A 119,518-nucleotide genomic window follows, 5' to 3' on the forward strand; every position below is an offset into this window, starting at 1 on the left:
AGAGAGAGAGACTATATAAGCCCCTGGGAAACCCCTCCATTTTGTCTTCAGCTGGCTCAAGAGATAGCCTGTCGACCCCCAAAGGATACCTGAAAGAAGCTGGAATAAAGGACAGGAGTGTGAGTGATTGTTGGACCCAGACTAGAAGAAGGCTAGTCTGTAAAAGAAGCTTACTGGAACATCTCTGAGGGTGAGATTTCATCTGTAATCACTTTTTTACTGTATTAGCTTTAGACTTGCATGTTTTATTTTATTTTGTTTGATAATTTACTTTGTTCTGTTATTACTTGGAACCACTTAAATCCTACTTTTTGTATTTAATAAAATCACTTTTTACTTATTAATTAACCCAGAGTGTGTATTCATACCTGGGGGGCAAACAGCTGTGCATATCTCTCTATCAGTGCTATAGAGGGCGAACAATTTATGAGTTTACCCTGTGTAAGCTTTATACAGGGTAAAACAGATTTATTTGGGGTTTGGATCCCCTGGGGAGTTGGGCATCTGAGTGTTAAAGACAGGAAAACTTCTTAAGCTGTTTTCAGTTAAGCCTGCAGCTTGTGTGGGACGTGGTTCAGACCTGGGTCTGTGTTTGTTGCAGGCTAGCATGTCTGGCACAAACTGGTAAAGTTCTGGAGTCCAAAGCTGGCAGGCAAAATGGGTTAGAAGTAGTCTCAGCACATCAGGCAGCAGTCCCCAAGGGGGTTTCTGTGATCCAACCCATCACAGGCCCCTTCTGGCCTTAGAATCTATGAATCACCTCCACCCTTTTCTCCCCCCAGAGACTCTGTGATCTGAGATGGAGAGAGAGAAAGGTCAGTGTCTGGACCAGTTACATTAGCTGGGGGCTTACCATCATAAACATAACAGGGTGAAATCTCACATCTCCCCCTTGTCTCCTCCTGGAGACTCTGCTATCTGAACTGGAGAGATGGAAAGGTCAGTGTCTGTGATCCACAAAACCCCACTTAGCTGACTCCTAGCCTTGTCGGAGGGTGGAGGAGTGTCTATCTCACTTTAAACTCCCAACTACTAATTAAATACTGATATAAAATCCTCTGCAGCCTGTACCCCATTTTCCCCAAATTATCAAATAATTAACCCAACCCAGCCCCCCACAACCAACAGCTGCCAATCACCTGCTCTTCCTCCATTGCTGTTTCCCCCAACTCACCACAGGAGCTTCCTGCCCCATCCCGCTCCCCACCCTAACATTGCCCACGGCTCCCTCCCTCCCATGTCAATGGCAGGATGGGGGGGTGTTAAGTGCAGATTTTCAGCCACTCTGTGGGAGCTGAACAGTGGGGAGCAGGAACCCAGTCACACACAGAGCACCCCCCCTTGTAGGGGAGTGACCCCTTATCCTGGTGCATCTGGGGCTAAAACCAGATCAGGTCTGGCCAAGTGTCCCACTAGCAGCTGGGAGACCCTGTTTCCCAAATGGGGGAGGCTCCTGGCTCTGATGGTCACCACCGACAGGTCAATTTTAATGAGCATAAAGGGGGAAACAATTTGATTCTGAGATGTGAAGAGAAAGTTGGTCACTGGGGGGTTTGACCCCCTACCCGTGCAGCCCCCCAACATGGAGAATGACTCAGGGAAACAGCTTCCCTCCAAAAAAGGAGAAGTTGCTGCACTTAAAACATGTGAGGGGAAAAAATCCCAGCCGGAGAGGATTTTCCATCAGTATTTGAGAATTAGACAAAAAGTGGCACAATCTGAGGAGATTTTACATCAGTCACCAGTAACGAGAGAGAAGGGGCCGAGCTGAAGGGTGTTTTACATCTAATTTGGGAATTCGATGGGAAATGGAGGAAATCTGTGGGGGGTTGGTCAATATTGGGTTATCAGAGAGAAAAGGGCGAAATCCAAGGGAACTTTCCATCCACACTCAGTCACTACCTGGGAAGTGCTGGGTCCCTCGGCCCTGCCATTGACGCGGGCAGCAGGGAGCCTGGGGCCACGCCGCGTTACCAGGGCAGGGGAGGCTGTAACCCCTGACCATAAGGGGGACGGTGACGCTTACTGGGGCCCAGCCAGGGCTGAAGCCGAGAGCTAAGCTCAGGACCCTGTGTGAGGAGGATTCAGAGAAGTCCTGGGAGCGGAAAGGCTGCGTCAGACCCAGCCAGCTCTGTGGGTCACCGGCCCCCTCAGACGAGACAGACCCCAGAGCACTGCGCCCCACCAGCCACAAGCGCCCCACCCACGGGGACTGGCCTGGGGCTGACGTGTTACCGGGCTGGCTTAGCAGCTGGGGCAGGGAGACTTTGCGGGGGCGTGTTAGTGACCAAACAGACACCAGAGAGGTTACGGCAGCCTCGGGGGTGGCCGCGCAGAGACGGTTCAAACCCCAGCCCCCTCGGGTGTGTGTATTAGTGTCACTGGCTCTGTGCACGGGGCGTGTCTGCCATTGCTGGGGTTTCTGTCCAGCTGAGTGGGGCTGTGGGGCGGTGTGAGAATTGGGCACGTATCTAGGCAGTGAGCACAGTGTTGGGGGGTGGCCCCCATTAGCTCCCAGGAGCCACCGCCCTTGGAGTAGCAAAGAGCCCGGCTCAGCCATGGGGGGCGGGGGGAGTTCAGCAGGGAGACCCACCCTGGCAGTGGGACCCGGGAGGTAAAGCCCCCGCACCCCCCACTCGCCAGTCTGTACCGGCCAGGTGCCAGGGGCTACGGGGAGCTGGGCTTCGCATGGCAGTTGGGAGGGGACAGCAGCGGGGGAGGGGCAGGTAACTGGCAGTTGGTCGGGGGAGGGGGAGCTGGGCTGGGAGGGGGCAGCAACTGGGACAGGGGGGGCCTGGGGCTGGACAGTTTGGGGATATTTGTGACTTGAGGAAATGGGGCAGAACCTGGGGGGCGGGGGGAGACATAAATGTTCAATAGTTTGTGGGCAAAGGGAAATCTGAGGGGATTTTATCTCCATATTTGATAATTAGAGACAAAAAGGGGCAAAACTGGAGATATTTTTATTGTCAATATTTGAGAGAAGGGACAAAACCTGAGGTGGTTTTATTTCCAAATGTGCGAATGAGAGAAAATGGCAAAAACTCTAGACAAGATCCCTGGTTTATAAACTGGCTGTTCCTGAAGCTGAGCTGAAGAGGGGAGAATAACTGGGGGGCTGAGCCCCTTTGTGTGTCTCTCGGGGCATAGGGGAGGCCTGACAAGATCCTGGAGCTTTTCCATCCTGAATAAGAGAACCATTCTGTCGTTTGTCTGTTTCCCTCCAGCAGCCTCCAGACAGTGGAGCCTGGTCTTCCCTGCTGCTTCTGGGGCTGGTTGGGGACCCCCACTTATGTCAGAAGGTTTCTCATTGGAGATGGAGGGGCTGCATCTGGAACAAGCAGATCTTTTCCCCCAGGTGTTCTGCAGTTGAATAAGTGTCACAAAAAGAAATAAAAATCTGTTTGAACTGGCAGAATGAAACTAACTACCCCTCACAGTCATGTCATTGAGGCCCCACATTTAAAAGTAGGTAGCCACCTAAAGATGCAGGTAGATGCCTCGTGGGATTTTCAAAAGTGTCTAGATGCCTAATGACCATAAATTTCATCTGTATTAACAGGCACCCATAACTGAGGGACTTTAGCACTGTAGCAACCCTGGCAGTGTGCAGCAGAACTGTGTCTGTCCCTGACTCAGTTTCCCTTAGTTGGTTCAGGGATGGAACCTAGATCTGTCAGTCTTTGTCTATAACTTCAGTCCTCCAGCTGACTTACTTTGTCTCTTTGCTTTCGGGTCTGAAAGGAGTCTGGCCCCACCCAAAGTGCTGCCGGCCCCTTTAGTGGGGCCTTTGTCCCAGGGTTTTAGGCCTTTGTCTCAGGGCCTCTCCTGACCCCTTTTCCATTGCTGTACAGGTTTCTTCCCTTCTTTCTTCAACAGAGCAGAAATAAAGTAAGTTACAGCAGGAACACAAAGGCAAAGTTCACTATTCCTGTTCTCTCCCGGTCAGGGATCTCAGCAGTCTCTACCCACGTCCATCCCTGGGTGGTAGGGGGACCCAGGCCCACCCTCTCCTGTAGGTCCCAGCCCAGGGAGCCTGAGTGATGCAGTCAGGGACTGTGTTTAAACCACCTCCTGCTTCCTGCCTCAAATCCTTGCAGGTACCTCCTGCCTGGTACCTTCTCTGATCCCTTCTGGCAGAGACCTGCTTTCTGTGGGCAGCTCCCTCCAGGCCTCCCCTTCCCTGGGTCTCTCTGGAGCTCCCCCAGGGGCAGATCCTGGCCAGAGCTGGGTCAGGGCAACAGCTTCATGATGTTCACACAGCTCAGAGAATTTCCTCAGGTGCATGAACAATAAGTGAGCAGATTCGCAGGGGCATTTGTGCAGTCATTTTCCTGCCCGGCCCAGCACTTTCCCCCAGGAGTCTCTCATCACTTAGAGCCTCCAGTTCAGGGATTGGTATCAACAGAGCCCGGGGCTGCTTTAGGGGGCTAGTTCCAGCCACAGGAACCCTCCTCCCCACCAGGCTGGGCGTAGAAGGGGCTTTAATGAAGGTCTTTCCTTGGCACAAACCGCATCGGGGAGCAGCAGCTGCTCAGCCCAGGATCACAGATCACAATGGAGGCAGCAGTGTCTTGTGTGAGGATATAGATATTCAGGCCTGTCTGTAAAGGCCTATACTCTAAGAATTTAGGTGTATTCTTATCACTTGGCTAGTTCTAGAAGTACAAAAGAAAGAATCAAAATCACTGTCTGCCGGCGTAAGGGCCCTCTCTTACTATGACAGTTTGAGGCCTTGTGCTTAGGCAGCCATAAGCTGGGAAGCAACAGTCACATCCTCACATTCCAAACTAGTCACATTGAAATCAGGTGCTATTGGGCTGTTAGGAATACAATCCTGTCCTGATAATGCCTATCCCCTCCAGAGAAAGAGAAGTGCCTAGAAAATGTAAAAGGAAACTTAGTTTGATAGCATCCTGTCTGGCAAGAACTCACTTATCAATAGCTGGGATGTGAAATCCTCACTTCTGTATTGTCTTGTCATTATAGTTCCCACTTTGCTATTGTTTGTCTGTAGAATCTCTGTCTGGTTCTGTGACTGTTCCTGTCTGCTGCATAATTAATTTTGCTGGGTGTAAACTAATTAAGGTGGTGGGATATAATTGGTTACATAATCATGTTACAATATGTTAGGATTGGTTAGTTAAATTTCAGGAAAATGATTGGTTAAGGTATAGTTAAGCAGAACTCAAGTTTTACTATATAGTCTGCAGTCAATCAGGAAGTGAGGGGGTGGGTGTGTGTGGGGAAAATGGGAACAGGGAATGTGGGTAAGGCAATTGGAATCATGTTTGGCTAAGGGCAGGAATGGGAACAGGGACACAGGTGTAAGGCTCTGTGGTGTCAGAGCTGGGAAGGAGGATACTAAGGAAGGAAACTGGAATCATGCTTGCTGGAAGTTCACCCCAATAAACATCGAATTGTTTGCACCTTTGGACTTCGGGTATTGTTGCTCTCTGTTCATGCAAGAAGGACCAGGGAAGTGAGTGGGTGAAGGAATAAGCCCCCTAACATCTTGTAACTGGCTTAATCACTAACTCAGAACCAGGAGCTGAAGGGTTTCTAATTCCTGTTCTCTAGTCTCTGTACACTTTACAGTCTCACAGGGCAGGGGGTGCTTCATCTCCGCCCAGAGCTCTGTCAATAGGAATCAGAGTGCAGGGTGCGGCGGAAGTTGTGAGTCTGTGCCCTGGAGCCTTGGTCAGGCTCCCTTCCTGGCCAATGCTGGCCGCTCTGTGGGCAACACTGGCTGGCGGCTCTCCCAGTCTAGGGAAAGTCACGGGCACAGTCTGGTTCACGCTGACCACTGCATGGCCTGGCAGGAGCCACACGGCTGGGTGCAGCGTGCCCTGAGTGACTAACACTAGTGCAATAAAAACAGCAGTGTAGCGGGGGGTAGCGTGGGTGGTGGCTCAAGCTAGCTGCCCAAGTACATACCTAAGGGGTCCAGGCGGGGTTGTTCTCAGGCAGGTAACCCGAGCTGCTGCCCGGGTTACTCCAGCTACGCTGTTAGTGTTAGTGCACTAGCTCGAGCAGACCTAGCATGTGTCTGTCTACACCCACGCAAAGCTCGCTCCCGCCTGCAGTGCAGATGCACCCTGAGAGAGGTTTAAATGTTTCAGATCCCAGGGGGCGCAGAGCCGAGGTGACCCTGTTCAGAATTCATCCGACCTTTGCACCAAGGCTGGAGCCAATGAGGGTGGGTCACTGACATGAAAAATCACCAGGGCCAGGGACTCATCTGCTCATTGAGAGATCCCCAGAGACCTGGGACAGGTGTGGTCAGGCGATGGAGCCACTTTTTCCCACAGCAATCAGTGACCATTCATACCATGCTGGCTTAGGTGCTGGAACTAAGGGTGGGAGAGATGTGCTTTCCATTATATACACAGTTTACAGTTTGGTTCAATAGCTCTGCACCCCCACTTTAAAAACTGTTCCAGCACCTCTGCACACTGGCTTGTTTTCCTCAATATGTCCATTCTACAGTAGCGTCTGTGACGTTATTAATATGAACTGGGACCGTATAGATCATTGTTGCAACCACTGTTATATATTTGCAGCAAATATTGTACAAAGGACGTCCAGTAAGGTTTCTATGGAAAGGTTATGATTTGCCTCTTAGGATGATGCTATTTGTATGCATGTATCATTTTTGTAATTGAAGTTATAAATATTGGCTATGTACTTCTATCTCAATTTGTTTTCATTCTAAGTAGTCTCAGGGAAGCATTTGGTGAGCTTCTTGAGAAAGGACTATTCTCAGTAAGTGCCCAATCCAGAAACACTTAACTGACAATGGACTTTGCGAGATGCTAATCCACATCTGAGCTTACCTGGGAACATTCAAACTAACATGTAAACAATGGTGTTGGCCTGCAAACTGAGTCACGCATGGACATGTAACTTGCTCATGTGACTCCAAGCTCCATCTTGATGCTATGATTTTCCACAATAAGAACAAAGAGGGGTCCTTCCACAGGCAGAGAATATAAAAGGCCCGAAAACCCCTCCATCTGGTCTTCAATCCGGCTTCTTGCCTCTGGAGGAACCTTGCTGCAAACTGAAGCTCTGAACCAAGAACTGAATGACCCATCCCAGCTGTGGATGTACTCCAGAGATTTGATTTGTGCCTGCAATTTATTCTATCAGTACTACAAGCCTGAACCAAGAACTTTGCCATTACTGTATGTAATTGATTCCATCTAACCAATTTTAGCTCTCATCTATATCTTTTTCCTTTTCTTAATAACCCTTTAAATTTTAGATCCTAAAGGATTGGCAACTGCGTGATTTGTGGGCAAGATCTGATTTGTATATTGACTTAGGTCTGGGGCTTGGTCCTTTGGGATCGGGAGAACCTTTTTTTTTTTACTGGGGTATTGGTTTTCATAACCATTCGTACCCATAACGAGTGGCCCTGGTGGTGATATTGGGAAACCAGAGTGTCTAAGGAAATTGCTTGTATGACTTCTGGATAGCCAGTGGGGTAAAACCGAAGTCCTCTCTGGTTGACTGCTTTTGTTCGGTTTGCCTTGGTGTGCATAGGAACCCCAGCTTTGGGCTGTAACTGTCCTGCTCTAAGCAATTTGTCTTGAATTGGTACTCTCAGTTGTGTCCCACCAGAGGCAGCATCATTATAGTGTCTAAATGCCCCAACCAAGATGCAGACCCCGTTGTGCCGGGCACCGTACACACCAATAGTGAGCAACCAGCCCTGCTCTCAAAAGTGCATTACAATCTAATAGACCAGACAGCTCCACAGGTGCAGCCATGGTGTGGGCATGTGGTATGGACCGGCTGATGGCCCATGACATCTGACCCTGCTCAGACCCGGGGCAGACAAGGATGTGGGGATAGGGTTATGAAAAATTAGAAGTCTTAGTTACAAGCTGATGAGATACACATAGGGTACATATCAAGAATTGCTCCAGATTAAGGTGGGTAAGTTTTTAAAAGTGATAGGGAATAAGTGATCTCGGGTACGCCACCCATATAGTGTACAGAGTCAGAGTCAGTAACGGAAAAGGGGATATGGACATGGGTGGAGTTTGTTCCTCACTCTGTCGGTGTCTGGTAGGTCTTCTATGGACAGATACTGTCTGTCACGGAAGAAAATGGGTTATTTCCTGTGTCCCTTGCCGGCTTTCTCATTCATGCGTCCTGGTATTGTTGGTATTTCTCCACCTTCTGAGATCAGACCCCATGGAAGGTTGGGGTCCTATTCTCAAAAGGCACCCTGATGGCCACCATGACGACCCTTCTCTGCTCTTCGCTGGTCACAACGATGCCTGGGCGTAGCTGGCTGTCCGTTCCGGAGATGGCACGGTTGACGGTGATCTCCCCCAGGGTTGTCGGGATGGCTTTGACCAGTCGGTCCTGGATGGCATTGTGGTGTAACTGCCAGGCTCTGAAGTGGAGCAGCATCTCATTTCTCAGGGGAATGCAGTTGAGCTGGGCCCTGTCACCAGTTGGCAAACTGGGTGAAGCTGCCCCTGGGGAGGAAGTGGTTGCTGGCGTCTTACCTCGAAAACCTTGCCCTCATCCAACTTCCGCTTTAAGTTGTCAGCAGTGACAGCAGATGGCGTCCTTCAGGGTCCTCTCCAGCATCATTCTGGCAGTCAGGGTGATGAGGCTCTTTATGCTGGGCTCAGCTCTTTATGCATGGGACCAGGAGTCCCAGCTGCCGGTGCTCCCTGCATCACATCCAGTGACAGCCGATCCTCTTCCCTAGTCGTTGCGAGGCATTGCGGGCGCGAGACCAGAGTAAGGACAGGTCTCCCCGCTCTCTCCACGATGCTCCTCACTGTTGGGTCCAGGCACATCAGGAGGCAGAAGGTGTGGGTGATCACTGAGACATTGCACAGGTCACCCATCCGAGGGACATTGGTGCCACGTTGCCTGTGTGGGATGTAAATGGGACCAGTGCAGCCTGGAAATTCCCTGTTCAGGAGAGGGGGAGATATGTGTTTCCCCCAAGAGAGGTGAAGGCTGGAAGTCTAAGAGTGGGTGTTGCTGGTGGGCCACGGAGTGGGAATCCAGGTACAATTGCCCTGAATGGTGACATTGAGGTTATTATAGCACGACCCTGAAACCAGCACTTCAGCACAGCCAGCTCCAACCACCAGCTGGCTGGTACGGCCACGCAGTGTATTTAACACAACCTAGAAACCTCTTGCAGCTGAAGGAGGAAGCTGGAGAAGTGGGTAAGTGATTTCCCCTCCCGCCACTGGTAGGGAAGGGAGAGGGGTCATCTGCCATGGAGTCAGCCCCCGCCCCTAATGTTACAGTGGGGGACAAGCTACCCCTCCCAGCAGAGATGACTCAAACCTGCTGATACAGGAGGGGTACAATGTCAGGGATGTCCCACGTGTCGTCTCTGGGTGGAAACTTCCAGCCCCATGTCCCTGGCCAGGGCAGGCAATCACACTAGCCTACATTCCCTCTAAGGTGCGCACCTCCACGGCCACGTAGGACCCCACCAAGGGCCACACACTTAATTGGGAGAGTCGTGCAGGTGTGCACCCTGCACTCAGGGGTGTGCCCACAGGAGGGCCTGGAAGATGGCAGTGGGGTGAGGTGGGGAGAGGTGATGGGGGAGCTTGGGCATGCAGGGCTGCGGCGAATCTCCCACCCCCGTTGCAGGGGTCTGGTGGGGAGACATGCCTCTCTCCCCAGTCCCGGAGCTGCTCTGGCAGGAAGAGGCGCCTCTCCCCAGTCCCAGAGCTGCTGTGGGGAGAAGTCCTCTCCCTGCTGCAGCCCCAAGGAAACCTTAACCCCAAAGCCCTCGTCCCCAGCCCCACCCCACAGCCCGCACCCACAGCCGATACCCTCATCCCTGCACTCCAATCTGCTGCCCCAGCCCTGAGCCCCCTTCCACACCCCAAACCCCTCATCCCTGACCCCACCCCAGATCCTGCAACCCCAGTCAGAACCCTCATCCCCAACATTCCAAAGTCTCCCTAGCCCTGACCCCCCTCCCACACCCCATATACCTCGGCCCCAGCCCCACCACACTTCACCTCCATATTGGTGCACATAACAAAATACATTCCGCACACGGATGGGAAAAGCAGAGGGAACATCACTGCTGGTTCCTGGGGGGCTGAAGCCACAGGAGCAGGGATCACATGCCCCTGGGCTGGCAGGCAGACTCAGAGCACCGCAGTGTCTGCTCGGAGCTCCGGCCCCCTCATGGCACCTCAGCAGGGGGAGGGGCATGGGCAGTGCCCCTACCACGGGCTGAGCAGAGGGTCCCTGCTTCCGGTTCTCACGTTGGTTGACGGTGGCCATTCAGAATCATGCAGCAATTGCCCGAGAGAACCCGTCTGGGGAGGGGGCAGTTGCAGCCTGCCCCCTCCGCTCCTCGCCCAGGCCTGGATGCTGGGGACAGGGCCAAGCAAGCCGGAACCGCCCCCGTTTATAAGCTTTCAAACCAGATCCCCAAACTCATTTGGGCCTGACCAGACACAACCCCAGGGCAAGCCAGATGGGTGTGCCGGCTGGGCCTGGCCCTGACAGTGACAGCAGAGAACTCCACTATCACCCCCCCGCCTTTAACCATCCCCTCATCAGGCAGACACACTGCCCTGGCCCACCTCCTCTCCACCCATTCCCCACTCCTGAAAGCCTGCATAGGGGAGTTCATTTTCCCTAGTGGTGCTCTGAGTCCCCTAGGATGCAGTCAGACCTTAGATGGGAGCCCCCTGCCCAGCTTCTCCCATACGAGAACCTAAGAGTTAATAGAGAAGAAGCTGATGAGGCTCCCAGTTGGACCAGCTGATCTCCACCCCGATTCTCTACAGTTCTGACCAAGAGAGCTTACTGGAAAACATGACGTGCTCTCTTCGTTCATTTTAATGAAATACATAACACAAATAAGATGAAGAACCTAAACTACTACCAGCACCATCAGCTCGCTCTGGGGTACACAGTACAGACCAGGAAGTCAGTCAGTCAGCAAGGATCCTGCTTTGGAATCAAATCATCTGTTCAGCCAAATCATCAGAATAATACAGCAGAAAAACAACCCTTCAAAATCCTGAAACAGGAACAACGGAGCCCTCTGTCCATTCATCTCAGCTACTGAACTTCACCCAGGCACTGTGATCTACGCTGAGTCGCTTGAATATTTCAATTGGTTGTTCACATTTAAGCCACGACCTCAGAGTTTCCCTCTTCAACTTCACCAGTATGTGGCTAACCTTCTCCTGGTGGCTTCCAAAGATAAAAAACTTAATACAGACAGACCTTAATACACAGAATTTTGATGATATCAGACAGCTTAGTTTCTTCAAACACTTTCACAGAATGAGGAGCACATATTCAATCATTTTGATGGGCAGTATTTTAGAGTTATTTAGGTTTGGGAATTTGTTTCTAGCTCCTTCCCTGTGTGGATGTGACAGGTTTCGTACACACAGGTACGTGCAGAGCCCCACTGTACCACTGCAGTGGAATAGAAAGGCTGGGATGACACCCAGTTTGTAAAAATCAAACACCAAAAATCAGAAAAAGTAACAATAAGACATTGAAATTGACAAGTGATGGAAACTCTGCAGCTTTTTGGACTCCCATGGAGTAGGAGCTAAAGCTGCAGTCTAGGTGACGGGGTCACAGGCTCAGTACTCCACATTCATAAGCTCTCTCAGGTATGAGGAGAGAGGTCAAGGCTGGCACAGCCTGTTGCTAATATTATGACTTCCTTCCCCAGACGAGATCAGTCTTGGGGTCCTGGAATGTCCATCTTTATGTGACAGGTTGCTGGTGCAAAAGGGCTTCTGCCTTTACCTTGGTCTTTATGGTTGAGGATTCCAGCTCACCCCACATTTCGGTCACTCCCCTGAAATCTCCGGGCATATGAGGAGCGAAGGACACCTCGTTTACAGACACCGTGGCCTGATCCATTTCAAGCGAGGCAGACTCTGGGTTATCGTCAGTTTGGAAAAGTCCCATTAAAGCCACCAGTATTCTTAAAATATCAGTTGTTGCGAACCACAAGCATTCGTGGAGGTTTGAACCCCAAAGATCTCCAAAATGAAAGAAATCCAAGGACCGTTTAGAAGTTACATTAGCCTGGCCTGGGGGTTAAAAGGCTGAACTGTGACAGTGGGCTTCCTTAAAAAAGAAAAAGGGGTCTCAGCTGCCATAAATATAATGGGTAGCCAAAATAAACAAAAAACCCGAACAAACTACCTACTGCCTCCCTCATGCATCCATTGCCATTCATAAAAAGAACCGTGGCCATCTCCTGACAGATGTTCTACACCTTCACTTTGCAGAGATGAGAGGAACTCAGTGACCCACACTGTCTCATTGGGTAAAAGGTTACACAACTTGTCTCCTTATTAATTTTACTTTAGAGCTTGTCAGAAAAAATTCCATTTGAAATAGAAATAACTGTCTTCTAGACGGGGTCTGTGTTCTCCTATACGCTATTTCTCTCAGACATTTCCCCCACCTCAGCCTTGGAGTGATGTTTTATGTCAGAACTCCCTAGTCCAAAGGGGATATATGACACCAAACAAACTTGTCAGGATTGGCCATCACTTCTTACAGTACTAACAAAAAGCAAACCAATGGGCGTTGCAGGGTTCCAATATAATTCAGGTAATCACTAAGTTAGGCTTTAAGCAATAATGAATTTCATGTTTAACTTCATTTTCACTGGGAATGAGAACATAGTCAAAGATTATAAAATCTGATCATACCGGTTTGTTTCATTTTAAGCCGCATTTCAAGCAAGCGAGCACTGTGTAAACGTGGGCTACACCAGCATAGGAGCTTTCCACATCTGTGAGTTCATTTATCTCTGATTCTTCTGACAGAAGTGTTGGTGGAAGGGGGCTCATGCTATGCAGGAAGGTTTGCATCATGAGAAAAAGGACCTCGGCTCTATATTCACTCCTTCCGATCGTTCATGGTAGCAGGAAGTGGAGGCGAAGTGGGTACAACTACAACAGACACAAGAGCTAAACCAAGTGACAAGAGCACAGAATCAGGACTCAACATTTGTACTTCCAGCCGTCTGAAACTGGAGCCTGACACATTGAGTCCCTCCTCCATTACCATTGTTCTAACAGCATGGAAGTCCTTGGTGCTCCATCAGGCTAGGGAAGGAAAGTCCCCGCTAAAGGCATCAACTATTTTTCACTTTGCATCATGGAACTTTGGATCCCAATAGTGAAGGACCTTCTAATGTAGCCCTGGCACCGCTGGGACTGTAATCAGTGACACTGAACTAGGGAGCGGTGTTAGAAACAAACAATTTTACCTGGACCGTAGTTCACCGCAGCATCCTTCTCTAGGGCAACAATCAACTACTGGGTGTCTGCTATATCAGCCTGAGTTCTTCCAAATCCTTGGCCTTGGTCAGGGTACATTTCCATTCCTCTGGAACAGAGTCCTTTACCAAACCCAACATCTGAGCTGACTTAGTGAGGAATGGCTTCTACAAACATGCCCAGTTTGTTTCTTTAATCTGGTGGCACAGGGTGTAAGTTAGAGACTAGAAACACTCCTGCCTCAGAATCCCCGAAAGCCACCAAAGGAGGGGAAACTTGGGAAACTCATTAAAAATAGATATTCTGCAGTCATCTCACTTTCAACGCTGAGTTCATTTCAGTCCACATTTGAGCATCTATCACAGGCAAGTTCACAAATGTACTTCTCTTTTCTCCACATCAACACAGGCAGGGACAGCGTTTCCCAAATAGGCCACACGCACCCAGTTAGTTCAGTTATTTGTGCAATCGGGGGTTTGCTGCTGTTCACCATTTCAGAGTGGATGGAGGCCTAAACCCACTCCTGTTTCCTTGGTAGCATGCCCAATGGCTTGGAGCAGCCTCTCCTGGTGCATGAACTGCACTAAAGTTTCTGCAATGTCATTATGCAGCAGTGGGGGGAAAGAAAAATAAAGGAAGGACTCTTTTAGCAAACAGTCATTTCTCCCAAAGTCCTCGATAAATCCAAGCTACATCCTGGAGAACAAAACTGATATTCGATTATGTGACCAAATGGTCTTCAGGAGAGAGAGAAAAAGCTTCAACACAGAGCGGTGTAAGTCAGTTTCTCTTTCATGAAAAATGAAATTCCAGATCAGGTTACATCTGATAACTCGGAAATCAGGAGAGCAGATTCCCCCATTGCTTTCTCCTCTGATCCATTCAAACCTGCTTCATCAACAGCACTTCCTTATTATGGAGTTGTTATTGGGAGGGGCGGGGGGAATCACCATCGTAATAGGGAAAAACTGCCAACCTTCTGATCTGCAAAGAATCTCATATCAGCAGGAAAAAGTCCAGAAGTGGTTTTGTCAATAGACAGCAACTGGGATTTAAACTCGGAACGATGTCACTGTGTTTGGGATCCATTGGAATTCCCCGTCCAGGTCTGGGACACTTTCATTTCCAGCTCTAATGAGTCAGATTTAGGATCAAATTGATACTAATTGCAGAGACTCTTTGGGAGCTGGAGGGGTAGAATACAGGTGGAGAAACTCCACTGTGCCTCACAGGTGCCAGCACTGCTGAGTGAGTGTGCATAGTGATGGTGATGGGGAAGGAGGGAATCCCTCTGACTCACCCCATTTCCTTCCAGCGTCGCAGAGGCTGAAATGATACATTTGTCCTACTCCTGCTTCTCCTCTTTGCTATATTGAAATATATTGTCAATAAGGAAACTGATAAAAGTAAAAATACCTGCTGCCCAGCACAACTGGGACCAGCGTGAGCACAACTGGGAAGGAGACATTTTGTCAGCAAAGGGGAAACTTGGTGACTAACAGTCGCTCTGCTAGTGGGGTGACAGTATAAACGTGATGCTCAGGGATTGTCCAGACCAGGAAAATTGGTGTCCATTAGGACAGACCAAAGGGGAAGATGCTAGCTAACCCCAACCCCTGTGCCTGGGCTATGTCAGCACTGCAAATGTAGCTGTGTGTTTACATCAGGATAGCTACCTCGAGCACACCGACTCCAAGGAAATCCTACAGTAAAAGAGAAAACCCTAGTCCATTTTCACTCAGTGAGGCTACTTGTGGTCACCGCAATTTCCCCCACCTGGGGCTGATGGAAACTCCTTGCTGGAAGGACACACACTCCAATGACTCACAGGAGAAAGGAGTTGGTAGAAAGGAACACAGGATTCACCCTAGAGAAGGGCGACCTGTAAAAGGCACAAGTGTGCAACGCACGAGGGATCTGAGAGAACAGAGTGACACAAATAGTGCAAACAAACCAAAAGGTCACTATGTGGGAATTAGCAAATGTGTTTTGGATTTTTTAAAATCTTTTCTCTGCCCTACACAGAGTTTCTATGCTGTGTCTCTCTCCTGTGAATACTCTGATGTCTTTTAAGGGGTGAGCTCCGGGTGAAACTTTTCCCACACTCACAGCATCTATAAGGTCTCTCTCCCGTGTGAATTCTCTGATGTACAATGAGGTCTGAGCTCACACTGAAGCCTTTCCCGCAATCACAGCACTGATAGGGTCTCTCTCCTGTATGCCTTGCTTGATGTGTAATTAGGGTTGATTTCTGACTGAACTGTTTCCCACACTCACAGCACTCATAGGGGCGCTCTCCTGTGTGGATCCTCTGATGTGTATTAAGGGATGAGCTCTGTGTGAAAGTTTTTCCACACTCAGAGCATTGATGAAGTATCCTTCCCATGTGGATATTCTGATGTTCAATAAGGTCTGACTTTACAGAGAAGCTTTCCCCACACTCACAGCATTCGTAGGGTCTCTCCCTTGTGTGGATCCTCTGGTGTTTATTAAGGGCTGAACTCTGAGTGAAGCTTTTCCCACACTCACTGCATTCGTAGGGTTTCTCTCCTGTGTGCAACCTGTGATGTCGAATAAGGTGACAGCTCTGACTGAAGCTTTTCCCACACTCACAGCATTTGTAGGTTCTCTCCCCTGTGTGGATCCTCTGATGTTTATTGAGGGCTGAGCTCTGAATGAAGCTTTTCCCACATTCACAGCATTTGTAGGGTTTCTCTCCTGTGTGGATCTTCTGATGTGTAATAAGACCTGAGCTCCGAGTGAACTGTTTCCCACACTCACTGCATTTATAGGGTCGCTCTCCTGTGTGGATCCTCTGATGATTAATAAGATCTGATCTGTCAGTGAAGCTTTTCCCACATTCACAGCATTCATAAGGTTTCTCTCCTGTGTGGATCCTCTGATGTTTAACAAGACCTGAGCTCTGCGTGAACTGTTTCCCACACTCACTGCATTTAAAGGGTCGCTCTCCTGTGTGGATCCTCTGATGATTAATAAGGGTGGAGCTCAGAGTGAAGGTTTTCCCGCACTCACTGCATTCATGGGGTCTCTCTCCCGTGTGGATCCTGTGATGTCGAATAAGGTGAATGCTCTGACTGAAGGTTTTCCCACACATACTGCATCCATAGGGCCTCTCTCCAGTGTGGATTCTCTTATGTTTTATAAGGCCTGAGTGGCTAGTGAAATGTTTTCCACATTCACTGCATGTGTTTTTTCTCTCTCCTGTAGGTATTCGCTGCTGGGCTGTGGTTTCCATGAGGTCCTGGTGAGTTTCCTGACAATTAATGAATTTACCCACTTTCTCCACTGGCTTGTTTCTCTGCTCCCTCTCTGGCCTGTGCTGACTCTCACAGGCTTTCCCCTGCACAAGATGCCTGGACACATTCCCTCTGGAGCCTTGCAATAATCCCCCATGTGGTTCCACTTCCTCAGAATCCTCCTGCTGAGGACTCTGCTTCTTCTCCTCACTCACCATCCCAGAACCTATTGGGACAGAGAGAGAAACCTCAGAAACAGGATGGAAAAGGGGGAAACAAACCAAAATTAGAGCTGGAGAGACAGAAAAGAAACCCAGTAGCTGGATTCTTGTAAATTTACTCCCATAGGGGATAGAGGAGGGGAACAATTCTGCCTTCACATCCCCTCAGGGAGGGAGCTGCTGCCAGGTGTCAGTCAGGATGCGTAAGAAGCCATGAGCGACAGCTGCTCTGAGGATACAAGACCTTCTGGGGATACTCCTGAACCCCGAGAGCTCACAAGGCTTTTAGGGCGTCCCAGCTGTTTCCTTTCAGGCACAGAGAGCTTTGAGTTGGTTTAATGATCCCTCACCTGCGCAGGCACCTCTCAGGATCTTTCCTTCCTCACAGCCCTGGAGATCTGGGACCCACGGCTCCTCCCCTCGTTCCAGCTGGGAGATCACATCAGGTTTGGAAACTGGAAACCCTGCTCAGGGGAAAGAAAACAAGGGAGATCAGAGGAATTCACGGACGTTTGCTGCAAAGAAGTTTCTATTACTTTAACCCCAGACCATTTTACAGCAGTGAAATCCTGGGGGCAGCCCCCTAGGTGCAGGAGACTCTGCTTATGAGGGATTTAACTATCCCCATCTCTGCTGGGAACACACACAGCCAGACTCTGCTCAGCAAAGAGGCTCCTAAAACACACAGGCAGTAACTCCATGTTCCAGGAAGTTAAGGCTCCAGCCAGAAGGGAAGTTACCTTGGACCTGCTTCTTCATGACAGAGGGAAACCCAGAGAGAATGGGAGAGTTGTAGGACAGCCGGGACCATTGAGCAGGGGCTGGTGGGGTTCAGCGCAGTAAGGAATAGGAGGGACTGCCGGGGGTGGGAGGGGCATCATTGAATGTCGCATCTCAGAGCTTGTCTACACTTGAGACACTGAAACTGTACCGCTGTAGGGCGTTAGGGTAGACACTGGGCTTTCCTGTCAGGGTAGGCCATCCACCTCCCCCAGAGGCAAGAGCTAGGTCAATAGAAATATTATTTTTTGTTTAAAGACCAACTATTCTAACTACCCTAAATTCCACAGGTTTTTTCGGAATGTCTTGAAATTTGCTGGACAAATTTTTCGTGGGCACTCAGGGAAGAGTTTGTGGTTCAATTATGGGGTGATTTGTTAAAGAGGTTCCTAAGATACAGTCCCCACACCTAAGGTAGCATTTTACAAAATCATCTTGCTCTGGTAACATTTGCTTGCACACAGCTGGAGCTGAAACTACGGTTCTGATTTCCCCCGATTGATCTCAATCACTTGGCGTTGACCTCAGTTAGTAGGTGGCCCCCATTGTTTCTTTGAGTTGGCTCAAGGGTTGGATGTTGCTTTGGATTGGGTCTGGTCATTGAAGCTGAGCTACACCCATGAGTGTGAGACTGAGCCCCACATCTGCTACCTTTCAGACAACGCGTGTTGTCCGTTTTTCTTGCATTCAGCAGAAGTTCGCCTTGAAAGTTTTGCCCTCTGATTACAAAATATTTGGGTTCAATCATATTTTAAAGTGCTCTAAAATCCACACACATAGTCTTCCCAGTCTACACTTAAAAGTTTTGCCAGCATAGCTCTGTCAGATGGGGGTGTGAAAAATCACACCGCTAACTATCATAGCTGTGTCAGGAAAAGCTCTAAGGTAGATACAGTTATACTGGCAAAAAATCCACTAAAAAATCAAGGTAATTAAATACCCATGAACTACATTCATGCCGTTAACATTGCCCAGTGCTGTTTCATGTCCTCCCAGCATGTGGATGGTAGGTAAAAACAAATCTTTGAAAACTAGGAAATGATACATTTAAATACATGCCACACCTGCAACACAACCTTAACTCTCCCCTTCCTTAACCCTTGAGCTGGCACTAACAATGGGAAATAGTTCAGTAAGGCTGGTGTAAAGGTTTACAAACTACAAACTTCTCCATTTCAGGAAGTCTCCAGGTCAAGACTGGCTGCCTTTCTGGAAGATGATTTATTCAAACACAAGGTGTTCAGCTGAATACAGCAACAGCTGGATGAAATTCTATAGCCTGTCTTATACAGGACTCCCCTTTTGATGGATGAATAGTCTTTTCTGGCCATAAAATCTATGACTCTACAATAGACATGAGGGAGGACTAAGAGAACAAGTCATTGTTTCTGTTGTGTTCCACAGATGGGAAACCAGATTTATCTGCATGCCCCCAGCTGTGTGCACTGTGTCAGTGGTAACCGAATGGTGCGAGGATCAGCTGGAGCAGCTCGGCAGAGCTGTGACTGTGGTAGGAAGCGAAGTGCACAAATCAGAATTTGCGCATGCAGCGGGGCCCCCTCAACCTGTCCCAGGGCTGCAGGATTAACTGTTTCCAACCAATCAGTTTGGTGGGCCTGGAAGGGGCAGGGGAGCTAGCCTCCCCACGCCAGCTGTTCACCCACTGACCACGGAGCCCGCAGATGAGCTCTGCTGCAGCAGTGTGTGGCTGTAATTCCTCGCCTGGCTCCCCCAGCAGGTAAAGGTGGTCCCTTTCCAGGGCAGAGGGAGCTGGGCACCATTTAGGGCGGGCAGAGAGGGCTTCTGTTCCTCCCTGAGTTTCCTAGCACACCCAGAAAATGAACTGCTGCTCCCCGTCCCCGCTGGCACCGGAGGATCTGGAAGCCCTTAGCTGCGAGAGGAGCTAGAAGTTGCTTTGCTGGTAGGGCTGTCCCCCAGAGCAGCAGCTGGGAGTTGTAAATTCCCCCTTGTGCAGGCTGCTGCAGCTCTGTGGCTGGGAGCGGGAGGGGAGAGCTGCACTGTTCTGTCCACTCCCACCCCTTCGCACACAGAGGGTCTTTAATGAGGTTCTCAAATGCCCCCTCCAGCTGAGCGGCTGAGAGCCTGTGCCACTTAGAAACCCCCCTGCCAGCCCCCGCAGCCAGCAACAGCACAAGCAGCCCGGGGACCAGAGGGGCACTCAAAGCACTGTCTGGGGAAAGAGCTCCTTGTCACCCAGATGATAGGATGAGTCAGGAGGGAGCAGGTTCCGGCAAGCCTTGGCCGAGAGAAGGGACCTGATGATGCTGACCTCCTTAAGGCTCTCCCACAAAGCTGGTCAGTTTTATTGTCAGTTTAAGAGTCTATTTCAGTTCTATTTAGTCTATAATAGAATAATTCAGTCCTATTTTGGTGAAATAGACATTTCAGTTGTTCCTGATGGAAATCAGAGGAAGTTATTGTACAGAGCTCTGCTTCTCAATCCCAAAATAACAATGTTTGCTTTCTTCAGTTGGTCTATGGATCCTGGGGATATTTTTTTTAAAACAATTCCTGGAGTGCTCTTAGTTCTACCTGTTTTTACAGCCTTAGAACAGGTCCCTTTACTAGCTTCCATAATATTTGAGTATGCCCTTGAAGTGACATTGTTTAGAGGGCAAATTTTCTTAACATTTAAGATGTAGAGCGTCATATTGTATTTTCATTAAGGCATAGTTAAGACTCATCCAGTTGGGTCACTGTAGATACATACTCAGGATTTCTATATCACATTATAAAACTGAACAGTCTCCAGAGGCTAAAACAGGCTTTTAGATCGGTCATTTGTAAGTGTGAGTTCAATTTTTTAAATTTGTTTTTATGTTTTGAATCTTTACTATACCTTGAACTGAAGTGTGTTTTCATTTGTGCTGGAGAAATATCAAATGCACTGTATAAATGGATTGCAATGTTTAAGAGTTGATTTCTAATTCCTGAGTATTTTATAGGAAAAGAAGGCACTGCCACTGGAGAAAGGTGAAAACATTTGTATGTTCTGGAAATACACCTTCAGGTGTCTTACAGCTGATGGGAAACAAACAAAAGGAAGTATTTCTATACACAACATACAGTCAGCTTGTGGAATTCCTTGCCAGGGGTGCTGTGAATGCCAAAACCTTGATACCGCCATTGCCTGTATCACCACACAGGCATGAATGGATTTAGCCGAGGAAGCTGGGTCAGCATTAGCCCCATTGGGCAGGTGGGGGATCTAGGGCACCCAGAGGTGAAGTGACTTTCTCAAAGCTAAGCAGGAAGTCTGTGGCAAAGCAGAGAATCAAAACCAGAACATCTGAGCCCTAGGCCTGTGCCTTAACCACCAGGCCACCCTTCCTACCCTGAGGAGGGAGAACCTCCTGGGCCACTTTGAGTATGTGGGTGTGGGTGGGTGCTAGACAGAGCCACCAGGATGGGAGGAGCAGAGAGAAATGGAGTTGGGGTGGGGGCTCAGTGGTGGGGCTTTAGGGGAGGGGGTGGGGCCAGGTTGGGGCACCAGCTAGTAATACCAAAAGTCAGGTAATGCTGAAACAGTGCAGAGTAGAGATTGCATTGTGGGGATGACGTGAACCTTAACTCAGATTTCCCCATCTAAGAACCGAGGGGATAGGAACCCTTACCCAGGAAGGTCACATCCTCATAGTTCTCCTGCATGACGTCTCCATAGAGGGCTCTCTGAGCAGGGTCCAACAGAGCCCACTCTGCCCTGGTGAAATACACAGCCACCTCCTCGAAGGTCACCGGCCCCTGAAAGAGAAAGAATCCAACACTCGGGACCTGCTGCCCAGTCACACCCCACTATTCACGGGGGAGAGAAGCCAATCAAACGGAAGCTCTGAGTAGCTCGCAGTCACCACAGTCCCACCCCTACCCCACTCAGAGCATCCAGGAAACACCAGGGTGAGGGGATGAAGAGAGAGCCCCTTGTCTCTCCCAGCAGATCCATCACACACCTACTAGCCAGAGACGGATACAGGAGGTGGAGCCCTAGCAGGGTCCAGGGAGAGCTCCTTGGTAGGAAGCCCAACACACTCCTCATTGTGAGAAGCTGGATATGAGGGGCCAAGTCACCGCCCTAAGCCTCACTGCTGGGTGCCACCTTCATATCTCACAGCAGCTGCTGGTTAGTCGGGTCAGGCTCCAGCACTGGGAGTCTGGTCTGTTTTCCTAGACGCAACTAGGTGGGTTGTGTCCTCTTCTATAAATTAGGGCATTTCCACCTCCGGACCTCATGGCTCTGGCACTAGAATCTAGGCCACATATTAAACAAGTCCCAGCAGGTTTACCACACCCTGGCCTCCTCCCTTTCTCCACCCCGTGAATTTTCTGACCACTCCAACCTCCAAAGCAGACGACCCAAACTTTCCCACCGCCTGCATATTTGCTTCCTCTCTCCCCCCTGCAGGAACCCTCCAGCCATCCCCCAGTAATCCCTACCTGAACTGGATCGGCTGCAGCCATTTCTCTGCCCTGTGCCGTGGGAGCACAGGATGGGCTGGAGCGAAACGTGGAGTCGTTCTGCAGCCTGGCCGGGCGAGAAGGGAAATGGGGAAGGTTTCAGAACAGGCTTCAGTTAATCTCACACCACAATTCCCCCAGGTTCTTTCCAGCAGACAGACACCCTAGACTCTGCCATGCTGGGAAAACGTTTGATCTCTTTATTCCAGCGTAGACCTGGCCCCCCCGCCAGGCTAAGCCCACAGAGAGATTTTCAAGTCTCCCAGTAACAAAGTCTCTGAACAAAGTAACAAAGTCTCTGAACAAAGTAACAAAGTCTCTGTCTGCTAGGGGACAGCAGAGCCAAGGGGGCTGGGCAGGCTCCATGGGGGACTCGCTCCTTCCTTCCCCTCCTGTGCCCCGCCGCCAGCAGGGAACGGTCACCCCATCCCCGAGGCAGCTGTCTCAGGGCTCCCCCAAACAGCCCCAGGAGCCCCGGTCCCTTTTGGGGAATGGCCCAGGGCAACAATTTCCCACCTAAACAAGGACAAATCGCTGCTGATCAAATGGGTGGGAACGCGGGGAAACCCCCGGGTCGGACTCCCCCAAAATCAGAGGCTTTAAATGGCCATGTGAGACTTCTGGGGAAAAACAGGGCAAAAATGAGAGGCCAGCGAGCCCGTGTCGGGAAAGGCGGGGGCTCCCCGGGACGCCACCTCCCGCCGGGGCAGCGAGCGAGGGACGGGGACGCCCCGCCGAGACTCTGCAGCGGGGGGGGGGGGGGGGGCAAACAGGGAGGGGATGAAATTAACCCCCCCCCCCATCTCCCGGCTGCACAGACAGTTCAACCCCCCCGAATCCGCCCCCCCCGCTCTCTGGGCCCCTTCTCCCCAGGTCCCGCCCCACTCACTGTCCCCGCGGGCTGGAGCGGCCCCGCCGGGCTCCCCCCGACCCGACCCCGCAGCAGCGTCCGGCCCGCCCCCGCCCCGGACGTACCGGGCTGCCCCGCTTCCGCCCCCTCGCCGCGCCGCGTCCCGGCGGCCCGGGAGCCGAGAACCGCGGGGCGCTGGGAGCTGTAGTTCCTTGGCCCGCTGCCCCCCGGGAGAGCCGGCCCCGGGGCCGGGCGGGAACTACATTTCCCAGCATTCCCTGGGCCGCTCAGGAACTACATTTCCCAGCATTCCCTGGGCCGCTCCGCACGGGGGGCGAGGCCGCAGGTGGCCGTGCAGGGGAGCAGGCCGGTGCGCGCGCTGTGAATGGGGAGCGAGCCTGCCCAAGGCTTTGGCCCGCTGTCACCCTCGGAGACTGCCCCAGGCTGGCTCAGGGGCGCCGGGGTGACCTCGCCTGGCAGCCCCCGAGGAAGGAACTGGGTGGACTGAGTGAACAGTGCCCCTCTCTGTCTGAAGCCTAGCAAGGGGGGTCCTGGGGACCCCACCAGGAGGAGTTAAAATGAAAAGTGAGGGAGGGGAGGCTGGAGGACCTGGGCACCTTTAGGTGCAGTACCAGGCCCGTAGGAGGATTTCCAGTCTGAGCCATGGAAGCAGAAATTGGCTTTTCCTTTCCAGATTTATCCAGTATTCAGAAAGGGGAATCTAGCACCTGCCTTCCCGATTTGAACACACTCAACATTCAGGGGTGCGCAAGCTCAGTTTAGGCTGCTGTTACTTCATTTCTCCCAAATCAAAACCGCTGATCCACTGTAACTTGCTGTAGAAAAACTGGATAAAATTGAGAGACAAACGCTGGGGTCTTCCCAGTGCTAACTTGGACTGGAATTGCTATTTTCAACAGCCATTACCATTTTTTCTTTAGTTTTGTTTGTTTAAAAGGAAGACAGTAATATTGCGCTGGGAAATTCCCCACAGAAACGAAGAGCGGAAGAAAAGAATAACAAAGGCACCTCAACTTTTCCTCATTTATCTAGGACAGTCTTATCATATGGATCCAGATATCCTCCAATCACACAAGCTGAAAATTGTTCCTCTTTACCACAGTTCTGTAACTGTGTGGGAACCAGTCCTGTCTGTGTTCTGTGCACATCCAAAATCCCTCCTGAATTCAGAAGGGCCTTGCTTTTGTGACCACACTATCAGATATTTTCAGCCGTGGTAAGTGAAGCAGGTTTACAGTTCGTAATCGGTCAGGAGGCCTCTCAGAAAAAGTTAGGTGCTGTGGGAGGTGTTGCTTATTCACTGGGTAATGTGAGGCCTTCCCGTTACCATAGTAAATCAGTGCAGCACAGAATGCGCTTTGCTCCCAGAGTCGAGAATGGGGTCCTTTGCTTCTATGCACAACCCATTAAAGACCATGAAAAGACTCCCAGTCACTTCAACAGGCTTTGGACAGAACTGATTATACACAGGGTAACTCCACTTCACAGGGTCCTGGTCCCACAGCGGCAGGGGGCCATGTGAGCTTGTTGCAGAGCTGCTGCTCAGGGATGGGAATCTCCTGCACCCCAGCCTTCAAAATCATCCGGGCTGTACTTTCTGCATGACTACGTGCTAGCTGAGGGGTGTATGGGAATTAGTGCCCCTGCTGCAGGTGATGGGCATCTCAGGTACTTAAAGCCATGGCCTAGAGGAGGGAAGCACTTAACTGCAGAGTCTGCGGCTGCCTAGGGCTGGCACTGAGGATTTAGAGTCCCTAGTGCCGCTGTTGCAAGGTTCAAGCATGCTCAGCCTTGTAATTGCCACCCTTCCCTTGCTACCAGCTGCAGCTGTCTAAGGCTGGCCTCTGGCAATTGGCCCCATGGCTGTAGCCAGAGATGCTGCAGGTGGCTCTGTGACTATTGTGGGCCATTAAGCTAGAGCAGATAAAGAAACTGGAGTTAACCTCAAGGAACAGAGGTCACCCATAGGAAAGGAATGTCAAGGGGAGCCGGAAAGGAGGAAGCAGGTCAGGTTTGCATGGGGAGAATAGCCCCAGCTGGTTGGGGAGCATGTCCAAAGTAGAGAGGAAACAAGCATGGGGAGAGGTGGTGGTGATGATCGGGTAGTAGCCTAGCCTGTAGAAGGGAGCAGAGGGAGAAAGGCTGGTGTCTTCAGCTTCCCGAGGGCTAAGTCCTCACTTTGGGGAAATGGTGTTTGCAAGGGGCTTGCTCAAATGGCGGGATGGGTGCTGAGGGAGGGATTTGTCAGAACTGACCAGGCATCTGCTGGCTTTGGAACTTTGAGCTGAGACTAGGACGACATGCTGTGACTGGTGACATGGGGTGGCACTGGAGACATGGCTATAGAAGGTCTGAATGAGGAAGGAGATAAATCTGTGGGGAGGTTCCCCTGCTCACTGTGAAAGGTCTGCTCACTGTGGACACTGGTAAACCCACATGGTAGAGCTCAATGAGAAGAACTGGGGCTGAGGGAGCTGTGTATGGCAATGCAGATAGTCATGTAGAGGTATGTGATCAAAATGAAAAATGTCTCTGAGTCTGGGTACACTAGGGCACCAATGGCACTGCCACACTGGGCCCACACTCAAAGCCCACAATGACCACATAGGGCCGCCCCCGGGGTTGGTTCCAGCCACAGGAGGACGTCCCCCCTCGGCTGGCCATAGAGGGAGGTTTAGTGATGATCTGTCCCAGCACAGACCCCACTGGGGGAGCAGCGACTGCTCAGCCCGGCCTCCCAGATCACAACGGAGGCAGCCGCAGCATCTGCCCCAGGAGGCCCAGCGAGCTCTCGGGCTCCAGAATCCGGAGCTCAGAGAGAGACTGACACCGGCCTCCTCGGCCTGAGCAATGACCAGACCCTCTGCTGGGGGCAGCTAATGACCAAGCCCCCCTCTGCTGCCCCTGCAGCCCCCAGGGACAGTCAGGTCGATGCTGATCTCATTTCCCCTCTGGACTCACACAGGTATTTCATACGTGAACCAGAATGGACCCTCAGCCATAATTTTGTTGAACTGACTGAGCCTGAACTGAACAGAAAAACAAACCAAAGTAAGTGTCAGTCGGACTCTGCCTGCTGTTGCTCTCGAGACTCTGGTTGGACACAGAATCCTGCACAGAAATCAAAGCAGGGCCCTCTTCAGTTCTCTCAACCTAAAACATTTAACATCAGGAGGCAGACTCCCAAATCATGTAAATCAAAGACTAAATTGTGAGCACCGAGCAGGGTGTGTGTGTGGTGGGGAGCAGGGTGGCTGTGTGGGCGGATATTTGCCTTGTAAATGCTGAGCCCTTAGGCGGAAGTCCCCTGCCAGTGCCCACCCTCCCCCAGTGTTTGTTTCACCATTTCTAGGGGAAAGGATTGGGCTGGGCAGCCCCCTCCCCCTCTCCTACCCCTTGGCCTGGGGGAGCTGCCATTGTATCTCTCCCCATCCCCTCCCGCCTCCTGCCCTCTGGCCCTGCCCTTCCCAGCCAGTCTGCGCTTGCTCCATATTCTCCCTCCAGCCTCCCCACAGACCCTCCCCCACATCCCCCCCCTTTCCTTCCTTTTATCAGACACTCAGAGTTTCCCTCTAGTCCAGCTCTGCTCCCCTGAACCCTAGAATTCTCCCCCTGATACCTGTGTGTTCCCCCAGCCTCCCTCCAGCGGCCTCACCCCCTGCCCCCTGCATCCTTATTCCCCCCTCCCACATCCCCATGGCCCCCTCCCACGCCCTGCATCCCCCCCCTCCACATCCCCCTTCCACATCCCTATTCAACCCCCTCCTGCCCCCTACCAAATTCCCATTTGCCCCTCAATGCCCTCTGGCTATCACAGCCCCCTGCCCCCCTTTCGGCTCCCCACATCTCGCTGCCCCCCCTCATCCCCTGCAAACCCTGGGAGCTGCAGCAGCTTCCCTCTGCCTGAGGCAGGAACTTGCAGCCACCCCGCTGGGAGCAGCCCGGGGCCCCTTTGCCCTGCACAGGCTGCACCAGGAGCATCTCCCTGGGGGGGCAGGTCTCCCCTTCTCTCCCCCTGGGGCACTGCTGGGGGGCAGGGCTCAGGATCCCAGTCAGGGGGGGCCGAGCTGGGGTCTCTGCACAGGGAGAGTCTCTTGGGGTGGGGGGGGGCAGCGGGAATATCCCTCCTCCGCCCGCAGCCAGGGCTCGAGGGGCCCCAGCAGCAGCAGCCGAGACCCGGGGGGCTGGTGAGGCCGCGACCACAATTCCCTTTTGCTGCCAGGCTGGGCCCCAGGCTTCCTCCGCTCAGTGCCTCTGGGGTCCTCGCGTGCTGGATCACTGGGTCTCTTTTCCCCCACAGCATGTCACTGTCTGCGAGCCCTGGGCTGAGCTGCAAGGGCTGGTCCCCTAGTTCGGGCCATGGAGCTGTCAGCGCCCTGCCACCAGCTTCTTCTGTTGTTAGCTGTAGGGTTCAATTCCCCTGCCCCTGGGGCCCTCCAGTTCTCCCTCCTGCCCCCGCAGGGCTCCCTGCTCCTCCCCTGCCAGTGTAACTCTGCCTGCACAAGTTGCTCTGGTACATTGGTGCATCCCTCCTTTGCTGCCCTGTCACAATTTGCTGCTTCTGCCTTTCCCCGCCCTACAGTCCCAGGCCAGTAAGTTGTGATGGATGGAGACATTCCCACCACAGTTTGGTATTTCTCACATTTCCCCACTTTCTGCTCCCGCGGTAACAGACTGTGATGAATGGGGTTCCTCTATCATCGTTTTCCCATCTCGCTCTTTCTCCATCCTGTGGTCCGGGGCTGGTAAATTCTGATGGCTGGGGACGTTCCCAACACGATTACCTTTCCCCATTCTCTACCTTTCCCCATCTCCTAGACCAGGGGTAGAAAGTTGTGATAGATTGAGGATATTGAAGCCTATAGGGCTAGCCTGCTTACTTGCCTGTATATCTTTTCTTATGGGATTCTTATTTTCTTATGGGTTTGACTATTTGTTTTATTATAATAGGTTATAAAATGTGTAGAGATTTATATTAGAGTATTTTTGGCTGCAATGCAAGGGACCTACAGACCACACCCTGTATGTTGTTTTAAGGCAAAGTTAGTGTATATCAGTTTAGGACCTTTCACCTAGATAGGTGTTGATGAGTAAAAGCATAAGGTCCATATATGGTTGCAACCTTTAACACAGATAGGTAAAGGATGTGTTGAAGCAGGGTGGTATGGGGGGCTACCTAACTGCATACCCTCTTTAAACTTAACAGGTATGCCTCAACTTGGAACTTGGAAAAGAACCGAAATAACCAGGTAGGGCAGAAATAAGAGAATGAGCTAATGTCATTAATATGTGTATATATGTTATAAATATATACAAACATACCAGCCTATGAAGTAAGGGTACCCCAACATTTCTGTGGGAGAGGAAATGAAGTTTGGACATAGAAAGAGGGCTCAGGTGTTCAAGCTCTGTGACAAGGGTGACCCACCATGCCTAAGAGGCTTCTTAGTTCTCTCTTTATTGCCCTTTGGTTTATTACTCTGTTAGTTCTGAATTGTAAGTGTTAAGTCAGTCAGATAAGTAAAACTCTTAAGTTAGCTTTGTCAGTCTTCTATAGCTCTTAGCTCTCTAGCTTCTCGTAAGCTCTGTCCTTCTCACTCAAGAATTGAGGGACCTGGACCTGAACTCTCTTGGCATGCCAGAGGCAAGGCTGGTCCTTGGTCTCTAACCTCCAGGTTATAAACAGGGCTGCTGACGGCAGGGGGCTGCTGACGGCAGGGTGTGGGGCAAAGGGGGGGCAATTGCCCAGGGGCCCGGGTGACTTAAAAGGGCCCGGGACTCCCAGGGCTGCCAGGGAAGCAGCAGCAGGAAGCTCCGTGCTGCTTTTAAAGAGCAGTAGCGGGCTCCTGGCCACTTTTAAATCCTTGGCCAGGCCAGCAGCAGTATGGGGCACCCAATGCTGCTGATGGGGAGAGGGGGGCAAAAGGGAGGCTACAGGTTAGCCCCTGAAGCCCCGCCCCTTCTGCATGAGGCCCTGCCCCTTCCAGGGGCCCAAAGTCATGCCCCCCCTTTGCCCAGGAGCCCGGCAATTCTGTCGTCAGCCCTGGTTATAATGCAAGACTGTGAGTATATTAATCAAAAGCTTGATAGTGCATAATATCACATGTATCTCTAGACCAACATTATTGCCTTTGTAACTCTGATCATTTTACCACTTGATTGCTGTTTGGTTACTATTCGATTTATCTCTATAAAAGTCTTTAAGGCTACATTTGTCTCAGTGTGAGTGTCCTTGTCGTACATCCCAAGGGTCCTCGCAAACTCTGTGTAGCCTGATTCTGGGACAAGAAACTTCTTATCTTCTGATCTGAGCCTATAATCCATATGAGCTAACTCATAATATTAACCTCCTAAAATCAGGCAACAGGGTCCTGTCATAATTTGCTACCTCTCTCTTTGCCCATCAGTGCATTATTGCCAATTTGGGGAGATCAAAAATCATGAGTCTGACCTCCCAAAATCATGAAATTGCCCAGAAATCATGAGATTTTAATAAAAGTTTATGCTGTGTTTGTAGGTCAGTCTTGTTTGACCTCCCCTCCCCTGCCCATCAGAGCTTAGTGTGTGCGCATGTGAGAATCAGTGTCCCACACTCTCTCACATACTGGATAAGGTGATTTTGGTCCCTGCTACAGGAGCTCTCAGCCCACAAGTGCCCGTCTCCTGCCCAGCAATTAATCCTGTCTCCCCAACCCCCCATCACTTCTGACCCCACCCAACCCCTCAATTCAGCCCCCCAGTTCAATCCTCCAGCCGCCATCATCACCACGCCATCACTCCAGTCCCCCCACCCCACTGACCCCCACTGCACTCAGTGCACCCTCCCAGCACTCATCCCATCCCAGCTCAGAACCCACCGTCAATGCAGCCCCCCACCCCCCATCAGCCCCCATCTGCCTCACTTCAGCCTCCTACAGCCCCCAGCCTCATCTCTGCTCCTTAGGGTTCTTCACCCTTCCCAGAAAGGGGGGGCTGCAGTGGGGTCCCCTCTCCCACGTCCCAGGACAGCAGGGGGGCAGCCACCTGGGGCTGACAGCTGGAGCCCTGCCGCATCTGGAGCAGCTGACAGAATTTCAAAGTAACATTGAAGCCTCACTTTTAGAACTCTCACATGTCAGGGTTTTTTTTCCAGTTGATTAAATTGCTTGTTTGAGGGTTGGCCCCTCCCCGCTTCTTTCTATCTCAGCTGAAGTTCTCCCTCCCCCGCCCCCCCCACACTTGTTAGCTTTGTTTACCTGCTATGTAAGAGATTTCTCATGGTCTTTCCAAGTGCTGTAGAAGTAACTGCCTTATGGAGGAAGCACATTCCTTTGTTTAGGGCAGGTCACTCCTGTTTGGCTGGAAACCCATTTTAAGAATGTGCCTCAGGTGGAAAAAAACCCTGACATTTGAGCGTTCTACCAGGAGATCTCTGAGTGAGGCTTAATTTGACTCAGAAATGGTGACTCTTGGGATCAGTTCACGAGAGCTGGCATGTCTGCTCTGCCCGGTCTGGATTGCACCCAGGATGTGGCAGAGCCTCAAACCGAAGACGGATTTTATCTTTCATGGAGCATCTAAGTGTTGTTATTTCCGAGTCTGCAGGTCACATCTCAGCCCAGATAAGGTCTGCAGGGAAGCCCCAGAACATGGATTTCAATTTTAAAGTTTCCAGCACTACAAACAGAGAAGGAAAAGGAACAATTTGGGGCACAGACAGAGAAAATGTAATTAACCCCACACATGGGTTGTCGGAGGGAATCAGGGTGTTTTGCCCAGAGTAATTAAGACAGCGCAGAGAGAGTGACACAGAGAAAGGGGAGATGTTTGTTTGGAGGTGATTTGCCATTTACAAACACAGCCCCATAACGGCCCTGGGGCAAGTCAAGGGGAGCTACTGAATTCCAGAGATGGGTCAGGGACATGTTGGCTCCCTCAGAGACTTCAGAGCTTAAAATTCCCTAAGGGTTCGTCTACATTGCAAATAAAGACCCGAGTCAGAGAATCTCATAGCACAGGCCGTTTGACTTGGCTTTGGAGCTAAAATAGCAATGTGGGTGTTTGGGTTCAGGTGGGACCCTGGGCTTTGAAACCTGGCAAGGAGGGAGGATCTCAGACCCCAGGCTCCAGCCCAAGCCTTGACACTGCTATTTTAGCCCTGCAGACGGAGCCCCAGAACCCTGAGTCGCCTGCTCCAGACCCTGAGACTCGCTGCAGTGGTTTTTTGTGTTGTTTTGGGGGGCTTTGCAGGGTAGATGTACCCTGAATGATGCAGGGTCCTGCGTTAATGAGTGCTGCAGTGTGTGGTCCTGTCACTGGAGATTATATGGCAAGGCACAGACACATGGGGGCTGAATTAACAGAGCCCAGACATCCTTGATTCTGGCAATGGTAACTGAGACTGCTCAACTGTGCACCGTTAAGAACATGCTTTTACTATAATATTTTGAGGCTAAAGTTGACATACCTCCCCTCCACTTTTCCTGCTCCACCATGGAATGATTTAACCTGCAGATATTCTACCCTGCAATCTTGCCGCTTTTCTCTCCACTCATCAAATATTGCTGCACAGATTCCCCCCTTTCTTCACTTACTGAATTTTACTGCACCCCTCCCGCCCCATGCTGATCACTTTCCCTCTCTTGATGGGTTACTGACATAATCTCTGCATAAAGATTGTGTGGTTTTGCTTTAAAGACCTGTTTGCTATGAAACCTTTCAGATTTTTCTTTTTTCCTGTCTGCTTAGCCAATTTGTGTAAATCTTCTTCGATTTTTCCTCACTTTCTCTTAATTGTCAAATATGGCTATAAACTCTCCTCAGTGTTCACAGATTTGTTCTGTCTCTAATTACTGACTAATGTAAGATTCCCTCAGTTTGGGAGGAGAACTGCCGCCCTCAGTAATCACCATAGATTGGGGGATAGTAGAGAGAAGAAGCCTGGAGCAGTGGATCTGGCGCAAGATCTGAGTCCTGAATCAGAGGCTGTGAAATTAAAGCAGACGCTCACAAGTTCACTGCCCAGTACATGAATTTGGCAAAGTTGTTGCTAGCGTACCGAGCACTAGAGATCTACATAACTATAGCCCAGCTCATAGAGATACAGCCCAGTCTAGTACAAGCTGGTTTGACAAATCAGTGGAGAGGAATGTTGTGTCCAAGATATCAGGAGGAAGGGGAGGTGACAAACCGCTGTCAGGACACACGTAAGGTGGGGTGTTAGTTTTGTATTCTAGATGTTTGTTTCAGTCTATAAATGTCAGGGCACTTTGCCTTAATTCTTTGTTCAGCCGAGGGGGCAGTGGGCAGTCCCGCCACTGACTGAGCCGTTCCTGGCAGCATCAGGAAGGCGAGGACGTTCCAGCCTTCAGCACTTAGCGACACTGGGCCGTGCTGTCGATGTCTGCGGGACCCGCTATCTGCGCAGAGCTGGGCAGCACACTGAACGAACACACCCCGGGAGCAGTGCTGGGGCGGGGCTTGTGGGGGCCATAGCCACCCCTCTAAACACAAAGGTCAAAGCAGCCACTGCTTTCCGGCCACCCAGCTCTGAAGGCAGAGGGGAGAGAGCGATGGCTGCGGGCGGTGGGTATGGGGCTGGTATGTACCACCTGCTTCAACCCCCCACACAGGGGCTGGGGAGTTTCTGAGAGTGTGGCAAGACTCACCCCCATGGCACAGCCTAGCAAGGAGGGGAGCTCCTGGTCCGGCCTCCAATCACAGCCCCAGGCGCTCTTTGCACGGGCCCGTCAGCGACTAGCAAATGCACATTTGAACACCCTTCCTGGGACGAAGCCGCTCTGACGTGGATGGCTCAAGCGCAATAGGGAGATGCGGGGAATTGCCTTGCACGCCAAGCAGAGGCCGGGGAGCTGTGATAGGCAAGTGGCAGCACCAAGCAGGCAGCAGAGAGCGGCGCAGCGTATCTCTTTGGAGCCGTTGGCTGCACTGAGTCTCCCTGAAGTTGGGATGCAGGCTGGGCCGGGCCCCAGAGGGGCTGGGCTGCCCGGGCCTCCCTCCCTGCACTGAGCCCTGTAAACATGGCACCAGTGCTGGAGGCTCTCGGGTCACTGCTGGGGACCGGAGTGAGCAGCCACGCCAGACATGGCTCGGACAGCCCCATTCCCTGCTCTCCCCTAGGCAAGAACGTGTCCAAGCGTGGAGAAGGCAAAGCAGAGGAAGGGGCTCCAGAGAACACCAAAGGAGGGGCCCCAGCCGTTGACTGTTTAAGAAATGAGGGTAACACGTGCCCAGAGCGACCACTCATGGAAGTTGGCAAAAGTGGTCGCTTGTAAGAGGTGGTGTCTCGGCAAAGGTGTACTACTGCCCACACGGCTGGGGGTGGCGCCACGTCGCTCTGGCTTTCGGGGAGGCTGAGCAGAGCGCCAGAAGCTCCCCGAGGCCTGACCACGGCTCTGCCCAGGCCCCTGCTTGGCCTCCTCGCCACTCCCCTCTCCCCACCACGTCCCTTGGGTCAGCCCAAGGCCCCACCCCCACTTAGCTCCGTCCCCCAAGGCTCACCCACCCCGCACGTCCCTCCACCCCCTTCCTTGAGACACTACCGTTCGCAGGCCACCGAATCGCAAGACCCCTCTGAGACCCCCACCACCTGCTCCTTGCTGAGTTCCTCCACCCCGCTCCCCTGCCCGCTTTGGTGCTCTCTGAGTCCTGACTCCCTCCTTTCCTCCACCCCATCCCTGTGCCCCCTCCCCCCCCATCTGCTGCTCACTGAGTCCCTCCTTTTCTCCACCCCCAGAACCCCACGGTTCCTGCTGCTCGCGCCCTCCGCCCGAGCCAAGCGCTCCCCTGGCCCGTTCTGGAACTTGAGCAAGTACAAACACTTGGGGGGGGCATTCGCTGCCCCCCAGTTCCCCCTAACTGCCGGCTGCTGCTGACCAGGGACACTGCTGTCAAATCATTGGAACCCGTTTGCGAGGAAAGCAGAAAACCGCATCTGTCTGCTTACCGTGCGCTAAAAATGCCTTGTAATAGTCCCGTCTCCATGACCGATTTCCGGCCGGAAGCGGTTTGGGGCTTCTCGGACCAAGGAGAGGTGTGAGGGGCATGGGGAACAGGACAGAGAGGCCCAAGCCGTGGCCGGCAAGGCCTTGGGGAAAAGGCAAAGTGAGGGTGGGGCCACAGGGGAAGAAGCCGCGAGGGAGCAGGGTCTCAGGGTGGCGCGCGGCCGGAGCACGAGCGGGGCCATGGTCCAGGCGCTGGTGTCACCCCTGTCTCGGGCCCTCCCAACACCAACCCTTCAAAGGTGGCAGGCTCCGAAGAGAGGTGCGCCCCGTCCAGCGTGTCTTGCCCAGTTCGGGGAGGCTTCGCCTCCTCAAGCACTTCATACCCGCCACCCACTTCCCTCCCGTGCACCCACTGACCCGCATCCCCATCCCAGCCTGCCCCCTGCATCCCCCTTCACCCCTCCAGCCCGGGGCGGATTACTGCACGGGCCGAAGGGCCCTGTGTCTCGGGGCCCCAGCCCCACAGGAGCGCTGGCACTCTGGCCCTGCCCCCTGCTGCCCCCCCCAGCCCTGCTCCCCCTCTTTCTTCTGAGGTCCCACGCCAGGCCGGAAGAGTGAGGGAGCCTGCGTAGAGAATGAGTGAACTCCTCCGCCCCTCCCCGCGGAGCCGGCCAAACCCCCTCCCCTCACCCCCAAACCCCAGTGCGGAGCCGGCCGAGCCCCCCCTCTCTTCCCCCCCAGCCCCCCCGCGCGGAGCCGGCCGAGCCCCTGCTCCCTTCCCCCCCAGCCCCCCGCGCGGAGCCGGCCGAGCCCCCTCTCCCTTACCCCCCAAACCTCCGTGCAGGCGGCAGAGCCCCCTCTCTCTTTCCCCCCAGCCCTCCATGTCGAGCTGGCTGAGCCCCCTTGCCCTTCCTTCCCTCAGCCCCACCCAGGCCCCCTGCTGCCCCCCCATCCCTTTTTGGCAAAACTGGGTATTCATAAAGTTTTCTCTTGGCAACTGATGATCAGTTGGCAAAAGCAAATGGAACAAATGTCCAGTTTTGTCAAAAAAGTTGGGACCCCCGAGGCCAAAACAGATTGGATGGCCACCCGAGGCCAGGGGCCCCAACCTTTACCTGGTCTCCACCCCACCCTGGGAGCCAAGGCCAGAGCCAGGAGCAAGAGCCAGGGGTTGTGGTGGGTCCAGAGGTTGCAGTCAGGGGCCAGGAGTGGGGTTGCATTGGGAGTGGGGCCAGCCGTATGGCTGGGACACCCCACAGTGTGGGGATCACTGTCCTGGACTGTGGTAAAAGCAACCCGGGGAGCCCAGGCAGCTGTGGGGAGCCCATGAGCCTCCACCTGCCCTCGGTGGGGAACTGGGGTGCCTGAGAGCAGCTGCTGCCCCATATCATGGTCCGGCTGGCAGTGCCCTTGCAGACTGAGAACAGCGTCTGGGGGAAGAGGCGGAGTCAGGGCGGGGACTAGGGGAAGAGGCGGAGCGGTGATGGGAAGAGGCGGAGTCAGGGCGGGGCCTGGGGGAAGAGGCGGAGCGGTGATGGGAAGAGGCGGAGCGGAGGTGGGAAGAGGCGGAGTCAGGGCAGGGCCTGGGGGAAGAGGCGGAGCGGTGGTGGGAAGAGGCGGAGCGGAGGTGGGAAGAGGCGGAGTCAGGGCGGGGCCTAGGGGCAGAGGCGGAGCGGAAGTGGGAAGAGGCGGAGTGAGGCCGGGGTCCGGTGGAAGAGGCAGAGTGGTGGTGGGAAGTGGGGGAGTGAAGAGGCGGAGTCAGGGCGGGGCCTGGGGGAAGAGGCGGAGCGGAGGTGGGAAGAGGCAGAGTCAGGGCGGGGCTTAGGGGAGGAGGCGGAGTGGTGGTAGGAAGAGGCGGAGTCAGGGCAGGGCCTGGGGGAAGAGGCGGAGTGGAGGTGGAGTCAGGGCGGAGCGGTGGTGGGAAGAGGCGGAGTCAGGGCAGGGCTTGGCGGAAGAGGCGGAGTGGAGGTGGAGTCAGGGCGGAGCGGTGGTGGGAAGAGGCGGAGTCAGGGCGGGGCCTAGGGTAAGAGGCGGAGCGGAGGTGGGAAGAGGCGGAGTCAGGGCGGGGCTTAGGGGAAGAGGCGGAGCGGTGGTGGGAAGAGGCGGAGTCAGGGCGGGGCCTAGGGGAAGAGGCGGAGCAGAAGTGGGAAGAGGCGGAGTGAGGGCGGGGCCTAGGGGAAGAGGCAGAGTGGTGGTGGGAAGTGGGGGAGTGAAGAGGCGGAGTCAGGGCGGGGCCTGGGGGAAGAGGCGGAGCGGAGGTGGGAAGAGGCGGAGTCAGGGCGGGGCCTAGGGGAAGAGGCGGAGCGGAAGTGGGAAGAGGCGGAGTGAGGCCAGGATCCGGTGGAAGAGGCGGAGCAGTGGTGGGAAGAGGCGGAGTCAGGGCAGGGCCTGGGGGAAGAGGCGGAGCAGTGGTGGGAAGAGGCGGAGTCAGGGCAGGGCCTGGGGGAAGAGGCGGAGTGGAGGTGGAGTCAGGGCGGAGCGGTGGTGGGAAGAGGCGGAGTCAGGGCGGGGCCTAGGGGAAGAGGCAGAGCGGAGGTGGGAAGAGGCGGAGTCAGGGCGGGGCTTAGGGGAAGAGGCGGAGCGGTGGTGGGAAGAGGCGGAGTGAGGCCAGGGTCCGGCGGAAGAGGCAGAGTGGTGGTGGGAAGTGGGGGAGTGAAGAGGGTGGGGCCTGGGGGAAGAGGCGGAGCGGAGGTGGGAAGAGGCGGAGTCAGGGCGGGGCTTAGGGGAAGAGGCGGAGCGGAAGTGGGAAGAGGCGGAGTGAGGCCAGGGTCCGGCGGAAGAGGCAGAGTGGTGGTGGGAAGAGGCGGAGTCAGGGCGGGGCCTAGGGGAAGAGGCAGAGCGGAAGTGGGAAGAGGCGGAGTGAGGCCAGGGTCCGGTGGAAGAGGCAGAGTGGAGGTGGAGTCAGGGCGGAGCGGTGGTGGGAAGAGGCGGAGTCAGGGCGGGGCCTAGGGGAAGAGGTGGAGCGGAGGTGGGAAGAGGCGGAGTGAGGCCGGGGTCCGGTGGAAGAGGCAGAGTGGTGGTGGGAAGTGGGGGAGTGAAGAGGCGGAGTGAAGAAGGCGGGGCCTAGGGGAAGAGGTGGAGCGGAGGTGGGAAGAGGCGGATGTGAGGGAGGCGCCTAGGGGAAGAGGCGGAGCGGTGGTGGGAAGAGGCGGAGTCAGGGCAGGGCCTAGGGGAAGAGGCGGAGCGGAGGTGGGAAGAGGCGGATGTGAGGGAGGCGCCTAGGGGAAGAGGCGGAGCGGTGGTGGAAAGAGGCGGAGTCAGGGCGGGGCCTAGGGGAAGAGGCGGAGCGGAAGTGGGAAGAGGCGGAGTGAGGCCAGGGTCCGGTGGAAGAGGCGGAGCGGTGGTGGGAAGAGGCGGAGCAGAGGTGGGAAGAGGCGGAGTCAGGGCGGGGCCTAGGGGAAGAGGCGGAGCGGAAGTGGGAAGTGGGGGAGTGAAGAGGTGGAGTGAAGAGGGTGGGGCCTGGGGGAAGAGGCAGAGCGGTGGTGGGAAGAGGCGGATGTGAGGGAGGCGCCTAGGGGAAGTGGAGCGGAGGTGGGAAGAGGCGGAGTGAGGCTAGGGTCCGGTGGAAGAGGCAGAGTGGTGGTGGGAAGTGGGGGAGTGAAGAGGTGGAGTGAAGAGGGTGGGGCCTGGGGGAAGAGGCGGAGCGGAGGTGGGAAGAGGCGGAGTCAGGGCGGGGCTTAGGGGAAGAGGCGGAGCGGTGGTGGGAAGAGGCGGAGTCAGGGCGGGGCCTAGGGGAAGAGGCGGAGTGGAAGTGGGAAGAGGCGGAGTGAGGCCGGGGTCCGGTGGAAGAGGCAGAGTGGTGGTGGGAAGTGGGGGAGTGAAGAGGGTGGGGCCTGGGGGAAGAGGCGGAGCGGAGGTGGGAAGAGGCGGAGTCAGGGCGGGGCTTAGGGGAAGAGGCGGAGCGGAAGTGGGAAGAGGCGGAGTGAGGCCAGGGTCCGGCGGAAGAGGCAGAGTGGAGGTGGAGTCAGGGCGGAGCGGTGGTGGGAAGAGGTGGAGTCAGGGCGGGGCCTAGGGGAAGAGGCGGAGCGGAAGTGGGAAGAGGCGGAGTGAGGCCGGGGTCCGGTGGAAGAGGCAGAGTGGTGGTGGGAAGTGGGGGAGTGAAGAGGCGGAGTGAAGAGGGCGGGGCCTGGGGGAAGAGGCGGAGCGGAGGTGGGAAGAGGCGGAGTCAGGGTGGGGCCTAGGGGAAGAGGCGGAGCGGTGGTGGGAAGAGGCGGAGTCAGGGCGGGGCCTAGGGGAAGAGGCGGAGCGGAAGTGGGAAGAGGCGGAGTGAGGCCAGGGTCCGGTGGAAGAGGCAGAGTGGTGGTGGGAAGTGGGGGAGTGAAGAGGCGGATGTGAGGGAGGTGCCTAGGGGAAGAGGCGGAGCGGAGGTGGGAAGAGGCGGAGTCAGGGCGGGGCTTAGGGGAAGAGGCGGAGCGGTGGTGGGAAGAGGCGGAGTCAGGGCGGGGCCTAGGGGAAGAGGCGGAGCGGAAGTGGGAAGAGGCGGAGTGAGGCCAGGGTCCGGTGGAAGAGGCGGAGTGGAGGTGGAGTCAGGGCGGAGCGGTGGTGGGAAGAGGCGGAGTCAGGGCGGGGCCTAGGGGAAGAGGCGGAGTGGAAGTGGGAAGAGGCGGAGTGAGGCCGGGGTCCGGTGGAAGAGGCAGAGTGGTGGTGGGAAGTGGGGGAGTGAAGAGGGTGGGGCCTGGGGGAAGAGGCGGAGCGGAGGTGGGAAGAGGCGGAGTCAGGGCGGGGCTTAGGGGAAGAGGCGGAGCGGAAGTGGGAAGAGGCGGAGTGAGGCCAGGGTCCGGCGGAAGAGGCAGAGTGGAGGTGGAGTCAGGGCGGAGCGGTGGTGGGAAGAGGTGGAGTCAGGGCGGGGCCTAGGGGAAGAGGCGGAGCGGAAGTGGGAAGAGGCGGAGTGAGGCCGGGGTCCGGTGGAAGAGGCAGAGTGGTGGTGGGAAGTGGCGGAGTGAAGAGGCGGAGTGAAGAGGGCGGGGCCTGGGGGAAGAGGCGGAGCGGAGGTGGGAAGAGGCGGAGTCAGGGCGGGGCCTAGGGGAAGAGGCGGAGCGGAGGTGGGAAGAGGCGGAGTCAGGGCGGGGCCTAGGGGAAGAGGCGGAGCGGAAGTGGGAAGAGGCGGAGTGAGGCCAGGGTCCGGTGGAAGAGGCAGAGTGGTGGTGGGAAGTGGGGGAGTGAAGAGGCGGATGTGAGGGAGGTGCCTAGGGGAAGAGGCGGAGCGGAGGTGGGAAGAGGCGGAGTCAGGGCGGGGCTTAGGGGAAGAGGCGGAGCGGTGGTGGGAAGAGGCGGAGTCAGGGCGGGGCCTAGGGGAAGAGGCGGAGCGGAAGTGGGAAGAGGCGGAGTGAGGCCAGGGTCCGGTGGAAGAGGCGGAGTGGAGGTGGAGTCAGGGTGGAGCGGAGGTGGGAAGAGGTGGAGTCAGGGTGGGGCCTAGGGGAAGAGGCGGAGCGGTGGTGGGAAGAGGCGGAGTGAGGCCAGGGTCCGGTGGAAGAGGCGGAGTGGAGGTGGAGTCAGGGCGGAGCGGTGGTGGGAAGAGGCGGAGTCAGGGCGGGGCCTAGGGGAAGAGGCGGAGCGGTGGTGGGAAGAGGCGGAGTCAGGGCGGGGCCTAGGGGAAGAGGCGGAGTGGAAGTGGGAAGAGGCGGAGTGAGGCCAGGGTCCGGTGGAAGAGGCGGAGTGGAGGTGGAGTCAGGGTGGAGCGGAGGTGGGAAGAGGTGGAGTCAGGGTGGGGCCTAGGGGAAGAGGCGGAGCGGTGGTGGGAAGAGGCGGAGTCAGGCCAGGGTCCGGTGGAAGAGGCGGAGTGGAGGTGGAGTCAGGGCGGAGCGGTGGTGGGAAGAGGCGGAGTCAGGGCGGGGCCTAGGGGAAGAGGCGGAGCGGTGGTGGGAAGAGGCGGAGTCAGGGCGGGGCCTAGGGGAAGAGGCGGAGTGGAAGTGGGAAGAGGCGGAGTGAGGCCAGGGTCCGGTGGAAGAGGCGGAGTGGAGGTGGAGTCAGGGTGGAGCGGAGGTGGGAAGAGGTGGAGTCAGGGTGGGGCCTAGGGGAAGAGGCGGAGCGGTGGTGGGAAGAGGCGGAGTGAGGCCAGGGTCCGGTGGAAGAGGCGGAGTGGAGGTGGAGTCAGGGCGGAGCGGTGGTGGGAAGAGGCGGAGTCAGGGCGGGGCCTAGGGGAAGAGGCGGAGTGGAAGTGGGAAGAGGCGGAGTGAGGCCGGGGTCCGGTGGAAGAGGCAGAGTGGTGGTGGGAAGTGGGGGAGTGAAGAGGCGGAGTGAAGAGGGCGGGGCCTGGGGAAGAGGCGGAGCGGAGGTGGGAAGAGGCGGAGTCAGGGCGGGGCCTAGGGGAAGAGGCGGAGCGGAGGTGGGAAGAGGCGGAGTCAGGGTGGGGCCTAGGGGAAGAGGCGGAGCGGAGGTGGGAAGAGGCGGAGCGGAGGTGGGAAGAGGCGGAGTCAGGGCGGGGCTTGGCGGAAGAGGCGGAGTGGAGGTGGAGTCAGGGCGGAGCGGTGGTGGGAAGAGGTGGAGTCAGGGCGGGGACTAGGGGCAGAGGCGGAGCGGTGGTGGGAAGAGGCGGATGTGAGGGAGGTGCCTAGGGGAAGAGGCGGAGCGGTGGTGGGAAGAGGCGGATGTGAGGGAGGTGCCTAGGGGAAGAGGCGGAGCGGTGGTGGGAAGAGGCGGAGTCAGGGCGGGGCCTAGGGGAAGAGGCGGAGCAGAAGTGGGAAGAGGCGGAGTGAGGCCAGGGTCCGGTGGAAGAGGCGGAGTGGAAGTGGAGTCAGGGCGGAGCGGTGGTGGGAAGAGGCGGAGTCAGGGCAGGGCCTGGGGGAAGAGGCGGAGCGGTGGTGGGAAGAGGCGGAGTCAGGGCGGGGCCTAGGGGAAGAGGCGGAGCAGAGGTGGGAAGAGGCGGAGTCAGGGTGGGGCCTAGGGGAAGAGGCGGAGCGGAAGTGGGAAGAGGCGGAGTGAGGCCAGGGTCCGGTGGAAGAGACGGAGTGGTGGTGGGAAGTGGGGGAGTGAAGAGGCGGAGTGAAGAGGGCGGGGCCTGGGGGAAGAGGCGGAGCGGAGGTGGGAAGAGGCGGAGTCAGGGCGGGGCTTAGGGGAAGAGGCGGAGCGGTGGTGGGAAGAGGCGGAGTGGAGGTGGAGTCAGGGCGGAGCGGTGGTGGGAAGAGGTGGAGTCAGGGCGGGGCCTAGGGGCAGAGGCGGAGCGGAAGTGGGAAGAGGCGAAGTGAGGCCGGGGTCCGGTGGAAGAGGCGGAGTGGAGGTGGAGTCAGGGCGGAGCGGTGGTGGGAAGAGGCGGAGTCAGGGTGGGGCCTGGGGGAAGAGGCGGAGCGGAGGTGGGAAGAGGCGGAGTCAGGGCAGGGCCTAGGGGAAGAGGCGGAGCAGTGGTGGGAAGAGGCGGAGTCAGGGCGGGGCCTAGGGGAAGAGGCGGAGCGGAAGTGGGAAGAGGCGGAGTGAGGCCGGGGTCCGGTGGAAGAGGCGGAGTGGAGGTGGAGTCAGGGCGGAGCGGTGGTGGGAAGAGGCGGAGTCAGGGTGGGGCCTAGGGGAAGAGGCGGAGCGGAAGTGGGAAGAGGCGGAGTGAGGCCAGGGTCCGGTGGAAGAGGCGGAGTGGAAGTGGGAAGAGGCGGAGTCAGGGCGGGGCTTAGGGGAAGAGGCGGAGCAGTGGTGGGAAGTGGGGGAGTGAAGAGGCGGAGTGAAGAGGGCGGGGCCTGGGGAAGAGGCGGAGTGGAAGTGGGAAGAGGCGGAGTCAGGGAGGTGCCTAGGGGAAGAGGCGGAGCGGTGGTGGGAAGAGGCGGAGTCAGGGCGGGGCCTAGGGGAAGAGGCGGAGTGGAAGTGGGAAGAGGCGGAGTGAGGCCAGGGTCCGGTGGAAGAGGCGGAGTGGAGGTGGAGTCAGGGCGGAGCGGTGGTGGGAAGAGGCGGAGTCAGGGTGGGGCCTAGGGGAAGAGGCGGAGCGGTGGTGGGAAGAGGCGGAGCAGAGGTGGGAAGAGGCGGAGTCAGGGCGGGGCCTAGGGGAAGAGGCGGAGCGGAAGTGGGAAGAGGCGGAGTCAGGGTGGGGCCTAGGGGAAGAGGCGGAGCGGAAGTGGGAAGAGGCGGAGTGAGGCCAGGGTCCGGTGGAAGAGGCAGAGTGGTGGTGGGAAGTGGGGGAGTGAAGAGGCGGAGTGAAGAGGGCGGGGCCTGGGGGAAGAGGCGGAGCGGAGGTGGGAAGAGGCGGAGTCAGGGCGGGGCTTAGGGGAAGAGGCGGAGCGGAAGTGGGAAGAGGCGGAGTGAGGCCAGGGTCCGGTGGAAGAGGCGGAGCGGAGGTGGAGTCAGGGCGGAGCGGTGGTGGGAAGAGGCGGAGTCAGGGCGGGGCCTAGGGGAAGAGGCGGAGTGGAAGTGGGAAGAGGCGGAGTGAGGCCGGGGTCCGGTGGAAGAGGCAGAGTGGTGGTGGGAAGAGGCGGAGTCAGGGCAGGGCCTAGGGGAAGAGGCGGAGCGGAAGTGGGAAGAGGCGGAGTGAGGCCAGGGTCCGGTGGAAGAGGCGGAGTGGAGGTGGAGTCAGGGCGGAGCGGTGGTGGGAAGAGGCGGAGTCAGGGCAGGGCCTAGGGGAAGAGGCGGAGCGGTGGTGGGAAGAGGCGGAGTGAGGCCAGGGTCCGGTGGAAGAGGCGGAGTGGAGGTGGAGTCAGGGCGGAGCGGTGGTGGGAAGAGGTGGAGTCAGGGTGGGGCCTAGGGGAAGAGGCGGAGTGGAAGTGGGAAGAGGCGGAGTGAGGCCAGGGTCCGGTGGAAGAGGCGGAGTGGAGGTGGAGTCAGGGCGGAGCGGTGGTGGGAAGAGGCGGAGTCAGGGCGGGGCCTAGGGGAAGAGGCGGAGCGGAAGTGGGAAGAGGCGGAGTGAGGCCGGGGTCCGGTGGAAGAGGCAGAGTGGTGGTGGGAAGTGGGGGAGTGAAGAGGCGGAGTGAAGAGGGCGGGGCCTGGGGAAGAGGCGGAGCGGAGGTGGGAAGAGGCGGAGTCAGGGCGGGGCCTAGGGGAAGAGGCGGAGCGGAGGTGGGAAGAGGCGGAGTCAGGGTGGGGCCTAGGGGAAGAGGCGGAGCGGAGGTGGGAAGAGGCGGAGCGGAGGTGGGAAGAGGCGGATGTGAGGGAGGTGCCTAGGGGAAGAGGCGGAGCGGAAGTGGGAAGAGGCGGAGTGAGGCCAGGGTCCGGTGGAAGAGGCGGAGCGGTGGTGGGAAGAGGCGGAGCGGAGGTGGGAAGAGGCGGAGTCAGGGTGGGGCCTAGGGGAAGAGGCGGATCGGAGGTGGGAAGAGGCGGAGCGGAGGTGGGAAGAGGCGGAGTCAGGGTGGGGCCTAGGGGAAGAGGCGGAGCGGAGGTGGGAAGAGGCGGAGCGGAGGTGGGAAGAGGCGGAGTGAGGCCGGGGTCCGGTGGAAGAGGCAGAGTGGTGGTAGGAAGAGGCGGAGTCAGGGCAGGGCCTGGGGGAAGAGGCGGAGTGGAGGTGGAGTCAGGGCGGAGCGGTGGTGGGAAGAGGCGGAGTCAGGGCGGGGCCTAGGGGAAGAGGCGGAGCGGAGGTGGGAAGAGGCGGAGTCAGGGCAGGGCCTAGGGGAAGAGGCGGAGTGGAAGTGGGAAGAGGCGGAGTGAGGCCAGGGTCCGGTGGAAGAGGCGGAGTGGAGGTGGAGTCAGGGCGGAGCGGTGGTGGGAAGAGGCGGAGTCAGGGCGGGGACTAGGGGCAGAGGCGGAGCGGTGGTGGGAAGAGGCGGAGTCAGGGTGGGGCCTAGGGCAAGAGGCGGAGCGGTGGTGGGAAGAGGCAGAGTGAGGCCAGGGTCCGGTGGAAGAGGCGGAGCGGAAGTGGGAAGAGGCGGAGTGAGGCCAGGGTCCGGTGGAAGAGGCGGAGTGGAGGTGGAGTCAGGGCGGAGCGGTGGTGGGAAGAGGTGGAGTCAGGGCGGGGACTAGGGGCAGAGGCGGAGCGGTGGTGGGAAGAGGCGGAGTGAGGCCAGGGTCCGGTGGAAGAGGCGGAGTGGAGGTGGAGTCAGGGCGGAGCGGAGGTGGGAAGAGGCGGAGTCAGGGCGGGGCCTAGGGGAAGAGGCGGAGTGGAAGTGGGAAGAGGCGGAGTGAGGCCAGGGTCCGGTGGAAGAGGCGGAGTGGAGGTGGAGTCAGGGCGGAGCGGTGGTAGGAAGAGGCGGAGTCAGGGCGGGGCCTAGGGGAAGAGGCGGAGTGGAAGTGGGAAGAGGCGGAGTGAGGCCAGGGTCCGGTGGAAGAGGCGGAGTGGAGGTGGAGTCAGGGCGGAGCGGTGGTGGGAAGAGGCGGAGTCAGGGCGGGGCCTAGGGGAAGAGGCGGAGCGGAAGTGGGAAGAGGCGGAGTGAGGCCAGGGTCCGGTGGAAGAGGCAGAGTGGTGGTGGGAAGTGGGGGAGTGAAGAGGTGGAGTGAAGAGGGTGGGGCCTGGGGGAAGAGGCGGAGCGGTGGTGGGAAGAGGCGGAGCGGAGGTGGGAAGAGGCGGAGTCAGGGCGGGGCCTAGGGGAAGAGGCGGAGCGGAGGTGGAGTCAGGGCGGAGCGGTGGTGGGAAGAGGCGGAGTCAGGGCGGGGCCTAGGGGAAGAGGCAGAGCGGAAGTGGGAAGAGGCGGAGTGAGGCCGGGGTCCGGTGGAAGAGGCAGAGTGGTGGTGGAGTCAGGGCGGAGCGGTGGTGGGAAGAGGCGGAGTCAGGGCGGGGCCTAGGGGAAGAGGCGGAGCGGAAGTGGGAAGAGGCGAAGTGAGGCCGGGGTCCGGTGGAAGAGGCAGAGTGGTGGTGGAGTCAGGGCGGAGCAGTGGTGGGAAGAGGCGGAGTCAGGGCGGGGCCTAGGGGAAGAGGCGGAGCGGAGGTGGGAAGAGGCGGAGTGAGGCCAGGGTCCGGTGGAAGAGGCAGAGTGGTGGTGGGAAGTGGGGGAGTGAAGAGGCGGAGTCAGGGCGGGGCCTGGGGGAAGAGGCGGAGTGGAGGTGGAGTCAGGGCGGAGCGGTGGTGGGAAGAGGCGGAGTCAGGGCGGGGCCTAGGGGAAGAGGCAGAGCGGAAGTGGGAAGAGGCGGAGTGAGGCCAGGGTCCGGTGGAAGAGGCGGAGTGGAGGTGGAGTCAGGGCGGAGCGGAGGTGGGAAGAGGCGGAGTCAGGGCGGGGCCTAGGGGAAGAGGCGGAGCGGAGGTGGGAAGAGGCGAAGTGAGGCCGGGGTCCGGTGGAAGAGGCAGAGTGGTGGTGGGAAGTGGGGGAGTGAAGAGGCGGAGTCAGGGCGGGGCCTGGGGGAAGAGGCGGAGTGGAGGTGGAGTCAGGGCGGAGCGGTGGTGGGAAGAGGCGGAGTCAGGGCGGGGCCTAGGGGAAGAGGCAGAGCGGAAGTGGGAAGAGGCGGAGTGAGGCCAGGGTCCGGTGGAAGAGGCGGAGTGGAGGTGGAGTCAGGGCGGAGCGGTGGTGGGAAGAGGCGGAGTCAGGGCGGGGCCTAGGGGAAGAGGCGGAGTGGAAGTGGGAAGAGGCGGAGTGAGGCCGGGGTCCGGTGGAAGAGGCAGAGTGGTGGTGGGAAGTGGGGGAGTGAAGAGGCGGAGTGAAGAGGGCGGGGCCTGGGGGAAGAGGCGGAGCGGAGGTGGGAAGAGGCGGAGTCAGGGCGGGGACTAGGGGCAGAGGCGGAGCGGAAGTGGGAAGAGGCGGAGTGAGGCCGGGGTCCGGTGGAAGAGGCGGAGTGGAGGTGGAGTCAGGGCGGAGCGGAGGTGGGAAGAGGCGGAGTCAGGGTGGGGCCTAGGGGAAGAGGCAGAGCGGAAGTGGGAAGAGGCGGAGTGAGGCCAGGGTCCGGTGGAAGAGGCGGAGTGGAGGTGGAGTCAGGGTGGAGCGGTGGTGGGAAGAGGCGGAGTCAGGGCGGGGCCTAGGGGAAGAGGCGGAGCGGAAGTGGGAAGAGGCGGAGTGAGGCCAGGGTCCGGTGGAAGAGGCGGAGTGGAGGTGGAGTCAGGGTGGAGCGGTGGTGGGAAGAGGCGGAGTCAGGGCGGGGCCTAGGGGAAGAGGCGGAGTGGAAGTGGGAAGAGGCGGAGTGAGGCCAGGGTCCGGTGGAAGAGGCAGAGTGGTGGTGGGAAGTGGGGGAGTGAAGAGGCGGAGTCATGGCGGGGCCTGGGGGAAGAGGCGGAGTGGAGGTGGAGTCAGGGCGGAGCAGTGGTGGGAAGAGGCGGAGTCAGGGCGGGGCCTAGGGGAAGAGGCAGAGCGGAAGTGGGAAGAGGCGGAGTGAGGCCAGGGTCCGGTGGAAGAGGCGGAGTGGAGGTGGAGTCAGGGCGGAGCGGTGGTGGGAAGAGGCGGAGTCAGGGCGGGGCCTAGGGGAAGAGGCGGAGCGGAAGTGGGAAGAGGCGGAGTGAGGCCGGGGTCCGGTGGAAGAGGCAGAGTGGTGGTGGGAAGTGGGGGAGTGAAGAGGCGGAGTGAAGAGGGTGGGGCCTGGGGGAAGAGACAATTTACCCCGCCCCAGGGCCCACACCGCCCCTCTTCTTCCTGCCCCACCCCTACCCACCATTCTCCTCCTTCCCCGCCCCCATTCCACCACTTCCTCCAAGGCCCTACTCCACCTCTTTCTGCCCCTGCTCCACTCCACCCCACGCCGCCCCTTCCCCCAAACTCCTGCCCTCTCCACTCCCGAGCAGAGTTAGGCAACAGTTGAGCGTGTGTGTTTTAGGATTGTTGGCATCTACGAGTCAGATTCAGGTATCTAAAGTGAAATTAGCAGCTGGGCATCTAAATCTTTTTGTGCATCTAGCCCCTAATGCCTAACCTGCTTTGCCAACCCCACTAAGCCCCTATCTGCATCCTCAGGTGCCTAATATCTAAAAAATGACTTTGGGTTAGATTTTTAGAATGATACTTTTGAAAGACTTACTGAAAATCTAATGGGACTTAAAAATCAGTTTAATATAATCTGGGGCCCCAAGCACTCAAATACCTTAATCAGAACCGTACGGGGCTTTAAAGGGTATCACTCCATGGCAGGGTCTGACAGTCGGTGCAGAATGTCTAATCAGACCCATCATTAATGATTATTGCTAAAGCCAGTAAGAGATTGACTTTTCTCAGAAAATGTGTTCTGTGCTCTGGGGAAGAACAATCTGTGTTTCACACATAACAGAAGTTGAATTCCTGCTTCAAGGGCAGAGCCTCGATCTCTCAGCCATCGGGAGATGCTGCCCCCTCCCCTCATCATTCCCCTTGGGGCGTCACTCGTAGCCCGTTAGAGTTCAGGGTCGCTCCTGACACTTGCAAAATCCTTGCGTTGGCTGTTCTGCGTATTTAGACTCTAAGCTGTTTCCCTTAGGAGCTGTCTCTCATGCTGTGTAGATACAGCACCTAGCACAACACGGCCTTAGTCTTCTGTGGAGCCTCTGGCTGCTGCTGTGTTACAAATTATCATGGTATTAACTGAGACAAAATTATTTTCAAACCAGACAAGAAGAAATTTGAGGAAAGTTTTGCTTTGAGGACCAGGCCGAGTATCAACAGGGAGAAAGAAAAGGAGGACTTGTGGCACCTTAGAGACTAACAAATTTATTTGAGCATAAGCTTTCGTGAGCTACAGCTCACTTCATCGGATGCATTCTCCCAAACCCACACATCTAACCTCCCAGTCCTGCCAAGCCTTAATCACATGCTTAACTGGACCACTGCCCATAGCCCCAGTGCTTTAAACGGGTCTCAGCTAGAATGGCCGGTGGGAAGGCTGAGCGAGCCGGGGTCTGGGGATGAAACCAGCTCAGAGCAGAACCACTGTAGCCATATTCTCCGTATAGAAATCTGTCAATATACGGCCTGTAACTGAGCCTATGACAAGGCACAGCTGAGACTGTATGAGTGACCTCACTGTGCATTCCGGTACCAGACCAGGCTCACTCTGCATTTCCTGGTAACCTCCCCTCTGAATCCGGTGGGTAGTTAATGGAAAACAAGGACAGTGTGAGAAACTAAATTCTACTTTATTATGACCAAGGAGAAACAGACTCCTGTCCCCCAGCCCAGCTCAGCACGGGACTTTGCATCCCAGCCCAGCACACTGCTGCGCCCAAATCCCCCACGCACCCGCAACAGAGCAACATTTACCGACTGGTGGAAAAGGGAAGAGAATCCAGGAGAGATGCTGGGACCAGTCACAAAGCAAACACTCCGAGGGCAGGGAATCCATGAAGCAGAGGTTAGACGGATGCAGTGTGGGGTTAAGGGGGGGCAGAGAGAGCTGCTGTCATCCTCACACTGGAAGATGGGGAGGGGCGATGAGCTGGGCTGTCAGTCTCCTCATCTACCTCTGGCCTCAATGATGGGGGTCAATCTGGCTTCAACACTGGCCCAGGCCTGTTGGTTTCCCCAGCTTCCTTCTTGTCTCAGGAGATGCTGCCCCTTCCCCGATCATTCATCTCGGGGCATCATTTGTAGCCTTTAGATTTGAGGGATGGCTTCACCCAGCACTCACAGGACAGTTCCTGTCTCTCTCTGGCATTGGTGCAGCAAGCTCACAGTTCTCAGCCTCCACTCTCTGGATGTCAAGAGAAAAATCTGCAGTTTCCCAACTCTGTTTCCCTGCCCTCTCCCTCTCCTGGTGCATCTCACACCTCTGCAGGGATCAGGCAGTAAATCCATGTCCCGCTCGGTCTCAGCCTCTTGGAGTGTGAATCTAGCACTCACCCTCAGTGTTCCTGCTGACAGATATTGAGACTTTTCATTGTTCAAACACACAAAAATCTTATGACAATGGGAAAGAATGGTTAAAATAAAACAAAGAAAGGACTCTTCTGGCAATTGATCCTTTGTCTCAAAGTCCTCAATAAACCTGCTACATCCTGTCGAAGTAAACTAATATCCAAACATGTGACCAAAACGGCCTTCAGGAAGAGATAGAAACCAACACTACAAGGTGCACTACAAAATACTTGCAGGTTCATAAACTGAAATCCCACAGAACTCTAACTCCCCAAAGAAGGAAACCCAGTTTATTCATTTTCTTCTGAACTGGCTAAACCTGCTGTACTCAGCACCTCCTCATTATTTTGTTGGGTCATTTACAAAAGTTTTAACATCGTCCTAATGCAAAAATAATAATAAAAAAACCCAAACCCCAAACCTGAACATCTACAAAGCCCAGAAGCTACTTTAACAATAGATCAGGGATTGGCAACCTCTGGCTCCCAGCCTGCCAGGGTAAGCCGCTGGCGGGCCGCGAGACGCTTTGTTTACCTGAGCGCCCACAGGCACAGCCGCTCGCAGCTCCCAGTGGCTGCGGTTCACCGTTCCCGGCCAGTGGGGGCTGCAGGAAGCGCGGCCAGCATATCCCTCGGCCCGCGCTTACCGTGACGGACCGGGAGCCAAAGGTTCCTGACCTCTGCAATAGATGAAAGCAGGGATTTTAGCTCAGAAAGATCAGCCAGAGGTTTGGGGTTCATTTGAATTCCCCCTCCAGGTCTGGGACACTCATCTCTAGCCCTAAGGAGTCTGAGTCAGGATCAAAGAAATCAGAGTGTGATTCCTAAGCACGGAGAGCACAGACCATTGTGGTAAGTGCCACGCTGGGAGGACAGTGCACTCCTTGGCTTTGCACTCCTATATGCATGCGGGGCACTTCCTGAGCTGGGTCTCATGGTGCAGACCTAATCTCCGCGTCTGTGTCTTTCTGCAGCAGGATGTGGCCCTTCCTGTGTGTGAGACAGAGCAGGCTGCAGAGCCTGGCTTGGCAGGGCAGGGGGCCCTGGCTCAACGGGCAGGCTCAGTGGAACCCCAGTACCTCAGGTGGCATACTCAGATCGGCAGGGCAACCTGTCGGAGGGCTGATCAGGGCTTCTCCTCCTCTGCCCGGGGCTAGCTTAGACCAGGCAAAGCCAGAGGGTCACTGATCAGCTCAGGGTCAGCTGCTGCCGGAACCTGCCCCCAGAGACGGGCAGATGGATACTCTTAGCATATAAGCCTGTTTGTCAGCCTGAGAAAGAATTTGGGGGTTGACTTTTTGATACTCTTACATTTTATACTAATATGTGTAAACAAAGGACAAGGACCCCGTGTTTTACATCTGCCCACAAGCAGATGGGGTGAAAAGAGAGAAGAACTGGAACTGAAGTGTTACTGGGCATAGCTGGAATGGAATATATGAGCGCACACCTGACAACTGCCTCAACTCTTTCTCTCAAAGCAAGGTCAAGCCACAAGTCAGGAGGGGAAAGGAGGGATAGGGGGAGAGGTAAAAGACTAAAAGACCAAAGAAATACCTGTCCCTAACTGGAGAACAACCTCACTCCTCCCATGGGGTACAAAAGAGGTGACATGAAGACCCCAACTCATGACCCTCGAGAACAAAACACGACCATAAGTTGTAAGGGATGTGACTAGGGGCGTGCACTGCAGGTCTATTTGGGCCTGCTAAAAAGGAGGAGGGGGAAGGGGAATGGTAATTGGGGAATGGGAGATTGGGGGACTGGGAACAGGGAATGGAAAATGAGAATGGGGAATTGAGACACAGGCAAAGCTCTGCGGCGTCAGGGCCGGGAAGGGGGGGGACGCGGGGTAAAGGCTCTGCAGCGTCAGGGCCGGGAAGGGGGGGAGACACGGGGTAAAGGCTCTATCGGCGTATAGGGATAAGCCTGACTGGTGTGAAGGGTGCAAAATATGCTTGCTTGGAAACTAACCCCAATAAACATTGAATTGTCTGCCCTTCGGCCTTCTGGTCTGCTCTCTGTCTGTGAGACAAGAACCAGGGAAGCAGGTGAAGGGAAAAGCCCTCTAACAGATACCTGGGAGCCAAATGCCACCAATGCATGTGGGAATTAGGAAATGGAGTTTTTACTATGGCCAGCTCTAGTCAGGGCACTGGGGGAATTTCTCTCCTGTGTGGAGGAGTCTCTGATGTTCACTGTGGTGTTACCTCCAACAGAAGCATTTTCCATGCTAAGGACACATAAAAGGGCTCTTCTCTGTGTGGATTTACTGAGGCTTGATGCCGTGTGAGCACCAGATAAAGCTTCCCCCACATTCAAGCTCTTTCTTCTGTGAATTATGCGATGAGGAATAATGTGTGAGCTCAGACTGAATCTCTTCTTGCAGTTATTGAAGCTTTTCCCATAATCCAAGCATTTATGGGTTCTCTCTCTTGTGTGGGTTGTCTGATGTGAAGCAAGGTTTGATCTTCAAATGAAACTTTTTCCACAGTTGAGGCATTTATAGATTCTGTCCCATGTGAATTCTTCAATTTTTATGAAGTTATGAGCGGGGACTGAAACTTTCCCAATCATCTAAGCATTTATGGGGTTTTTCTCTTGTGTGGATTGTCGAATAAGGTGTGAGTGCTGACAGAAGCCTTCCTCACAGTGGAGGCATTTATACGGTTTCTCTCCTATGTGGGTTTTCTGATGTACAATAAGGGCTGATGGTGCACTGAAGCTTTTCCCACAGACCAAGCATTTACAGGGTTTCTCTCCCATGTGCAGTCTCCGATGGGCAGTAAGATTTGAGCTCTGACTGAAGCTTTTCCCACAGTCCAAGCATTTATAGGGTTTCTCCCCTGTGTGGGTCCTCTGATGTGTAATGAGGGCTGATGGTGCACTGAAACTTGTCCCACACTCAAGGCATTTATAGGGTTTCTCTCCCGTGTGAGTTCTCTGATGTGTAATGAGGGCTGATGGAGCACTGAAACTTTTCCCACACTCAAGACATTTATGTGGTCCCTCTCCTGTGTGGATCCTCCCATGGCTAGTAAGATGTGAGCGCTGATTGAAACTTTTCTCACAGTATAAGCATTTATAGGGTTTCTCTCCCGTGTGAGTTCTCTGATGTACAATAAGCGCTGATGGTGCATTGCAACTTTTCCCACACTCAAGGCATTTATATGGTCCCTCTCCCGTGTGGATTCTGCCATGGCTAATAAGGCCTGAGTGTTGACTGAAACTTTTCTCACAGTACAAGCATTTATAGGGTTTCTCCCCTGTGTGGATCCTCTGATGTGCAGTAAGGGCTGATGGTCCACTGAAACTTTTCCCACAGTACAAGCATTTATGTGTTCCCTCTCCTGTGTGGATTCTCCCATGGCTATTAAGATGTGAGCGCTGGCTGAAACTTTTCCCACAATCCAGGCACGTATAGGGTCTCTCTCCTGTGTGGATTCTCCTATGGTTTATAAGTCTTGAGTGCAGACTGAAGCTTTTCCCACAGTCCAAGCATTTATAGGGTTTCTCCCCCGTGTGAGTTCTCTGATGCACAATAAGGGCTGATGATACACTGAAACCTTTCCCACATGCAAGGCATTTATAGGGTTTCTCTCCTGTATGAATTCTCCTATGGCTAATAAGGCTTGAGCTCTGACTGAAGCTTTTCCCACACTCCAAGCACTTATAGGGTTTCTCTCCTGTGTGGATCCTCTGATGTGCAGTAAGGGCTGAGGGTCCACTGAAACTTTTCCCACAGTATAAGCATTTATGTGGGCCTTCTCCAGTGTGGATTCTCCCATGGCTTGTGAGATGTGAGCGCTGACTGAAAGTTTTCCCACAGTGCAGGCATTTAAATGGTCTCTCTCCCGTGTGGGTTCTCTGATGTATAATAAGGACTGATGATGTACTGAAACTTTTCCCACATTCAAGGCATTTGTATGGTCCCTCTCCCGTGTGGGTTCTCCCATGGCTAATAAGGCCTGAGCACTGACTGAAGCTTTTCCCACACTCAAGGCATTTATACGGTTTCTCTCCAGTGTGTAGTCTCCGATGGGTAGTAAGGTTTGAGATCCAGCTGAAGCTTCTTCCACAGTCCAAGCATTTATAGGGTTTCTTTTCCCTGGGATTTGTCTGTTGGGCTGTGGTTTCTTTGGAATCCTTGTCTCCTCCCTCACATTCAAAGGATTCGTGCACTTGCTTTCTTGGATGGTTTCCCAGCTTCCCCTCTGACCTGTCCCAATTACTCCAGACTTTTCTCTGTTCCAAGCACTGGGGAAAATTCCCATCTGCTCTTCTCAAAAAGTTTCCCTGCAGCTCCACTTGCTCAGGACCTTCCTGTTGTGGATTCCCCTCCTCGTTCTCACTTGTCTCGTCACCATCTGGGGGAGAGAGAGAATCCAGGCACAAGTCAGTGCCTGGGCTGGCAGAAAGGACACAAAGGGGAGTAGCAAAGAGGGAAAACACAACACAGTAACAGTGGGGGAGACTGAGAAATTGGATTCTGCCTCCACATCCCATCCAAACACTCCCAGGGAAGTGAAGTCAGGGAGAAAACTCCTGACAGCGAACAAGGTGGGTGGGAAGCCGTGAGCGATACCTGCCATGAGATGACACCTGCCGACCAGAGCCTGACCTGGGTGAGATGAGGCAGAACTGAGGGGGGCTCACACAAGATTTTTGCAATTTTCAGCTTTTTCCATATAGTTTCTGAGTCAGTGTCACTGACTCCTCACCTGTGCGGGTGCCTCTTGAGATCTTCCTTTCCTCGAAGATCTGGAGATCTGGGACCCATGGCTCTTCCCCTGCTTCCAGCTGGGCTATCAGGTCAGGTTTGGGAAAGGGGAGTCCTGCTCAGAAAGTGAAATCAGGCATGAGCAGAATGCACTGAGGATTGGTGGCGTATTTGTCACAAAGGGCACATCTGAAGTTTCAGATGACCCCATGCTTTCCTGGGGGGTTGCGGGATGTGAACAGATGGAAACACGGTCACTGAGTCCCCGTGGGAGAGGCCGATGTCTGGTGGAGGAGGAGTTATCACACCCTCACTAGGAACTTTCAGGATCTTTGTCCTCTGGGGGACTTGCTGAGGCACCATACAGCTCCGGTGTTAAACACCTGCCTATGTCTGAACCCCGAGAGGCGAGAGCCCTCCCCAGAGATGGAGCTAATCCCATGAAGGGAGGTACACAGAGATCCTGCGTTTGAGCGAGAATTAATGCAGAGGGGATAATACACTGCTCCTGACCCCATGGTAGCTGAAGGGATGGGGATGAATTAGCATGTCCATTAGGTCCATGACTCCCCTATCCCATTGGACAGGGTTTGGAGGTGAATGCTCCCTCCTATGGGCTACGTGACCCACTCCCCTGTAATCTAAGTGACCAGGGAGGAACCTGACCAGAGGCAGAAATCCAGGCCCCATGGCTTCACACAGCTGAGGGGACAGGAATCCTTACCCAGCGTGGTCACAGTCTCATAGTTCTCCTGCATGACGTCCCTGTAGAGGGCTCTCTGAGAGGGGTCCAGCAGAGCCCCCTGCCCCACGGTGAAATACACAGCCACCTCCTCGAAGGTCACCGGCATCTGAAACAACAGGTGCCCCCCACTCAGTGCCTGCTGCCCCTGCCACAATCCCACTATTTATGGGGGAAGAAACAGGTCAGGTCTAGGAGGGCCTGGGGAGCAGAATCCCACCCCACCCTGCTCAGAGTGGCCAGGAGGCTGCAGGGAACAGAGAGAAGGGGAGAGCTCCTTGTCCCTCCCAGCAGACAGAGGAGGGCAGGGTCTTCTCATTTACCACCCACCGACTAGGCACAGGTGGAGGTGGGAAGCAGAGCTCTGGGCAAGGAACAGGGACAGGAATCCCAGCACCTTCCCTTTGTATTTCATCACAGTCTCTGCCCAGGGGGTTCAGGCTCCAGCCAAATGCTAGAAAAGAGCAGAATCAAAGGAGCAGCAAAGACTGGGTGAGGAGGGGCCGTTTATGCAGAGTCACCTTCCTACCCCTCCCCAGCCCTTACCCCAGAGGTCTTTCCCATCACCTGCAGTCTCTGGCTCAGGAGTTGATGCCGGGAGAGTTCGGGGATGCCCTACTGGGCTTGTTCCAGCCACAGGAGGACGTCCCCCCTCGGCTGGCCATAGAGGGAGGTTTAGTGATGATCTGTCCCAGCACAGACCCCACTGGGGGAGCAGCGACTGCTCAGCCCGGCCTCCCAGATCACAACGGAGGCAGCCGCAGCATCTGCCCCAGGAGGTCCAGCGAGCTCTCGGGCTCCAGTATCCGGAGCTCAGAGAGAGACTGACACCGGCCTCCTCGGCCTGAGCAATGACCAGAGCTTCTGCTGGGGGCAGCTAATGACCGAGCCCCACTCTGCTGCCCCTGCAGCCCCCAGGGACAGTCAGGCCGATGCTGATCTCATTCGCCCATCTGGACCCACAGTGGAACCGGAGACCCAGATCATACCGGAGTTTCATACATGAACCAGAACCGAACCTGAGCCATAATTTTGTTTTACTGACTGAACCGACTGGGGAAGGGGAGGGAAAGACGGGGGAGGGAGGGACATCAATTAAAATAAAGATTCAGCCTTTTTTGAAAAAAAAAACAAGGAGGACTTGTGGCACTAGAGACTAACAAATTTATTTGAGCATAAGCTTTCGTGAGCTACAGCTCACTTCATCGGATGCATGCAGTGAAAAATACAGTGGGGAGATTTTATATACACACAGAACATGAAACAATGGGTGTTACCATACACACTGTAACCAGAGTGATCACTTAAGGTGAGCTATAACCAGCAGGAGAGCGGGGGGGAGACGGGGACCTTTTGTAGCAATAATCAAGGTGGGCCATTTCCAGCAGTTGACAAGAACGTCTGAGGAACAGTTTGTGTGTGTGTGGGGGGGGGGGGGGTGATAAACATGGGGAAATAGTTTTACTTTGTGTAATGACCCATCCACTCCCAGTCTCTATTCAATCCTAAGTTAATTGTATCCAGTTTGCAAATTAATTCCAATTCAGCAGTCTCTCGGAGTCTGTTTTTGAAGTTTTTTTGTTGAAGAATTGTCACTTTTAGGTCTCTAATCGAGTGACCAAAGAGATTGAAGTGTTCTCCGACTGGTTTTTGAATGTTATAATTCTTGACTTCTGATTTGTGTCCATTTATTCTTTTACGTAGAGACTGTCCAGTTTGACCAATGTATATGGCAGAGGGGCATTGCTGGCACATGATGGCATATATCACATTGGTGGATGTGCAGGTGAACGAGCCTCTGATAGTGTGGCTGATGTTATTAGGCCCTGTGATGGTGTCCCCTGAATAGATATGTGGACAGAGTTGGCAACGGGCTTTGTTGCAAGGATAGGTTGCTGGGTTAGTGGTTCTGTTGTGTGGTGTGTGGTTGCTGGTGAGTATTTGCTTCAGGTTGGGGGGCTGTCTGTAAGCGAGGACTGGCCTGTCTCCCAAGATCTGTGAGAGTGATGTGTCGTCCTTCAGGATAGGTTGTCGATCCTGGATGATGCGCTGGAGACGTTTTAGTTGGGGGCTGAACATGACGGCTAGTGGCGTTCTGTTATTTTCTTTGTTGGGCCTGTCCTGTAGTCGGTGACTTCTGGGTACTCTTCTGGCTCTATTCAGGGGACACCATCATAGGGCCTAACCACAACAGCCACACTATCAGAGGCTCGTTGACCTGCACATCCACCAATGTGATATACGCCATCATGTGCCAGCAATGCCCCTCTGCCATGTACATTGGCCAAACCAGACAGTCTCTACGCAAAAGAATAAATGGACACAAATCAGATGTCAAGAATTATAACATTCAAAAACCAGTCGGAGAACACTTCAATCTCTCGGGTCACTCGATTAGAGACCTAAAAGTGACAATTCTTCAACAAAAAAACTTCAAAAACAGACTCCAACGAGAGACTGCTGAATTGGAATTAATTTGCAAACTGGATACAATTAACTTAGGCTTGAATAGAGACTGGGAGTGGATGGGTCATTACACAAAGTAAAACTATTTCCCCTTGTTTATCCCCCCCGCCCACCCCCCACTGTTCCTCAGACGTTCTTGTCAACTGCTGGAAATGGCCCACCTTGATTATCGCTACAAAAGGTTTTTTTTCTCTCCTGCTGGTTATAGCTCACCTTACTTGATCACTCTGGTTACAGTGTGTATGATAACACCCATTGGTTCATGTTCTCTGTGTATATAAATCTCCCCACTGTATTTTCCACTGAATGCATCCAATGAAGTGAGCTGTAGCTCATGAAAGCTTATGCTCAAATAAATTTGTTAGTCTCTTAGGTGCCACAAGTCCTCCTTTTCTTTTTGCGGACACAGACTAACACGGCTGCTACTCTGACACCAGCCTTTTTTAAGCTCAATCTTTAAAATAAATAAATTTAAAAAAAAAACCATGTACAGCGATCTTATTTTCATTTAAGAGAGGACAACAGACTAGCCAGTGGGCTGGTGATGAGCCCAGAACGGCCTGCCCCAGGACAGTGAGAAGAGAAGGGGGCCAGCCCACAAGAGCAGGGAGAGAGAGGGGAAACTTGGGAGCTGCCTGCACACCATGGGAGGCAGAAGGGGGGGCCCAAAGGTAGATGACCCATCTCTGAGATGCCCCCCGGGGAGAGAAGGGGTTGGATGCTCCCTGGGCCATGAAGTTCACAATAACTTGTCAAGAGCAAGGGTAAAGGTAACGGCTCCCCAAACTCCTCCACTTCAACAGGCCTCCTCCCACCATCCCCAGCCCCTGGGGCAGCTCCTCCCTCCAGGGTTCGTGCTCCAAACTCCCACTGAAGCTGCCTGCAGGGCCAACTCCCAGCCCCTGCTTGGGGCACTGTCTGGTACCCACCTTCACACCCCCCTCCCTCTCCCCGGAGCTGTTCTCTCTTTTCACCCATCCTGGCTATGGCTGGCTCACATCCAGAGCCACTTTCTGCCTGGGGGGCAGGCCAGTCTGCCTGCAGCACCGTGTGTTCCTGCTGATGCCGCTGACCCAACCCTGCTGCAGCAGAGTGTCCCGGCCTGGGGTCTGAGCAACTCTTGGAGCTCCGGGAGTTCTGCCAAGACCTGACCACCTCAGGCCATGAGCTTCACCTGACAGGGTCGGAATGGAAGGCGAAGGAACACTGGGACGTTGCACCCCATAATGCTTTATGGAAATATGCTTATGAGTGTACATGTGACATAACTGGAATATGTTTTATGCTAGATACGCCATGTAACCTATCTTTGCAAAGGTTCTGATCTACTGAATGTATTCCTCCTATTCGTATGCATGGATCTTTTGTATATCTGAAGTTACGAGCATTGGCTCTGTGCTTGTATTGAAAGTGTTTGCTGTAGGAAGCACATCAGGCAGATTTGGTCAACATAGCGTGAAGGGGTTATTCACGTAATTGGGAGCACTTAACTAACAATGGACTTTGGGAGACGCCAATCCAAATCTGAGCTTTCCTGGGAAGGTTCATACTAACACGTAAACAATGGCATTGGCCTACCAAAAGCCTAATCATTCATAGACACGTGACTTGCCCAGGTGGCTAGAGACCCCATCTTGTGACTGTGATGTTGCACAAGAGAGAGAATATAAAAGGACCTGGAAACCCCTCCATTTTGTCTTCAGCTGGCTCAAAAGATAGCCTCTCCACCCCCAAAGAATACCTGAAAGAAACTGGAACAAAGGACAGTAACTACAGGGGTGAGAGTGATTGCTGGACCCAGACTAGGAAGGAGTCTAGTCTGCTAAAGAAGCTTATTGGAACATCTCTGAGGGTGAGATTTACCTGCATTTAGTTTCCTACTGTATTAGGCTTGGACTTGCGTGTTTTTGTTTTATTTTGCTTGGTAATTTACTTCGTTCTGTCTGTTAATACTTGGAGCCACTTAAATCCTATTTTTTATATTTAATAAAATCACTTTTTGCTTATTAATTGACCCAGAGCAAGTAATTAATTCCTGGGGGAGCAAACAGCTGTGCATCTCTCTCTATCAGTGTTATAGAGGGCGAACAATTTATGAGTTTACCCTGTATAAGCTTTATACAGAGTAAAATGGATTTATTTGCGGTTTGGATCCCATTGGGAACTGGGTGTCTGGGTGCTTTTCAGTTAAGTCTGCAGCTTGTGGGGGACGTAGTTCAGACCTGGGTCTGTGCTGGAGCAGGCTGGCGTGTCTGGCACAAGGCAGGGTACTGCAGTCCCAAGCTGCCAGGGAAAATGGGCTTAGAGGTAGTCTCAGCACATCAGGTGGCAGTCGCAAAGGGGTTTTTTTTGACCCAGCCTGTCACAAACATGTCACAATTGCACTGATGTCTGACAGTGACAACAAAGAATTTCTTCCATATGAACGACTGACCATGGGTAACTTTCTGGTGCATGGTTAAAATGCCAAGTGGAAATATCAAAAATCTCTTCTCCATTTCCTGAATTCTTACTACAGTCAATGAAAACAATTAGAAAGAAATCTGTCGGAACTGACATCTTTCTCTCATATATAAATACCCTGATCCTAGAAAGCCATTCCCACTGTCCGAAGAGGACAAACTTAAGGCAAAATTTAATTTCACCAAAACATGGATGAAGATGGAAATGCTTGAATCAGAAGTCAGAAATAATGATGTCATAGAATCAATGTCAGACGGGTCTGAAATTGAAAAATGAAAGGAAAATTCTGAACGCTTGTGAAATCTCCAAAAAGAAAGTGATATCTGGACAAAGGAAAGCCCAGGAAAGGATTGGGCCAATTTCTGATTCATTTGCATCTGAGCCACATCTCAATAAGAAAACCTGCCAAACTACTGGGAGCATCAGAAAAACGTCAGCATGCCCAAGCTGTATCAACTAGCAAAACTTGTACTGGCCGTTCCAGCAACACAAGTGAGTGTTGAAAGAACATTTCCAGGCCTCAGATGTGTCCTTTCAGTGCAGAGGCCCAACATGACAAAGCAAACATTTAAAGATGTTATATTAGGTTGCTCGAACAATTTGTTCTTCAAAAATAATCGTGTTTATTTGACAACACAAAAACAACAGGACAATTCATGTAAAGTTAAAAAATAAACAGTCAAAAACCAAAACAGTTTCCATTTTAAGTTGCAGCCCTCTTTTTTGAATTTACCTCCACTAAGATTGAAACAGGATTTGAAACAGTAACTGAACTTTTACTTTTGTTTCTTTGAGTGGCTAGAACCAGAAACGAAACCGAACACATTGAATGGAACTGAACCCAAACCTGAACCAAACCTAAATCCCAACTGGGCTCCTTGCCTGCTGTTGCTAGCAGTGACTCTGGTTTCACACAGAATCCTGCACAGAAATCAGAGCAGGGCCCAGTTCAGTCCTGTCAACCTCAAACATTTAACATTCAGGAGTCAGACCCTCAAAATAATGAGATTGTTCCCTACCTCATGGGCTAGGGGAGCTGCCATTGTATCTCTCCCCATCCCTCTTCTGCCTTCTGCCCTCTGGCCCTGCCCTTCCCAGCCAGTCTCTGCTTGCTCCATATTCTCCCTCCAGCCTCCCCACAGCCCCCCTTTCCTTAATCCCCCTCTCAGAGTTTCCCTCTAGTCCAGCTCTGCTCCCCTGAGCCCCAGAATTCTCTCCCTGCCCCAATACCTGTGTGTTCCCCCAGCATCCCTTCAGCAGCCCCACATTCCCATGGTTCCCCTCCATCCGGCCCCTTGCCCCCCTCTTGCCCCCTTTCACATCATCGTTCCCCCCCCACACACACATCCCCGTTCCCCCCCACCCCTGGCTCAGAGCCCCCTGCCCCTCTACAGCCCCCTTCTGGCTCCAACCCCCCCTCTGACTCCCTACATATCGCTGTCCCACTCCCACCCCCTCCAAACCCTGGGGGCTGCAGCAGCTTCCCTCTGCCCGAGGCAGGGATTCACAGCCAGCCCCACTGGGAGCAGTCTGGGGCCCCCGTTCCCCGCACAGTCTGCGCCGGGGGAAGGGGGGAGGTCTCCCCTTCTCTCCACATGGGGCACAGCCGGGGGGCGGGGCTCAGGGTCCCAGCCACGGGGGGCCGGGCTGGGATCTCTGCACGGGGAGAGTCTCGGGAGGGAGCAGCGGGAATGTCCCTCCCCTGCCCACAGCCAGGACTCGGGGGGCCCGAGCGACAGCAAGCGAGGCCCTGGGGGCTGGCAAGGAACGTGGGTTGCACCACACCAGAGTCCGTGTAGAGACTGCAATTCACGCCTGCTGCCGGGCGGGGACCGGGCTTGCTCCGCCCAGTGCCTCCTGGGTTCTAGCGAGCTGGATTGCACTGGGTGTGGCCTGGGTGTGTCTGTCTGTTATTGTTATTTTTTATTGTATCATCACCCCCAAGAACTATTTGCACTCTCCCTAACCACTGGACTATCAAGTCATTCGTGCTCTCTTCTTGGCACATTCCTTATATTCAAATATTTATATAAAGTGGAACAGCTTCAACATGAAAGACTGATTAGACTCACATCAGAATATCCCATAACCCAGGGGTTAGGGCACTCTCTAGAGAGGTGGGAAATGTCTGTTCAAATTCCTTCTTATGGGGCAGAGAGGGGAATTGAACCTGGATTTCCCACTGTGATTGATGTGGCAATTTCCTGCAATATCCTTGAAAAACTTTACTGTATTCAGTGTATGTGTTGTTGTTGGCTAGGATTGTATGTACCCTCTCTAGCAGGGAGATGCGACCGATACAAGACTTGGGAGTTCAAAAGACGATGTTGAAAACGTGCCAACCAAATATGGGCTTTTGGGACAGTGAGTGTAAAGTGGATTTCCTGGGGAGAGGTTAATGCAAATGACCCAGGTCCGGTTTTGCAAACACCCAGCTTTTTGAAACTGCCCTGAGGAGAGTCATTGTCTGCGGATTACCTGCTCCAAAAGGCGAAGATCGAAGTGTGAGTGTGGTCATGCAGGAGCGCTGGGAATAGCTCCGAGCGCTTGAAGCCTGCCCACACTAGCGCTTTAGAGCGCAGCAAGTCTGAGTGCTTGGGGTGGTGATTTTTCACACCCCTGAGCCAGCAAGGTAGAGCGCTACAAAATGTAAGTGTAGACAAACCCTTAGGCTTTTTAGAGCGCTGAAACTTGTATTCCTCGGGGGGGCGGGGTGTTTTCACACCTCTGAGTGAGGAAGTTTCAGTGTTGTAAAGTGCCAGTATAGACAAGCCCTAAGACAGATTTGAGCTTGTAGCCATGGAGAAAACCCAGCTGTGGGGTTTGAAGGGCTGACACCTACCAGTGGCCAGGGGGCTGCAGGGAACAAAGAGAAGGGGAGATGGAGGAGTGCGGTGTCTTCTCATTTACCACCTACCTACTAGCCACAGGCTGAATGTGGGAAGCAGAGCTCCATGCAGGGAACAGGGACAGGAATCCCAGCACCCTCCCTTTGTATTTCACTGCAGTCTCTGCCTAGGGGATTGAGGCTCCAGTACTTTGCTCTGTTTCCCCAGCCTTGTCCAGGGGCTTGTTTCTTGTTTTAGAAATGGGGGAAATGTTCACCCCCACACCCCACCATGGGCCTGTTAATAAATCAGGCCCTAGACTGAGCATGACCCAGCAGGTTTACCAGTCCCTGTTTCCCCCACCTCACCCTGAGCGTTTCCTGACCCTCCCCCTCTACAACAACCCTCCCCAGCAGCTCCCCCAAAATCCCTACCTGAGCTGGATCCACCACAGCCATTTCCCTGTCCCGGCCCCGAGAAAGATGGGACGGTCTGGAGCAAAACGGGGTCGTTATTCTGCAGCCTGTCAGGGCGAGAAGGGAAATTTGAGAGATTTCTGAATTAGCGTTAGTCCATTTCACACCCCGATTCCCCCCAGGCTCTTTCCCTGCGGACACTCTAGACTCTGCCATGCTGGGAGAAGCCTCAGTGACGTCATTACAACACAGACCTGACCCCTACCACTGGGACTAAATCCAGGAGACACATTTACACCCTCCACGGAACAGAGCTTCTGAGCCAAATACTAGAAAAGAGCAGAATCAAAGGAGCCACTTTGGGGTATCATCCCTGACGCTGTCCCCAGGGCAGCACATTCCCCCAGTGGTGCAGGGACCACGCAGAGGCAGGAACTGGCTTTTCCTCTCTCTTCCCCTCACCTTCTTCCCAGGACAGTCACTGCCCCAGGGGGCTGCACAGAATGGGGCTGGGCGGGGCTGGGAGCCGGGAACCTCCCTCCCCCCATTGCTCCTGCTGCCCCTTCCAGTCTCTCCACTTTCCCAACTGCGCGGAAGAACTGGTCGCTGTCCTGCCATTCCTGGACAGCGTTTCCGTTTCCTCTCCAGTAGCTACTGCCACTGGTAACAGGGGGGTGAGTCTGGGAGCGTCGCGGGCCGCAGCTCTGGGACTCACAGACACCCGGGAACAGACATAGTGTGAAGAGGGGCCATTTATGCAGAGTCACTTTCCTGCCTGCCCCCAGCACTTCCCCCAGATGTCTTATCACCTGCAGTCTCTGGCTCAGGAGTTGATACCAGCAGAGCCCAGGGCTGCCCCCGGGGTTGGTTCCAGCCACAGGATGACATCCCCCCTTGGCTGGGCACAGGGGGGCTTTAATGATGGTCTGTCCCAGCACAGACCCCACTGGGGGAGCAGCGACTGCTCAGCCTGGCCTCCCAGATCACAACGGAGGCAGCCGCAGCATCTGCCCCAGGAGGCCCAGCGAGCTCTCGGACTCCAGTATCCGGAGCTCAGAGAGAGACTGACACCGGCCTCCTCGGCCTGAGCAATGACCAGAGCTTCTGCTGGGGGCAGCTAATGACAGAGCCCCCCTCTGCTGCCCCTGCAGCCCCCAGGGACAGTCAGGTGGATGCTGATTTCATTCGCCCATCTGGACTCACACTGGAATCGTCAAACTGGTATTTCACACATGAACCGGAACCGAATCGCAACCATAAATCTGTGTTACCGACTGAACCCGAATGGAACTGAACAAAAAAAAGAAAGGGGGGGGGTGGAGGGGCTGTTAACAGTTAAAATAAAGATTCAGCATTTTTTTAAGCTCATTATTAAAAAAACCCAAAAAACTACATATAGTGAGAAGAGAACGAGAAGGGGGCCAGCCCACAAGTGCAGGCTTGGGAGCTGTCTGCACACCATGGGAGGCAGAAGGGGGCCCAGAGGTAGATGACGCATCTCTGAGATACCCCTGGGGAGAAAAGGGGTTGGATGTTCCCTGGGCTGTGACGTTCGTAATAACTCTTCAAGCCCAAGGGCAAAGGTAACAGCTCCCCAACCTTCTCCCCTTAGACAGGTCTCCTCCCACCATCCCCACCTCTGGGGCAGCTCCTCCCTCCAGTTGCTCCACCTAACGCAGGGCTCATGCTCCAAACTCCCCTCCCCACGGAAGCCACCTGCAGGGGCCGCTCCCCGCCCCCCAGGAGACTGATTAATGCTTATTAACCATGATAATGATTCATGATCTGGAGGATGGCGTGGACTGCACCCTCAGCAAGTTTGCAGATGACACTGAACTGGGACACAAGAATCCCATGTCCCAGCTACAGACTAGGAACCGAATGGCTCGGCAGCAGTTCTGCAGAAAAGGACCTAGAGGTTACAGTGGACGAGAAGCTGGATAGGAGTCAACAGTGTGCCCTTGTAGCCAAGAAGGCCAATGGCATTTTGGGCTGTATAAGTAGGGGTATTGCCAGCAGATCGAGGGACGTGATTGTTCCCCTCTATTCGACATTGGTGAGGCCTCATCTGGAGTACTGTGTCCAGTTTTGGGCCCCCCATGACAAGAAGGATGTGGAAAAATTGGAAAGCGTCCAGTGGAGGGCAACAAAAATTATTAGGGGACTGGAACACATGACTTATGAGGAGAGGCTGAGGGAACGGGGATTATTCAGTCTGCAGAAGAGAAGAATGAGGGGGGATTTGATAGCTGCTTTCAACTACCTGAAAGGGGGTTCCGAAGAGGATGGATCTAGACTGTTCTCATTGGTAGCAGATGACAGAACGAGGAGTAATGGTCTCAAGTTGCAGTGGGGGAGGTTTAGGTTGGATATTAGGAAAAACTTTTTCATTAGGACGGTGGTGAAGCACTGGAATGCATTACCTAGGGAGGTGGTGGAATCTCCTTCCTTTGAGGTTTTTAAGGTCAGGCTTGACCCAGTCCTGGCTGGGATGATTTATAGATTCATAGATATTAAAGTCAGAAGGGACCATTATGATCATCTAGTCCGACCTCCTGCACAACGCAGGCCACAGAATCTCACCCACCCACTCCTGCGAAAAACCTCTCGCTTATGTCTGAGCTATTGAAGTCCTCAAATCGTGGTTTAAAGACTTTAAGGAGCAGAGAATCCTCCAGCAAGTGACCCGTGCCCCATGCTGCAGAGGAAGGCGAAAAACCTCCAGGGCCTCTTTCAATCTGCCCTGGAGGAAAATTCCTTCCCGACCCCAAATATGGCGATCAGCTAAACCCTGAGCATATGGGCAAGATTCATCAGCCAGATACTACCGAAAATTCTTTCCTGGGTAACTCAGATCCCACCCCATCTAACATCCCATCACACGCCATTAGGCCTATTTACCATGAATATTTAGTTACCAAAATCATGTTATCCCATCATAACATCTCCTCCATAAACTTATCGAGTTTAATCTTAAAGCCAGATAGATCTTTTGCCCCCACTGCTTCCCTTGGAAGGCTATTCCAAAACTTCACTCCTCTGATGGTTAGAAACCTTCATCTAATTTCAAGTCTAAACTTCCTGGTGGCCAGTTTATATCCATTTGTTCTTGTGTCCACATTGGTACTGAGCTTAAATAATTCCTCTCCCCCTCCGGTATTTATCCCTCTGATATATTTATAGAGAGCAATCATATCTCCCCTCAGCCTTCTTTCGGTTAGGCTAAACAAGCCAAGCTCCTTGAGTCTCCTTTCATAAGACAAGTTTTCCATTCCTTGGATCATCCGAGTAGCCCTTCTCTGTACCTGTTCCAGTTTGAATTCATCCTTCTTAAACATGGGAGACCAGAACTGCACACAGTATTCCAGGTGAGGTCTCACCAGTGCCTTGTATAACGGTACTAAAACCTCCTTATCCCTACTGCAAATACCTCTCCTGATGCATCCCAAGACCGCATAGATGATGATGGGGCGCCCAGGATTTCCAGGTTTATGGATCTTGGGTAGTAGATAGAATATCCCAGGTCGGGATTCCAGGGGTGTGTCTGTGCGGATTTGATCTTGTGCTTTTTCAGGGAGTTTCCTGGGCGCCCCATCATCTCAGGCATTGGCACCCTGACAGCAGGATTGTCTGGCTATGTAGACTCCCTCCTCAGGCCCTACGCTACCAGCACTCCCAGCTACCTTCGAGACACCACTGACTTCCTGAGGAAACTACAATCCATCGGTGATCTTCCTGATAACACCGTCCTGGCCACTATGGATGTAGAAGCCCTCTGCACCAACATTCCACACAAAGATGGACTACAAGCCGTCAAGAACACTATCCCCGATAATGTCACTGCTAACCTGGTGGCTGAACTTTGAGACTTTGTCCTTACCCATAACTATTTTACATTTGGGGACAATGTATACCTTCAAATCAGCGGCACTGCTATGGGTACCCGCATGGCCCCACAGGATGCCAACATTTTTATGGCTGACTTAGAACAACGCTTCCTCAGCTCTCGTCCCCTAACGCCCCTACTCTACTTGCGCTATATTGATGACATCTTCATCATCTGGACCCATGGAAAAGAAGCCCTTGAGGAATTCCACCATGATTTCAACAATTTCCATCCTACCATCAACCTCAGCTTGGTCCAGTCCACACAAGAGATCCACTTCCTGGACACTACAGTGCTAATAAACAATGGTCACATAAACACCACCCTATACCGGAAACCTACTGACCGCTATTCCTACCTGCATGCCTCCAGCTTTCACCCTGCCCACACCACACGATCCATCGTCTACAGCCAAGCTCTACGATACAACCGCATTTGCTCCAACCCCTCAGACAGAGACAGACACCTACAAGATCTCTATCAAGCATTCTTACAACTACAATACCCACCTGCGGAACTGAAGAAACAGATTGATAGAGCCAGAAGAGTTCCCAGAAGTCACCTACTACAGGACAGGCCTAACAAAGAAAATAACAGAACGCCACTAGCCGTCACCTTCAGCCCCCAACTAAAACCCCTCCAACGCATGATTAAGGATCTACAACCTATCCTGAAGGATGACCCAACACTCTCACAAATCTTGGGAGACAGGCCAGTCCTTGCCTACAGACAGCCCCCCCAACCTGAAGCAAATACTCACCAGCAACCACATACCACACAACAGAACCACTAACCCAGGAACCTATCCTTGCAACAAAGCCCGTTGCCAACTGTGCCCACATATCTATTCAAGGGACACCATCACAGGGCCTAATCACATCAGCCACACGATCAGAGGCTCGTTCACCTGCACATCCACCAATGTGATATATGCCATCATGTGCCAGCAATGCCCCTCTGCCATGTACATTGGTCAAACTGGACAGTCTCTACGTAAAAGAGTAAATGGACACAAATCAGATGTCACGAATTATAACATTCATAAACCAGTCGGAGAACACTTCAATCTCTCTGATCACGCGATTACAGACATGAAAGTTGCTATTTTACAACAAAAAAACTTCAAATCCAGACTCCAGCGAGAAACTGCTGAATTGGAAATAATTTGCAAATTGGATACAATTAACTTAGCCTTGAATAGAGACGGGGAGTGGCTTAGTCATTATGCAAGGTAGCCTATTTCCCCTTGTTTTTTCCTACCCCCCCCCCCCAGACGTTCTTGTTAAACCCTGGATTTGTGCTGGAAATGGCCCACCTTGATTATTATACACAATGTAAGGAGAGTGGTCACTTTAGATAAGCTATTACCAGCAGGAGAGTGGGGTGGGAGGAGGTATTTTTTCATGCTTTTTGTGTGTATATAATAAGATCTTCTATACTTTCCACAGTATGCATCCGATGAAGTGAGCTGTAGCTCACGAAAGCTTATGCTCAAATAAATTGGTTAGTCTCTAAGGTGCCACAAGTACTCCTTTTCTTTTTAAGAATACAGACTAACACGGCTGTTACTCTGAAACCAGCTTATAACTAAAATTCTTGTTATTAATCCCTAAATGAATGACCTTACACTTTTCACTATTCAATTTCATCCTATTACTATTACTCCAGTTTACAAGGTCATCCAGATCCTCCTGTATGATATCCCAGTCCTTCTCTAAATTGGCAATACCTCCCAGCTTTGTATCATCCGCAAACTTTATGAGCACACTCCCACTTTTTGTGCCGAGGTCAGTAATAAAAAGATTAAATAAGATTGGTCCCAAAACCGATCCTTGAGGAACTCCACTGGTAACCTCCCTCCAGCCTGACAGTTCACCTTTCAGTAGGACCCGTTGTAGTCTCCCCTTTAACCAATTCCTTATCCACCTTTCAATTTTCCTATTGATCCCCATCTTTTCCAATTTAACTAGTAACTCCCCACGTGGCACGGTATCAAACGCCTTACTGAAATCTAGGTAAATTAGATCCACAGCGTTTCCTTTGTCTAAAAAATCTGTTACTTTCTCAAAGAAGATAGGTTGGTTTGGCACGATCTACCTTTTGTAAAACCATGTTGTATTTTGTCCCATTTACCATTGACTTCAATGTCCTCAACTACTTTCTCCTTCAAAACTTTTTCCAAGACCTGGCACACTACAGATGTCAAACTAACAGGCCTATAGTTACCCGGATCACTTTTTTTCCCTTTCTTAAAAATAGGAACGATGTTAGCAATTCTCCAGTAAATTTAGTTGGGGACTGATCCTGCTTTGAGCAGGGAGTGGGACTAGATAACCTCCTGAGGTCCCTTCCAACCCTGATATTCTATGATATCCACCTCCAATCCCCCAGCCCTACCCCAGAAAAATATGTTTCTCTCATACATATTGTGATGGGACCCCCAAGGTGCAGCCTGGGACTTTGGGACCGCTGTGCCCCCGAACTCTCTCCAGCCTGGGCTGTCTCTCACAATGCCCTGCTAGTGACCAGCAGCAACCCTGCCAGGTGCTGTTGTCACTCAGCACAACCAATGTGGAGACCCAACGCCCAGCTGGATCGCATGAAAGCTCCCAGGGCCACTCCTGAATCACACAGAGAAAGGCCACAGCCAAATCCCCCCAGCTCCCAGCACTGTACCTCAGGAATATGCCGCCTTGGACTGCTCAAGATGAGCAATGCACATTTATTAACTGGTTCACCACTTCAGCAATGGAAAGCGGATCTACACCAGCCTTTGCAAAACCTGAGCAATTTGCCACACACTTCATACAAACTCACTGGTGAAGATAAACAGTAAAACAAACGTACTGACTATAAAAGACCGATTTTAGGTGATATTATGCGATTGGTAACTAACTCTGGCTTTTTACCTAACGAAATAAAATAAGGACGCAGTCTAAACTCTCACCCCGATTAGCAAAGGTGAAAGTAGGCCGGTGCACCCCGGAGCGGCGCCCCGGTAAGAGAGCAGCTGGGGCTCTGGATGCTGCCGGCCGACCAGTAAGGTTTCAGTGCTGGTGCTGGGCATGGGCATGGGCAGCCCACCCCTCCCCTTCTGCCCCCTTTCCCTTCTACCCTCCCCCAGAGGATCCCAACCCCCCCCCCCCCCCCCCCCCCGTGACTCCCAGCCCCACTGCATGACGGCCAGTGGTGGTGGGGGGGGGGGTGAGGCCCCAGGCCCTGGGTGGTGCGGCCACAGTACCCCCAGGCTCCAGCCACAGGACTTGGGTGGCCAGGCAGCACGGTCCCCAATATCCTGGGGGGTCCAGTGGCCGGGCAGCGTGGTGGCCGCACTCCCAGACCCAAGCTCCCCACAATCACCCCAACCCCCTACCCTGAGCTTGCCTGAGCCCCCCGCCACATCCCCCAACCTCCTGCCCTGAATCCTGCACACCCCACACCCTCCAATCCTGAGCCCCCAATCCTCTGCCCTGAGCCCCTCTCCCCAAGGGGGGAGGTTGCAATACAACAGTACCTGTAAGAAATTTAAGTTACTTTCCTCCCTATTAAACTAGGCAACAACTTGACTAGGCTGTTTTTCTCACCCCCACTGGATATTGCAGTCCTTAATATACAGATTTCACCTTGAAATCTGGGCCAGTCCCCTCAGTTGGAGTCTTCAGAGTGTAACTTGTTGCTTGCAGTGTAGGTGGGTGAAGGAGGAAGGCCAAGCATGGCCCCTGCGTTTGGTTTTTATACCCTTGGTCCATGTGCTTGGAGAATACAAGTCCAGGCACGTCTATACAGTACAAACCAGTATTGCTGAGTTTCTAAGCAAGGTTGAGCAATTCTCCCTAGTGTAGCCTCATGAGGGTGAGTCACTGCATTGTAACTCTGTTGCTGGACAGTGGCTGGTGATTTCTATTTAACAGCACCCTTCCAGGGGTTGGTTACCTCCCTTTGTCATTATCTCTGTAAGCCAGTATCTGGGCACCTCCCAAACCCACAGCATATTTTAGTGACAACCATATAACACAATCTCATAACTTCATATGCACTAAAGATATTCGTATTCAGATGGAACAGTGACTTTCAGCCAATCATAACCTTTTCCCTGATACCCCACCTGGCATGCTTTATATGCATTATCACAATTATATCCAGAGGAGGACATATGGGAGTCAGAGGGTGTTCCCCCAAAGTACAGAATGTCACACACATATCTTGATCGTAGATGTCAACCCCCACTGTCAGCAGAGGACAAAGTCAAGGCAAAATTTCATTACACAGAATCAATGTCAGACGGGTCTGAAATTTTGAAAGATGAAATGGAAATTCTGAACGCTTGTGAAATCTCCAGAAAGAAAGCGATATCTGGACAAAGGAAAGCCCAGGAAAGGGTTGGGCCAATTTCTGATTCATTTGCAGATGAGCCACATCTCAATAAGAAGAAAACCTGCCCAACTGCTGGGAGCATCAGAAAAATGTCAGCATGCCCAAGCTGTACCAACTGGCACAAATTGTACTGGCAGGTCCAGCAAGACAAGTGAGTGCTGAAAGAACATTTCCAGGCCTCAGATGTGTCCTTTCACTGCAGAGCTCCGATATGACAAAGCAACTGTTTAAACAGGTTATCTGAGGATGTTCAAACAGTTTGGTTAGGAAAAAATAATCATGTACATTTGACAACAGAAAAACACTCGGAAAACTCATGTAAAGTTAAAGTTACAAAATAAAGAATCAAAAATCAAGACTGTTGGCATTTTAAGTTCCAGCTGTTTTTTGGGGTTTACCCCCACTGAGATTGGGATAGAATTTAAACCTGTCACTGAACTTCTATTTTTGTTTCTTTGGGTGGCTTGAACCACAAATGAAAGGGAACACACTGAATGGAACTGAACCCAAACCTGAACCAAACCTAAATAAATCCCAGCTGGGCTCCTTGCCTGCTGTTGCTAGCAGTGACTCTGGTTTCACACAGAATCCTGCACAGAAATCAGAGCAGGGCCCAGTTCAGTCCCCTCAACCTCAAACATTTAACCTTCAGGAGTCAGACCCCCAAATACTGAGATTGTTCCCTACCCCATGGGCTGGGCTGGGGGAGCTGCCATTGTATCCCTCCCCATCCCCCTCCCGCCTCCTGGCTCTGCCCTCCCCAGCCAGTCTCTGTTTGCTCCATATTCTCCCCCCAGCCTCCCCACAGCCCCTCCCCCCACACCCCCATTTCCTTCCCTTTATCCCCCCCACCCGAGTTTCCCTCTAGTCCAGCTCTGCTCCCCTGAGCCCCAGAATTCTCCCCCCGATACCTGTGTGTTTCCCCAGCCTCCCCCCCCCCCGTGAATCCCTGTCCCCCCAATTCCTGCCCCCTCCACATCCCCGGGCACCCCCCCCCGGCCCAGGCAGGGAGCCGGGCCCCCCCGCGGGGAGCAGCCGGGCCTCACCTTCGCTCCACGTGGGGCACAGCCGGGGCGGGGCTCGGGGTGCCGGGGGTGGGGGGGCCGGGCCGGGGTCTCTGCACGGGGAGGGTCCCGGGGGGGGGGCCGCGGGAATGTCCCGCCCGCAGCCAGGGCCGGGGGCTGGCGAGGACCGTGGGTCGCGCCGCACCGGAGTCGCACCGGAGCCGCCGCCGCCGCCGCCGCGCTGCGCTTCCTGCCGCCGGGCGCTGACCCCGGATGGGTTGTGCCGGGTCTGCCCGGGGCGGGTCCGCACCGCGCCCGGGGCCGGGCTGGGTGGGGCGGGCTGGCCACGTCCTCCGCTGCCTTGTTTGTGTCTCTGGCGGTCTGCAAAGCGCCCCGCAAAATTGCACCGCCCCCCCCCCGCCGTGCCCCCCCCCACCGCCAAGCCGCGATCGCCCCCCCCCGCCGTGCCGCCCCCCGCCGCCGGCCGGGCCGGAGTCTGCAGGGAGCGGGGCCTCTCCCCGCGTCCCCGGTGCGCAGCCGGCCACCGGGCGCTCTCGGGACCGGGCGGGGTCGGGGTCACCGGCTGCTCCCTTCGCTCGGGCCAGGCCGCTGCCCGCGCTGGCTGGGCCGCCGGGCCCCGTTAACCCGCCCCGGGGCTGCGGGGGACGCTCCCGCCCGCCCCGCCGCCCTCGCCCCGCGGTCCGGGGCGGTAACTGCTGATGGCTGGGGACAGTCTCCCCGCAGCCCCTCACCGTTTGCTGCCTCTCCCTTTGCCCATCAGTGCAGTGCTGCCAGTCTGGGGAGATCAAAAATCGTGAGTCCGACCCCCCCCCCCAACCCATGAGATTGGCCCCCAAATTATAACATTTTAATATAAGTTTACCTTGTGTTTTTAGGTCAGGCTGGTGATGTGTGAACTCCCCCTGCCCATTGCTGGGGCCTGCGCATGGGACGGTTAGCGTCGCCCACTCTCCCACATGCTGGGTAGGGTGATTTTGGTCCCTGCTACAGGAGCTCTCGGCCCCACATCTGCCCACCTCCTGCCCAGCAATTAATCCTCTCCCCCTCCAGCCCCCCATCAGTTCTGTCTCCACCCATCCCCCATCAGTTCAGATGCCCCTTATGGGTGGTGTGTGAGCCCCCCTTTGGGGAGGCTAGCCATGCAGCCCCCACCCCTTCTGCCCGAGCCCCCCTACACCCATTGGAGCCTGAGCCCCCCAACATACCCCCCACCCCTGAACCCCCCCAACATCCCCCCCAACCTCCCCCGGCCGCTGGAGCTCTGAGCCCTCCCCCCCAATGGCTGGAGGAGCCCCATCTGAACAGCCCCGGGCCACCGGCCAGCCTCAGGGCCAGCTCGCCTGCCTGCCAGCTGCCCCCAGTGTCAGGTCGCCTGCTGGCCCCAGCACCAGGCTGCCCACAGACCCCAGCGTTGGATTGCCACCTGGCCCCAGTGCCAGCCCCAGCACTGGCCGGGCTGCCGGCTGGCCCCAGCACTGGGTGGCCACCCAGCCTTAGCATCAGCCCCAGCGCCAGGTCACCGGCTGCCCTCTGCCACTTGCTGGCCTCCCGCCAGAGCTGGACTGCCATCGGCTTGGAGAAGAGGGTACAGCGTGGCCAGGAACCTACCCGATACTCCTGGCTTCTCTTCTCTCGACTCAGTTTCAATCCTAGGAGTTTTTCTCTCTCTCCCCTCAGAATCTTCCAATGAATCTGGCTTGTTCCTGAATCGTCAGAAATGATGTGGCTGGTTTGATTTTTATTTTTATTGGTGAACCAAAAAAACTTCCCCAACGTAAAGACAGACTTGTCTCTGCTGGCGGCTGGAGAAAGTTTATGATGTCAGAGATACCAAGGAAGTGGAGTCCTATTCATGGAGCCTGGGAATGTTTTATATTTGACCTTGTGTCTCCCCTGATTTACACCAACATGAAACTGGGGTCACACCCTTGCATTGTTCTTTCACGGTGCGAAACAACCTGTGTTGGAGAAGGTTTAACTAACAAAGTGACAGCAATCCCAGAAGCCTGCAGGGTGAGAAATCTGGGCTGGGATTCTCAGCGGAGCCCAACTCCCACTGACTGTAAGCTCTCAAGCCTCGTGGATGGGACTGGCTGGACGGAACTGGTCGTAGCACTAGGGCAAACCCCATGAGACGTTCTGGGTTTTGTTGAGGACGGTTGGGCTTGGCCCGAGCGCTGTCCTGAGCCCTTCCCATGGCAATGCCGCCTGGGCAGCTATTCCACAGCTCCCAGCAAAGCTGCCAGCAGCAGCGGGTTCTGGCTCTCACCGGGAGAGAGCAGCGTGAGGACTAATGGAGCCACCAGGGCAGTCGCCTAGGGCGCCAAGTGGTTGGGGGTGGCCAAAAGCGCGCTCCGGGGCGGTGGGGGAGCGGAGGTGAGCTGGGGCAGGGGGTGTCACAGGTGAACGCACTGGGAGCTGGTTCCCTGGTCTCTGCTCAGCCACAGATAGAGGCTTTGCCTGCATCCTGCCCCACCCCTGCTGAAGCCCAGAGACACGTGCTCTCTGATCCTGTGGCCAGCCCCCCAAGAGCTGGCAGGATTGGCTGCCCTGGCCCAGGGAGGTGGGCTGGAAGTTACTCCCAGAGGCAACATGTGGGGTGGTCATGTGTGTCCCCCCCCTTTATAGTGTGCCCCCTCAGTATCAGGAGGCATACGGAGCTTAGGACAGACCCCTGCCCTTCCCCCCCAGCCTCTGCTTGAACCAACACCGATCAGAGAAAAGACTTGCAGAGAGCAGTGAAGGGTGGTGGGAGACACCTAGACCCCTCCTGACAAGGGTGATAGAATTAAGGCGACTCCCGTAGCCACATCTGCATCAGAGATGGGACAAGGAGGCATCTCCATTAGCACAGAGAATGGAGAACAGAGATTCCAAGGCAGGAACCGCACTGAACTCTGGGACCAGAAAAGCAGGGAAGCATGGCATCATGGGGGATCTCTGCTCCAGATGTTAATGGACATACGCCAGCCCACATCCAGCTCAGCAGTTATCAGACTAATTCTAGTCATGAATCCTTGACTGATGTCCAAAATATTGAAGCAGCCTAATTGCATTGCGAGCTCCCTGGAAGGAACACCACCCATAGCCAAGAGTGATCAGCTCCTATTGTCTAGCCTAAAGAAAACCCTTGAGTCATCAGTTTACCCATAAACAAATCTAGTGTTCCCCCTTGAACCATTGTTGTTTCTCTACAAAAACTCCTACCTATGTTCAAGTAAGTGTTCTGATGCACGGATCCAAACTCTGTTTGTTTAGGCTCTCCTTGTGTAGTTATCACTATTATTCAATAAATAACTTTTATGGTTAAGCTGGTTGCTTCCCTCTCTCTCTCTCTTTGAACTTTACTCTTTTGTGGTTTTAGCTTCCTCATTTATTCTGCAATAATGCTTCTCTTATCTAAGCTAAAGATCCCTGTAGTGCCCAAAAATCCTGTGGGGTTTGCTCATCCAGTGGGTTACGACCAGAACAATTGTAACGTGAAAGTAGGGATAGGGACGTGCTGAACCTGGGACATACGAGGGTGGCAACTGGGAAGTGCTGCTCGATCCAGACCATTGAGTCCAGGGGCATACGAGGGTGGCAGCCTGGAAGTGCTGTTTGACCCCGCCTTCTCAGGCTTACTCTATTGCGGTGCGGTACATGTGGCATATAAGGGGTTGGCTTGAAAGTGCTGATTGACCCGGTCCACTCAGACGTGCTCTGTTAATGTGTGTGTGTGTTCCTCTGGTTCTGGGGCTGGAGGAACCCAGCCCTGGGGAACCTAGGTCCTGCAGGATAGCTCCATTGGGAGGGGACTTGCAGAAGGGAGAAGTAGAGCTCCGTATGAAAACACAAGCAGTACATGGATGGAATTACATCCCCCCCATCCCCCCCCATCGCCCCCCCCCCCCCCGAAAAGTAACCCTAATAAAGGAGAGTACCAACGGGCACATCTGGTAACAGCTGAGTATGTGCAGCGCTGACCCAAGCAGCCAAGTAGGCACGTGCATGAGCCCCATGCTAACTGCAGCGGCTTTATGCTGATGTAACTTGCATCAGCGACAATGTGTACAGTAGATGGGCCCTTAGGTACTGAACTGTATCGGACAGGTGGGGCTTAGCATAGGCAGCACGTGGGGTGGGGCAATGTGAGGTCAAGTGCCCACCTCGGTTCTGCTTGGCCTGGCGGGGGGTTGGAGGTGGGCTCTGTCCTTCTCCTGCTGCGCGTTTGGCCCCTCTCCCTGGCTGGCAGACGGGCCCAGGGGGAGCGGAAGGATGGGATGGAGCCACTTCTCATGCGGGCTAAAGGAAGGTGGCTGCTCTGTGCAGGGCAAAGGCTGCCTGTGAGAACCCAGCTGTGGGACTGCCCCTTCTGCTCCCCTCCTGTGCCCAGCAGCCAAGGACAGGGGCCAAGCAAGGCCCCATCCCAGGTAGCCGGGGAGCAGAGGGGGTGGGCCGCCGCTGCCTCCCCAGCTGGGCTCTCTCTGACACCTGCTGCGTTGCCCAGAGGAGGTGACCCGGAGCAGTCACCCACAGCCTGTGTGTGAAACAGTCCCGCGCCCTGCCCGGGCCTGGACCCCGCTGCCAGGGAGAACAGCCAAGCGAGCTGGAAATGTGCTGGGGGCAGGCACCGTGGGAGAAGGACAGAGTCCCCTCACTCCCACAGGTTACAGTGGTGGGGTGGGGAGAGCACAGCTGGGCGCAGGGCAGGGGTGTCACAGGCGAACGCACTGGGAGCTGGTTCCCTGGTCTCTGCTCAGCCACAGATAGAGGCTTTGCCTGCATCCCACCCCTCCCCTGCTGAAGCCCAGAGACACGTGCTCTCTGATCCTGTGACCAGCCCCCCAAGAGCTGGCAGGATTGGCTGCCCTGGTCCAGGGAGGTGGGCTGGACGTTACTCCCAGAGGCAACATGTGGGGTGGTCATGTGTGTCCCTCCCTTTAGAGTGTGCCCCCTCAGTATCAGGAGGCATACGGGGCTTAGGACAGACCCCTGTCATCAGCATCTCCCATTGGCTAGCTTGGGGTTCTCCCCACTGAGCTTGCTGGCTTTTGTGGATCCCATTCTAAGGCTCCCCTCTCTCGTCATTCATTGTATAGAAAACCTAGGCACCTGACTCAGGCTTTGTGGGTCACACCGCTGTTCCTGTGACTTTCTAGGCATCTGAAAGTTTGGCATTGCAACACTCAGCATCACAACTCTTAAGTCCTTTGGTGAATTTAGCCCTTAGGTCTTTTCCTCACGGTTAAAAAAAGGGGTGTCTGTTTTGTTTCCTACAGAACTACAGATTCTGTGTTGAAAGCTTGTTCAATATGTGTTCTAGGTGTTGGAACTAGGGGAGCTGCCATAGCCCCTGGCTTGAAGTGGTTTCCATCACAGACAGGGTTAACAGTTTGCTTCAATGGCTCTCAGCACCCCCACTACACAAATTGTTCCAGCACCCCTGATATATGTAACAGAGATAATGGGGGGAAGTCTGTACAAGGAACAATGGTCCATTTTCTGCCTAACAGCTTGTGTTTCCAAGGCCTTCGTAAGTATTTCAAATACTGTTTACAATGCTTTGCACTGTTTTCACAGTTTTGTGTGCATTAAATATTTGTTTGCTATAGAAATGGTATGGCCTAATCTACAATCAAAAGAGACTAATAAAGAAATAGCAATGCCTTCCATCAGGGCTTTATATACAACTGTCTGGAGGTTTCACATTATAGAATGTTCCCCCCCCCCCCCCAAAACCCATCTTTTTTTGTGTCCAAATTCAAAATAGTGATTTCACAATGGTAGCAAAATGGTCCAGGAATGCCCCATCCAGCACAATTTGCTGCCCCTGCCCTAGAGGATGGGAAAGAAGACAGAGGCAGCAAAGTTTGACGGGGGGCAGCAAAGGAAAATACCTACTTGTCAGTAACTGTGACAAGTAACTAATTGGGCCAGAAGGGAAGCAGTTTGTAAGTTACCCCATGGGTCCTCTGCAGCCAGGATGGGGCCCCCTGGGTTGGTGGTGGGGGGGACGACCACGGAGGAGCTTCTCATAGGCTTGTGCCAGGGCCCCTCCTAGGGTGACCAGATTTTATAGGGACAGTCCCAATATTCAGGGCTTTTTCTTATATGGGCACCTATTACCCCCCACACTCTGTCCTGATTTTTCATACTTGCTGTCTGGTCACCCTAGCCCCTCCTAGGGTGTTTGGGACACTCGGTGAATGCGACTCTGGATGCGGGGGGAACCCTCCTCGGCTTGGATGGAAGTGAAAAGAAATGCAGATCGCTGGCTATGACAGGGTACACCCACCAGAGTGGGGGGTGAGAGAGCAGGACAGAGCCGGGGAGCTGGGAGTCAGGATGCCTGGGTTCTTCCAGCCTGCAGGGCCGGATTAATTTTCTGTGGGCCCAGTGCCAAACATGTTTGTGGGCCCCCCTGGGGTAAGATGCAGGGGGGCGGGATGGTCAGTCTCCAGAATGAAGGGCGGGCGGGGGCAATGAGGCCCAGTGCTGCGGGAGCAGCCCCGCTCCGCGCAGCCCAGCGGGAGGCACCATTTACAAACCTGCAGCTGCCGGACGCACGCTGGCCTGCCCAGCCCTGAGCTGCCAGTATGCCCCTTCCCCTTGAGGGCAGGCCCGCACCACACCGCCCCCCCTGCCTAGTGCCCCACCCTTATGCCCAGCGCCCCCTCGCCCAGAGACCTCCCCCGCTGGCCTCCCACCACAACTGCACAATATTTTAAAATTCTGCAAATTTTATCTGTCAATAAATAAATGTGGAGGCTCCAACATGGCAGTGAGGAGCACAGGTCACTGGTTGCATGGAGGTGGGAGTTTACCCTGCAGCCTCCCCCGCCCCCACGCCGGGAAAGGGACTTGGCAGCGAAGCTGCACCTGACCCTGACACAGTGCAAGGGCCAGGCCTGCCCCAGAAACACCCTGGGGCCCTGCCCCCCGTGCCAGGCGCACCAGGTGTGGGTGAGCAGGCTCAGCAGAGGGACTTCGTGTGGGGGGATCCAGGTGGGGGTCAGAGAGTTCTCTGTGGGGCAGTCTGGGTGGGGGCGGCTCAGTGGGAAATCTGGATACACAGAAGCTCATTGGGGGGTTCCAAGTGCGGGCGCAATGGGACTCTGCAGGGGGTCCAGGTGAAGGTGTTTGGGGCTCAGTGGGGAGGGAGTCTGGGGGACTCATCGGGGTGGTACAGATGCAGGGGAGGTAGGGCTTGTCAGGGTGAGGATTTGATGGGCCGGCTGAACAAGGGAGCCCCAGCTTCTGCCAAGGGGATCTGCATGCTGGGTCCCCCTCCCCCATCCCCTCCTCTTCCCCATCCCATGCCCCTTCCCCACCACTACATCTCCTCCCCACCCCACTGCCTCTTCCCCTCTATCCCCACTTCCCCCTGACCCCGCTTCCCCCATTCCCTTCTCTTCCCCATCCCATGCCCCTTCCCCACCACTACATCTCCTCCCCAGGCTTGGGGAGCAGGGGGGAAACAGCCCCCCAGCAGGAGCTGGCAGAGCGGAGGAGGTTGGCACCAGGTCGCTCCACTTCCCGCTGCCCGGTGAGTGCAGGGTGGGCCTGACCCCTGCTGCAGTCCCCTGGGATGTAGCTCAGGGGAAGAGGCTTGGGGGGGAAGGGGCAGAGTAGGGGCGGGGCAGGGGTGGAGCAGGGGTGGGAAAAGGCGTGGCGGAGAAGGGGCTGGGGCAGCTTTCCTGGCCGGCTCAGCCAGCCGGGGGATCAGGCTGGCTCGGGCCCCTTCTGACTCTGGGCCCGGCACCATGGTAAACCCGGTACTCCCAGCCTGGGAAAGTCCCAGGTCCCAGCAGCGAGTGTTGTTGCAGGCAGGGTGGCTACTGGGGGACACGGGAAGGGGCTGAATCAGCTGACAGCGGCTGGTGGTGCTGCTGGGAGGAAGGAAGTGGGAGATGGGAAAAGCGGGGAGAGCCCGGCATTAACCCCCCCTCTGTGACCGGCTGGGGGGGACTTTCTGCGGCGGCTGGACCCAGCCTCTGCACTGGGCTCTGCCCGCACCGCAGCCGGGTGATGGGGACAGGGCTGGGAATGGGCAGGAAAGTGACTCTCTGCACAAAGGATCCCCAGATCTGGCAGCCCCCCGGGAATCTGCTCCCTGGTTGTGAATGCAGCCCGGGGGAGGGATCTGAGTTTCTAGCCCTCAGGCATAACTTTGGTTCAAAAAACAATTAGATGGATTTGTGGAGGATAGGTCCATCCAGCCTGTTAGCCAAGATGGTCCAGATGTCTGGCTGTCCCTAAACCTCTGACTGCCAGAAGCTGGGACTGGATGGCAGGGGATGGATCATTGGATAAACTGACCTGTTCTGTTCATTCCCTCTGGGGCACCTGGCACAGGCCGCTGTCGGCAGACAGGATACTGGGCTAGATGGACCATTGCTCTGACCCAGTCTGGCCGTTCTTATGTTCTAGGTTAATCTTTTTGTTTTCTCATTATTGAATAAGGATATAAAATCCCATCACATTTATCTGTTCTCTCTATTTAATTAACTGTTAATGTCAGCTCTGTCCAGTCTTTGCCCTTTCCCCTCTGATTATCAAGTATGGACATGAAATCTCCTCAGAGTTGTTTTCCCCTTTGAACTGGGGCAGTTTCTCCTTATCGGGGGGAATCTGTTGCTGATGGAGAAAGCAAGCAGAACGGGTGCTTTTTAGGAGGGAGAAACTCCAAGACCCTGTCAGGCCTCTGCTAGAGCCCCCAGAGAAGCCCAAAAGGGGACAGTCTCCTGAACATTAAACTGCTGCATATTAGTCTCCACCTTCACATTTCACCATTTTCCCTCTTGGATTGAAATTAAATCTGCTCAGATTTTGCCACGTCTATCACAACTATCAACTAAAAATTATCTCCAGTTCTTCCCCACTTCACGCAAATTGTCCAGTATGGATATCCAGCCAGATCTTTGCCCTTTTCTCTCCCATTAATGAACATTTTCCTCTTATTTCCCCTTAGATTTTGCCCGATTTTCTTGCTATTTCTCAAATGCCCACATAAAATAGCCAAGGAGTTTGGGCTGCCTCCCTGCCCTCTTTTTCTCTGCGGCGACGTCTCCCTGGTGTTGCCCTCTGTTGCTATCCCAGGTGAGGGTCAGAAGACGGTCCGTTGCCACCACCCCAGAATATACTGAATAAAAATAAAAGCCAGAAGCCTTGTCTTGGTTGGGGGAACAGTGCCTGCCCATGGCTAACAGGATAGCTGGCCTGTGAAACGGGTATTAAATTCCCAACGAATTATTAAATATTTATGTACAGTTCTTTACAGATTTTACCCCATTTTATTCAGTTTATTGAACATTAATGTATTGCTTAGCCCCAGTTTGCCCAGTCACAACTTCTACCCCCTACAACCCAGCTGCCCCCCAGTCACCGATGCAAATCATCTGCCCCATCCCACTTCTGCCCCCTCCCAACTGCCATGGGACCTCCTGGCTCCACACCTCCCTCTGCCCCCCAGCCCCTGCTAACACAGCATCGCCCAGGGCTCACTGCTGCCCATGTTAATGGCAGGGCTGGGGGAACCAGCACTTTCCAGTTATGTACTGAATGTTGATCTAATACTCCCTCAGATTTTCCCTTCTCTCTCCTGTCATAAATATACGGGGAAGGGTAACCACCTGTCTGTATTCAGTGCTAGAAAATCCCTCCTAGCCAGAGGCAACATCCTCTTACCTGTGAAGGGTTAAAAAGCTCAGCTAACCTGGCTGGCACCTGACCCAAAGGGCCAATAAGGGGACAAGATACTTTCAAATCTTGGGGAAGGAAGGCTTTTGTTTGTGCTCTTTGTTTATGTGGTTGTTCTCTCTTGGGACTGAGAGAGGCCAGACAGAAATCCATCTTCTCCAACCCATCCTAATCCAAGTCTCCAATATTGCAACCAGTGTAGGTAAGCCAGGCAAGGCGGATTAGTTTCTCTTTTGTTTTATGTGAATTTTCCCTGTATTAAGAGGGAGGTTTATTCCTGTTTTCTGTAACTTTAAGGTTTTGCCCAGAGGGGGATGCTCTGTGTTTTGAATCTGAATACCCTGTAAAGTATTTTCCATCCTGATTTTACAGAGGTGATTTTTACCTTTCTTTTTTTAATAAAACCCTTCTTTTAAGAACCTGACTGATTTTCCCATTGTTCCAAGATCCAGGGGTTTGGGTCTTTGATGATTTTGTAACCAATTGGTTAGGATATTATTCTCAAGCCTCCCCAGCAAAGGGGGTGTGTAAGGCTTGGGGGGATATTTCGGGGGGAAGACGTCTCCAGGTGGTCTCTTTCCCTGTTCTTTGTTTAAAAGGCTTGGTGGTGGCAACATACTGGTCAAGAACAAGGCAAAGTTTGTACCTTGGGGAAGTTTTTAACCTAAGCTGGTAAGAATAAGCTTAGGGGGTCTTTCATGCGGGTCCCCACATCTGTACCCTAGAGTTAAGAGTGGGGAAGGAACCCTGACATCTCCCAATATTGAATATCAACATAAAATCCCCTCAAATCTTCCTGCTTTTCTTTCATATTATGGAGCATTGTCAAATACTGACACAAGATGCCCTAAAATGTTGCTCCATTTTCTCTCTAATTATCTATCATTGATTTAGTATCCTCAGTTTTTGTCCCTTTTCTCTCTAATTAACTGATAGCAATGTAAACTCTCAGATTATACTTGTTTCCTTATTAAATGCTTGAATGTTGATCTAAAATCTTTTCAGATTTCGCCCCTTTATCTATGGTCAAATAGCAATATAAATTTCCCCAAATTTCCACTCTTTTCTCTTTAATTATTAAGCACCGATATCAAATATCTTCAAATTTTGCCAGTTCCTTCTAATTATTGAATATTGATATGTAATGCCTTCATATTTTGCCTGTTTATTCACTTTTTATAGAATGTTGATGTAAAAATAACCTCAAATTTGGGGGCATTTCTCACTATTTTTATCTACAGCACCTTCTTATTTTGGAAGGAATCTGTTGCTTTGAGTCAGCACACCTGTGATCAACTTTCCTCCTCACATTTTCAGATTAAATTCTTCCCCCCATGCATCCATTAACATTGACATGTCTGCAGATGAACGTAACTTTCTCCATGTTTAATGAGCATCAAAGCCACACTTGAGGGAATGGTGTCTTCCAGCTGCTTATGGGGCAACTGGCTAGACCCTGACAGACTGGTTTTTCTTTTGCCTCAGATCCTGCGAGACGAGAGGTCCGCTTTCCAGAAGGGGCCGCTCTGTGTGTGACTGAGTCCCTGCAGCTCCCGGCAGCACACAGGATCAATGAACGCTTCCACTGCTGAGACATGGTAATACGAAGGAAGATGGCAGCTATTCTGTTCTACAGACGGGGCTTGGAAATTTCCAGAACCTTCTTTCTCCATCCTCCCCTCCCAGCCGACGAAGTTGCGTCACCCTAGGGCTCCCCACTGCCCATGTAAATGGTAGGAAAAGTGAGGCGATATCTTTCCATTCCTTTATCAAATAGTGATATAAAATCCCCTCAGATTTTTCCCCTCCCCACTTTAAAACTGGAGGAACTGATTTTGGAGGGAAAACAGCTGCCCTGAGGCTTTACCCTGCATGTGAGGTGACTCCACCTTCCAGAGTTCCCAACTCTCATGGTTGTATAGCAAATCTGGCCAAGTTGATAAATGCAAAGTAATGCACATTGGAAAACATAATCCCAGCTATATATATAAAATGGTGGGGTCTAAATGAGCTGTTACCACTCAAGAAAGAGACCTTGGAGTTACTGTGGATAGTTCTATGAAATCATCCACTCCATGTGCAGCAGCCGTCAAAAAAGGGAACAGAATGTTGGGAATCTTTACGAAAGAGTCAGATAATAAGACAAAAAATATCACATTGCCTCTACATAAATCCAGGGTACGCCCACACCTGGAACACTGCGTGCACATGAGGTCACCCAATCTCAAAAAAGATATATTGGAATTGGAAAAGGTACCAAAAAAGGGCAGCAAAAATCATTAGGGGTATGGAACAGCTTCCATTTGAGGAGAGATTAATAAGACTGGGACTTTTCAGCTTGGAAAAGCGATGACTAAGGGTAGGATATGATTGAGGTCTATAAAATCATGACTGGTGTGGAAAAAGGAAATAAGGAAGTGTTATTTACTGCTTCTCATAACACAAGAACTAGGAGTCACGAAATCAATAGGCAGCAGGTTTAAATCAACCAAAAGTATTTCTTCACACAACACACAGTCAACCTGGGGAACTCCTTGCCAGAGGGTGTTGTGAAGGCCAAGACCATAACAGGGTTTAAAAAAGAACTAGACAAATTCATGGAGGCTAGGGCCATCAATGGCTAGTAGCCAGGATGGGCAGGGATCGTGTCCCTAACCTCTGCTTGTCAGAAGCTGGGAATGGGCGACAGGGGATGGATCACTTGATGATTCCCTGTTCTGTTCATTCCCTCTGGGGCACCTGGCATTGGCCACTGTTGGAAGACAGGATACTGGGCTAGATGGACCCTTGGTCTGACCTGGTGTGGCCATTCTTATGTTCTTATTTCTGGTGCCTGTGAGCACCACAGGATCTCACATTCCCTGGAAACTAACTTATAAATTTTCCCCTATTCAATGTACATGCCCCTCTGCCATGTACATTGGCCAAACCAGACAGTCTCTACGTAAAAGAATAAATGGACACAAATCAGACGTCAAGAATTATAACATTCAAAAACCAGTCAGACAACACTTCAATTTCCCTGGTCACTCGATTAGAGACCTAAAAGTCGCAATATTACAGGCTCCAACAAGAAACTGCAGAACTGGAATTAATTTGCAAACTGGACACCATTAAATTAGGCTTGAATAAAGACTGGGAGTGGATGGGTCATGACACAAAGGAAAACTATTTCCCCTTGCTCATTTTTCCCCCTGCTGTTACTGACACCTTCTTGTCAACTGTTGGAAATGGGCCATCCTGATTATCACCACAAAAGTTTTTTTTTCTCCTGCTGATAAAGGCTCACCTTAATGGATCACTCTCGTTACAGTGGGTATGGCAACACCCATATTTTTCATGTTCTCTATGAATATATAGATCTTCCTACTGTATTTTCCACAGCATGCATCTGATGAAGTGGGCTTTAGCCCACGAAAGTTTATGCTCAAATAAATTTGTTAGTCTCTAAAGTGCCACAAGTCCTCCTCGTTCTTTTTGCTGATACAGACTAGCACGGCTGCCACTCTGAAACCTGTCCCCTATTCAACGTGACCCTCATTTCCCATTCATGATATGAAAGTGGAAGCCAAGCTGCCCTAAGGAGAGCTGGCTGCATTTCCATGCCTAAGGATGGGGATCAGGAAGAACTGAACTGAAGAGCTGCAGGAGGCTGAGGGGGCATATAAAGATGTCAGGGGCAGGAAGAGGCTGAGAGAGGCATGGGGAAGTAGGGGATACAGAAGGGACACTGGACAGAATAAAAGGAATCACCACAGGAGGATGTGGGGGGCAACATGAATGTGCAGAGGAGGGGTGGGGGAAGATGAGGTGGCCACAGAGATCAGGTCGGCAGAAAGGGGAAATGAGGGGTAGGATACCGTGAAGGGAAAAGGCAGGGAAATGGCAGGAGAGGAGACCGAGTGCAAAAGGAGACTGGATGGGGAAACTAGAGAGACAGGGTAGTGAGCATAAATGAAGAAAGTGGGGAGGGAGACCATGGCAGCTCCCGCACCCCAGGGGATAGGAGAGGCTAAGGCAGTGGTCCCCAAACTTTTCAGAGTTGCACCCCCTAACCCCTCTCTGCTCCCCCCCACCCTCCGGAGCCAGCAGGCCACTGTGGGGCAAGGAATAGGACACGGGGGCCTTCGCCCTCCTGGGGGTGCCAGCTCCAATCTGCTGTTAGTGGGCTGGCAGGTGGAGGGTGGGGTGGAGTGGGACTTTTCTGTAATATTTTGTATGAATACTGTATGCACCTCAGTCTCCCCTATATGCTGCAGCGGTGGGGGGGAAATGTCTGTTTACTCTTTGCAGAGGCCCAGCGACCCAGAGCTGTACAGACTTCCTGCCTCTCAGGAAGGAGGCTGAGCGACAATACTCTGGCCAAGAACAAAGGACCGAGGAGGAGCAAAACTAGAGACAAAGAGGGGAACGGGATAAAGACGCACAGAGCAGGACCTAAGGGGGCCACACAGCTTGGCTGGGGCTCGGAGATCCCGCAAAGGAACTCTGCTGTAACTTCCATTTCCTTGAGCTGTGTCGGCCTGCGCTGAGTTCCAGTCACCGAATAAACCCGCCTGCTTTGCCAAGGCTGGCTGAGTCCCTGCAAGTACTGAACGGGGGGAATCGCTCCCTTTGGGGGTTCAAGCCTCACAGAGGGCTCCAACCCAGATGGACTTGCTGAAGGAAGAGCTCGGTGTGAAGCAGGGCTGCTAAGCGGTGACAGCATGTGGCTTTCCCTGAAGGTAGCGTGGGGCCCTCTGGGAGGGTCCGACACTCCGAAAGGATCTCCCAAGCTCAGTTCCAGGTCTGGGCCAATGAACCGAACCTGTGCAGACATGACAGGGGGGTGCGGAGAGGAGAGAGCCCAGGAGCTCAAGTGCTGGGATCCTGGGGTTCAATTTCTGGCTCTGCAAGTGACTCCATGTGTGAGCCTGGGCCAGTCACTAAATTCTCTGGGCCTCCCACCCCAGCTGTGCCAGTGGGACAATGGCCTGGCCTAGCCCTGCCCTGCCCCATGGTGGGTGGCGGGTGAATGCAGCAGAGATGGGAGGGGCTGAGACTGGGGGCTTAGAAGCCCCGTAGGGAGATGGATGGTGCGAGCGGTGAAAAGGCCAAGCTGTGCCTGACTCATGGAGACTGAGCCCCCCTGGAGTCTCAGGGGGATAATGGACCCTCTGACCCCCATGGCATGGGGTCCCTCAGCACTTCCCCCAACAGTGCAGACCCCCTGCTGTGCGAATCGCACTCGGACTTCCCGGTGTCAGGGAAAGGCAGCTACAAGGTGCCCCCCAGCATTGTGGGGGTGCATTGGACCAGCGCCAATTGCGAGGGGAGAGCGCCCATACCCCACGCCCTGCAGCACAGGCCCCCCTAGGGCTGCGCTGGTGCAAGGACTGCAAGGGGAGAGCACCCCCTACTAAGCCCCTTTCAGCTCACTGGTTTCCATTCAGGTCCCCAGCCAAGGAGGGACCAGACCAAACCCTGCTCAACTGGCAAGTGGGGACACGACCCAGCGGACCCGGGGGGGGGGCATGGCCCCTCTTTTTAACACCCCTGCACAGGGGTGCCATTCAGAGGCAATGTGGAGGGTCATGTGGGGTCATGTGCTCCCCATTTCTGCCAGAGCTTGCTGGCCCTGCTGGGTCCCTCAGTGGCAGCTGCTGGAGCTGGTGAGGGGTGCCCCTGAGGGCACGGTAGGAGAACAGCTGGGAACTGCAGGGAGCGGAAACTGAGGCTAAGTGGGGGCTGCCTGGGGGGGACAAACCTTTAAATTGTGACCCCCACTATCAGCAGTTGGGTCTTGGCCCCCCACTTCTAGAAAGTTTCCTGCACCCTTGCCAGCTACGGCCGCCTGCCCTGGGGAAAACGCAGGCAGGATCTGGGGGCTCCTGGGGCTGCTGTTTGGCTCGCAGCTGGGGCTGGCAAGGGGAGGAGCCATGCGTGGGTGGGCTGCAGGAGGGCAGGGCCACTTGGCCAAATATGCGGATATTGGTGCCAGCGGAGCATGGTGGGAGTCGGAGAGGGGGGAGACTGTGCTTCGTTTAGGCCCGCGATGCTTCGCGAGGGCTGGGGAAGCATATAGGCCGCGATTGGACGTGGTGCGAGGCACGCCAAGGACTAGGAATCCTGGTGCCATAGGTGGAGTATATGGCACACACAGCCAACTGCGACCGGGAATCGTCATCACCAGCGAGCCCTGGCAGAAGAGTGAGTGTCCAGAGAATTGCTTAATGTTATGTTTGGTTGATGTGGTAACTCATGGTGTTGGATGCTATTCGGTGGGTGAGGATCATCTACCTAGAACACATCACTGGATATAAGCAATACCAGGAGAGATGAGCTGGAGTGCCAATGGAAAATGCAGTTAGTAATTAACTGAAATACTTCCCTAGTGGGTTGTATTTTCTAAATGGACAACCTACCTATATTCTGTAATACTGAGGGACAGTCTTCACTCATTGATATATTTGCTTCCCACAGCCAAGTCTCTGTATAACTTTTCATGAGTGATGTACCCAAATACTTCGATGTTAGTACCTAAAGTGTACTGTTAAATTTATCCACCTTAATTTGGATTGTTGCTGATTATGTATTATGTGTACCTTATTACGTTTAAAACAAACTTCGTAATTGTGGATAATCTAAGCACGATACTCAGATGTACAGACACGCTTTTCTTAACCTGTGTTCTGTATAATTTTTTAAAATTAGCTTTAATAAAAATTTTAAATCTGTTCTTATCAGTTTAATATTTGATATGTTCTCTATTTGAGAACTGTATATTAAATGGATTCTTGAAACAGGGAGCTGGATTAGGGGTTTACTCCATCCATCCCATGCATCAACCTGGTATTGCAGTGTTTCCAGGAGTGATGTACTTTCCATCCGGGAGAATCTTCTGGTTAAAAGAAAGTGAAAAATATTTCTTATGTTAGTGTCTGCTTTGTAATGCTCATATATTACTCATTTATTTTGGGTTGGTTATTTATATTTTGTTTGTAATTGGGTCTCTCGCGTTGGGGGACTGCTTTTCTTACATTTACTATTGTTTATAGATCACTGAAGTGGCTCTCTTCTTATTTTATTCTCTGTCTGTGCTCGCACGGATCCCCTTCATGCACTTTCCAAACGTGTGTGGTTTGGATCAGGGTTTCATCTGTGTCCCCATGGGAGAGAATGTGGTGGCAGCGGGGCGAAGCTTCGGGGAAAGGGGGGGTTTAGGGGCGGGACTAGGGGGTAGTTGTGGCGCGAGGCTGAGCGCTTGGGGAGAAGGGGAATTGCGAAGGCAGGGGAAATGGGCGTCGTAAGGCTGGAGCCTCATGGGGAAGGAATGGGGCAGGGCCTGGGGGAAGGCATGGGGCGTCAGGGGACTCATGGAATGGGGTGGAGCGGGCTGGCATGGGGTAGGAGGGTCACTGTTCGGGCACTGGTGGGCCCCCCACTTTTACAGACCAGAAATTCCATCACGCTGACCTGCACCCACCCCGCCACCAGAAAACTGCCCTCAGCATGATGTCCATGCACAGCACAGCTCTCTATTCCTGTTTTCCTGAGCTGAGTGCAAAAGCTGGGGGTCAGCGCAGGGCAGGCATCTGGGTAGTGGCTAGACAAGGCGCTGGACTCGTGGTGAGCGAAGCTGTGAGTGTCTGCCACACGCTGCTGGACTGGTTCAGATAGCTGTGCCAGGGCCCAAAGGGGCACCGGGCTCCGGCCTAGCGCTGGCCCAGTCTCTTTGACCTGTTGCTGTAAGTGCTGACGCTGACAGATGGCGTTACATGTCAGTGGGCGGGTTATGCACATTCGCATTCCCAGGAGCCAGGGAAGCCGGCCACATGAATTAAACGAAGCAGGCGGAAGGAATTCTCTGTCTGCGAGCAGAAGCCGGTGCGGAGAGTTCTTGCTTTGACGGGTTGTAGGGGAGTGATTTTGGGGCAGTGATTGCCACTTAGTTCCATAGTTCTCAAAGTCTTGTTAATGCTGCCTGGTGTCCGTCTGCGAGCTGCTCCTGCTGGTGTAGAAAGCGGCGGGAGCGGGAGGGCTGCGTCGGGTTGCAGTTCTCAGCTCCTCGGAGCTAAGACCAAGTGTAAGTAGTCTCTTGGTCTGTCAAAGGCTGTGACCAAGTGTCTTGATGTTTGGTCTCTTGGCCTTGAGATGAAAACCTTGTCTGTGTCTCTTGGACTGTGAAACATAAACGTTATCTTTTAAGTTACATGTGTTCTTACCAGTGTGATGTCTGATCTGTTCTCCATTGGAGAGCTGTGTGTTGGTGGTGGAGTAGGGGCTTGCTCTGCGCATTACACAAGTCAGCCTGCTATTGCAGCGCTTCCAGGAGCGGGGCCTCTCCCAGCTGAGAAAATCTTTCGGTTCAAAGAAAGTGAAAAGTGAAAACAATTGTGGGGTCAGTATCGGGATTGTGATGTTCCCATGTTTTGTCTTTGTTTCAGGCTGGTTATTAGTGTTTGTTTTTATCTGGGATCTTAGAATCGGGGGCTTGTTGCTTTTAGTTTTGTGTTACAGTCAGTTGTAGATCACTTAAGTGTCTCTCTTCTTATTTGTTGGTCTGTTGGTGTTCACACTGCTCTTCTTGGTGCACTTTCCAAAAGTATGTGGTTTGGATCAGCTGTTCATCTGTGTACCCCTGAAAGAGACATTTCTGACCCTTTCCCCTTGGGAAAATATCGTTGTTTCAGTGTAAGGAACAGTCTCTGTCAATGATTTCTCCAGACTAGGAGCAGAGGAGGAGAAAGATTTGAGTCAGAGTGGTAGAGTTTCAGGCCACAAGAAACTGCCAGATAATCTGATCTGACCCCCTGCACGTCCCAGGCCACTACCCCCCACCCAGTGAGTGACCCCCGCAAAGAGCCCAATCATCTGGATGGGACCATCTGTACACTATTCTCTTGTCTGCCGCAGGCAGAGAGTAGGAGGGACTGAGGTGAACCGGATCCTGCGGCCCCTGCAATGGCAGGGAATTGATTTGGGAGATACACCCAGAGGATTCGAGCAAGTGACCCAAGGTCCCTACAGTAAAATCCCTTCCCGAGCCCCAAAAATGGCAATCGATCAGTTTGACCCTGAGCATGTGAGCAAGACACACCAGGCAAGCATCTGAGAAAGATCATATATTGAGCCAGTGGGTCCATGGCCAATCTCTGATGATTCAGAGTCCTACACTGTGCTGGGTTCTCAGTGACTTGCATTAACTCAGGAGACAGAGAGATAAAGAAAAGAGAGAGGGGGCCCCCAGAGCTAAGCGCTGCAGAGCAGAGACTCCCACACTGGGCATCCCCTTCCAAGGAAGGCTGTTACTGGGGAGCTGGAACCTGTTCTCCGAATCCCACTCCATCTCTCCCAGCTCTCTCTCCCCTTCCTTCTCAGTTCAGCCCCAGGTGAAAGTTTCCCCCCTGAAATCGGGATCCCAGCCCCACCCCAAGATGCTGGTTGGTCCATGATGGGGTTTTACTCCTCAGGGACCAAAATCAAGCAGTCCAAGAATGGGAAGGCACAGCCGGAGACTGGCCCTTCCAGATCCTGGTGATGATGGAGATGAGCTCCCAGCCCGGAGGTGTCTACACCTGGCAGGTGGAGCACATCAGCCTGCAGCGCCCCCTCTTACTAGGGTAAGAGACTCTGAACCCGGCACATTCCCTGAGGCCTTGGGGTACCCCTAGCTCTGTGGAGCCCTCGGGAGACAGGGGCATGTCTCAGACCTGTCCCCATCCCTGGGGGCAGAGAGCAGGGACGTTACAAAGGGAAGGAGAGGCTAAGCCCAGCCCAAACCACCCGTGCTCTTCTAGTCACAGAGGCACAGGCCGACTCTGCCAGGGACAAGATGCTGGCTGGGGTCGGGGCTCTGTGCTGTGGTTGGTCTTCATGGTCCTGGGATTGCTCGTCCGCCTGAGGAATAAGAAAGGTGAATGGCTCCGGGACAGCACTGCGGCACCAGGAAATGACTCCCCAGTGGGGCCGTGACAAAATCGCACTGGAGGGTTTCACTAGAATTTTGATTCACCACAATTTACTTTAGCTTCCCCCTCCAGCATGAATCAAGTTCTCTAGTGACCAAGGAGCTTCCGGCCCATCTCTCTGCCCACAGCCAGGAAGTGTGGGGCTAATCCCAGCTCCTGGCTTCCCATAAATCTGAGTCAGACCATTCCGACTCAGAGCTACAGTTGTGGCCCTCCTGGCCTCCCCTCCCGGTCTCCTCTCTAGCCCCCCGCACTCCTGGAACGTCACGAAGTTGCAGGCACAGTGGGTGGTGTCTGTAAATCAGCCAATTTCTCTCTAGTTATGAAACAAGTACACTTCCCCTATTAAAAATATGGAGACCAAACTCACATGAGAAACGCAACAGCAATCCCACCCCTGAATTCTGAGGCTTATTTATTGTACCCTCTACAGTGCTTCCCTTTTTGCCTCAATGCATAAAAAGCATGTAATAACTTGCAGGTCAAAAGGCCGAGTGCATGACACCTGCGTTTCTGTTATGTACGTGGGTACCCTCCGCCCCCACCCCCCCGCACACACCACCACCCTCAGTTCACCCTCCCAGCACTCTCACCATCTACTCACACCCTCAATACAGCCCCTGCCACCCCATCAGCCCTCACCTTCCTCACTTCGGCTGTAAGGATTAGGGCTTTTCCTCTAGCCACGTGACTTATGAGGAGAGGCTGAGGGAACTGGGATTGTTTAGTCTGCGGAAGAGAAGAATGAGGGGGGATTTGATAGCTGCTTTCAACCACCTGAAAGGGGGTGCCAAAGAGGATGGCTCTAGACTGTTCTCAATGGTAGCAGATGACAGAACGAGGAGTAATGGTCTCAAGTTGCAGTGGGGAAGGTTTAGGTTGGATATTAGGAAAAACTTTTTCACTTGGAGGGTGGTGAAACACTGGAATGCGTTACCTCGGGAGGTGGTGAAATCTCCTTCCTTTGAGGTTTTTAAGGTCAGGCTGGACCAAGCCCTGGCTGGGATGATTTAGTTGGGGCTTGGTCCTGCTTTGAGCAGGGGGCTGGACTAGATGAGCTCCTGAGGTCTCTTCCAACTCTGATGTGCTATGATTCTATGAAGCCTGAGGACTTTGTCTGCAGCCAGATTAGGAGAGCAGCAGCCATGAGCTATTACATCCTCACATCCCATCTAAACTACATTAAAACAGGGTAATATCGGGCTGTTAGGAAGGCTCCTGTCCTAATGGCACCCACCATCACCAGATAAAGGAACAGATCTTAAGGCGGTTAAAGAAAACTTAGTTTGACGCATTCTGTCTGGCAGGCAATCACTTATAAATAGTTGTGGGTGTAAAATCCCCATTTCTTTATGGTTTTGTCTTTGTGATCCCCACTTCTCTATTGTTTTCTCTCTGGTCTCTGTCTGGGTCTTTGATTGTTTTTGTCTGTGACATAGCTCATTTTGCGAGGTGTGAATTAATTAAGGTGGTGAATTAATTAAGGTGGTAGGATTGGTTAGAGAATTTTGTTACACTATGTTAGGATTGGTTTGTAACATTTTAGTACAATGATTGGTTACAGTAGGGCTAAGCAAGGCTCAAGTTTCACTATCTAAAGTGGGATCCAAAAGGAAGTTCTTGGGAACCAACTCCAGGACACAGCTCCAAGGTCAGAGCTGCCAGACCTCAACACCGAGCCTCTCCAAGTGACCTGATCCTGACTGTCCAGCAGGGAAAAGTTATCTGCCTTTTTGGGACTGGGAGTAGTGAGCATTTTAGGGTTAATGTATGCTTTTTTGGGTAATAACTGTTCCTGACGAGAGGGTAAGTACGATATTACTGTGTAAGGCTCTGTCACTGGAAAGAGACCCCCAAACCCGCAGTGTCAGGCTCTGCCTGAACCCTTGGCATGGGGAAAGGGTGGGTGCCTACATTAAGAGGGTTACGCCTTGAGCCTTAGGGCCAGGGTAAAGGTGGGTGCCCCTAAAGGAGTGTGCGACTAACAGAGAATTGTGTGCTGGTAACACAGCCCCCCTGCGGTCCCCAGGCCATAGTTTAGCCCTCCCGCCCTCAACTCCGCTCCTCTGGGTTCTTCACCCTCCCCAGGCCTGGGGCCTGCCCTGGGGTCCCCTCTCTCCCACTTCCCAGGCTGGCAGGAGATCAGCCTGCCGGGGGCTGACAGCGGGAGCCTCTCCTCAGCCCCACAGCAATGTCCTGGGGAGAGAACTCAGCTGAAAAAATATATCGGTGACATCTGAGAGTTCTAGCCCCGGAACAGAAGTAAGGCTTCGTTTGACTTAGAAATCGCATCTCTGGCGATGAATTGGGGAGCGCTGGCATGTCTGTCCCTGGCACAGCATTGCTCTGCAGGCAGCAGGGGTGCCAGATCCCAGGGGAGGGGGAACGGGCGGGAGAGGTGTCTCTCCCGGGGCGGGGGGTGTTTCTGTGTAAGGGCCACACACCATTTGACCCTTCTGCTGTCTAGCGCTGAAAGACAGCGCGGATGAGACTTCTGTTAACTGCCTGCCGGAGCTCAAATCCCGGGTCACCAGGCCTGAGTGCTAGGCCTGAGACCGGCTCTGAGACAGCTGAAAACAACTGCTCTGCCTGCCCGAGGTGAGGCCCAGCCGCTAACCGCTGGAGCCCCCCAGAGCTGGGCTGAGCCGGGGGAGCTCAGGATGTGGCATCGCCGAGGTGGCAGTAGAAACAGGTGGCGGCAGAGCCGACGAAGGCCCGTGGCCAACGGGGCGGAGACACAGCCGCACAGCGGTGCACAGAGTGAACGGTGGCACCTGGGAGCCACTTGCAGTCATGGCCGCAATAGCAGCTGAGGCGTCCCTCATTGTAACCGGGGTGGGACGTGAACTCCTGCCCCGTGAATGCAGCTCTGAACGCTGGGTCTTTGCTGGCCAAGGACAGCAACCATGAGAGGGGCGGGAGGGGGGAGGGGGAAATGAGCCTTTGTTTGTTGGACTTTCCCAATGCAAGGTGAGGAGCTGAGGCAAAGGACACTGCCCAACGTACTCGGGGGGTGGGCGTTTGGCTCACGGTCATATGCTGATGACTAGTGGTGATGGTGTTTTACCACGATAGTGCCGGGCTCCTTTCCTCTTTCTATTAAAAGTTTTCTTTGCTATACACGACTCAGTGAGGGGGAAGCATTGGCTCTCAGAGGCGCCGGGGGTGGTGGTTAATTTTCCCAAATTACGGGTGGGGACTCAAGCAGGTTCTGTGCTGAATTGTTATGAGGAACCCCTCGATGCTGAACCCGGCCCTGGTTGCTGCCGACTCCCCCCGGCAGAAGGGTGGCATTTGTACGGCAGGGGCATGCAATGAAAGGCCGTCAGAGTCTCCACAGCAGGGCGAGGCCAGGACAGCGTGGCAGCTACCACCCCACACAGGAGTCAGGACACCTGGGTTCTGTCTCCAGCTCTGCTGCAGTTTCACTGTGTTACCTCGGGCAGGTCACGTCACCTCCCCATTTCCTTCTCTCTGGAACAGGGGTTAATGGTATTTCCTTGTTTGGCTGGTGTGTTAACTGTCAGAGCAAACCTGAAACCACAGAAGGAAATGGAGAGAAACCACGATCTGCACAGCCTTGGTGCGAACACGTGGCCTTGCAGCGATAAACCGGCCTGGGCCGTGACACTGCCACTCGTACCAGCCCAGGGACTGGACGCGCTGGTGTGTCAAGGACGGTCACTCGTGTGCTGCCTCGGGGCTCAAATGTCGACCCTAAAAGGCACAAAACAACAAAGCTCCCGGCTGCAAACGCCGACAAGCCCCGGAATCGGCACTGCAGAGCACCCACGGCACAACCGCCCCCGGACCGCCCCTCACTGCGCGTCCAGGGGGCCGGGCGGCTGCCCCCCCGTAGCTCCTGCTGTCTCGCAGCGCAGGGCCCCGCTGCCCCTGCTCCAGGGCGGGTACCGTGATGGCGCCTGGCTTCCTTCGGCAGGACGTGGGGGGTCTGTCTGGGGCTACGACTGCCCTGGCCTCCTTCCCGCCGTCACGCAGTTCGGGGGGGGTCACCCTGTGGGACAGCGCCCCCTGCTGGGGGGCAGCAATTGTGTGCTCATTCTGCGCTGGGGGAAATAGGACTCTGTGGGCGACAGGCTCAACCCCCAGACCTGCCCTCACCCCATCAAAGGGGTTTAGAGATGAGCCTGGCTGCTGAGGATGAATATGGGGAGAGGGAGGGGTCGGCAGGGAGAGGGAGGGGCCACTGGGAGGGAGGGCAGATGGCGGGGGGCTCTGCCCTCCCTTCCACTCTGACTCTTCACCCTGATCTCCCCCCTCCCTTGGGGCAGCCAGGCCCAGCCCCACAGGGCAGGCCTGTCACTGCAGCATGAGTGGGGGCGGACTCCCTCTCCAGGCCCCCAAACCTCCCCTCCACGCTAGGCCAGGTTTGGCTGCAGTGCCAGGGCAGAGGGTGCAGCTGTGGGCTGCCCCTGGGCAGGGTGAGGAGCAGGACGCTGGCCACCAAGGCGAGCCCTCCATACCGGCCTAGTTTGCCTAGGCGCGGATCCGGCCCTAGTTCTGACCTTGCCGCCGGGGCTCCCCCTCCCGCGCGGCCTCCGCTCCCCGACTCCCTCTGCCCTGATTGGCTCGGGGCTGGCAGCTGCGGGCACAGAGCCGAGCAGAGACACACAAAGAGAGAAGTTGGTGACGAGGCTTGTGGCCTGGGGAGGAACCGACAGCCTGTGGGCGACCCTGGGCCCCTCGTCCCACCGCACTGACACCGGCCAGAGCCTGGATCCCCTTCCCCTGCCAGGATGCTGCTCCCTCTGCTGCTCCTCCCGTGGGCATGGGGGGCCCTGGCCGGTAAGTGGGGACCCCCCTCCCTGCCCTTTTTGCTGCTGGGGGAGGTTGCGTGTGATATGATGCCAGGGCCAGGGTGGGGCAGCACCACATAAGAACGGCCAGACTGGGTCAGACCAAAGGTCCATCTAGCCCAGTATCCTGTCTTCCGCCAGGGGCCCGGGCCAGGGGCCCCAGAGGGAATGACCAGACAGGAATCATGCAGTGATCCATTTCCTGTCGCCCATTCCCAGCTTCTGGCAAACAGGGGCTAGGGACACCATCCCTGCCCATCCTGGCTAATAGCTATTGATGGACCTGTCCTCCAGGAACTCATCCAGCACTAGTGACCCTTGCTGGGGTGCAAGAGGAGGGGGGAGGCAGGTTAGGGTTCAGCAGGAAAACCCTGGACCTGGGGAGCATTAACAAGACTGAGACGCCTTAAGCTCTCTCCTCACCCACTTTGTCCTCCACTTGTTTCCTCTCCCCTCCCTCCCGCAGCCTCCCCTCCTGTCCCCCCAGGGTCTCTCACCCTCCGGCTGCTCAAAACCACCGTCTTCCACAACGCCAGTTCTAGCAACATGGAGGGGATGGCCCTGCTCGGAGACCTGGAGACCCACTCCATGGATTGCAGCACCTGCAGGATCCGCTTCCTGCAGCCCTGGGCCCACCAGGGCCTGACCCCGAGGCAGTGGCAGGACCTGGAGACAATGCTCCATCGCTACCTGTCCAACTTCATCCTTCTTATTAACAAAATTGTTAAGGATGAAGGAGAGCACTGTGAGTATGGAGCGGTCCCCACAACCAGCAGGGAGCTGAGAACTGACACACTCACTGTAGTAACTGAGTGTGTCCTGACAGGGTGGATGGGGATCAAGACAGCCAGTTCCTGGCCCTTAGGCTGAATGGAGCCAGGGTGCCCTAGAAGGGAATAGCCCCATTTTCCATTCTCCAGCCCGCTGAGCCAGTCCCCCAGCTCTGCGGCCAGATTGCAGCCTGTGCACCCTGGAGGGGAAAAGCCCCGTGTCCTGTCCCCTGAGCAGTGGCAAACGGTTTTTCACAGCCACTTGCCCAACCAAAGGCCCTTGTTCATGCTACCGGAACCTGGCCAGCCTGAGCACTGAGAACTGACACCTTCAACACAGGACTTGGAAGGGCAGGAAATGCAGAGCTAAGCAAATCCCGCCCCGCACCCTCACAGCCAGCGCTGCCCCAGGGCACGGGACAGACCCAGAACGCCTCTTCTCAGCTGCTCAGCCCAGTGTCTGCGCTGGGTGTCTGGTGCTGGAGCACTAAAAGAAGGTCCTCGGGGGAGACTTTCTCTCAGGAACCCCTTACCCACCTGCCCCCAAATTTGCACCACAAAGTCTCCCTTGCACCTTGCTGCGGTAGAGCTAGTTTCATGGCAACCTGCCTGGGCATGTGGTTTCACGACAGAGCGACAGCCGGCCCTGTGATCACAGCTCTCAGCCGCTGGAACCTCTCGGTGACGGGGCTCAGACAGATGCTCCTGGGGCTCAGAGGTTTCTGCCTCTCCGGCTGATGGAGTGTGAGACTCTCGGTGTGTCACGCCCCGAGGCGCTGCTGAGGAGACAATTGCTGGCAGAGGTGTGAACTGTCTGTGGGCACAGGTGCGTGTCACCGCCCGGCGTACGCACCAGAGCAGAAGCAAGGCCCAGGGACTTTTGTAATGCTGGGAACCAGACTTGTCCTTGCTACCGGTGCAGAGCTGAGATCCGGGAGCCCAGGGATGTAAGTTTATTGAGGCTCAGGGCCATAATTTACTCTAGAGCATCATAAATCACTTTTTAAAAAATTAACATTTAAAAGTCTGGTGATTTGGGCAGGGGGTCTGTATCTCACAAAACCCATGAGCAAGGGAGCCCAAATTTGCACCACAAACTCTAAGGCCCTGATGGAGAGCAGTGACTTTCAAGCCAATCTGACTATGTGTGTGAACCTCAGAGCACTTTGAAAACATCAGTTTTAAACAGAAACTGCAACGTGCCCTTAACTCCATCCAGGGCCGCCCCACAACCCTGCCCCCATCTTTTGGCCTAACATCCTCATTGCTCCTGACATGATGTCTTTATTCTCCCATCTTTCTATTTCTGCCCCCTGCCCCTGTCCCCCCGGTGACCTCCTAATGACCCGTCCTCATTACCCCTGCCCTTTCTGTGCCAGACCCCTTTGTTATTCAGGTCTCCATCGGTTGCGAGCTCCACCTCAACGGCACCTCACGGCAATTCTGTGACTCTGCGGTGAACGGCGAGGATTTCATCAGCTTCAACATGGACTCGGGCACCTGGGTCGCTCAGCGCGGGGATAAGCTGGCCCTCAAGAAACTGGACTTTCTTAACCAGGATAAGAGCACGTCTGCCACGGCTCAGTTCCTCCTGAGAACAACGTGTGTCAGTGAACTCCAGAGCTTTGTCCAGTACGGGAAAGAGTCTCTGGCGAGACAAGGTGAGGCTGGACACCACTCCCTGCTCACTGAGATGCAGCTACCTCTGGGGTGGGGTGCGGGGGGCTGTTTAAACAGGTGTCGTGTACCAGTGCAGCTATAGCTGGGGTATAGCAGCTATCGCAGTCGCGATTTCATAGCCACACTGCACAGCACTTTAAGACAGGACGTGAAGGGGGATTCCGTCAGCAATGCTAACTGCAGAACTGGGGTCTGGCCAGGAGAGCGGGGCCAACGCCGGACCCCGGGGGATGGAGCTGGGCTTGGCGAGTGAGTCCCTGAGGCTCAGGCTGAATCGTCCCTCTCCCCTGCCCTGTCTCTCTCCCCCTGTCTCAGAGCGGCCGGTCGCCGTGGTGTTTGCCCGAGCGCCTCCCCCAGCCGGGATCCCCGCGCCGTTACTGCTGGTTTGCCGGGTCACCGGTTTCTACCCCCGGCCCATCCGCGTGGCCTGGCTGCAGGACGGGGAGGAGGTGGGGCCGGGCTGGCGCCTGAACTCCAGCGGGATCCTGCCCAACGCGGACCTGACCTATCAGCTGCGCAGCTCCCTGGCCGTGGGGCCGGGCGACGGGCACAGCTACGCCTGCCGGGTGGAGCACAGCAGCCTGGGGGGCCAGAGCCTGCTGATCCCCTGGGGTAGGGGCACGTCCCCGGGGGATGGGGGGTGCAGTCGTGGTCTCTGGGGGCTTTTCCTGCACATCTCAAGCAGGGTGGGGTCCAGGCAGTGAGACTGGGGTGAAGGGAGGCAGAAGAGGTGTGTGGGGTGTGTGGGGATGGATCGGGGGAGCAAGGAGGAGGAGCTGAGGGGAATGGGACAGGACTTGCACAGGAGGGGCAGGGTGGGGGCTGAGGGGAGAAGTAATGGGATGGGGTGGGGAGAGCTGTATGGAGTGTGGCAGAGGGGAGACAATGGGGCAGAGGTAGGGAGGGCTGGGGGGGTTGGGGAGAGAGGCAGGAGTCCAGAGGCGATCGGACAGAGGGGACTAGGACTGGCATGCGGGAAGGCTGAGGGGCTGGGAATGTGGGGGGAGCAGTGAGGGTGGGACGATGGAGGACAATGAGGGAACAGGGTCAGGGTAGGGGCATCTGAGGGCAGTGGGGCTGTTTCAGGGGGAGCAGGGCAGGTGGGGTGGTGGGGATGGCAGAAGGAACAGGGCTGAGGTAGGGCAGGGCTGAGGGCAGTGGGTTGCGTGGGGGCAGCAGTGGGGACTGAGGGGGAGGCTGAGGGAAGTGGGTCGGGTGCGGGCAACAGGGGGGACTGACGGGGTGGCTGAGGGAACAGGGTCAGGGTGGGGAGGCTGAGGGCAGTGGGTTGCGTGGGGGCAGCAGTGGGGACTGAGGGGGAGGCTGAGGGAAGTGGGTCGGGTGCGGGCAACAGGGGGGACTGACGGGGTGGCTGAGGGAACAGGGTCAGGGTGGGGAGGCTGAGGGCAGTGGGTCGGGGCTGGGGGAGCGGGGGGGCTGTCGGGAGGCTGAGGGCAGTGGGTCGAGTGGGGGCAGCACGGGGGACTGCAGGGGAGGGTAAGGGAACAGGATGCCCATTTCCAGCACATCACCCCCTGTGTGTTACAGGGCACAGCAGGCCCTGGGGCCCCGGCCTGGCCGTGGGCATCACGCTGGGGGCTCTGGCCGTAGCCACCGTGGCCGTGGTGCTGTGGTGGAGAATACGCAGGTGAGTCCTCTCCCTCTCTGGGGTGGGGGTGGGGAGGCCGTTACACCCCATAACCCATCCCCTCTGCTCTCTCCATCCAGGGGCCACCGGGACATCAGACCAGGGGAGTCCAGAGCCTGAGGGGGCGGCACCGGCCCAAGTGTGGGGATCGGCCCATCTCTGGGGGCCACGGACCTTGGGGCTGAATCCGCACCTGGCTCCAGAGCTGAGGGCCCTGAGGCCCCTTCTGGATCGGGGCACTGGGAGTTCAGGGCCCTGATTCGGGGATGGGATTCTCCTCCCTCTGGGACGTTTAGGACACGTTGGACGCTTGGGATACAGGATCCACATGGAGCCAGCACTAGCCTGTGCCATTCAGGAAACCCTGCAGGGAGGTGCTGCTCAGCAGGCCCCTCCAGGGGCTACAGGAGCCAGGGCCTGGATGCAGGGTTCAGGCCCAGCTACATACACAAAAGGAGAGGGTAAGGTGGGGGCCATGGGAACCAGGAGGGGATCCTGGCAGGGCATTTGGGCTGAGCTGGGGTGCCCGGGAAGCAAGCGGATTGGCCGTGGGACATAGGCCCAGCTGCCCTCTGACAACAGAATGGCCCATGGGATGCCAGAGAAGCCGCTCCAAGCCACTGGCTGGGTTGAGCGCTCCTGGGGGCAAGGCCCCTCCAGAGCTGGGTGTGGGGCACCACGGGCTCTGGGGATAGATTCTGTTGGTTTGTTCTGTGTCTGCGCGGCACCTAGCACAAGGGGTCCAGTGCAACCCTTCTGCCCATCAGAGCTGGCAGCCACAAGGCCCGTGTTCATTATCTCGGGTTCCCTTTCAATGCCAAACCGGCTCAAGCCCCCACCCAGTGACCTGCAACAATTACACACGCACCCCTGGGTGCCTCGAAGAGGCAATAATTCCCATCTCGCAAGCACAGAGTCTGAGTGTAGCAAAAAAAACTTTTAATAAAAAGAGGGAAATAATGGGACATTAATTTGGGGAAACACCACAAACAGGGTTTATAAACATATACCATGAGCAAAAGACCCACCACCAAGTTGGGCAGTGTCCTCTTCCCCTTGGGTTCTTAAGTCCCGCAACCCAAAAGTCCCATTAATGTGCCCATCCCTTCTCTGCACCCCACTCACAGTTGCTGTCCTTTCTCAGTGCATCCGCAGAGCTCACCTCCCACCTTGGGGATGGAGGTAAGGAGGCATCTCACTTGCTCCAGTCTCTGAGGTGCTCTGTTCTGGCCCTCTCCATCAGCCACCCTCCTGGTCACATCTCCCTGCCAGCTCACACACACTGGAGAGTCTCTTGCATCAGAGACACTATCCAAAAGCAGGTCTAATACTTAGCCCTAGATATTAATAGCTGTAATTCTGCAACATATAAAACAGCTTTTTATTGAATCAAAATTAAACCTCCTACATAACTGAGAGACACCCGATGCCTGTACAAAAGAACTCCTGCTTCCACCACCTCAATACAAACATCTAGCTCCACTCTCAAGTCACTAGGCCTTGAACCCTTGTCACCTGCCTAGCAAGTACCATTGAGTTGGGTGGGGGTGAGTCCCTCAGTCAAAAAATGACAAGTACAGTTCTGCTGTCCTTGAGTCACACAACCAGGATAACAACCCTTTATTACCCCTGCCCCAATAACAAAGAGACTGGGGATCCCACACCAGCCAAAAGTGACCGTTAGGCCAGCAAGCCCATCATGCTGAGCACCTAGGCAGGGTGGGTGGGCCCATGCAATGAGATCAGCCCCCAAAGTCCTTTTCCACAGCTCACCACCAGACGTAAGCATGGAGAAAGGGGCCGGGAGGTGGGCGTGAGGACTCCTGGGTTCTAGTCCCAGCTCAGGGAGGGGAGTGGGGTCTAGAGGTTAGAGCAGGGGGGCTGGGAGCCAGGGCCATCCCTACCAACGGTGCTTCCCTATCAGGTGGGAGCGGCCCCTCCACGGGGCGGGGTTCTGCGCTCGAGGGCTGTGGGGCTGCAGGGGCAGGAGCTGTGTGGGGGAAGAAGCAGGGCAGGGAGACTCACCTGAGAGGACAGGGGAGCAGGCAGGAGGCGGCAAGAACAGTGGAAACTGCTGGTGAACAGTGCGGTTTGGGGCAACTGCCCCGGGCCCCAGGCTTCGGGGGGCCCTGCAGGGCCCAGGGTGACCAGGGGGGTTAGCAGGCGGGCCTGGCGCCGGCAGCAGGGATCGGGACCACCCCCGCACTTGCCGATGGCGGGAAGCGGAGTGACGTGGCTGGGAGCCGGCGGAGTGGAGCAGACTAGGGCAGGGTCGCTCTGCTTCCCACCACCACCGGCGAGTGCGGGGGCGGGCCTGACACCTGCCGCCAGCGCCAGACCCACCGCTAATCCCCCACCCTGGGCTGCGTCACTCAGGGGAGGAGGCTTGGGGGACGGGGTGGGGTGAGGGTGGGGCAGAGGCAGGAAGAGATGGGCGGGGCAGAGCAGGGGTGGGGACTTAGGGGAAGGGGTGGCGTGGGGGTGGGGAGGAGCAGGGGCAGAGGGCGAGTTGTCCTGAGCCCCGCAGCCCCCTAGTGATGGCCCTTGCAGTGGGCGCAGCCTGTGGCGGGGCCGGCCGGGGGATAGGGCTGGCCACCAGAGCCACTGCTGCCACATACGCAGCACACAGCTGCCTAGGACAACACGAAATTCGGGGCAATTTGGGGCCCCAGATTTCCTGGTGTCCTACGCAGCTGCATATTCTGCGAATGCCTAGGGATGGCCCTGCTGGGAGCCAGGACTTCTGGGCTCTATCCTCAGCTGTAGGAGGAGAGTGGAGATCCTGTAATAAAACCTGCTCAATGAATGGAAACAACTCTTAATTATGTATTGCCATCTGCATGACACGGCTGGACCCTCCCACCAGGGCCTACTGGGGTCCCCACAGTCACCACTTGGAGTGTAATCAGCCCTGGCTGTGAGGATCCCGGAGCCCCAGATGCCTCATTCCTTGCACCTTGGATCAGAGGCTCCCAAAGCTTCCCCGAAGGCAGCAGAGTCAGTGGGAGGGTATGTGGGGCTCAGCTTGGGCAGGGAAAGGGTTAACACAGGAGGGGTTGCCCCTGAGCTTTGCTGGGACTGTAAGGTATCAGGAGAAAGGTTATGATCTGCCAGAAGTCACAGTTCTGTCTAGATATGTATATCCTCAATGCGTATGAAATGACAAGAATTGTACGGTTTTCACTGAAACATGCTGTAAATTGGGGAATCAGCCAGATATTAGCTCCCCCAGAGGCAACAGCAAGGAAAGTGACCAACGCCCAAGCAGGGTGTGAAACAACCATCCACAGCCGTTGTCCAGCAAGGGAGCAACAATGCAATGACTCACCTGCCTGAGGCCACACCAGGGGAATTGCTCAGCCTGACCTTGGAGACTCACTATTGCTCCCAGACATGCCTGGACTTGTGCTCCCCAAGCACGTGAGACTGAGGGTATAAAATAGAGACTGTGTCCAGAAGGGGCCTTTCTCCTTCACCCACCTACACTGCAAGCAACAAGGACACTGAAGACTTGAGACTCCAAAGACTGGCTCAGATTTCAGTCTGTATCCTATGGACTGCAATATCCAGTGGGGTGAGAAAAACGGCTTCATCTAGTTGTTGCCCCATCTATGAGGGTTGAGAGTTCAGACTGTGTGCTTAGGTGTTTATTTCTTTTGGTAACTAACTCTGACTTTTTGCCTATCACTTAATACCACTTAAAATCTATATTTTATAGTCAATAAACTTGTTGACCTGTTTAACTTTACCAGCGAGTTTGCCTGAAGTGAAAGGTAAATTGCTGTTATTGAAGGCTGCTGTATATCCACTTTCCATTGATGAAGTGGTGAACCAATTAATAATATACACGGCATAGTCCTGAGGTACAGGGCTGGGAGCTGGGGGGATCTGGCTGGTGCCTCCCGGTGTGATTCAGGAGTGGCTCTGGGAGCATTCATGCAATCCAGCTGGGTGTGGGGGGCACCACGTGTGGTTGTGCTGAGTGATAACAGCGCCTGGCGGGGTTGCTGCTGGTCACTAGCAGGGCATTGTGAGAGACAGTCCAGGCTGGAGAGGGTTCAGGGGGCACAGCGGTCCCACAGTCCCAGGCTGCACCCTGGGGGCATCCCGTCACACTGGGTACTTGGAGACACATCAAGCCCCTCTCCACCGTCTCTGGCTAGGCTAACTATATGTAGCTCCATATGGCTTTCCCAAAGAGGCAGGTTTTTGAGCCTTGACTCATCTTTGTAGCTCTTCTCTGAGCCTCTCCAGTGTCTCCATGTCCTTTGGGCAAGGCAGAGCCCAGAACTGGACCTGGGAGCCAGTGCCAGTCTCACCAGAGCCATATGCAGTGGTGACCCCACTGATGTGCTCCTGCTCCCCTTCTTCCTGTGCATACAGCCCACATCGTGCGTGCCCTGTTCACCACACTCTGCATTGGGCGCTCATGGCCAGCCATGGCCTCGACGTCCTTGTCAGTCTCCTCTAGTCCCCTCCTGCAGTACTGAGGCTTCCCTGGCTCCCAGCAGGGAAGGTGCCCCTGCTGGTGTAGGCAGCCTGGGGTTCAACTCTGCAGGTTATCTCATTGGTTGTTGCTGCCCGTCTCTGTTCGTGTCCTTGGCACAAATGCCACTGGGAGCCCTTTGCACTTTGAGAGGCCTTTCCCGAGCCTGTTTCCCCCCCCAGACTGCGTATGGGTCACTTACAGTCCAGATAACAGTGTGCCTAGCCCGGGGGCCCTGGGTTTCTCCAACCCTCAGCCCAGCTGACCACCCTTTTACCCAAGGAGAAGCCCTGGTGCTGCCATTGTAGAGAGAATTTTTCAAATCACCATTTTGTTTGCTTATGTTGTGGTTTGTCCACCGTTGTGGTACCCCTTCTTGTTGGGCCAGTTGGTGCCCTTTTCAGTGAAGGTGGGAAAGATGCTGTCATGTGACCTAAATAATCTGCCCAGTAACAGGAGGACATAAAAGGTCACACACACTTCAGTTGAAAAGCAGCCGGCAATTGAGTAGGATGCCCCTGGAAGGATGGGACTGAGAAACCTCATCATGTGACACTGTACCTGCCCCATGAGGCATTGCAAGCCCTTCCCAAAGCACCCTGCGGCCAGCTGCACAGTGGGATTGGTACCCACAGGGCACTGCTCTCTGTGTCGATGCAAGAGCTGCTAGTGTGGATGCGCTCTGCCGACACAAGGAGCACAGTGTGGACATGTAACGGCAGTTTAATTAAAGCTGTAGCTGTATGTCATCATAACTTTTGTTGACAAAACGCTGTAGACCTGGCTTAGGACTCATAAAAGGGCACACACTGGAGATGTGCCATCTGGTCAAGATGACTCCAGAGCAGTGGAAGGCACAGAGGCAAACACAGGCTGAACTGGGTGTGAAGCAACACACTGGGGGATAGATGTGGGAGGAGTGGTTGGGGATTGGTTGGGATTGTTGGGGATTGGTCCTGCTTTGCGCAGGGGGTTGGACTAGATGACCTCCTGAGGTCCCTTCCAACCCTGATATTCTATGATTCTATGATTCTATGACTGCCAGAAGTGGTGTAGGTGATCCAAAATAAGGATGTGTGCACACAAACCTTGTACCGATAGAACTCATGCCAGAGTACAGTAATGTCACTTCCAAAGAGGATTCATTAAAGAGGGATAAGACAGCAGATAAATAAATGGAGCTCGGCTGTTCTCAGTGGTGGCAGATGACAGAACAAGAAGCAATGTTCTCAAGTTGCAGTGGGGGAGGTCTAGGCTGGATATTAATGTAACCCTTCTGCCCATCAGAGTTGGCAGCAACAAGGGCTGGATTCAGTATCTAGGGGTTCCTTTTCAACAACACAATGCAAAAACGGCTCGAGCCCCGCCCAGTGATCTGGGACAATTACACACCACCCGCGTGGGTACCTCTAAGAGGCAATACTTCCCTTCTTGCAAGCACAGAGTCTCAGTGTAGCAGAAAACCTTTTAATGAAGGAAGGAGACAATTATGTTAGGGAAACACCACAAACAGGAGGCATAAACAGAAATCATGAGCAAACAAGTCCAGCAACACAAAAGTACCGTTAACGTACCTGTCCTTTCCCTGCACTTCACTCCCCGCTGCTGCCCTTGATGGTGCATACCCAGAGTTCAGAGGTGCATCCGCAGAGTTCACTTCCCAACCCGGACAGAAGGGGCAAGGGAATAAGGAGACACCCTACGCACTCTGCCCCAGGGACACTTACTGCCTGCACTGGTACCAAATTGCCACACCTCCCTACCAGCCTTGCCACTCCACTAGCCCCCACTAGTACTGCACCAAGATGTCTTCAGGACCCCCACATATCACAGCTCCTAATGATTTCAGCTGCTAGTGAGGAATCATACACAGGGGGAAGTGCATCATAGATACTGTCCCAAACCAGTTCTAGTACCTAGACCTAAATAGCAGCAGCCCTACTCTACAACATATAACAAAACTTTCCGTTCTATTTATTAGCTGTGTTATTACACAGGGCTTTGGAACCCACATCCCATACCTAGTGAGTGCTGTTCAGTTGAGGGTGAGTCCCTCAGTTGGACAATGCCAAGTACAGTTCTGTTGTCCTTCATTCATACAACCAGTATGATGACCATTTATTACCCCTGCCCCAATAACAAAAAGACTGGGGATCCCACACCAGCCAAAAGTGACCATTTAGGCCAGCACATCCTGTCATGCTGAGCACCTAGGCAGGGTGGGTGTGCCCATGCAAATGAGATCAGCCCCTGAAGTCCTTTTCCACAGCTCACCACCAGATGTCAGGGGAGAGCTCATTCAGACTCTGCTTACATTAGGAAACACTTTTTCACTAGGAGGGTGGTGAAGCGCTGGAATGGGTTCCCTAGGGAGGTGGTGGAATCTCCTTCCTTAGAGGTTTTTAAGGCCGGGCTTGATGAAGCCCTGGCTGGGATGATTTAGTTGGGGATTGGTCCTGCTTTGAGCAGGCGGTTGGACTAGATGACTTCCTGAGGTCCCTTCCAACCCTCATCTCCTATGATTCTATGATAACATTTCCTAAGCAAGCCTTCTTTATTCTTAAGTTAAAAAGCATTACAAAGAAAACATTGAAAACAACAAAAGAACCTACATGCATGCTAATAACCTTACCAGAGTTAGCCCCACTTCTAACATGGATTCTGGCTGCAACAGTTCTTCAGCCACCCTGGGACATTACCCGGGTACTATCTGGACTGATGGACATCCACATCACTTCAATTCTCCAACCTGGGATGAGAGCAACCACTCCTGGTCTGTTCTCACAGAGCCTCCAGCATGGAAATCACCCCAGATATACTATATGTGTGCTCTTCGCCAGCCACTACTGAATTCTATTAGAGAGAGACACGAGCAAATTCCCAGTCCCAGACTTGGCCCCAGAAATGTGTGTTGCACCCTCCTGGACAATACAAGCCCATAGAAAGTCCACTGTTTTATTAATAGAGAATGCGAGGCCAGGGGTCAGCAGCCTTCGGCACATGGCCCATCAGGAGCTGTGAGGAGCAGCGGCCAGCATGTCCCTGCAGCCCGCATCACTTCCAGCAGCTCCCATTGGCTGGGAGCAGTGAACTGCGGCCACTGGGATCTGCGGGGGGCCGTGCCTGCGGACGGTCCACATAAACAAAGTGTCTTGCAGCCCACCAGCAGGGTTACACTGATGGGCCACGTGCCAAAGGTTGCCAACCCCTGTGCTAGGCACAGACCCTATTATCTCAAATGGAAGTTCCCAGACACTTTGATCCAAAGACACTGTCTGAGAAAATAAAGCAAGTTTATGAAGTAGTGGTTAGTTCTGGGAGCCAGGATCCCCTACTGAACTTGCCTGTGCCCTCTGGGTAGGCCCCGTCTCCCCACCAGGCCCAGAGCTACATTGAATCCCTGCCCTGGAAGCCCTGTGCCAGGGAGCTGTGTGATCTGGGTCATCGGTTATAACACAAATCGTGGGTTCCAGCTTCCCCCGGGGAGGGGAACCAGACCCCCTCAGTCCCCCCCAGGGGGACTCCTACAACCATTTCTTCTATGAGGTCCACTCCCCATCTCTATTCAAGCCTAAATTAATTGTATCCAGTTTGATACAGACAGCCCCCCAACCTGAAGCAAATACTCACCAGCAACCACACACCACAGAACAGAACCACTCACCCAGGAACCTATCCTTGCAACAAAGCCCGTTGCCAACTGTGTCCACATATCTATTCAGGGGACACCATCACAGGACCTAATCACATCAGCCACACTATCAGAGGCTCGTTCACCTGCACATCCACCAATGTGATATACGCCATCATGTGCCAGCAATGCCTCTCTGCCATGTACATTGGCCAAACTGGACAGTCGCTACGTAAAAGAATAAATGGACACAAATCAGACGTCAAGAATTATAACATTCAAAAACCAGTCGGAGAACACTTCCATCTCTCTGGTCACTCGATTACAGACCTAAAAGCGGCAATTCTTCAACAACAAAACTTCAAAAACAGACTCCAACGAGAGACTGCTGAATTGGAATTAATTTGCAAACTGGATACAATTAACTTAGGCTTAAATAGAGACTGTGAGTGGATGGGTCATTACACAAAGTAAAACTATTCCCCCATGTTTATTCCCCTCACCACCACCCCCCCCGCACTGTTCCTCAGACGTTCCTGTCAACTGCTGGAAATGGCCCACCTTGATCATCACTACAAAAGGTTCCGCCCCCCCCCCCGCCCCCGCTCTCCTGCTGGTAATAGCTCACCTTAAGTGATCACTCTCGCTACAGTGTGTATGCCCCCTGTATTTTCCACTGAATGCATCCAGTGAAGTGAGCTGTAGTTCACGAAAGCTTATGCTCAAATAAATTTATTAGTCTCTAAGGTGCCACAAGTCCTTCTTTACTCTATGAAGGAATCCATCAGCAATCGCATCCAGGAACATCTGAGCCCGATTATTATTACTAGCACTTGTCCTCCAGTCTGTATCTGGGAAGTTAAAGTCTCCCATGATCACGCAGTTCTCATTAGTATTTACTTCATTAAAAACATTAAAGAGGGCTCGATCCGTATCCAAATTAGATCCCGGTGGTCTCTAGCACACCCCAAGCACTATCCCAGGGGAGGCTCGAGTAGTTTTCTTCCCCAATGTGATTTTTGCCCAGACGGACTCTGTCTTATCCATTCCATCGCTTCGTATTGCTTTACATTCTACCTCCTCATTGATAGACAATGCTACTCCACCACCTTTACCTTTATTTCTGTCTTTCCTAAACAGCACATACCCTTGAACATCTGTAGTCCAGTCATGACGACTGTTCCACCCTGTTTCTGTTATTCCTAGAATATCTGGTTTCACTTCCTGCACCAGTAGCTCTAGTTCCTCCATTTTGTTACCTAGGCTCCTCGCATTGGTGTACAAACATCTTCATTTTTGCTGTTTGGCCTCCCTCACATTCTGTACCCAATGAGGCACGGTCATTCTACAGCCAGTATCACCTATTAGACTGGTATCCACACTGCCCTTCCTCCTTATAGCCTTTCTCCTACCCGCGGCTGTATCCTTCCTTACTTTGTTTTCTTCCCTCTCAAGGCTAAAATACGGCGTGGACATTACCTGGACATCCCCCAACCAACCATCTCCCCCAGATTCCTAGTTTAAAGCTCTCTTAATCAGTTGTGCCAGCCTCCATCCTAGAAGTCTATTTCCTTCCCTACTCAGATGAAGTCCATCCCTAGAGAACTGTCCTCTGTCCAGGAATGCCTCCCAGTGGCCATACATCCCAAAGCCCCCTTCTAGCACCACTGCCTGAGCCATCTGTTGATAGTCATAATCTTGTCACACCTTTGATGCCCTTCTCTAGGAACAGGCAGAATTCCACTACAGATCACCTGAGCCTCCATTTCCTTAAGCGTCTTCCCCAGCCTGGCACAGTCTCCCTGGATATGTTCCAGCGAGAATCTAGCCGTATCATTTGTTCCCACATGAGGGACGATCAGTGGATTCTTTTCTGCTCCCGTTAGGATCCTCTTCAGCCTCAGGGCCACATCCCGTATCTTAGCACCAGGCAGAAAGCACACCCTTCTGTTCTCTGGATCAGCTCTGGCGCCAGGCCCATCTGTTCTTCTCAGACGGTGCTCCGCATGATGGGACTGCTGGCCTAAATGGCCACTTTTGGCTGGTGTGGGATCCCCAGTCTTTAAGGTGCCACCGCACTCCTCGTTGTCTTTGCGGATACAGACTAACACAGCTACCCCTCTGATACCGGTCTCTTTGTTATGGGGGCAGGGGTGATAAACAGTTTTTATCCTGGTTGTGTGAATCAAGGACAGCAGAACTGTACTTGGCATTTTTTCCTTGAGCGACTCACCCCCAACTCAATGGCAGTCGCTAGGTAGGGGACATGGGTTCCAAAGAGCGTCAGTTGGAAACGCGGGTAGGTGGTGTTGGCTGTCTTGTGACTAGTCTGCTCTCACTTCTGTAATAACAAAGCTAATTTATATTCAACTGAGAGTCTTGTTACAAGCTGCAGCCCCTGCTACCTAGGGCGAAGTATTAGGCCTACTTTTGGGCATGGTTTCTGATGCAAGAGGCTGCCTAATCTACCATTGTTTGCTGTACACCAGCAGGGAGGCTCCCCCCCAGTCGCTGTAATCACTGACAGCTGAATTGGTAGGTGGCTGGTAGAGAGGTGTGGTTGGTGAGAGAGTGGGTGGCTGGTGGGGAGGCCTAGCTGGGGGGAGGGGGGCAAAGCAGAACCCCACAGAGAAGGGTGGCAAGTGAGGGCCTGAGCAGCAGAGCGAGTAAACTGCCTCCCTACCACCCCTTTCCCCCCTCTCACCTCCCCCTGCATGGGAGGTGACCTCTGCAGATGCACCTCTGAACTCTGGGTCTGCACTGTCCAAGGATAGCAACAGTGAGTGGGGTGCAGAGGGGAAAAGGACACTGCTTTGGTGGTGGGTTTTTGGCTCATGGTTTATGTTTTTATAAACCCTGTTTGTGGTGTTTCCCCAGATTAATGCTGCATTATTTCCCTCCTTCCATTAAGTTTTTTTTTGCTAAACTCAGACTCTGTGCTTCTCAAGAGGGGAAGTATTGCCTCTTCCAGGCGCCCAGGGGGATGGTGTGTAATTCTCCCAGGAAGGATTGCCAGCTGTCCCGGACCGGACACCATTTTGCGGTGCCGGTGTCCCCATGTGTGTCAAAGGCATTCCTAGTCCCAGGTCACCGGGTGGGGGCTCGAGCCAGTTCTGTGTTGTATTGTTGAAAGGAAACCCCTAGATACTGAACCTGGCCCTTGATGCTGCTGGATTACCACAGGGTCGAGGAACCCCAGTCGTGCCCAGGACCCCCTAGTGCTCGGTTTCGCACAGATGCAGAACAAAATGGTGCGGGGGGGGGGAGGGATAGCTCAGTGGTTTGAGCATTGGCCTGCTAAACCCAGTTCAATGAGGGATCTGGGGCAAAAACTGGGGATTGGTCCTGCTTTGAGCAGGGGGTTGGACTAGATGACCGCCTGGGGTCCCTTCCAACCCTGATAGTCTATGATTCTATGAAAAGGACAGAAGCTATCCTCAGAGAGCCCATGGTGCCCCATACCCAGCTCTGGAGATGGGTCCTGCACCCAGGATCTCTCAGCCCAGCCAGCGAGTTGGAGCGGCCTCCCTGGTGCCCCGCGGGCCATAGTGTTGTCAGGGCTCCTTGCAGGTAGTTGGGCCTATGTCCCAAGGCCAATCCGCTTGCTTCCTGGCCATCCCAGCTCAGCCCGAATGCCCTGCCAGGACCCTCCTGGTTCCCGTGTTGTACTTAAAGTTCTGTACAGGATCTTTTCAGGGGGGATAAGGCAAAGTGCCACATTTATTGGTAATCCATGTATCAATCAACACTGTATCATAGGCACATGATATATATTATACTCATGCACTCACGCACACGCACACACGCACACCCCATCTTGTTGCTGTCACCACCTAGTCGCTCCCCTTAACTTCAGCGGCCAGGTGAGTTAGATGGGGGAGGGGGTGGAGCCGAGCTTCTGTCGATCCTGATTGATGCTCCAATGTTCACAAGACGAGACCCAGGGTCCTCTGCAAGACACCTCACATTTATAGCAGCTTCCCTCTCATGCAAATCTACCCCAGATGCAAAATCTGTGTCTGTGCCCATTGGTCACCCGTGGCACTTCCTTCTGGATGTGGTCTTAATGCTGCCACATTTATTTTCACAGAAGAGGGTGTTTTCAAAAGAAGGTGTCAATATGTCTGCTCTTCTGTAGTGAGCCCACTTGACAAAGTTTCTTTTCACTAGGAGTAGCATTTTTCTTCTACCTTAACTATCCTTAGGGGTTATAACATTATACCAAGGCTCAATACAAAGTTTCTATACAAGGATTTGATACCAAGTTCCTATATCAAATACAAGGTTATATGAAGAGGCAGAATACAAAGTCATACAGAGTTATGCGAAGATGCTTAATGCAGAGATTTATGGACACCCATGACCCCCACCTGTACCCTCTCCCTTTGTGTATGTAGCCGGGTCTGCACCCTGCCCCCAGGCCCTGGCTCCTGCAGTCCCCAGAGGGGCCCGCTGGGCAGAGCCTCTCTGCAGAGTTTACTGAGTGGTACAGGCTTGTGCTGGCTCCATGTGGATCCTGGATCCCACCACACCCTCACATGTCCAACATGCCCCAAATGTCCCAGAGGGAGAGGAATCCCTCCCCCACCCAGTGCCCCGATCTCCCAGTGCCCCGACCCAGACAGGGCCTCAGGGCCCTCTGCTCTGGAGCTGGGGGCAGATTCAGCCCCAAGGTCCATGGCCCCAAGTGGGGGGCTGATCCCCACGTCTAAGCCGGTGCCGCCCCCTCAGGCTCTGGGTTCTCCTGGTCTGACGTCCCGGTGGCCCCTGGATGGAGAGAGCAGAGGGGATGGGTTATGGGGTGTAACGGCCTCCCCACCCCCACCCCAGAGAGGGAGAGGACTCACCTGCATATTCTCCACCACAGCACCACGGCCATGGCGGCTACGGCCAGAGCCCCCAGCGTGATGCCCACGGCCAGGCCGGGGCCCCAGGGCCTGCTGTGCCCTGTAACACACAGGGGGTGATGTGCTGGGAACAGGCACGGCAATATGGACCCTGTTCCCTCAGCTTCCTCCATAGTCCCCCCTGCTCCCCCCACCCTGACCCACTGCCTTCAGCGCCCCCACCCCAGCCCTGTTCTCTCTGCCTTCCTCACTGTCCCACCCCCACTGCCCTCAGACACTGCTACGCTGACCCTGTTCCCTCATTGTCCCCCATCTTCCCACCCCCACTGCTCCCCCCACATTCCCAGCCCCTCAGCCTTCCCGCATGCCAGTCCTAGTCCCCTCTGTCCGATCGCCTCTGGACTCCTGCCTCTCTCCCCAACCCCCCCAGCCCTCCCTACCTCTGCCCCATTGTCTCCCCTCTGCCACACTCCATACAGCTCTCCCCACCCCATCCCGTTACTTCTCCCCTCAGCCCCCATGCGGCTCCTCCCATCCCAGTCCTGTCCCATTCCCCTCAGCTCCTCCACCCTGCTCCCCCAATCCATCCCCACACACCCCACACACCTCTTCTGCCTCCCTTCACCCCAGTCTCACTGCCTGGACCCCACCCTGCTTGAGATGGGCAGCAAAAGCCCCCAGAGACCATGACTGCACCCCCCACCCCCCGGGGACATGCACCTACCCCAGGGGATCAGCAGGCTCTGGCTCCCCAGGCTGCTGTGCTCCACCCGGCAGGCGTAGCTGTGCCCGTCGCCCGGCCCCACGGCCAGGGAGCTGCGCAGCTGATAGGTCAGGTCCGCGTTGGGCAGGATCCCGCTGGAGTTCAGCCGCCAGCCCGGCCCCACCTCCTCCCCGTCCTGCAGCCAGGCCACGCGGACGGGCCGGGGGTAGAAACCGGTGACCCGGCAAACCAGCAGTAACGGCGCGGGGGTCCCGGCTGGGGGAGGCGCTCGGGCAAACACCACGGCGACCGGCCGCTCTGAGACAGGGGGAGAGAGACGGGGCGGGGGAGAGCGACGATTCAGTCTGAGCCTCAGGGACTCACTCGCCAAGCCCAGCTCCATCCCCCGGGGTCAGGCGTTGGCCCCGCTCTCCTGGCCAGACCCCAGTTCTGCAGTTAGCATTGCTGACAGAATCCCCCTTCACGTCCTGTCTTAAAGTGCTGTGCAGCATGGCTATGAAATCGCGACTGCGCTCCACCCCAGCTATAGCTGCACTGGTACACGACACCTGTTTAAACAGCCCCCCGCACCCCACCCCAGAAGTAGCTGCATCTCAGTGAGCAGGGAGTGTGTCCAGCCTCACCTTGTCTCGCCAGAGACTCTTTCCCGTACTGGACAAAGCTCTGGAGTTCACTGACACACGTTGTTCTCAGGAGGAACTGAGCCGTGGCAGACTTGCTCTTATCCTGGTTAAGAAGGTCCCGGATGCTGAGGGCCAACTTATCCCCACGCTGAGCGACCCAGGTGCCCAAGTCCACGTTGAAGCTGATGAAATCCTTGCCGTTCATCGCGGAGTCACAGAATTGCCGTGAGGTGCCGTTGAGGTGGAGCTCGCAGCCAAGGGAGAACTGGGTAACAAAGGGGTCTGAAACAAGAAGGGCAGGGGCAATAAGAGTGGGCCAGCTGGAGGTCAGTGGGGAAAGCGGGGCGGGGGAGGGGGCAGAAATAGAGAGACGGGAAATAAATACATGTCAGGTGGAATTAGGGTGTTAGGCCACAAGACGGCAGCGGGATTGTGGGGCGGCCCTGGATGGAGTTAAGGGCACATTGTGGTTTCTGTTTAGAGCTGATGTTTTCAAAGTGCTCTGAGGTCCACACACATAGTCAGATTGGCTTGAAAATCACTGCACTATATCGGGGCCTGAGGCAGAGTTTGTGGTACAAATTTTGGGTCTCTTGGTCATGGGATTTGTGAGATACAGATCCCCTGCCCAAATCACCTGCCTTTTAAATGTTAACTTTTTTTAAGTTATTTGTGATGATGCTCTAGAAAAAATTATGGCCCTGAGCCTCAATAAACTTACATCCCTGGGCTCCCCTGAGCTCAGTTCTGCACTGGTAGCAAGGACAAGTCTGGCTTCCCAGGGTTACAAAAGTCCCTGGGCCTCGGTTCTGTCTGTGGTGTGTACGCCGGGCGGTGACACGCGCCTGTGCCCACAGACAGTTCATACCTCTGCCAGCGATTGTCTCCTCAGCAGCCTCAGGGCATGACACACCAAGAGTCTCACACTCCGTCAGCCGGAGAGGCAGAAACCTCTGAGCCCCAGGAGCATCTGTCTGAGCCCCGTCACCGAGAGGTTCCTGCGGCTGTGAGCTGTGATCACAGGGCCGGCTGTCGCTCTGTCGTGAAACCACATGCCCAGGCCGATTGCCGTGAAACTAGCTCTGCCGCAGCAAGGTCCAGGGGAGACTTTGTGGTGCAAATTTGGGGGCAGGGTGGTTAAGGGGTTCCTGACAGAAAGTCTCTCCCGAGGACCTTCTTTTAGTGCTCCAGCACCAGACACCCAGCGCAAACACTGGGCTGAGAAGAGCTGTGCTGGGTTCTCTCCTGTCCCCTGGTTGTGAGGGTGGGGGAGGCATTATTTTAGCTCTGCATTTCCTGCCGATTCTTATGTTGGGTGTTTCATACTGGATAGTATCTCTTTTCAACATTCAGGCAGGACAGGTGGCACCGTGAGCAGTCTTCCTGCTCCTTCAGCAAAGGCCTTTGGTAGGGCAAATGGCAGTGAAAAACAGGGTCAGGGGACGGGACATGGGGCTTTTCCCCTCCAGGGTGCACAGGCTGCAATCTGGCCGCAGAGCTGGGGGACTGGCTCAGCGGGGTGGAGAATGGAAAATGGGGCTATTCCCTTCTAGGGCACCCTGGCTCCATTCAGCCTAAGGGCCAGGAACTGGCTGTCTTGACCCCCATCCACCCTGTCAGGACACACTCAGTTACTACAGTGAGTGTGTCAGTTCTCAGCTCCCTGCTGGTTGTGGGGACCGCTCCATACTCACAGTGCTCTCCTTCATCCTTAACAATTTTGTTAATAAGAAGGATGAAGTTGGACAGGTAGCGATGGAGCATTGTCTCCAGGTCCTGCCACTGCCTCGGGGTCAGGCCCTGCTGGGCCCAAGGTTGCAGGAAGCGGATCCTGCAGGTGCTGCAATCCATGGAGTGGGTCTCCAGGTCTCCGAGCAGGGCCATCCCCTCCACGTTGCTAGAACTGGCGTTGTGGAAGACGGTGGTTTTGAGCAGCCGGAGGGTGAGAGACCCTGGGGGGACAGGAGGGGAGGCTGCGGGAGGGAGGGGAGAGGAAACAAGTGGAGGACAAAGTGGGTGAGGAGAGAGATTAAGGCATCTGTCAAGGTTCCTCCCCCACTCTGAACTCTAGGGTACAGATGTGGGGACCTGCATGAAAAACCTCCTAAGCTTATCTTTACCAGCTTAGGTCAAAACTTCCCCAAGGTACAAAATATTCCACCCTTTGTCCTTGGATTGGCCGCTACCACAACCAAACTAATACGGGTTACTGGGGAAGAGTTGTTTGGACACGTCTTTCCCCCCAAAATACTTCCCACAACCTTGCACCCCACTTCCTGGACAAGGTTTGGTAAAAAGCCTCACCAATTTGCCTAGGTGACTACAGGCCCAGACCCTTGGATCTGAGAACAATGAACAATCCTCCCAACATTTGCACCCCCCCTTTCCAGGGAAATGTTGGATAAAAAGCCTCACCAATTTGCATAGGCGACCACAGACCCAAACCCTTGGATCTGAGAACAATGAAAAAGCATTCAGTTTTCTTACAAAAAGACTTTTAATAAAAATAGAAGTAAATAGAGATAAAGAAATCCTCCCTGTAAAATCAGGATGGTAGATACCTTACAGGGTAATTAGATTCAAAACACTGAGAACCCCTCTAGGCAAAACCTTAAGTTACAAAAAAGATACACAGACAGAAATAGTTATTCTATTCAGCACAGTTCTTTTCTCAGCCATTTAAAGAAATCATAATCTAACACGTACCTAGCTAGATTACTTACTAAAAGTTCTAAGACTCCATTCCTGGTCTATCCCCGGCAAAGACAGAATATAGACAAACACACAGACCCCTTGTTTCTCTCCCTCCTCCCAGCTTTTGAAAGTATCTTGTCTCCTCATTGGTCATTTTGGTCAGGTGCCAGCGAGGTTACCTTTAGCTTCTTAACCCTTTACAGGTGAGAGGAGCTTTCCCCTGGGCAGGAGGGATTTCAAAGGGGTTTACCCTTCCCTTTATTTTTATGACAGCGTCTCAGTCTCGTTAATGCTCCCCAGGTCCAGGGTTTTCCTGCTGAACCCTAACCTGCCTCCCCCCTCCTCTTGCACCCCAGCAAGGGTCACTAGTGCTGGATGAGTTCCTGGAGGACAGGTCCATCAATAGCTATTAGCCAGGATGGGCAGGGATGGTGTCCCTAGCCCCTGTTTGCCAGAAGCTGGGAATGGCGACAGGAAACGGATCACTGCATGATTCCTGTCTGTTCATTCCCTCTGGGGCCCCTGGCCCGGGCCCCTGGCGGAAGACAGGATACTGGGCTAGATGGACCTTTGGTCTGACCCAGTCTGGCCGTTCTTATGTGGTGCTGCCCCACCCTGGCCCTGGCATTATATCACACGCAACCTCCCCCAGCAGCAAAAAGGGAAGGGAGGGGGGTCCCCACTTACCGGCCAGGGCCCCCCATGCCCAGGGGAGGAGCAGCAGAGGGAGCAGCATCCTGGCAGGGGAAGGGGATCCAGGCTCTGGCCGGTGTCAGTGCGGTGGGACGAGGGGCCCAGCGTCGCCCACAGGCTGTCAGCTCCTCCCCAGGCCACAAGCCTCGTCACCAACTTCTCTCTTTGTGTGTCTCTGCTCGGCTCTGTGCCCGCAGCTGCCAGCCCCGAGCCAATCAGGGCAGAGGGAGTCGGGGAGCGGAGGCCGTGCGGGAGGGGGATCCCTGGCGGCAAGGTCAGAACTAGGGCCGGGTCCGCGCCTAGGCAAACTAGGCCGGTATGCAGGGCTCGCCTTGGTGGCCAGCGTCCTGCTCCTCACCCTGCCCAGGGGCAGCCCACAGCTGCACCCTCTGCCCTGGCACTGCAGCCAAACCTGGCCTAGCGTGGAGGGGAGGTTTGGGGGCCTGGAGAGGGAGTCCGCCCCCACTCATGCTGCAGTGACAGGCCTGCCCTGTGGGGCTGGGCCTGGCTGCCCCAAGGGAGGGGGGAGATCAGGGTGAAGAGTCAGAGTGGAAGGGAGGGCAGAGCCCCCCGCCATCTGCCCTCCCTCCCAGTGGCCCCTCCCTCTACCTGCCGACCCCTCCCTCTCCCCATATTCATCCTCAGCAGCCAGGCTCATCTCTAAACCCCTTTGATGGGGTGAGGGCAGGTCTGGGGGTTGAGCCTGTCGCCCACAGAGTCCTATTTCCCCCAGCGCAGAATGAGCACACAATTGCTGCCCCCCAGCAGGGGGCGCTGTCCCACAGGGTGACCCCCCCCGAACTGCGTGACGGCGGGAAGGAGGCCAGGGCAGTCGTAGCCCCAGACAGACCCCCCACGTCCTGCCGAAGGAAGCCAGGCGCCATCACGGTACCCGCCCTGGAGCAGGGGCAGCGGGGCCCTGCGCTGCGAGACAGCAGGAGCTATGGGGGAGCAGCCGCCCGGCCCCCTGGACGCGCAGCGAGGGGCGGTCCGGGGGCGGTTGTGCCGTGGGTGCTCTGCAGTGCCGATTCCGGGGCTTGTCGGTGTTTGCAGCCGGGAGCTTTGTTGTTTTGTGCCTTTTAGGGTCGACATTTGAGCCCCGAGGCAGCACACGAGTGACCGTCCTTGACACACCAGCGCGTCCAGTCCCTGGGCTGGTACGAGTGGCAGTGCCACGGCCCAGGCCGGTTTATCGCTGCAAGGCCACGTGTTCGCACCAGGGCTGTGCAGACCGTGGTTTCTCTCCATTTCCTTCTGTGGTTTCAGGTTTGCTCTGACAGTTAACACACCAGCCAAACAAGGAAATACCATTAACCCCTGTTCCAGAGAGAAGCAAATGGGGAGGTGACGTGACCTGACCGAGGTAACACAGTGAAACTGCAGCAGAGCTGGAAACAGAACCCAGGTGTCCTGACTCCTGTGTGGGGTGGTAGCTGCCAGACTGTCCTGGCCTTGCCCTGCTGTGGCGACTCTGACGGCCTTTCATTGCATGCCCCTGCCGTACAAATGCCACCCTTCTGCCGGGGGGAGTCGGCAGCAACCAGGGCTGGGTTCAGCATCGAGGGGTTCCTCATAACAATTCAGCACAGAACCCGCTTGAATCCCCACCCGTAATTTGGGAAAATTAACCACCACCCCCGGCGCCTCTGAGAGCCAATGCTTCCCCCTCACTGAGTCGTGTATAGCAAAGAAAACCTTTAATAGAAAGAGGAAAGAAGCCCGGCACTATCGTGGTAAAACACCATCACCACTAGTCATCAGCATATGACCGTGAGCCAAACGCCCACCCCCCGAGTACGTTGGGCAGTGTCCTTTGCCTCAGCTCCTCACCTTGCATTGGGAAAGTCCAACAAACAAAGGCTCATTCTCCCCACCCCCCCACCCCCCCCGCCCCTCTCACGGTTGCAGTTCTTGGCCAGCAAAGACCCGGCATTCAGAGCTGCATTCA

At 54.4% G+C, this 119,518-nt stretch overlaps 4 protein-coding genes, 2 long non-coding RNA genes and 1 pseudogene across 9 annotated transcripts; 4 read left to right on the plus strand and 3 right to left on the minus strand.

Moving 5' to 3' along the window:
- Positions 1–10,839: 10,839 nt before the first annotated feature.
- LOC102941540 (zinc finger protein 883) lies at positions 10,840–62,078 on the minus strand. Of its 4 annotated transcripts, none has more exons than XM_043525098.1 (5): positions 62,060–62,078; positions 21,994–22,081; positions 21,177–21,303; positions 17,112–17,225; positions 10,840–16,766 (listed from the first exon to the last, which is right to left on the minus strand). In XM_043525098.1, the coding sequence occupies exons 2-5, from the start codon at positions 22,015–22,017 to the stop codon at positions 15,301–15,303; spliced, it is 1,731 nt and encodes a 576-aa protein (XP_043381033.1). In that variant the 5' UTR covers positions 22,018–22,081; positions 62,060–62,078; the 3' UTR covers positions 10,840–15,300. The 4 variants fall into 4 exon arrangements, with proteins under 4 accessions (XP_043381033.1, XP_037768487.1, XP_037768486.1 ...); XM_037912559.2 differs by lacking the exon at positions 62,060–62,078 and adding an exon at positions 22,990–23,157; XM_037912558.2 differs by lacking the exon at positions 62,060–62,078 and adding an exon at positions 22,904–22,982.
- On the plus strand, positions 23,210–29,094 carry LOC122462319. The gene is made up of 3 exons (XR_006284799.1): positions 23,210–24,101; positions 25,851–25,936; positions 28,092–29,094. It is a non-coding gene; the product is annotated as an uncharacterized LOC122462319 (long non-coding RNA).
- LOC119567356 (zinc finger protein 345) lies at positions 47,671–71,733 on the minus strand. Its single transcript, XM_037912556.2, has 5 exons — positions 71,348–71,733; positions 62,060–62,148; positions 53,851–53,977; positions 53,128–53,241; positions 47,671–52,773 (listed from the first exon to the last, which is right to left on the minus strand). The coding sequence occupies exons 2-5, from the start codon at positions 62,081–62,083 to the stop codon at positions 50,984–50,986; spliced, it is 2,055 nt and encodes a 684-aa protein (XP_037768484.2). The 5' UTR covers positions 62,084–62,148; positions 71,348–71,733; the 3' UTR covers positions 47,671–50,983.
- Positions 71,734–71,911: 178 nt separating this feature from the next.
- Positions 71,912–74,510, plus strand: LOC119567362. The gene is made up of 3 exons (XR_006284800.1): positions 71,912–72,119; positions 72,202–72,259; positions 73,004–74,510. It is a non-coding gene; the product is annotated as an uncharacterized LOC119567362 (long non-coding RNA).
- A 13,186-nt stretch (positions 74,511–87,696) lies between these two features.
- On the plus strand, positions 87,697–87,872 carry LOC119567433 (annotated as a pseudogene).
- Positions 87,873–95,585: 7,713 nt separating this feature from the next.
- On the plus strand, positions 95,586–103,620 carry LOC114022627 (antigen-presenting glycoprotein CD1d). The gene is made up of 6 exons (XM_037912727.2): positions 95,586–95,763; positions 96,241–96,519; positions 97,924–98,205; positions 98,540–98,836; positions 99,773–99,872; positions 99,953–103,620. Exons 1-6 carry the CDS (start codon positions 95,715–95,717, stop codon positions 99,990–99,992), a joined length of 1,047 nt encoding a protein of 348 aa, XP_037768655.2. The 5' UTR covers positions 95,586–95,714; the 3' UTR covers positions 99,993–103,620.
- A 7,991-nt stretch (positions 103,621–111,611) lies between these two features.
- On the minus strand, positions 111,612–118,154 carry LOC119567357 (antigen-presenting glycoprotein CD1d-like). The gene is made up of 6 exons (XM_037912560.2): positions 117,565–118,154; positions 115,878–116,156; positions 114,184–114,465; positions 113,561–113,857; positions 112,837–112,936; positions 111,612–112,756 (listed from the first exon to the last, which is right to left on the minus strand). Exons 1-6 carry the CDS (start codon positions 117,611–117,613, stop codon positions 112,717–112,719), a joined length of 1,047 nt encoding a protein of 348 aa, XP_037768488.1. The 5' UTR covers positions 117,614–118,154; the 3' UTR covers positions 111,612–112,716.
- Between the last annotated feature and the right edge of the window lie 1,364 nt (positions 118,155–119,518).

This window comes from Chelonia mydas, chromosome 11, assembly GCF_015237465.2.
Source record: "Chelonia mydas isolate rCheMyd1 chromosome 11, rCheMyd1.pri.v2, whole genome shotgun sequence".
Lineage (NCBI taxonomy): Eukaryota > Metazoa > Chordata > Testudines > Cheloniidae > Chelonia > Chelonia mydas.

Excerpts from the sequence above, each read along its gene's own strand:
- LOC102941540 (XM_043525098.1), bottom strand. The coding sequence starts at position 22,017 with ATGGCTGCAGCCGATCCAGTTCAG. Across the intron at positions 17,226-21,176 it reads TGAGGATGTGACCTTCCTGG|GGTTTCCAGTTTCCAAACCT; the intron begins GTAAGGGTTCCT and ends TCCCCTGAGCAG. Across the intron at positions 16,767-17,111 it reads CCTGAGAGGTGCCTGCGCAG|GTTCTGGGATGGTGAGTGAG; the intron begins GTGAGGGATCAT and ends CTGTCCCAATAG.
- LOC119567356 (XM_037912556.2), bottom strand. The coding sequence starts at position 62,083 with ATGGCTGTGGTGGATCCAGCTCAG. Across the intron at positions 53,978-62,059 it reads CTGTGGTGGATCCAGCTCAG|ATGCCGGTGACCTTCGAGGA; the intron begins GTAGGGATTTTG and ends CTGTTGTTTCAG. Across the intron at positions 53,242-53,850 it reads TGAGACTGTGACCACGCTGG|GACTCCCCTTTCCCAAACCT; the intron begins GTAAGGATTCCT and ends CTTTCTGAGCAG.
- LOC114022627 (XM_037912727.2), top strand. The coding sequence starts at position 95,715 with ATGCTGCTCCCTCTGCTGCTCCTCCCGTGGGCATGGGGGGCCCTGGCC. Across the intron at positions 96,520-97,923 it reads TAAGGATGAAGGAGAGCACT|ACCCCTTTGTTATTCAGGTC; the intron begins GTGAGTATGGAG and ends TTTCTGTGCCAG. Across the intron at positions 98,837-99,772 it reads GAGCCTGCTGATCCCCTGGG|GGCACAGCAGGCCCTGGGGC; the intron begins GTAGGGGCACGT and ends TGTGTGTTACAG.
- LOC119567357 (XM_037912560.2), bottom strand. The coding sequence starts at position 117,613 with ATGCTGCTCCCTCTGCTGCTCCTCCCCTGGGCATGGGGGGCCCTGGCC. Across the intron at positions 114,466-115,877 it reads TAAGGATGAAGGAGAGCACT|ACCCCTTTGTTACCCAGTTC; the intron begins GTGAGTATGGAG and ends TTCTTGTTTCAG. Across the intron at positions 112,937-113,560 it reads GAGCCTGCTGATCCCCTGGG|GGCACAGCAGGCCCTGGGGC; the intron begins GTAGGTGCATGT and ends TGTGTGTTACAG.